Below are 144179 nucleotides of genomic sequence, written 5' to 3' on the forward strand. Positions count from 1 at the left end.
TCCATCTATCTCCAACCTTAGCCTCCTGTAAAGCCACAAATATCTGTCAAGAAGAAGGAAAGTGGCGATAGATGCAAAACAAATAAGTTGGAAGGGGCACTGAACTGCTTGATGACGCTAAGGGTGGACAGAGTGCCTGTGCTTGGTTTGAACAGTCATTTTGTGCTGACAGACTCCATTTAATAGTACAACTCATCATGACATTCTAGAGAATTATATAGTCCAGCATCTCAATACATATAAAAATGTTCATAATGGAGGTAACCCGAGTGATCTCCTTAGCTGAACCGGGACAAAGAGGGTCTCGCTAATACAGCTTAATGCCCGCGAATTCTTGCAAAACCTACTGCAAAAGTATCCCAGAAGAGCAGTCAATGTTTTGGAGGAAAAGACGGATGGACGTACTTGTAGTTTGGAGAAACTGAAGACAAAAAGAAAAACAAAACAAAAAATATCTAAATCAAAGAGCGTCATAACGAATGCTACACATCCTCTTAGTTTAAGGGTATTTTACTCTAATGCCTCATGTCCTGTGGTATCAGAGAGGAAATAATCATGGACAACAGCTTTATCCAACCCCCAAAAATTAAGATTATTACACGAATGTACAGAAATGACCAGACAACCAGTCACAAAAGGTGCAAATTCCTCAGGTTTATTTAAATTGAACCAATATAACAAATAATTTCATCTGCCTATATTTGTATAAAGCACCATATTCACCTTCTTATTCCTGATTGCAGCCCTGTGACCTGAAGTGGTACAGATAGTTTCAATGATTTACATGGCATATGCGATAAACAATTCTATATTGATTGTAGTTTAAGCAACATTTTCCATAATGTACAAAAAAAACAAACAAAAACACCAGTAAATGACATCCTGAGTCATCTCCTTATTTAAAGGGGTATTCCCATCTCCAAGATCCTATCCCAATATGTAGTAGGTGTAATAATTAATAATAGCAGCAAATACTTTGTTACAATGTAGTATAGTTTTCTGGTTCACCATGTCCCTTTCCTCATGTGCAGGCATTACAGGACCTTAGGTATCCATGGTTACGACCACTGCTATACTGACAGCTAGTTGCTAGTGGTCATAACCATAGATACCCAAGGTCCTGTAATGTCTGCACATGAGGAAAGAGACATAGCAAATCAGAATAACTATACATTTTTAATTGGCGGTATTTGCTAATATTATTACACCTACTACATATTGGGAGGATCTTGGAGATGGAATACCGCTTTAAGGAAAGCTCTCCTGTCTGTTTTAGTAGTAAGGCTGCTTTTACACTTTCCGTATTTTTGTGGACCGATTCTGCGGCCTAAATAGATTTCTATGGGGCCGCAAAATCTGCCCCCAAAAATAACACGTTGCGCGGTATTTGCGGCCATGATAAAAGACCGAGCTCGCTCGATCTTTTTGACGGGGTACGGACACAGCCCCCACTGAAAATCAATGGGGCCACAAAAACAAACGGAAGTCTGTTTTTGCAGTGCACAGTCACTTCCGGTTTTACGTAACGCGTTTTTTTTTTTTTTCCCCAATACTATTTCCATAGAATTGGAAAAACGAAAAACAGCGATCCGCAAGCTTTTTTGCAGTCCGTTATTGCGGCAGACAGTAAAAATTGCGGCGATACGGCCTGCAAAAAAAAGCGGTAAGTGTAAAAGTAGCCTTACTTCTATTTCTCATGAAATGGCAACGCTAGAGGAGCTTTTCTTACAACTTTGTGCCTTTCCTTTATTATACCTCATGTAAAAGATGGAAAAAGTAGACAACCAATTGTTAACACCTCCCATGCCAATTAAGGGTGCCCCCTATATAGTCACAAATACTCAAAGCTAATTAGGCAGTATCAGGCCACGGTCAGACCGACGTATAAATGGGACCCCAACGCTTGGACTGCCCGCAGCTCTCCCGACCAGAGCGTGACAGCTGCATAGAAACACATGAAGCTGTCACGCTTGTGTCAGGAGAGCCGCGGCCAGGCCAAGCACTGCAGTCCGATCTCGGTCGGATTAATATGGCTGTCTGAAAGCGCCCTTCGTGTGTGTAGGGACACGTCCTGCTATAAGGAAAGGAATGATAACACCCAGTTGTAAAATTTTTCCACTTCCAGGGAAGAAAAATGGGAAACTCACTTTACACAGTTCCAATAAAGGATGCCCTAGAATGAGAAAAAAAAAAATAGCCTTAAAAAATACATGTCAGGGGTCGAGTGTGTGCAAATCTATTCAACAGTGATCTGTGACCGCGGGAATAGGAGAGGGAGTTCGGCCTCTTATCTGTTGGCATCCATGGTTCTTCTTTTGACTAGCAAGGCTGTGGACGCCATGAGGTAAAAATCCGTACTCCCATCCCACAGATCACTGCTGAGGCTTATGGAAGGAGACAAGATTATCGATTCGTACCACCTCTAGTCAAGAGAGATGACGGCTCCTCTATAAAGGGGTTGCCACTACTGATGAGCGAACATGCTTGGATAAGGTGTTATCTCGGCATGCTCCGGTGCTGTGTGTTGTCGGCGTGCTCAAATCCTATGTTCTCGTCCACGTGGCTGTTGAGCAATCCCGACATGTGTTGTAGCTAAGAAACAGGCAGGGGAATGTTTTACCTCACAGAAAGCATCCCGTGCTGTAATGTGCAAGTTTTTTTTTTTTTTTTTTAAACACATCCAAATGTAAAACTTATTTTTACTCGAAAATCTATTGATTAATGTTTACTTTGTTTGTGGGTCAACCCATTTTAGTTTTTTTTTTTATAAAGAAAATACTCCATGGAAATGTCTGCAAGGAAATATTTGTGGAATTGTCATCATTATCAAGTTCTCAGCCATTTTAAAAGAGAGTTGTATAATGGCGACATTTAGGAAACTCTGCACGCCATATAAACTGGTGCTTTATTGGTCCCTGAGACAAGTCACTGCCGGTGACCCGACAAACCTGTGGTACTCTTTCACCTAAACAAAGAGGAAGGTGGACATTTTGTAGCTCGCTAATTTCACTGGGCCTCATCTTTAAAAACTATAAAGTAGATATACAGGGAAGGAGTCGCCCGTGACAACCAAACTCCAGAGAAAATGAAACCGGTCATCTGATTGGCTGCTATGGGCAACTCTCACTGTGTGCCTGCACAGAGGCCACAAAATGTCCGCCTGTACCATGTACAGCAAACAGGCACCCACCTGATAACCACCACATACACACGTTACATCACAAATAAATTACAAAAATCAATTCTCACATCTGTATGTGGATACACAAATTCTACAAATGACGACATTCATATAAAGTCACAAAAAAATTAAAAAAAAAATAAAAAAAAAAATAAATCACATAATCAAGATCCTTATAACATGAGAAAGTATATATTTGGAGCCGCTTGGGTTAAAGGGACTGTCAGCACAGAACGACTGTTCAAACCAAGCACAGGTGCTCAATGCACCATGGCGGGGCCAAACATTTATTTCCCCCTGCTTGCTTTTCCTCCAATTCCGCCCTTCTCTGGCTCTATGAAGCCAGAGCAGTGAAAAAAACATGGCTGTAGAGATCGAGGGCAAACAAGTAAGTGGGGAGGTGTATTGTTATGTGTAGCATGGGGCGGAGGGACTTGGTTTGAACAGTCATCCTGTGCTGAGAAGAGGCCTTTTAGGGTGGAGGATATGACACATTGTTATCACAGATAGAGGAAAAAGTGCAGAAACTGGAAACAAATGTCAGTTTTTGGAAATGTCCGGCAACCGTATTGTAATCGGAGTGTGGCCAAGTTTTGTCACAATCATACATCGCATGACACTTCGCACCTCCCTACAGTCCCTACTGCTTCAGTATCTGGATACAATAATGCTAGTTGATAAATCGGTATTTTCCAGTGTGTATTGTACAGTAGCATGGGGCGGGGGGAACCCAAAATATTTTTCTACATGTAGCAGCCATAGCTAAGGAATAATGTGACAGTGCTGCATGGTGATCGCAACTCTGCAACAAACATTATTTTATAGAGGCGACTCTACTGTATGTGATCGCTTCAGTACAGGTCAGAAACTCATAATTATATATTAGTGGTACAAGGCACAAGCCTCAACTGATTGAAGGGTCATCCTTGCAAAAAAAAAAACAAACAACTTTGCAATATACTTGTTATGAACAATCCTAACCATTTGTAATGTTACAGTTCACTACTCAGCACCTAGGCTACCAGCCACCACTGCAGTCTAGCAGCGGTGGCCGAACATGCTCGGAAACTTTTTCTAGAGAGCTTGTAAGCGCTGTTCTGAAGCTGGTGCAAATGTTTTAATTCCCAATCCATCCCGAGTGCTCCACCGAGGCTGTAGAGACAACAATGGCATGCACAGTCCGGACCACCAGCATGACTATGCCACAGGTCCGAACTATCAATCCTGCAGAAGTGCAAGCAGGAAGCCCAATAAGCAGTGCGCATCTGCAGAGGATTAGACAACCTCGTTAATGGCAAGTATATTACCGCAATGTGTGAGGATCTATTCCCTATGACTATGGTCAAGGAAGATTTCTATCAAAAGAAAAAAAAATACAAATATATATATATAGCACTGGTACGATTTATTTAGCTCTGTAAATCACATTATTCTGTCTCTGCTTTATACTTTAGCCAAGTAGATACATTCTTTTAACCATACAAAGACACAGACTTAAAATTGGCCTGAGGAAGATGACGAAACCAGCGTCGGGGAGTGGGACACGCAGCTATTCACATTCATGTAAGCATATTGTGCTACAATTGTTGCCGATCGCGGGTGCAGCGTTATTTGCAAACACAGATTTTTATATAGCAGTGCTATTAATTTTGTTGGGGCACTCAGAATTCTGTCGCAAGAATCGCTACCTAGCGGCTTCGGACAATTGAAGGGAGAGTGAGTTTTGCTCTTTGTGGTATGGTGTCCATGTGGAGACTTTTTTTGAATCTGTATTACCATGAATGCTATTTTGAGCTATAGGTACATATTCATACGGCTTACTGCATGGTAAAAAATATTTTTTCCATATTTGTATTTTTTCCATAGCATTTTCATCAATTGTACAGCATTTATGATCTCTCCATTGTCCAATATTAATGAACTCTTGGATTTACATAGCTTTGTACGTGTCTTATAACAGAGGTTTTCCATGTTTGTTTGTTTTTTAATATTTATCAATAAATGAATGATTTTTTTATTGTTTGTGCATAGTGCCTTTTCTGTCTTGGGGTTATTATCACTACCTATGGGACGGACGGGATTTGGCATATCCTCATGCTGTAGTGTTCAAGATCAGATTTCTGGGGATAATCTTTAGTTTACTTTTGGAAACCATTTTATTACATATTATTCAGGGATTTCCATATATAGTGAAGCTGACTGTAGCTCTGTCCAATGGTTGGCTCACTTACACATCAGGAGGTGAGTGGCGCTGATGATGTCTCACACCTGCCGGGGAGAGTGCATAACCAGGAGGTATCGTGACGAACAGGACGAGTGCAATGCCTGACGATCGTGCATGTGATGTCATCAGTGCCACTCACCCGCCATCATACATACGAGCGGCGCTGGCCAATCCTTTCACTCTACTGTAATACGTATGGAGGGGCCCTGACTCACATTTTTCCGTTCTGACATCTTCTAAAACCACTGAATTGGGGCGAATGATAGATGTTTTACATTTTTTAGTTGTAAATTGTCACACTGAAGAGAGTAAGATTGTTTCGCCAACAACAGGGAATATCGCCGCTGTAAAAACCTAATTTTGCATTCCCTACCAGGGCATAGGGACTTCACAGAGGAGGGTCTTCTGCTCGGACGCTCTTCTAATAAAAGTTTGCATCAAAACCACAGTAAAAACCTCAAGCAGCTGGTCTCCCGTTCCAAAAAAAAAAAAAAAAAAAAAGTCTCATACATGCATTTCCATACAGATTATGGTCATATAATTCTCTAAGCTGAACTAAAACCACCTATTAATAAGCATTATAATGTATTCCAATGAAAGTCACCATTTTATGACACATTAATCTACCACATAATGAACAGTTATATACCAAATTCAATCTTTTTACATAGTGCAAAACACAATTCTAAATTCTGTTCCTATCAGGTCCGTTTCATACGTCCGAAATTCACGATGTCCTGCAAGTCTGTGGGTCTACTGACCCAAACTCAACAGCCTTGTGTAATACCCATGAGGCTACCGAGTTCAGCCAAGAGGCCCATCGCTGGTTCGGACATTCCTGTCTGTACTCGGTCACTGAATGTCAGATGCGTGAAACCGGCCTGAAGAGTCAGGCTACCGCTTGACCACATTTGTCATGGTGCTCAGTGAGGCAGGTCAAGCACCAAGGTCGACAAAGATCAGTAATGGATCAAGTTGTTCATAGGTCCTAATAGAATTTTATCTACATAGTGAATATGTTGAACCCTCCATATAAACAATGGGACAGTAATGGGGCAAACTCAACCCTGACCAATATATATGTACCTGGGCTGGACTACCAGAGGGAACATTGCACCTCAAAAAAAAAAAAAAAGGTGTAAAGTCTGCACCCACTGTGAGATGCACGACACATCTGGCGCTAATACTACGTACCCACCTGGATCTGATACAAAGAGGATTTCTGTCGCTGGTTACAGTACCAGCATTGTAGATTGAGGCGCCCACACCTATTTGACCAAAGTTGTCGACTCTTACAATATCGGAACACAATCTAACGAATAGGAGGTCCTATTGACTCACCCCCAACAGATGATGTTGGGGAAGAGAAGGATCTGGGCAGCTGAATTTCAGTGGACACTCCTTTTGTTCTCCGCTGATAAGATAAGCTGCTGCCAGAGGTATTACTAGGCCCATAACTAGTGTGTGTGGGGCCTCAAGCTTTTCCAAAAAAAACGGAGAAAAAAAAAAAAAAAAAAAAAAATCAGCTGCAAAAATTGGAACATTGATGCAGATTTCAATTCCACAGCATATCAAGTTATGTGGCGGATTTCACCACAGATAGCTTTCTAAAATGGTTATATAATATAGCACAGTTTCTCTCGCCAAGACGTGTAAAACATTTCCTGCAAAGATCTAATGCAAGCCCTTGAGGTGCCCTCTTTTCTCAGCCTGTTTAAAATTGTAGGCAGCCATTGTTTGGCCATCACATTGCCAGAAAAGGAGGGCGATAACCATCATTACAGCTGGGAAATCTACCTTTTAGTACAGTAATATGTACGGGAACAAGTCTGAATGCTGTGTGAACAAGGTGAGAGACAGAACTCTGATGGTGTCTACATCAGTTGCCATCCAATGGATGGATATAATTATGGCCACAAGCAAATAGGATGTGTAACCACATGACAGAAAATGAGCATTTTCCTGGCAGCTGTCTCTCGCAACCCCACTATATACAATAATGTTCAGTATGGTCGATCACTCGTGTTCTTATTGAGGAGAAAGGAGTAAGCCACTGCCACATTCTCCTGGCGGTGGCTTATCTTCCCTGAGAACAAAAGGATCGTGAGATTACATTTTAACTGCCCGATCCTTCATCACATATTGGGTGGGGTGTCAGGAGACCGTCATACACATCAGATAAAGGTCTGCTGATCTTCTAATGTGTTTTGGGTCCTGGTATTTGTGTGTGATCCTATTAAATGTTTAATCTTACACTCTCGTACCTTAAGTACAATATTAATTCTAGTGCCACTCAGGGGGTGGAACATTACATTTCCCATACAGCATTTACTCGGATTTTGGAAATCATTCAGACAGGTCTAGTGAGAGATTTGTGAATCTGCAAATATAGCTCAAGAGTGATCTACCACAGATAGTGACCGCTTCTCTCCCAAAGACGGGTCTAGAAGTACACAGGTGAGTAATCGATAAAACTAGGGTGGCACTGGGTGCTATAATCACTGGCATACATAAGTGGAGTGTTATCTGTGACAATTCTGCATGGCAAGATCCTGGAGGACGCATTGTACTGAAGGCAGCAGATGGGTCAAATCTGAAAAATATAAGTATAAAAGTTATAAGGCTTCATGTATTTGGTCTTCCGATGTAATACAACATATTCACAATGTGCCGCGTGGCTAAAAGGAGCCTTGTGCTTCCCGCTATGGTCAATGAACTTCAGTGCATACAGCTCCCTCTATGGGTGAAGGTGCAGAACTGCTTTACTCGGAAAGAAGTCATGAGGTGGAGTCATAGTCCCACGTAATGCTTCAGAAAAAGTTTTCTAAAGTTGACCGTTCCTTTGCACCTCTTATGGCAGGGGAACTTTGCACAGGGCCTGTTGGATTCTCAGACATAAATATATAAACTCATTTCTATGTCGCAGCCTTTTGCACCATTTTCTGGATTATGATTCTTTTTCTTCTATGACAGACCTGCTGCAGCTTTCATCTCCACGTCTCAAGGACCATGATCTTTTTAGGATTTGGCAGACTTGGCTCCAAGGGGCCCACGGGTTGCCATGACAGGCAGAGGCCTGATGAAGGCCCACGTTGCAGTCATCTGGGTTCTTCTGTTACAAGCTGGCCTTCACAGAAGACCATCATTTTCACTATACATTGCAATACCAAAGTATTGTAGTATACAGAACAACCAAGCAACACGATTGAAGATTTGAGTTTTCTGGAATAAATTTTATTTTAATGCAAATATCCTCTCCAGAGAGGAAGAGGCCTAGAACTCTGGTGTCAACTATTGGAAGTAGCAATCCAAAATTTCAAACCTTTAATGAGCCTTGCCATATGGGTTGGGATAAAAACCAAACAAGAATCTCAATTTGAAGACACGTGTTTGGGGGTGATGGCCCTCCTCAGTGCAAAGCAGGAGATCTGATTTGGCCAAGTGAGAGACTCTGACTGCTGTCTAAGGGATAACATCTCTCCTTGTGGAGAGTGACATGCCAGAGTAAGAAGACTTATAGGCCATACAATGCTTTTCTGGGAAATTAAATATGTAGTCTCTTCAGAGAGGAAGATGGGAAGAGGACTTGAATTCTAGGGCCAACTATTGGAAATAGCAATCCTAAAAGTCATTAATATTGATCCATTAATGAGCCTTGCCACATGACTTGTGATGAAATCAATTAGCAGACACATGGACTCAGGGTGTTGCCCCTTGTCAGTGCAAAGCATGAGATCTGATTTGGCAGTATGAAAGCCGTCTGATCGGGGTGTAAAGGCGCTTTAACCAGGGCTGTGGAGTCGGAGTCGTGGAGTCGGTGCTCATTTTGGTGGAGTCGGAGTCGGAGTTGGAATAAAATGGACCGACTCCGACTCCTAAAATATTTAATAAATTGGGTACAGTAATTCAATGCAGGATGTGCTGAATATTTTTTCATAGGAGTTTGGGAAAGTTATGAAATGTCCTATAAATGGCTGTTATATTCCTGATCTAAGGCTACATTCACACACAGCGTTTTTCCTGTGTTTTTTGAGGATACGTTTTTCAGCTGCAAAAGCTGATCATCTTTTTAAAAAACTGCATCACCTGAAAGGTTTTTGAGCTCATAGATAATGTTTTCAATAGCAAAAGCAGATTAGAAATCTGCTCTATCTATCCATTTATCCATATCTGTCTATCCATATCGTATCTGTACCAAAAAGAATGAAAACCGGGTAGTACACCAATATATATTCTGTTCTATATAAATATCTTGATTATTGGATCATAAAAATGATTAAATGTCTGAGGTTCACATTGTACTACAATAAATTTTTCACTTAAATATAAGCAATATGTGTGGGAGTCGGATTCGGAGTCGTGGAGTCGGAGTCGGTGTAAGGGAAATTGAGGAGTCGGAGTCGCAGGTTTGGCTTACCGACTCCACAGCCCTGGCTTTAACACTGTGTTTTGGCACCTGTTCGTTGCTCCCATAGGGGCTTACGTCCAACATCTTGCAAAACGGGACTTTTTGCCGTGCATCATTTTCAGGGGTGTATGCCTACTGAAGGCGGACACTCAAACATCGTAGATACAGTTCTCCATAGACGTATACGAGCACAAACTGTTCTCTCTCATCTCAGTAATGGGAAAATCCGTCTTCACCGAATACAGAGTTTACAAAGTAAAAAATCAGTCTAGTAGGAGAACATTGTAACATTTCTTATCAGAAAAAAATGCTAAGTTTCTAATGTGTACTACTGATATATGAAACCGATGGCTACTCTTTAAGGAGTGTTCCCAGAATTGAAACATACCGACTATATACAGATTCATTAATAAGTGTCTGATAATTAAAGGTGCCACCAGTAGGACCTCCACCAATCACACTGTACAAGGCTACATCCATAAGTCTCATAAACTTGGAATAAAGCAGCAACACCTGTGTTCAACCACTTCATTCAATCTGGGGACATGGGCCATTGTTCTCATGATCATAAGGTTCCAGTGATCAGACACTTTTAGGCTGTGTGCTCACGCTGCGGATTAGGTGCGGATTCATCCGCGCGGATTTTATAAAATCCGCAGGTGAAACCGCAGGTCAAAAGACCTGCGGTTTTACCTGCGGATTGCTCTGCGGTTTTTCATCTCCTCAATGGAGGAGATGGCAAACCGCAGGAGAATCCGCAGAAAGAATTGACATGTCAATTCTTTCTGCGGATTGAAAACCGCAGATAATCCGCGCGGAAAATTCCGCACCGTCTGCACTGCGGTTTTTGATTCCCATAGGGAATCATGGTACTGTACACCGCAGCAGAAACTGCTGCGGGTCCGCAGCGGCCAAAACCGCTGCGGAACCGCAGCAAAATCCGCAGCGTGTGCACACAGCCTTAATCTATTCTGTGGCTAGGTAATTAATGCTGATTCTTAGAAAATCCCTTAAAGAATTATTTGCTGTACTACACATTCACATCACTCTCACCTTATGCTCCAATCTCTGGTAGTCCCCTGAATTTGGCCGCCTACCACCTTTTGCGCGCCTTCCTTCAAGTGCAAAAGCGATAATCTAAGAACGGCAAAAAACAAACATGTCGTTACTCGCTCATGAAATAAAATACAGATAACACTTAGTAAAACATTTTAGTACTAAATGTGACAGCTTGTGTAAGACTTCCTGACTCAGAGTTGGAAAAAATATCACTGTCAGGGAAAAAAAGAGCGAGTATGCAGCATGGAAACACAAGAGATCTGTACTGCTGTCTTACTTAATGCTGGATCATGTTATATAAAAAGTAAAGCGAGTGATTTCTGTAAGATTTGATACAGCCTTCGGCTCAATGTAGAGTGGCCCTGTAAGCGAGCAACTATATTCTGCGCTCGCTGAAAAACCCTTTAGAAACAGCTGTGTCCTCCTCTACCAAATTAACTTTCAGAAGCAGTCATCTCCTGCTGTTGTATAACCTTTCGGAAATAGCTATGTACTACAGCTCTTACAGATTAACACTGTAGAAGCAGCTATGGCCTGAACTTGTAAAGCAACCACTTAGAATGGAATCATCTTCTAAAATAATAAACCTTTAGAAGCAGCTACGCCCTCCTGGTTCAGCTAGGGATTACATTGCATGACTGATTAATAATATTCTGTATAAAGTTCAGAATCCTTGCTAAAGGGGTTGCTGCGCTGACGTCATGTCAAACGACAATCAGTGAGCTCAGTGGCTCAGAGAGGAATGTTCCGTCTACACTGGAGTTCCCTGCTCAAAGCTGTTGAGTTCACCGAGCAGCAGTGGAGACTTGTCTGTGAAGGCGAGCACAAGCATAGTCTAGTTTATTTTTAACAGTTAAATGCTGAGAGGGAGGCAAAATAAACAAAATATAGAATTGATGTTTTGGTCGTTCATTTATTTCCAAAGAGTTTAATAAAAAAAAAAAAAAAAACACCAAAACAAACAAACAGAATGTCACCATAAAATATTACCAATGAAAACTGCAGCAAAAAATAAGCTGATTTTCCCTGATGGGAAACTGAAACTTATGACTCTCAGAATAGGGTGACTCAGGAACCAATTTTTTTTTTTTTTTTTCCTCTCTCTTCAGAGTGCAAAAAGTGTACAAAATTAAGAAAAATACATAAAACCATTAAAATTTGGCATTGCAGATAAGTGCTGACCCACAACTTTATTTGTGCAGCACAATAAATAGCTGAAACTTTAAAAAGAAAAAAAGCATAATATATCTATCTCTCAAAATGAAGCCACTTACACACAACTCATCGGAAAAAAGCCATCATATGACTAGGTCTCCCAAAAAAATAAATAACGTAAGGTTTTGGCTCCTTTAATGCGACAATAAGTATAAAAAAAAAAAAAAAAAAAAAGAAGATTCTGTCGTAAAAGGCAAAACTGTGATGCCAAAGGATAATGATGATAGGTATGTGGGAAAAGTCTTATAATTTTATCTACTGTCATATCTATATTTTTCTTAAACTGATATGTCCACTTTAAAGTAGTAATTAAATAATAAAAAATAAATTACATGATATACCTTGCGTTTGTTGTGATAAGCTACGTACAGTACTGCAACAAGAATGGCTGACGTAACCAGATAGGCAAAGAAATGGCTGCTTTCTGACTCCTCCTGAAGACCAATGTTTTTCTGATCATGAGATGGATTTTTTCCTTGTTGGATTGATATTTCTTCATTAACATCACCATCATTATCAGCATTAGGTTCCAAATCGTCACTTTCATCATCATTTATTTGAATACCTCCTCCATCTTGCTCTTCTTCATTATCATCCACATTAGGCTCTTCTTTCTGATTATCCATTTGATCCTTCTCTTTTTTTGAAGACTTGTTTTCCTCATTGGCCTTATTTTCTTCAGTCAGCACCCCATCACCATCCTTCTTCTCTTGTGCATTTTTGGCATCATCACCTTGACCCGGCAGCTCCTTACCATCCTTCTTCTCTTGTGCATTTTTGGCATCACCACCTTGACCCGGCAGCTCCTTACCATCCTTCTTCTCTTGTGCATTTTTGGCATCATCACCTTGACCCGGCAGCTCCTTACCATCCTTCTTCTCTTGTGCATTTTTGACATTACCATCTTGACCCTGCAGCTCCTTACCATCCTTCTCTTGTGCATTTTTGGCATCACCACCTTGACCCTGCAGCTCTTTACCATCCTTCTGCTCTTGTGCATTTTTGGCATCACCACCTTGACCCTGCAGCTCCTTACCATCCTTCTTCTCTTCTGCATTTCTGGCATCACCACCTTGACCCTGCAGCTCCTTATCCTTCTTCTCTTGTGCCTTTTTGGCATCATCACCTTGAGCCTGCAGCTCCTTAGCCTTCTTGGCCTTACTGTCTGCAGAGTGCATCACATCACTAGCCTCCTTGTCGTGCGTCTTACTAGCCTTAACATCTTCAGATTCTACCTCCTCAATCTCCTTTTTCTCTCCATCTGGTTCCACTTTCTTGGGGTCTTCCTCTTCAGTCTGTCCCTCCTGCTGGGCCTTTTCTTTTGTAGGTTGTGGCCCATCATTAGTCTTCTCTGGATCAGACTGTGCGTGTTCTTTGTCCACATCTTTCGGCTCCGTTTCAGGCTGGCTCTTGGGTAGGGCATTTTCTTGCTCTTTCGGCACAGGATTCTCCAGTTTCAGCTTGTCATCCACCTGAGGGTCTGGCTTTCCCACCTCTTGATTATTCACTGACTCTTCTACAGGTGCAGCTGATTAATGAAAAAAAAAAAAAAAAAAAAAAAAAATATATGAGTAGTTAAGACACTGTTCAATAACATATCCACAACATTATAAACAATCTCCTCTACAGACAGAACATAAAAAATTAAAGACCTGTCAAGTCCCCATGGTGACCACTAATATTATGTGATCTAGTTTCCCTTTAAAATGTAGTGGGAAATTTGACAAAACCATTGTAATCGTTTTTTTTAGTTAATTTCTACTTTTTCTTTGCTTGTTGCTAGTGTCTTGTCAGTAAAGCCTATGTTTTATATGTATCCAGTCCAAGTACACAAGCTGGCTGAGTGAGCCCGCGGGTGACGTGAGCAGGCAGATAGGGCTTAGGTGACTGTGGAACTCGTATCTATGACTGAGCTGTGGCCATGTGCTGCAAGATACGTCTTGGCAGAAAAAAAAAAAAAAATCCACTTAATACCGGTGTGAGCCAAATAGAAAAGAAGGGCAAAGTGACAGACTACAATGAGAGAAGACATTATATGATTCAAAGATCTAAGGCTGGTTTCACAGTAGCGCTTATCGCGCAGCGCGTTGTGCGCTATCGGGCGCATGCGCAATGCTCCCCTATCTTTAACGTGGCGGGCGCATGGTCTAGCGCTTGCACACGTTCATCAGCATTTTCGTGCGCTGCGCGTTTTCCAGGTGCGCGCCCAGACGCGCCAGACACTACATGTTGCATTTTTTGTTCCGCACAACCTCGTCAAAAAAGCACATGCGCACGGAATGTAAGTATATAGACTTGAATGTCCCTTTAATTTTTAAAAATTTATATGTTTTCTCTTCCTTTTTTCCTGTCCTGTTTTTCATCTTCTATTATCTTTTCTGTAGCCTGTGTCTATCTTTTTCATTCCCAAATATTCTAGCAGGAAACAGTGTTATCAGGATCAACAGTGTATGCAGTGTGTATTGTATTTCTGTATTGTGCCGCATTGACTATTGTTCCTGATGACACTGTTGTGTATCCTGCTAGAATATATCTAGCAGGAAACACAATTGTGTTATCATGGCCAACAATCAGTGCATTGTCCATTGAATTGTTTTGTGATGACGCATTGAATGGTGTATGATGATACAGATTTTGCCATCAGTGCATTCTGTTTGTTTTGGGTTTTTTTTTAAACAGTGAACAAAGTTCAAACACGTTGGCGCTCGATGAAGGACCGCTTCAACATTGATGTTCGTGCTGAGGGACAGGTTTGCAGTGGTTCAGCGGCAAGAACCAAAAGAAAATACCGGTATCATCGAGAGTTGGCATTCCTAAGACCGGTCCTTGCCACCAGAGCTTAAGTATTTTTTTTATTTTTTTTTTTATAAGTCTTATTTTAATCTGTGCTTTTCTATTCCACAGCGGTTGCTTCTTGTAAATGCATGATAGCAGCACCCTGCAACCTGTCCCTGGAGCGGTCCTTCATCGGATGACCTCGGACCCGTCCCAGCCATCCGACAGTCAGGAAGCAGCTTGCAGGTCAGCAACATGGACAGCTGGTGACCAGAAAGCTGGTCAATCAGGTGTTCCCCTGTCCCAGGTCTCTGCCACTGGTTATGCGTGCACTTAGCGGCAGAGGGCCTCGGACAGGAATGTCATGCTCGAGTTCATGCACTTGAGCGAGGCCTTTCATAACAGCCTCAAGGCACTCTCAGACAGAGTGGAAAGCGGTTTTTCACTAATGGAACACCGCTTCCACTATCGACAGTCACCTTGACCGGCTGGAGGCCGGCCTCAACAGTCCAGCGCACCATTTTTTCAGTAAAATTGAACACGGCATGGTGGAACACCTTAGTCCTGAGTAACAGCTACAGGCAATGCAGCAGAATCAGTACGTGCAGCAGTCAGTGGTGGCATTTCCACCTGTGCCACCACTGACTCGCTTCACCTCACTACAGACTTCTGCTGCATACCACTGCACGGCCACCTGCATGCCAAGCCAAGCTGGACACCACACCAATGACGAGTGCTGCTGGACACTCCACCACCGCCATCGCTCCACCTGCTTGTAGCACTGCCACCGCTTCACCTGCTTGGAGCACCGAAAACAATCCTCCTGTAGGAGCACCGACAACACTCCTCCTAGGAGCACCACCACCGCTCCACCTGCTTGGAGAACTGACAAACCTCCTGGTAGGAGCACCACCACTGCCACCTGCTTGGAGCACCGACAGCACTCCTCCTCCTTGGAGCACGGCCACCACTCCTTCTAGGCGCACCGCCAGCGCTCCTCCTGGTAGAAGCGCCACCTCCGCCACCACCGTGCATCATCAGCAGAGGGGTTATCCCCATTCCCTCTTTGTGCAAAGTCACCCAAGTTCTACCCGCTTCAGCTGGTCAAAAATGTCACACACTGTCAAAAGATCCAGACAGGAGACTCCAGGACAAAGAAAGAAGAAAACAAAAACTTTGTCTGTCCCTCCCCCCTCTCCTCCTACTGTGTCTGAACCTGCCTCCATTTCCATCCCTGATCCTCCTGATCTCCCTTCCCCCATTACTTTTGTCGCCCCTTCCCCTAGAACCCCTTCCTTGCCTTCCAGCCGTTCCTCGTCTCTCCACACCCCCAGAGTAGCCCAATCTTCCCCCAAACGTCGTTCCCAATAAAAAATTTTTTTTTTAAAAGTGAAATTTTGGTTTCCCCTAATATGGTTTGATTAATGGGTCATTCGCCGCCTACACACACTGTGCCATACACTGAGTTTTTAACACCACATAGCTCCAATACTGACACGTTTCTTGTGTCAGTCCTGGAGATGTGTAGTCAAAAACACAAATATATGACTTGCATTTTCACCACTAGTCTCTTCAGTCTGCTAATATTGCACAGACTGAATAGAGGATGGTGTTGAGTGCAAGGCATATCTATTATTACCTTGCCAGGTATCATAAAAAGTTAATTGAGGATGGTGTGCTTTTACCATCATTTAACTATTTGTGACAAGGCCAGGGGATTCTAGATATACCTTGTAATTAACCACATCCTCTATTCAGTGTGTGGTTAATAAACTGAGGAGATGATGGGAAAAATACACCTCATATCTACAATACCCTGGTCTCGTATCATAACTTTATCACACCTGGCCAGGTGAATACAAATGAGTTAACGTTCATCGTCTCTTCAGTCTGCATTATCTATTTCATGCAGACTGGAGGAATGCTGCAGTTTAACTCGTATGTGTATTCACCTGGCCACATGTGATAACTTTCTAAAGTTAGGATGCATTATTTTGGGCGTCCTCACTTCAGCATGACACCAGGCCTGGGTATTGTAGAAGTTATACAACCTTTATTATCTCTCCAGTATGTGTTCAAGCTCAAGCCACAGTGGTTAGCCTACAAATAATATTTAGATTCACATGGCCAGGTGTCATAAAGAGTGACGGATGCTAGTGACTCCCCAAATCACTATTTGTAACATCAGGCCAGGTGACAAATATTAGTTGCATTATCTCCACTGTCGCTGTAAATTGAACACAAACTGTAGAGATGCTAAAGGTCATACGTGTATGTGTACGTGTATATAGACATATATTCACCTGGTCAGGAGTACTAGTAAATTCATGATGCACAAAACACAGCATCATGAATTCACTGGTACACCTGGCCAGTTGATTATTGTATTGGAGTGTAAAAATACAGAGTGCACTCAGTACAGGTATCCAAACAGGTTATTTATTAACATACATACAAGGAAAATTTTAAACACCATTTGATCTTGCCATTCCACCAGTCCTACATCTGAGATGAAGTAGGCCGCAAATTGGTCCCTCATTTGGCCAACTTCAACAGATGACCTGAGAGGGTGCTGAGTGAATTCAGGCAATGGGTTAGGAGCTGCATCATCGAGTTCAAAGGTCGGGTGCTCTTTAGCCATCACAAAATTATGAAGAACCACACAGGCCTTCTCCACCTCATCCACGGTTTCCAGTTTCAGATTAATGGCTGTACCGAGAATGCGCCATCTGGAGACAAGTATACCAAAGGCACACTCTACAGTTTTTCTGGCCCTGGTCAGTCTGTAATTGAAGATTTTTTTGGTGTGGTCCAAGTCCCAGCTGGAGTATAGTTTCATCAAGTTTTGGCACATTTGAAATGCCTCATTCCCAACCATTACAAATGGCAGTGGCGGACCTTCGGTGTGGGGAAGAGGCTGTGGCATGGGGAAACTGAAATGGTTGCCATACAACCTCCTTCCCATGTCCGAATTCTTAAAAGCCTGGGAGTCATTCCCACGGCCAAATAGCAACAAACATACAGTCTGCATCCGCAATGGCCATGTAGAAAAGTACTTTTTGTAGTTATAGTACTCAAAGCCAGTTCTTTTTGGTTTGATAATCCGGATGTGTTTCCCATCAACCGCTCCCAAACAGTTAGGGAAACTGCAGACTGTCCAAAATTTTTCTGCTATTTCCATCCACTTTTCGGCGGTGTGCAGGGGCATAAATTCGGGACAGAGAACGTTCCACAAAGCCCGACAGGTGTCCGCAACAATTCCCGACAAGGTGGATATTCCAATGCGGTACTAGAAGTGGAGTGAAGAGAGGCTCTCCCCAGTAGCCAGGAATCCAGGCAACCAAGAAAAAAAAAAAAAAAAAAAAAAAAAAATATATATATGTATATGATTTTTTAAAACCCACACACAAAAAAAAAAAATTTAAATAAAAAAATACATGCATAAAAATAATTCTGCAGCCTTTTGTTTACTACATGGCAGAACAATATTTCTGCCAGCTTTGGAATAGTACATGTCAGAACAAAAAATTAGGCAGGCATTGGTTTTGCAATTTGTACCGTAATGTGACCAGGAGCAGTTTCTCCCAGGGCTGTGGAGTCGGAGTTAGTTTTGGTTGGAGTCGGAGTCGGTAGAAATGTACCGACTCCAGCTTTAAAAAAAAATGTATTAATATTTCATAATTGACCTTCATATGAATTTTATAAATGTTACTCAAATATATATGTTCTATCAAACTATGAACAACAGTGATAAGCAGTTCTGCTGGAGAGACATTTCTTACTTCTTGTGTGTCACTGTTCTCCACTGCCCTTATCTAATCTTATACTTGGTTAACCTCATGCTGCCCCAACCCCCCTACTTACAATGTATGAAACTGAAAGTGAAAATGTGTTGCAAATTCTTAGTAGTAAAGCTCCTCCTCTAGACTAGATCATACTAGGTGTGCGTCTTCCAAGCATCTCACAGCTGCCTGCTACTCAGAAGAGGAAGACTGTAAGAAGTATTATCCTTTCAACAAACTTTGCATCAGTTAACTGTGAGTACATGAGGAATAATAACAGTATTACTGACCACTATATCAGTTGTACGACCTGGCAATAATTTTGTACAATTGTTTTTAGGAAAAACAATTGTCATTTAGATTGTGAATGCAGAATTAAAAACCTGAGAATGTCAAAGCAGCATCACATTAAATCAGCTGTATTTGAACATTTCACCATCACTCAAGATAGAAAACATTATGTCTGTCAGTGTATGACAAATGATCCAGACGAAAACAAATGCTGTGAAGCCAAGATGAGTGCATATTCAGGCAAAGATAAAAATGCTCCTACCAGAGCTTCTAATCTAAAGAGACATTTACAGCGCTTTCATCCAGAAGTACAGAAAGCAGTGGATGAGAAAGACTGCATCCAAACCAATGAACCAGTGCCCAGCTCTTCCAGCCAAACAAAGGAGCAGAGAACTTTGCAGCTATTAGTTGCAAGATATTTTGTCAGTGACAAAGTTACTGTGACAATGACAGTAGATACATTTAAAAAACAGATCATAGAGCTTGTTGTAAAGGATAGTGTGCCTATTTCATTATTTTCACGACCAGCTTTTATGTGTATGAATGGGGAAATGGCCCGCAAGCTTGGTGTTTCTCTGGAGAGAGTATTAGAAAATTAGTAATCGACGAAGCTTTTAAACAAAAGGAAGAACTTAAAAAAACTCTCAAGGGACGCTTTCTGTTTCTTAAAATGGATGCCTGCACACGTCACAGAGTGAACTATTTTGCCATCAATATCCAATTTGTTTGTGACAAAAATGAAATAGTTACCAAGACATTGGCAGTAAAAGACACCAAAGCTCATCACACCAGTGAGTTTCTCCAGGTCTTGGTGGAAAAGGTTCTGCAAGACTATGAACTTAAAAAAGAGCAAGTTCTTTCTGTCGTAACTGACAATGCTTCAAATATGATAAGTACTATTAAGCTAATGAATGAGAGTAATGATGGTGACCAGCAGCTAGAAGAACATTCTGGGTCCACAGACACAGAAATGTTTGTAATAGAGGAACACAGTATTGTAACTGAGGAGCAAACTGAAGTTGCTTCAGATGAACAGCAACATGATAGTTTAGATGACCTTGTTGAAACTGTGTCAATATGTTCTTTCATTCATCACATGCGCTGTGTTGTGCATACGCTACAGCTGGCTATAAGAGACAGTCTGCAAGAAGGACATGCTGCTGCACTGATTGGCAAGGTGAGAAAATTGGCTAGTGTTGCCAGAACCCCTAAAGTTGACTCAATTTTGAAGAGACGTGCTGGAAAAGGGGCAATTATTGATCAAGCCACACGATGGGGCAGTACTTACTTAATGATTCAGCGCTTGGTTGAACTGAAAACCTTTGTAGACATGGCTAACCCTCAACTGACGCTAAATGAAAGTCAGTGGAATCAGGTGACTGAGCTGGAAAAATTGCAAGAGCACCCATTTACAGTGACTAAAAAATTACAAGCAGAGGACTTAACTCCAGGTATTTTCTTAAAGGAGTGGAAGAACCTGATGTTTCGCCTGTCCCAAAGAGGAGGGTTAATTGCAAGTGGCATTGCTACATCAATGAAACGGAGAGAGGAGCTACTATTACAAAATAACATTCTTTTGGCAGCTGTTTATGTAGACCCAATGCATCGGATTCTTCTAGATGATCAACAGCTAAGTAAAGGAAAAGAAGCTCTGTTTGAAATAGCAGTAAGGATGAAAGGGTTGCAGAACAGTCAGGAGGAACAAGAAGAATTTGGTCGTCCTGCCACATCTTCACCCTCCTCATCAACTGATGAAGAATTTAATTTCGAAAAATATTTGGATCACAAGGACCGTGCAAAGCGTTCCCGCATAGAAGAGTCATCCCCATCAAGGAACACAGCCAGTACATTTCAGCAGATTTTTTCATGTGCACTAAAAGAAATTGAGAAATTTGACCGTTCATCAAAAATAACAGTGCAACAAGCGATTCCTCTGTATCCTGACATTGTCAGAGATGTTGCCCGAGTGGTTACTGCTTTGCCACCAACACAAGTTAGTGTAGAGAGGTTGTTCTCTGCTCTCAAAATAATTAGATCAGATTTGAGGGCATCCATGAAGGAGGATCTGACAGAGGCAATACTTTTTCTGAGGACAAATTTATAGATTTCTTCTTATTAACTGCATAAAAGTGTTTATTGCATATTTACTTACAGTTTAGAAAAGTTTATAAAAGTTATTTGCTATATTCTAATTGTATTCTAATAAATGTAGTTTTTGCTCTAAGTGGTCTGATTACTTATATGATGGTGAGAAACTGAATAAGCACGATGTTTAATATTTTACAGCAGTAAATTTGTTGTTATGAATTGGCCATTTATGAAGGAGTCGGAGTCGGAGTCGGAGCCTGATAAAATCCAGGAGTCGGAGTCGCAACTGTGGCTTACCGACTCCACAGCCCTGGTTTCTCCGGAGGAATCGCACGACGGAGCTGTGTGTCCCGTCTCCGGATGAATTGTTCAACACGAGCAAGTAAATCCCTGAAGCTTTGTTGGGACATCCGGGTATAATCAGGAAACTTCTCCGGGTTTGCCTGGAGCTCGCTGTAGAGGGTGTGGTACGCTCCACGGCTCTCCCGGAGTTCAATAATTGGATGTATCCACAAACACCGCCGCTGTCGTCTACGCTGTCTCCCTCTCTCTCCCTTTGTTGATGGCAAGCAACTGCATAAGCCTGAGCCATCCTGATGTCCAGATCCAAGTTGAAGTGAAAACTCTTCCAGCGCAGATCCATGCTGACACAAGAAAAAGCAAGCAAATGTGAAGAATTCAGCTGAAAACTGGTTCTATATAAAGAATTCCCATGACACACGCCCACTGCTGTGCCACTGGTGGAGTCTGTTGCAAGAATTTTTCAAGGATTTGTCTCCTGTGAAATGTGACACCTAGACAACCCATGCAAAAAAAAAAAAAAAACCACAAACGCATGGAAAAACGCTTGAAATCGCATACGAACGCTGCATTTGTCATGCGCACGCTGATGCGACAAAATATCGCGTTTACATGCGTTTTTTTCATGCGTTTTATGTGCGCTCGAAACGCTGTGCAAAACGGCGCAAGTGTGAAACTAGCCTTACATTACACATTCACAGTAGGTTAGTATTATCAGGTCATGGTATGGCGGTATTGATTCAAATACAGTATAAGGGTAATATCTGATCATTACATGGTGATACTGTTGAATCCAGCATAGTGATAATATCTGGACTCGGTTGTAGAAGTATTATTCAAATACAGTATAATGGTAATAATTGGTCATAACATGGCAGTATCATTCAGTCACACCACAGTCTGTTCAAGGTATAGCGATATTATCCAGGCAAACTATGCTTGTAGTATAGAAGTACAATTTAGCTGCACTACGGTGATAGTATCTGGTCATGATATGGCGGTAGTACTCAGTCACGCTATAGTGATAATCTGCTGAAACATCAAAGGGATGCCAGTAATCTGCATCTAACTACACTCCCTGACAGAAGTTATGTCGCTTATCCATGTTATGTAAATAAAAGCTTATAACCAGACGTTAAATTCATCCATTATTGGTTGTATAAATTATTCTTTTGAAAGCTGAAACCCTCCGAAATGTGGTTTAGGTTAAGAAAATAAATTGGCATCAATGCAGAAATCTTGATCATTTAATGGACACAGAATGGTCAGATTTTGGCAAGACAAAAGTTGTGTCGCCTGGTCATATAATGCACCCAATCCTAGTTCACATCCCCACCTGTGCTCAGTAAGTGATCGGTTAATTAGTGGGTGTGTATAAAAAGAAGCCCGGCACCCCAGACCTTCACTTGAGCTGCAACTTGAGCTCAGACAACATGCCAAAAATCCACCCTGCGACCAAAGCCTGGATTATTAAGAGGCTGAAGACCAGATCCACTGCAGAGGTGGCTGGCACCTTTAATCTGTCTCAGCGTCAAGTACAAAGAATTAAAAAAAAGATTTGAAGAGACTGGAGATGCATTTGACAAGCCCAGGTCCGGCAGACCCCGCAAGACAACTGCTCAGGAGGAACGTTTGTTGGTTAGAAAATCCCAAGCAAGCCCCTCTTCCACTGTAGCAGAGATCCAACAGGCCTGGTCACCTCAAGTCCCTGTGTCAACTAGAACAGTTTGTAGGATTCTGTTTCGAAATGGCCTCCATGGTCGAACCAGTGCCCAGAAGCCAGCGCTAAACAAAAGGCAAATTAAAAACCGTGTGGTGTTTGCAAAGTCCCACAGCCTGCTAAACAGATAAGACGCTGGAAAAGTGTCGGTGGATTACTCTGATGATTCTTCAGTAGAATTACACCACAGCCGCCGTAAATACTGCAGGAGACCTACTGGAGCCCTATGGATCCAAAATACACCCAGAAAACAGTTAAATTTGGTGGTGGAAAGATCATGGTCTGGTGTTACATTCAGTATGGGGGTGTGTGAAACATTTGCAAGGTGGAAGGCAATATCAATAGCTAATACTTCTTGATATTTTAGGCTACCTCTTATATTCCAAATCATAAAAGGGGTCAAATTCTGCAGCAGGATGGTGCTCCATCTCATACATCAATCTCTACAACAAAGTTCCTCCAGGCAAAAAAGATCAAGGTGCTCAAGGACTGGCCAGCCCAGTCACCAGACATGAACACCATTGAACATGTTTGGGGTAGGATGAAAGAGGAAGCTTGGAAGACAAAACAAGAGAATCCAGATGAACTCTGGGAGGCATGTAAGACTGCATTCTTTGCTATTAATGATGACTTCATTAATAAATTGTATGAATCATTGTTGAACCGCATGGATGTAGTCCTTCAAGCTCATGGAAGTCACACAAAATATTAAATATGGCTAATAGCACCACAACTTCATTCACCAATGTTATGCAACATATATTTGTATTTTAAGTTAATTTGTTTGAATATCACATTACTTTCTGTGGCCGACAAAACTTTTGTCTTGCCAAAATCTGACCATTCTGTGTCCATTAAATGATCAATATTTCTGCATTGATGCCAATTTCTTTTCTTAACCTAAACCACATTTCGGAGGGTTTCAGCTTTCAAAAGAATAATTTATACAACCAATGGATGAATTTCACGGCTGGTTATAAGCTTTTATTTGCATAACATGGATTAGCGACATAACTTCTGTCAGGGAGTGTATACTTGAACAGATATCTTTGCATATCCCTACTTGTTTCCAGAGGCTAGTGAATAGAGAATCTTGACATTTATTTAGCGGCCAATAAAAGATTATAAATGTTCGTTTTATGCAAAACATTGAGTAATACCTGTCGGCAGACCACTAACCACTATAAAGCTATGTGCGCACGTTGCAGAAATGCTGCAGAATTGTCTGCAGCATTTCCGCAACTCCCCGCCGCAGGTAAAACGTATGCAGAATTCACATGCGTTTTCCCGCAAAACACAAGTGTTTTGCAAGCGTTTTTAGCTTGCAGAATGCTTGCGCTTTCCAAGCGATTTGAAGCATCACTTGGAAAGGTGATTGCCAGGTTGGTCACACTTGTCAAGCATAGTGCTTTACAAGTATGACCAACTTTTTACTATTGAGGCTGCCTATGCGGCATCAATAGTAAAAGATAGAATGTTAAAAAAAAAAAAAAAAAAAAAATTAGGGATATACTTACCCTCTGTCGGCCCCCGGAATCCTCCCAGCCCCCAGCGGCGCTGCCATAAAATTCTGTTCCCGGGGATGCATTGTGCGAATGACCTCTAATGACGTAGCGGTCACGCGACCGCGACGCCATCAGAGGTCATTCGCGCAATGCATCCCTGGGAATGGAACTTGAAGCAGCGCTGCTGAGGGCCAGGAGGACTCCGGGGGCCGCCAGAAGGAGAGTATCTCTATTTTTTATTTTAATTTTTTTTTTTTTTTTTTTTTTTACAGTCTCCTCTCCTCCAGACCCTGGGTACCATCCGCACATGAAACGCTCACTTTTCGCATGGTGGGCATGGCCACATGCATAAAGTGAGCGTTTCAATGCAATCCTAAGGCGGCGGAATCGCCGCGATTCTGCAAAATTAATGGACATGCTGCAGATTTTACCGCAATGCGATCCTGCAGCAAAAAAATTCGCAGCATGGGCACAGCAATTGCATTGAAAATCAATGTGATGGGTTTTGTTAGCGTTTAAGCGTTTCCGCAGCGGCAAAAACGCAACGTGGTCACACAGCCTAAAGGTCTGAGATAATATCCTGTTTAAATAAACCTGATGAAGGAGTTGCATCAACTGCAAAGTGAGTAGTCTTAAAGGGAATCTGTCAACTATTTTTTCGCACATAAGCTGTGGCCACCACCATCAGGGGCTTATCTACAGCATTCTGTAAAGCTGTAGATAAGCCCCCGATGTAACCTGAAAGATAAGAAAAACGAGTTATATTATACTCACCCAGGGGCTGTCCGGGTCCGATGGGTGTCGCGGTCCAGTCCGGCGCCTCATCTTCTAGTGATGACATCCTCCTCTTTGCTTCCCGTCGCGGCTCTGGCTCCGGCGCACTGCCCTGCCCTTTTGAGGGTAGAGCAGAGTCCTGCAGTGCGTAGGTGCCGGGAGAGGTCAGAGAGGAGCGGCGCCTGCGCACTGCAGGACTCTGCTCTCCCCTCAGCAAGGCAGAGCAGAGCGCCTGCGCCGGGAAGCAAAGAAGTGGACGTCATCGCTAGAAGATGGGAGGCACCGGACCGCCTCGTGGGGTGTTAGGATGATACTGAGAAAGGTCAGGAATCAGCCCAGAACTACATGGGAGGACCTGGTCAATGACTTGACGAGTGTTGGGACAACAAACTCAAACATTACCATTAGTCACACAAAACACCAACATGGATCAAAAGTCTACAGGGCACTCAAGGTCCCCCTGCTCACTTAAGCACATGTGCAGGCCCACTTGTAGCTTGCCAATGACCATCCGGATGAACCGGAGGAGGCATGGGAGAAGGTCACGTCGTCAGATGACAACAAAATAGTACTTTTTGGTATAAACTACACTCGCTGTGATTGAAGGAAGAAGGACAAGCACAGGCCCAACCAAGAACACTGTCCCAAACATGAAGCATGGTGAGGGAAACATCATACTTTAACAGGAGCTTTTCTGCAAAGGGGACAGGACGATTGCACCGTATTGAAAGGAGGATTGATGGAGTCATATAATCGCAAGATTTTGGTCAATAACCTCCTTCCCTCAGTAATAGCATTGAAGATGGAACGTGGCTGGGTCTTCCAGCTTGACAATGACCCGAAACACACAGCTAGGGCATATACGGAATGACTCCGTAAGAAACATTTCAAGGCCCTACTGTAGTGGCCTAGCCAGTCTCCAGACCTGAACCCAATAGAAAATCTTTGAAAGAAGCTGAAACTCAATGTTGCCCAGTAACAGCCCCAAAACCTGAAAGACCAGGAGAAGATCTGTATGGAGGAGTGGGCCAAAATCCCTGCTGCAGCGTGTGCAAACTTGGTCAAGAACTACAGGAAACATCTGACATCTGTAATTGCAAGGTGGGGAGAGAACCTTTTCGCTGAACATGCCAGGTTACTGCAATGGACGTAGTAGCAGTGCACCTGCACAGAACGATGAAGCCAATGCCCATAGATGGGCGCGTATAATTGCGGTATTGCAGAATTACGGTTAATATTACACGTCACAAGGCACTGTGACGCTGATTGGGGGGGGGGGGGGGGTACGCAAATGAAGACAGGAGGAAAAGATTCCTTTCAAGTATCGCACACCCCTGAGCCTGGAAGAAATCAACAGCATAAAGAAATAAAATAAGATTTCTCAACAAGACCGCAGATATGAGGCATCTGATATATAATTAATTACCTTGTAATGTCTGGACGGAACAGGAAGTGAAGATGTGTCCGGTTCCCAGAATGCCAAGTGGTGGAAGTTCACCAACCGCCATATTGGGACACCCAAGTGATGGGTGCCTCAATATGGAAACTGCTCGTGGTACCAGCCTCTTTCGTGGTTCCACCAGCGAAACACCGTCGCACCATACACATACACACTGTATATGCCGAACGCACCCTCTTGCGCGGTACCACCAGTGGAACATGCCGCCGCCAGGATCAGCCGAATGATTCACTGACCGCCGCCATCTTTGTACAGGAGGAGCGCATGCGCAGTTTTAATGTGACAGCCGCTATCTGTCTGCACAAAGTTGGTGGCGGTGTGATTTACTGCGTCTGCATGAATACTGTGCAGGCGCAATCATAGAATCGTAGAGTTGGAAGGGACCTCCTGGGCCATCTGGTCCAAATCCCTGCTCAAAGCAGGATTCGCTAAATCATCCCAGTCAAATGTCTGTCCAGCCTCTGTTTGAAGACTTCCATTGGAGGAGAACTCACCACTTCTCGTGGCAGCTTGTTCCACTCATTGATCACTCTGTCAAAAAGTTTTTTCTAATATCTAATCTGTGTCTCCTCCCATTCAGTTTCATCCCATTGCTTCTAGTCTTTCCTTGTGCAAATGAGAATAAAGTTGATCCTTCTACAATGTGACAGCCCTTGAGATATTTGTAGACAGCTATTAAGTCTCCTCTCAGTCTTCTCTTTTGCAAACTAAACAATCCCAAATCCTGCAACCTTTCCTCATAAGACAGGGTTTGCAGACCGGTCACCATTCTGGTCGCTCTTTTCTGAACTTGCTCCAGTTTGTTGATGTCTTTTTTAAAATGTGGTGCCCAAAACTGGACACAATATTCCAGATGAGGTCTGACCAAAGAGGAGTAGAGGGAAATAATGACTTCACGTGATCTAGACTGTATGCTTCTGTTAATACACCCTAGAATTGAATTTGCTTTTTTTGCTGCTGCAATGAATCATTCGGCTGATCCCGGAGGCAGATGCGCGACATGTCTACAGGCAGAGGAAGCCGGTCACATTAACCGGCTTCCCGACCGCCCACTGTAGATAAACGTTGGCGCTTGCTGGGCTTTGTGCAGCGCCGACGTTTATCTACTGTCGGCGGTTTTGTGCCCCCCGGGACCCCCACATACCTTATAACGCGGGGATCCCGGTGCACAATGCATGCTGGGACCCCCGATGTCATCGAGACCTGATTGGTTCAGGTCCTGATGACGTCAGCGTCACAGCAGCCAATGGGAGCGATCGCTGGGAAAGCTGCTTGTTTCCCGGCGATCTCACTCATTGTAACGCGGCTTCTCCTCTGATCTCACACTGACAGATGATCAGAGGTGAAGCAGCGTTACTGTGTGACTAGATCGCTGCCTGGCACAGCTGATCGCTGCCTGGCACAGCGATCTTGTCACAGCGATCTTGTCACACAGTAACGCTGCTTCTCCTCTGATCATCTGTCATTGTGAGATCAGAGGAGAAGTCGCGTTATTATGTGCCAGGCAGCGATCTTGTCACATAGTAACGCTGCTTCACCTCTGATCATCTGTCAGTGTGAGATCAGAGGAGAAGTGGCGTTACTATGAGTCAGATCGCAGGGCAGCGATCTTGTCACAAAAAGAAAAAAAAAGCAGGTACACAGGTTAGGGCTAGGGTTAGGGCTGGGATTAAGGTTATGGGTGTGTTGGTGTTAGGTTTGTGGTTAGGGTTATGGTTAGGGCTGAGATTAGGGTTAGGGGTGTGTTGGGGTTAAGGTTGGAATTAGAATTGGGGGTTTCCACTGTTTAGGTACATCAGGGGCTCTGTAAATGCAATATGACGCCCGCAGACCATTCCATCAAAGTCTGCATTTCAGAACGCCACTACTTCCCTTCCGAGCCCCACCGTGTGCCCAAACAGTAGTTTTCTCCCACATATAGGGTACCAGCATACTCAGGACAAATTGGACAACAACTCTTAGGGTCCAATTTCTCCTGTTACCCTTGTGAAAATAAGAAATTGGGGGCTAAAAGATCATTTTTGTGGAAAGTGATTTTTTTATTTTCACGCCTCTACATTATAAACTTTAGTGAAACACTTGGGGGTTCAAAGTGCTCACCACACATCTAGATAAGTTCCTTCGGGGGTCTAATTTCCAAAATGGGGTTACTTGTGGGGGGTTTCCACTGTTTAGGTACATCAGGGGCTCTGCAAATGCGACATGACACCCGCAGACCATTCCATCAAAGTCTGCATTCCAGAACATCACTACTTCCCTTCCGAGCCCCACCGTGTGCCCAAACAGTAGTTTTCTTCCACATATGGGGTATCAGCATACTCAGAACAAATTGGACAACCACTTTTGAGGTCCAATTTCTCCTGTTACCCTTGTGAAAATAAGAAATTGGGGGCTAAAAGATCATTTTATGGAAAAAAAATGATTTTTTAATTTCATGGCTCTACGTTATAAACTTCTGTGAAGCACTTGGGGGTTCAAAGTGTTCACGACACATCTAGATAAGTTCTTTAAGGGGTCTAGTTTCCAAAATGGGGTCACTTGTGGGGGGTTTCCACTGTTTAGGTACATCACGGGCTCTCCAAATGCGACATGGCATCCGATCTCAATTCCAGCCAATTCTGCATTGAAAAAAGTCAAACGGCACTCCTTCCGTTCTGAGCTCTGCCGTGTGCTCAAACAGTGGTTTAGCCCCACATACGGGGTATTGGCGTATTCGGGAGAAATTGCACAAAAAATTTTGTGGTTCATTTTCTCTTTTTACACTTGTGAAAATAAAAAAAAAATGTTTTTGAAGTAAAATGTTTGTGAAAAAAAGTTAAATGTTTATTTTTTCCTTCCATATTCCATTCATTCATGTGAGGGACCTGAAGGGTTAATAAACTTCTTGAATGTGGTTTTGAGTACATTGAGAGGTGCAGTTTTTAGAATGGTGTCACTTTTGGGTATTTTCTGTCATATTGACCCCCCAAACTCACTTCAAATGTGAGATGGTCCCTAAAAAAAAAATGGTGTTGCAAATTTTGTTGTAAAAATGAGGAATCGCTGGTCAACTTTTAATCCTTATAACTTCCTAAAAAAAAAAAAAAATTATGTTTCCAAAATTGTGCAGATGTAAAGTAGACATGTGGGAAATGTTATTTATTAACTATTTTGTGCGATATCACTCTCAGATTTAAGGGCATAAAAATTAAAAGTTTGAAAATTGCAAAATTTTCGCCAAATTTTGATTTTTTTAACAAATAAGCGCAGATCATATCTAAAATTTTTTACCACCATCATGAAGTACAATATGTCATGAGAAAACAATGTCAGAATCAGTAGGATCCGTCGAAGCGTTCTAGAGTTATGACCTCATAAAGTGACACTGGTCAGAATTGAAAAAATTGGCCCGGTCACGAAGGCAAAAACAGGCTCGGGTGCGAAGGGGTTAAAGGGGTTTTCCCACGAACTAAAGTTCATTTTATAAAATGTCTGTCTGTGTCTGACAGTGTATGGAGCATACCACATCTCCTGGGCAGGGGAGGAAGCAAAAGACAATACTGACATTACAGCAGGTGATCGCAGAGGATTCATTTTGTGAGGTAAAATATTTCAATGAGTTTTTAAACAACATTTTACCTCACAAAATGTATCCTCTGCGATCTCCTGCTGTAATATCAGTATTACCTTTTGCTTCCTCCCCAGGAGCTGTACACTGTCAGACAGACAATTTTTAAAATGAACTTTCGCTCGTGGGAAAACCCCTTTAAAAAGCAAATATCAAAGCCAACATCAAAAATACCAAGAATATACCATCAAAGAAGAGGACAGCTATCCAAGTTACCACAGAAACATGACAAGGGGGATAGCACATGGGGCAGACAGGTTAAAGAGAGCACAGACGGGAGATGTCAGCACATGGGGAAAGAGAGAGTGGATTGGCGAGTGAGCACATGGGGGGGGGGGGAAATTCTAAAATGCAGCAAAACCTGCCCCCTTCGTGACATTACTGCCCTCCATCTAGTAAAGATATGACTATTAACATTTCTATCACCTGCGTGCCCATATTAATAGGTTCTATACATCCTACGGCGTGACAGATTCCCTTTAAGAGCTAACCCAAGTCTTTAAGAAAGCCATTGCCCTTCCAATTAAATCCTGCAGTGGTGGACTGAATTGCCAAGAACTAAGAGGTTGTCCAGATAAAGGACAATCAGTACGCAGGTGAGCGATTACTAGGGGCCACTGCTAGATCAAACAGAAGGGCCTAACTACCCCTTTTATGGACACAGCTACCCTGAGGAATGTCTGGTGATCCCTGTGTGTGTGTGGACACATGATAATAGGCATCTTTTAGGTACAAGACTGCCACAAAACAATTTGGGGAAAAAAGTATTTTTTATAGTTGACTTTACTGACTCCATCTTGAAAGACGGAATCTTAAAAGAAGGAATCTGTTTAAAGCTCTCAACCTGATTTTAGTCCTAAAGTTCCATGTGGCTTTCTTACAAAAAAAAAAAAATAAATTTATATATATATATTTCTCCTTCCCTTCATTCTTCTATGAGGACAACCAGGAGAACTACTTTCTCAACTAAAAATAGAATTAGTCTTAGGCTGCATACACACGTCGCGGTTTTTTCGCAGTTTTTTTTAACGCACAATTTTGCAGCGAAAAAGAAAAAAAAAAAAAAAAAAAACCAGCATCCCATGGGATTCCGCAATGCTGTGCTAATGCTGCAGATTTTCCCGCGGCGGAATCGCATCGTGGAAAAATACGCAGCATGCTCATCATTTTGTGGAATCGTGGAGATTCCGCCCACATAGGAATGCATTGTTCTGCTTACTTTCCGCATGTGGCTGTGCCCACCATGCGAAAAGTAAGCAGAACATTTGCGGATGGTACCCACAGTCTGGAGGAGAGGAGACTGTCCTACGGGCTCTGGGTACCATATCCCTGTAAAAAAAAAAAAAAAAAAAAAAAATTGGGTTATATTCACCTTCCAATGTCCCACGCAGCGTCCCCAGGCTTCAGCGATACACGCGGCAGGTCCCGTTCCCAGTGATGCATTGTGATGACCTTTGCTGACGTCGCTGTCTCGCGATACTGTAGCCGTGTTGCGAGACTGCGACGTCAAAGGCCATTGCCGCAATGCATCAATGGGAACAGGACCTGCCGCGTGTATCGCTGAAGCCTGGGAACGCTGCGCGGGACATCGGAAGGTGAATATAACCCGATTTTTTATTATTTTTAACATTAGATCTTTTTACTACTGATGCTGCATAGGCGGCCTCAATAGTACAAAGTTGGTCACACTTGTCAAACACTATGTTTGACGAGTGTGACCAACCTGTCAATCAGTTCTCCAAACGATGCTACAGATCACTTGGAAAATGCTAGCATTCTGCAAGCTAATTACGCTTGCAAATTGCTAGTTTTTCCCGTTGGAAAATCACGGGAATTTAGAATGCGTTTTTCCCGCGGAATGGAATTCTGGAATTCTCGCGGTAACTTCCGCGGGAATTCCACTACATGTGAACCCAGCCTTACCGGTAATTCGGTTTCTAGGAACCTTCCACGACAGCAGCATCAGAGGATGTCTCCCCGCCCTAAAGGGGGACAGGAAATACAAGAGAGGTTAAATACCCCTCCCCTTACTACAACCTCCAGTGTTTTTCTTGACACACTAGCATGTATAGTTACCACCAAAGTGCAAGGATCATCCAATTTAGAACATCAGATGGGGGGAAATTAGTGATGTCGTGGAAGATTCCTAGAAACTGAATTACCGATAAGACCAATTCTATTTTCTCCAGTCACCTTCCACGACAGCAGCTTCGGAGTAATACCACCAACTAATTTCTTTAATGAGGGACAACAGCCTGCAGAACTCGTCTGCCAAAGGTTAAATACCTATTGAAATCTAGTCTGTAGTGTCTGGTGAATGTGTTGATAGATGACCAGGTAGTGGCTCTGCATATCTGCTCAGAAGATGCGTTCCCTCTTTCTACCCATGAAAACTGCGCAGGTGGAATGAGCCTTCAGCGAAGCAGGAGGAGGAAGATTATGCAGTGAATATGCCAGACAGATAGCTTGCTCGATCCTATTAGCAAATTGTATTTTTTGCCGTCTTCTTGCCTTTATTCCATCCTGTGAACTGAATGAACAGGTTTTGGTCAATCCTCCATTCTTCAGTTAGTTGGAGGTAATGAAGAACTACCCTGCGGACATCAAGGGTGTGAAAGGTTTCTTCCTTCATGCTGGAAGGATTTCGGCAGAATGAGGGTAGCACGATATCCTGACCTCTGTGAAAGTCCGAGACTACCTTAGGCATAAAGGAGGGGTCTAACCGAAGGATAATGCTGTCTGACGTGATAATCAGATAAGGTTCCTGTACTGACAGGGCCTGCAATTCTCCTATGCGCCTTGTGGTAGTAATCACCACTAAAAAGATGAATTTGAGACTCAGGTTCTTTAAGCTTATGGATGGTAGGGGTTCAAGTGGATCCCGGGTTAAACTATTAAGGACTAGATTCAAAATCCCAAGGGGTAACCTGACTATGGAGCCTAGGACAAATTCTAACTGCAGAGGTCATAAAACGTTTAACCCAACGGTGGCCAGCCAAGTCTTGATCAAACAAAGAGCCAAGAGCTGATACACCCATTACACTGAAGGTTCAGGTAAGTCCTAGCTCCAACCCCCCTCTGAAGAAAATCCAGAATTTGTGTGCTATTGGGATGGAAGGGATCAGGAGTACTTGGGAGGCACCAAGATGAGAACCTTTTCCAAACTTTGACAAAGATCGCATTAGTCACCGGCTTTCTGCTCTTCTGGAGGGTTTGGATTACTTCATCCGAGAGCCATTTAGCCTTTAAGATTTTGGCTTCAGTAGCTAGGCCGCAAGGTTCAATTTGCTTAGGTTCGAATGCAGCAGGGGGCCCTGATGCAGTAGGTCGACCTTCCGGGGCAGAAGCAAAGGACCTTCCTGAGCAATGTCCAGTAATGCGCCGTACCAGCCACATGGGAGCAATTTGGATCGTGGTGACTTGATCCATCCGAATTCTCTGCAGTGTTTTCACCAGCATCGGCATTGGTGGGAAGGCGTATGCCAGGCTGAAGGTCCATGGATGGGAGAAGTATCTATTCCTCGTGCTCAGATTGCAGGACAGAGGGAAAAAAGGGAATTAGACCTACCGGTAATTCTGCTTCCAGTAGTCCCTCAGGACAGCACCATAGAGGAAGTCCTCCCTTGACCTATAGCGGGACAGGATCACAGAGAGGTTAAAAGGTCCCTCCCTCTACAGTGTTTTTTTAAAGTACCACCGAGGATGGATGGAAATCGTCCAAACACGCCCTTACAAACGCATCTATAAGAGACCATTTAATAGCTTCATCTTAGTCTGGAGCCATGGCGACCTGACGGATGAACGATCTGTCGGAAGATTGATCCCGTGCAAGCCTAAAGACAAACATAAGGGAGGGAATTAAGGGTGCTGTCCTGAGGGACTACTGGAAACAGAATAACCGGTAGGTCCAATTCCCCTTTTCCATTTCGTCCCTCCGGACAGCACCATGGAGAATACCAAAGGAAAGATCCCAGGGTGGGTACAGAAACCCAAGGACCAAAGTCCAAGGCAAGAACCAGGCCAGATATAGAAATGATCTGCAAGATCAAAAAAATATAGATGTCTAAAGAAAAGCGCAAAGATAAACACCGTAGTGAGTGTCTGATCTATGTCTATAATGGCCAATTTCAGTATGAATGTGGTAAACAAGGTATGCAGCAGAAACAGAGTGAAACACACCCGCCGTACCCCCAATACCAATAACGAACAGCCATGAATTATAGTGGTTGTGATAGATACTTATAAAACACCTTATTGCCCAGCAAAGTATGGCGATAGCTGCAGCCACAACACCATGAGAACTGTACAGACCAGTAATCTGCTGCATGTGGTTAACGACAAAAGACTGTTCCTTCATCAGTCCTCCTGGGCTCAGGTTAAACCCTGGTTAGAGATCAGCTTACCAAAGTACAAGGAAACCTGTAAGACAGAGACCCTGGACTGTGGGAAGATCAAACCAATAACAGTTAGTACATGGATAATGGGCAGAGCATTGGGATGCACATACACTACTCATCCAGGAGATCACGTCTATTCCGAACCCTTTGATGTCAAAACCCCCAAGTAAGGGTTGATTATTATTATTGAAGCTAAGGAAATAGGCTGGCAGGTAATATCTCCTGCCATTACCAACACAGGGCTTCTTATTAGAAGCACTGAAAGGGAGACATGCATCACGCCTGTTTTACCTACAGTATGTTAGATACAGGGAGTCTGGAATCGATGAAAGTGGTGTTAGTTTGGGGGGGGGGGGGGGGTTGTTGGTAAAAAAACCTGTGATACGAGAGATTATTTCGAACTGCCTCTATACAAGTCATTAGTCCGGACATTATATATAAGTCAACTTATCTATATACACACACACACAGATAGAGATATAGAGATATATATATTATACACATACACGTAGCCTAAAAGGCAAATTTTCTCAGTGATATTTATACACCCAGACTGCCATGGTGGGAGTAACCATACCCTATAGCTAGAGAGAGTAGTTTTCTCCCCATCACAGAGGGGGATTACCTACTGTGAGGCAATAGGACTATGGGTTCTCAACTCTAAGCGTCCAGGTTACAGATTCTTTATCTCAGGAGCCTGACTGCTGTAAAGGACAGTGTGTGTGGTATCCTCTGCCACCTGACGCAGCGCTGCTGTTTTGCCACAAGGTAATGAAAAAACAGTGTTCAAGAGCCGTGTTGCTCGAAACGCATATGGTTTCATTACACACCACCCCGTCATTGCTGTGCCATCTGAGATGTCTATTTTGTCATTTTGAATTTAAGGATCATCCAATAAAAATTTTTTAACTTTTAAATAAGCCCTGTGAGTGAGCTGGGTCCACTTCTATTTTCCCTATTGCCTTGGAGGCTGTGCAGCAGTGAGGAAGCCGCGCTCCTTCTTGTGCTTGGAATTATATCTCGGGGGTGAGCTGAATGTTCTCTTTTGTTTTTACAAAGGCAATGATGCAGTCCCTGGTAAACATAATACAACAGACTTATGTGACAAAAATCTGTCTACTGGATGTTGATCAAGGCAACTAGTCTGATTGCCGTATGTGGAGCTGGGAAAGATTCTCTCCTTCCACCTCATGGGATTTACTGCTCCCAGGACAGTAGTATGTCCTTTGTAGGATGAACCTAAAGATGTATATCTCCCTTTAAAGCTAATTATGCAAGAGACTTGCCCTTAGCACTCAAGGCAGTAGCTCCTTGAGAGTTCTGTTCCAGACGGAAGAAATGCTACTTTACTAGGGCAATTCAAGCATAGGTGTTTTTTTTGGGGTTTTTTTTTTGGCTAAGCTCGGATGCCAAGAATGAAGCAACAAAAGTTGGATCTGGGTCCAAACTGAAGAACTCTGGGCCTGAGACAAAACGTGAAGTGGTAGGCCAACAATACAGGGTGCGGCCATACAACAAGGCTCAAGTCAGATGGTCCAAGCCAGAGGCCCACAGCCAGCGGCACAAAGCCACAACACCCGAAGTACTATGAGGCACCATGAAGCACTATGAAACACTAGTGATACACCCTGAGGCACAGGGGCACCAAAGCACTATGATGCCATGTGATGCACCGAAGCATTATGACGTAATATGATGTATAGAGACGCTATGAAGCACTATGATGCAATATGATGCACGAAGGCTCTCTGAAACACTGATGCAATATGATGCATAAAGGTACTATGCTGCAATATGATGAGGGGGCACTGTGAAGCAGTATGATGCAACATGCACAGAGGCCTATGAAGCACTATGATGCAATATGATAACGAGTTACTGAGAAGTACTATGGTTCAATATGCAGAGGCACTATGAAGCACTATGCCATATGGTGCAACCTGATGTACTCAATATAATGCCTAGAGTCACTATGATGCAATATGACGTGCATAGGTATTATGATGCAATATGATGCACAAAGGCACTATGATAGAGGTACTATGATGCAATCTGGTGCAACGTGATGCACTTCATATAATGCATAGAGGCACTATGATGTAATATGTACAGAGGCATTATGATTCCATCTGATGCCCCGGGCACTATGGATGCAATATGATGCACTATGATGTAATACGATGCAGAGGCATCCTGAAGCAATATGATCCATAGAGGCACTCAATATAAAGCATAGAAGGACTATAATGCAATATGAAGCGTAGAGGCACTCAATATAGCGCATAGAGGCAATATGATGCATAGAGATACTCAGTGTGATGCTATGATATGCACAGAGACACTTCCATATAAAGCATATAAACACTATAATGCAATATGAAGCATAGAGGCAGTCAATGCATAGAAGCAACCTGATGCATAGAGATACTCAGTGCCATGCATAGAGGCACCCTGATGCAATATGATGCACAGAGGCCCTCAATATAAAACATAGAAGCACTCTAATGCGATATGAAGTATAGAGGCACCCAATATAATGCATAGAAGCAATATTGTGCACAGAGACACTCAATGTAACGCGTAGAGGCAGTATGATTTAATGTGATGTCCGGAGGCACTCAATATAAAGCATAGAAGCACTCTAATGCGATATGAAGTATAGAGGCACCCAATATAATGCATAGAAGCAATATTGTGCACAGAGACACTCAATGTAACGCGTAGAGGCAGTATGATTTAATATGATGTCCGGAGGCACTCAATATAAAGCATAGAAGCACTATAATGCAATATGGAGCACAGAGGCACTCAATATAGCACATAGAGGCAATATGATGCATAGAGATACCCAATATGATGCTATTATGCACGCCATATAAAGCATAAAAGCACTATAATGCAATATGAAGCATAGAGGCACTCAATGCATAGAAGCAACATGATGCATAGATAGATACTCAGTGCCATGCATAGAGGCACTATGATGCAATATGCTGCACAGGGGCCCTCAATATAAAACATAGAAGCACTCTAATGCGATATGAAGCATAGAGGTACCCAATATATTGCATAGAAGCCATATGGTGCAGAGAAACACTCAATGTAACGCATAGAGGCAGTCTGATGCAATTTGATGCACAGAGGCCCACAATATAAAGCATAGAAGTGCTATACTGCAATATGAAGCATAGAGGCTCAATATAATCTGTAGACCCAGCCGTTGCTCTCAATCCTGTTGAGTGGTGTGATTTTCTCTCTTTTCCTTTCCCTCTGTGTCTCTACGGCTAGGGCCATGAGCTGCCACTCTGAACGGAACATCTCATTTGTCAGACTGACCCCACCCAAAGGAGCTAATTACTGAGCTGCAGCTGGAGGGCCTTCAGGAAGACACTGTGCTGCATTAACCCCGTATCCTCCTATGGATGGAGTAGTTAAGTCAAACCATGAGATGTAACCTGGACATATGATGGCCTTATTATAGCCTAGAGGTCCAAGGCTTAGCTGCATATATGTGAACAAATACCTCATAACCTGAGCACCTTTCGGCACAAAGGCATGAGACTAGCATCCGTCCAGAGGCCTAGGCCATCAACAGCATTCCACTGTGCACTTACCTGTGCTGGTTCCATACCTGCTAGAAAACAGGAGGAGCTGGTAACGCCGACAGCCCACCATGGAGGGAAGCGGCGTCCAGTCAGGCATGCTGCATTACTGCCAATGATTTCCTCTCCTGTGCCCCACGAGATCCAGGAAACTCGCCTGTCTCGTTCTGCACAACCGCATTCTACAGTGAAACGCACGCCGACCTGCTCTGGCATCACCGGAGGAGTGACGCCTTCTTCTCCACCCGATTTCCGTAAGTAGCAGTGGCTTGCAGGCCGGTGTCAGAGCCGAGAGCCTTCACTGTGGGAGGAAGCAGCTCTACCCAGGAGCCTCGTCCGCACCCTGGTCTCTGTGGCTGAGGGACCCCCCTAGGAGGGTTTCAGCCCCGGGCTGCTTGACAGGGGGAAGGTTTGGCCCAGCCGCCTGATCCCCCTGGGCCCCGTCAAACGTTCACCTTCTATCTTCACTCCTACTGGAGCAACCTCTCCTACGACCGTCCCCTTTGGGACAGGAAAAACACTGGAGGGTGGAGGGACCTTTTAACCTCTCTGTGATCCTGTCCCGCTATAGGTCAAGGGAGGAATTCCTCCATGGTGCTGTCCGGAGGGACGAAATGGAAAGAATGTTTCCACCTTTGCATTTTGACCATTTGCAAACAGGTCCACATCTGGACTCCCCCATCTCGAAGTCAGAGACAAGAAGACCACTGAATCCAGGATGGACGTTTTTACTGCTGAGGAAGTCTGATTGGGTATTGTCTGGTCACTACAGATGAATCGCTGATATGGACAACAGATGTCTTTCTGCGCAGGAAAAAAGATCCTTGCCGTGATCAATTTTAGACTGGCGCATCTTGTGACTCCTTGATGTCGGACGTAGGCCACTGTGGTCATGTTGTCTGAATAGACGCGTACATGATGATCCCGGATAAGAGTTGATGCAGCTTTCAATGCCTTCACTGCTTTCAGCTCTCAGATTTGAGGAGCTGGAGCTGATGTCTGGGGGCCATAACCTTTGGAAGTAAGGTTCCTCTACAACTGCACCCCAGCCCCTTTGACTGACATCTGAAATGAGAGTCTTCAGGGGAAGCTGATCCCAGCTGACCCCCTTCTGGAGCTTTTGATAGTCTAGCCACCACGACAGGGCTGATTTCACGTGACCGGGAAGTGGAGTTCTCTTGTTCAGTGTATTCTGATGCACTTTCGCACACCAGAGTACATGGGACTGTAGGACACATGTATGGGCTTGGGCCCAAGAGACCGACTGGATACACGCAGTATGAGATCCTAGGACGGACATCGAATCCCTTAAGGTTGGAGACCTCCAGTCTCTGAACCTCAAGATCTTCTGGACGAGGTCGAGCTGACGATCCCTGGGTAAGAAGGATGTTCTCTTCTCAAAGTCCAAAAGATCTTCTAGGAATTTCTTCCTTGTGAAGGATCGAGATCAGACTTCGCCAAATTCGGTATCCAGTAAATGTACTTTAGAAATTCCAGGGTTTTCGCCACATCCAAATTCAGCTGAGGGATGGATGGCACGACGATGAGAAAGTCATCTAGATATGGGATAACGCAAACTCCCTGGCGTCTGATGAAGATCACTGCCTCAGCCATGATCTTGATAAATACCCTTTGTGCTGATGAGATGCCGAAGGGCAGGACATTGAACTGGAAGTGGTTGACCCGTTGTCTGTTGGAAACTGCAAATCTGAGGAACCTTCTGTGGTTCGGATGGATCGGCACATGATAATACGCGCGCTTGAGATCTATTGTAGCCATCACCCAGTTCAGTCCAATTAGTGGGATTGCTGTCTTGATTGATTCCATTTTGAATTGTCGGTATCCGATTATCTGGTTCAGGGGTTTTGGGTTTATGATAATGCTGTGTTTCCCTGAGGGTTTTGTTATAAAAAAAAAACGACGAGAATAGTAGCCTTTGCCTATATCCTGCTGTGGCACTGGAGAGATTAATTCCGACTGAAGCTGACCCTGCAGGTCTGATAGCAGGGACTCTCAGATGTGAAGGTTACAGGGAGGTAATTCTCAGGCAATGAGGGGGAGGACACTCGAATTCTAACCTCAGACCATCTCGAATAGTACGGAAAACCCATTGGTTTGTGGAGATGGATTGCCACTGGGTGAGGAAGTGTGAGAGTCGACCCCTGACTTGAGGGCAGTCATTGTTTGTCCGGGGTTTGCTAGGGGTGGGAAACTAGAATGTTTTTGGCCTTGCTACCCTTGGGGTAATGCCACCTCCGTGTTTTGCCCTTCCCCTTGAACTCCCTCTGTGAGGGCTGGTCATAGGGGTACGAAAAAAAACCCAAACGTTTCCTAGAATTTTTTTGCTCGAAGAGGGATTTCTTTTTATCCGTGGCTTTGTCTAGCATATCATCAAGGGCTGGGCCAAACACAGTGACCCTGAAAGGGAATAGCACAGAGTTTAGATTTGTAGGTAAAGTCGCCTCCCCATGACTTCAACCACAGTGTTCTCCTAGATGAATTGGAAAGGACTGCGGATCTTGCCACCACCCGGACAGACTCAGCCGAGGCATCAGCCAAAAACCCCGTTGCCTTTTGGAGGAAGGGAAGAGAATTGAGTATCTCCTCTCTAGAAGTACCTTGGGTTAGGTGATCTTCCAACGTGTGGAGCCACATAAAGATCTGGCAATGCACGAGGCGGCCACGTTTGTTTTAAGCAGATTGGTGGAGGTGTCCCATGATTTCCTTAGTAAGCTCTCGATCTTCCGGTCCATTGGATCTTTGAGCTGGGAAGAATCCTCAAAAGGGAAGGGCCGTCTTTTTGGCTACCCTGGACACCTGCACATCTACTTTAGGGATTTCCCATAGGGAACCATCACCATACAGGGGAAAGCAATTTTTTAACTCTGAGGGGACCCCAAGACTTTTTTCAGGGTGCCCCCATTCGTGTAGAAGGTTTTGCACATTTTCATGTACGGAAAACCTTTTCTGATCTTTGGGTTTTAGCCCCCCCCCACACACACACATTTCATCCTGTATGGGTGTATCTCACTTCCTCCTCCTCGACCCCCATGGTGCCTCTCACCATACTAATTAGCTCTTCCATATCTTCGGAAGAGAAGTAATACTTCTTGTTACCGGACATGGGTGTGGAGGTGGAACCCTCATTCTCCCAAATATCCTCTGAACCCAAGGTATGGATTCCCCCCCCCCCCCGAGTCAGTTTATACAGGTGCCCTCTTCCTTTTCTTAGGAGGAAGGGGTTGCGGCAATGGGCCCTGGGAAAATGTAGCCATGGAGGATTGAACCTCCTGTTTAATGAGGGTCTTGATGATGCTATCCAGGAGTGAGGGCTGTTCAGTACGCAACACCTCGTCCGTGCAGAGCTGGCAAAGCTTTTTCCTGTATGCAGAGGGAAGCCTGGAGGCACATATCCTACACTTGTGGCTGGGCATCTTATCCTTTTTTATGGCAGGGACCTTTTCTCCCTAACAAGAGAAAGAGAAGGTATACTTTTTCCCCAAAATTTTTGGGGAAAGTGGGGGTGCGTCTTATGGTCGCAATATACTTACATCCGTCCATGGCTGGTGCAGGGCTCTGTGGTGCGGTAGTGGCAGCGGGCTGTGCTCCGGTGCAGGGGTAGCGGCTCTCTGTGCTCTGTGGGGGGCTCCGCCGGCATTTCCTCAAAGCCCGGAGTCCCCCGCACATCTGTTGCTGGCTGCTGCCATGTTGCGGTGGCCTCCGGGAACATGGACGCCGGGAAGATGGCCGCCGGTCTGGGGACGGTGCATGCGCAGGTTCAGATCTCGTCCCGAGATCTTGGGAGACGAGATTCAAATCTCGGCAACGAGATCTCGTGACGAGATCTGAACCTGCGCATGCGCCGTCCATGTTCCCGGCGTACATGTTCCCGGAGGCCACCGCAACATGGCAGCAGCCAGCAAGGGATGCGCGGGGGCCTCCGGGCTTCGAGGAAATGCCGGCGGAGCCGCCGCCCCTGCACCGGAGCACAGCCCACCACCCTCACCCCAGGACAGCCGACCCAGCCCAGGACAGCCGACCCAGCATGGAGCACTGAATGACTCCTGTGACGGATCCCTTCCCAGGTAAGCTGAATTCGGACTGTAAGACGGACCCCCATTTGACACATTACTTTTTTCCCTATTTTCCTTCTGAAAATTGGGTGCGTCTTATAGTCAGAAAAATACGGTAACCTGTAGGTTATGATGTCTGGATAGCAAGGGACCATCACTACTACTCACAGCAGGAGGGTGAATGCTGGGCTCTGCAGACACAGATAAAGAGGGTTTGTCGCCGTCTATGGTCAGTCTGTCCAGTCACAGGGGAACATAGACAATGCGCCTTAACTGGCGGCTCCCTCACCCAGGGTTTAAATAAACCGTGGTCTACAGCTGGCTCTGTGCTCCCCCTCCCCCCCCCGGGTCCAACGGGGGGGGGGGGGGGACTCCAAGGTACACGCCAAGTGTGCAGCTCGGTTTCGGAGGGCGCCAGCATCTGCCGGCCACGCGTGCGTTCCAGTGTGGACGCACAGGAAGTAAACCGGACGTTCGGCCTGGCGCCACTTCCGGTGCGCGTGGACTCCGTATTCCGCAGCCCAGAGGGAGGAGGATGCCGGGGAGCTACAGGAGGATCCCGGACGCACCTCACCACCCCGCTTTACCCCCCGAGGGAGCGCAGGAGAGGTCCCGAGTCGCACGGATAGTGGCGAAGGGAGCAGCCCACAGAGGAGAAGAGCAGAGGGCCGACCTCGGCTGCCCGGCATGATAGGCGAGATGTAGGGTGCTCCAGATCGTCGGCCACAGCAGCATCATTAGAACCTCTTCATGCCCCATAGGGGACAGGAAAAACACTGGAGGTTGTAGGAAGGGGAGGGGTATTTAACCTCTTTTGTATTTCCTGTCCCCCTTTAGGGTGGGGAGACATCCTCCGATGCTGCTGTCGTGGAAGGTGACTGGAGAAAACAGAACTTCGGATTCCAAGGCTATCTGTTCTTCTGGAGAGGACAATGAGGAAGTCAGGGCAAACCTTGTTCGAGGAACTAAATGGAATTCTATCGACAAGCCCGTTTCCACCAGGCTGAGAATCCAGTTGCTTCTGGATATTTTTTCCCCAGGCAGAAAAAAAAAGGGGAAGAGCCTTCCCCCCCACCCAGAGACAGGAGTCGCTGGGAAGATTTTTTGCCTTTATGGGAGTGAGCTCCAAACAGAAAGCCTCTATTTTTTTTTTTTTTTATTCGATCCTCCTAACTAAGCTAATTTCTGGGAAATCTTCTCAGGTTAAACCTTCTCCTCTGAAAGGACTTTTTATAGGACTGAATGGACAGATCTAGAAATTCTTCTTTGCAGTCACCTGCCTTCTGCAGAAGATCGTCCAGGGCAGTACCAAACAACTATTCGCCCTCACATGGAATCCAGCATAACTTTGATTTTGCCTGAATGTCCCCCGGCCAGCATTTCAGCCAGAAATCCCAGTGGGCTGCAATGGAAAGTGCCGCTGATCTGACTGCCAGTCTAACCATATCAGCTGAGGCATCGGCGAGGAACGCTGCTGCCCCACCGCATTAATGGAATCGTGGCTTAAACATTGTCCTGAGCCACCTTATTTTTAAGTTGATCTTCTAAACAATCCAACCAGACGATCAAAGACCTCGCCGTACATGTCACCGCAACAGCTGGTTTCAAAGACCCGCCTGAAGCTTCCCAGGTATCACTGAGAAAACGATCAGCACGATAGTGCCCCAGTGACTGGAAGCGAACGGCAGCAGAAACCATATATTTTCCCCATTTAGTTGCACATGACAGTATCCATCTGCAGGTCACCACTATCACTGCAAGTATATACTTTTTCGCTGACAGATTTCCTTTAAAAGGTGTAGACTTAGAGTTCAAGCCTGCAGTCAATTAATGTCACTGCAGACTCATGAATCCTCAGTGTGCACGCTGCTAGAAGTCTCCATTGTTGGGGTGGGTCGGGTGTGTGACAGCAAGTATGGAATTTGCATCACATGTCGGCTAGACGAATGTGACCTCGCTCAATACAACGGAAAGGAGGTCAGATCCGTGTAGTGGCAATGTGGCCGGAAATATGCAAATGGCATACTTCTGGCAGTCCCTGCTGTGAGGATTCAAAAGTTTGCAGTCACAGAGTCACTGCAGACTTGAACTAGAAGCCTGGACAAGCCCTTTTAAGCAACTAATATATTTCTTTAAGTCCCCATTGCACAGCTTGTTAACAGCCTGTATGAGTGCATCATCTAGTGTAAACTAAGGACGACTGTCTGGGGACCGAGCGATCCTATTTCTGACTGCGTTGCTGTATGGTCGATCAGAACTTTTTCGGTGCAGATGTCTGTAGATCTGTCTCTAAGGATCGGCAGAACACTCTGCTCACCCGAGACATCAATGGCCACACGACTATGAAATAGGATCATGTGCCCTTGGCTTGCCTGTGGTGGTCAGACTCTCAGCCGCTTCAATACTGTAGACAGCTACTTCATTATTTGGCTAATTAAACATTTTAGAAGGGAGGAGAAGACCTATAACAACAGCAGTGCACACCATGAAAACTGGTTCACTGAAACACACACATTTACATGTACAAACCTGGTAGTTTTAAATTAACCTCTCAACATCCAGGCCTGCTTACACCATAAATCTGTCACCCTTTTGAGCTTTGTGAGTTAATAAAATGGGCACACAGGTTGTATACAGGTGAAATTAGTCATGCCTGTATGCCTCCTGGATGTGGCCTTTTCATCTTTTATACGTTCGCTCTTCCAGGCTATGGGACGTACACTACAGGTTCTCTCCTCTCCTCCCTTTCACATTCTTCCGGCCGTCACTCCTCTGCTCTGTTCCGCCCTTCTGATGGCGCTGTCTTAATATATTATCCATAGTTTGGGTCATTACTGATGCAGCAATATCAGATATTTGTAGCCATGTTTCTTTTTCCATACATTAGGAAAAAAAAAAATGTTTTATGGTGGATTTATTATTGCCACTCTTGGAAAGTTTCTATGAGCTTAATCTAGTACACTGAAATAATTCTGTGTTGTGCCCAGGGCTGTGGAGTCGGTAAGCCAAACCTGTGACTCCGACTCCACAACTCCGACTCCAACATATATTGCTTATATTTAAGTGAAAAATGTATTGTAGTACAATGTGAACATCAGACATTTAATCATTTTTATGATGCAATAATCAAGACATTTAGATAGAACATAATATATATTTATTGGAATACAACTTTAGAACACAAACTGCAATAAATTGTAAATATGTAATACACTATGTAATATCGATTACATATTTATAGTATATATATATAAAAAAACACTATGTAATAAACTATGTAAGTGCCAAAAAACAGTTTTCAACAAAAACATACTAAATAACATTTGTGCAGTGTATGAATTTGTTCTAAGAAATAGAATTGCCTCCATCAGATCCTCCTTCATAGATGACCTCAAATCTGACCTAATAATTTTAAGGCTAGAGAACAACCTCTCTACACTAACTTGGGTTGGAGGCAAAGCCGTAACCACATGGGCAGCATCTCTAACAATTTCCAAGTATAAAGGAATTGCCTTGTGCACAGTCAGTTTTGATGAACGGTTGAATTTTTCTTTTTCTTTGACAGCAAGTGAAACATGTTGCTGAAATATGGTCAGTCTGCTTGCTATAGGAGACGGAGTGAAATCTTTTTCCTTGCAGCAACGCTTTGCCTGCTCCATATCATCCAAATACTTGTCAAAGTCAAACTCCTCATCTGATAGGGATGAAGATATGGCAGAAGTAGCACTGTCAGGACCAGAGTCCTCTTGCGCCTGGCAGTCCTCCTGTAGGCCACTCTTCCTAACTGCTACCTCAGTCAGAGCTTCTTTTCCTTTAGTAAGCTGTTAATCATCAAGCAATATACGATGACTTGGGTCCACATAAACAGCTGCCAGAAAAATTTTATTTTCCAATAGCTGTGTCTCTCCGTTTCATTGAAGCAGAAATGCCATCTGCGATTAAACCTCCTCTTTGGGACAGGCAAAAAAAGCAAGTTCTTCCACTCCCTTATGAAAATGCCAGTAGTTAAATCCTCAGCTTGTAATTTTTTAGTCACGGTAAATAGGTGATTAAGCAATTCCTTCAATTCAGCCACCTGTGTCCATTGACCGTCATTTAGGGTTACCTGAGGGTTCGCCATATCTATAAGAAACAATTTTAGCCAGGATCAAAACTGGGGGGGGCAGAACCTCATACTGCACACCTCAGCTGCTGCAGAACCTTATACTGCACACCCCTACACTTGAAAATAAAGCCTGCACCTTAAGATGTGGTGAATGCAGTCTATTTATTCCAACTATCAATTGATGTGTTACTGAAGACGAGCAATGCCTGTCCTGGGCGTCCTTTTGGGCAGCTATGAGGTGTACCTGACTGGTGTTAAAAAAAAAAAAAAGGAGTGTTAGGGTACCGTTACACTTAGCAATTGCCCAGCGATCCCAACAACGATATGGATTGCTGGTGCATCGCTATGTGGTCGCTAGTAAGCTGCCACACAGGCAGATCTCACCAGCGACATAGCAGGGGTCGCTACTTACCTGTCAGACGCGGCGATCCTGACGTCCTCCCGCCCGCGTCGCTCGTCGGCGCCACAGGAAGCTGACGACGAGAAATGGTCCAGGACGTTCTCGCGCGACCAGCGGTTGGAGGTATCAGACATAGCAATATCGCTATAACTTCACAAAATCGGTGACGTTACAGCGATATTGCTAGCGATATCGCTATGTGTAACGGGGGCTTTCATTCTTTTTGGTACAGATAACATATGGATAGACCGATATGGATAAATGGATAGATAGCAAAAGCAGATTAGAAATCTGCTCTATTTAAAACATTATCTATGAGCTCAAAAACCTTTCAGGTGATGCGGTTTTTTTAAAGCTGATCTGCTTTTGCAGCTGAAAAACGTATCCTCAAAAAAACGCAGAAAACACGCTGTGTGTGAATGTAGCCTTAGATCAGGAGTAGAACAGCCATTTATAGGACATTTCATAACTTTCCCAAATTCCTATGAAAAAATATTCAGCACATTCTGCATTGAACTACTGTACCCAATTTATTATATATTTTAGGAGTTGGAGTCAGACCATTTTATACCGACTCCACAGCCCTGGTTGTGCCTGCCAGTATAAAGCAGATGGACATCCGGTTAGGCCCTGAAAGGTGTAAGTAAGACGGTAGACCAGGGGGCCACTATTAGGCCACGACAACCCATCTGCACCCTTCAAAATGCTGGTTCATAAGGTGATTGCATTGTTTACGCCAGGAAAAATATCATCATCAGTACATCTCCTGGTGTGCACAGAGGAGGTGCTGATACCTTGATATTGTATATAGGGAGGGAACAGTCATATCGGTCTCCTCATCAGGCTGTGTAAGCGACCAGTCCATCATCCCGTGTACATCGATGGCCAGATATCGGCAGGTCAAAGTGCAACACTAGACAATACACAAGTGAATCCGCGTTTGTTTATGATAGGACAGACCGATGGCTAGTACGATCAACAGGTCTCTACACGTCATAAGCGGCACAGTCCCTGTGTACACAGACTGATGAACAATGGGCGGCCCAAACTATGGCAAATAACATCATTCTGCCCCCCTCATGTTATCAGCAACACATCTCCAGGTCACAAGACAATGTGCGGCCAATAAAAAAAAAAACAAGAACGTCACCACCGGTCAAATCAGCATTTTTGTATGGAGCTGTGTGATTGCCGGCACCTTTACATCGGTGGATAGTTGGGTATGAATGTTCTCACAAACAATCACTCGTCACCATAAAGCTCATTCCTCAAGAGACAGGCTGACATTTTACTATCCTCTGATTTACTTCCCTTCTCTGGTGTCTTCTGCCACACTATACTATGTATTTACACAGGCATCCACTTTTTTGTTGGACCCGTGAAGTGGGGTGGAGCAGATACTACTAGATGTGTAGGATCATATCATAGGTCAGTAATTCAACCTCCTTACATGTCCAAGACCGTCTTTTTTTTTTTTTTTTTTTTTTTTTTTAATACGTCTCATTGAATATATAAATCGGAAGACAGGTCAGTTCCATCAAATGTTGTATTATTGAATATTCTTCCCAAGAAGTATGCCAAGCAGGGAAGATTATGGCGCTAATACGGCACAATATCATCTCATGGAGGTCTATAATACATGATCCTAATGAAGAGTCACAAATGACGTGAGACTCCTCTCCTTCACTTTCATCAGCGCTACTACCAATGCTTCCCTGGGCCTCCACTAGTCTCACCTTCCTGTTACACAGGAATAAACTGCTTGTCCAATCACTGGCTGAGGCGTGTCACCACCGTGGCCAGTGATTGGATAAGTGGCATTTTCTGTGTCTCAAGAGGGACCAGAAAGTAGAGACCAGCGGAGACTGAGGCCATGTGCACACGCTGCGGATTCACCAGCGGATTTTTCCGTGCGGATCCGCAGGTAAAACCGCAAGTAAATTGACCTGCGGATTGGCCAGCGGTTTTCCCCTGCGGTTTGACACCTGGACAATGGAATAGGTGGCAAACCGCAGCAGAATCCGCAGAAAGAATTGGCATGTCAATTCTTACTGCGGATTTAAAACCGCAGCTTTTCCGCAGTGAAAAAACCGCAGCGTGTGCACAGCGGATTGTAAATCCCATAAACTTACATGGTACTGTACACTGTCTGCAGAACTGCTGCAGATCCGCAGCATGTGCACATACCCTCAGGGAAGCATTGGAACAGGAGTGAGAAGAGGAAAGGTGAGGTGTTACGGTAATTTTTTTTTTGTTTTTTTATGACAGTTTGACACCCTCCCCCCCTCCAAAAAAAATAAAATGGATTTTACAACCTCCTTAAGAGTGTAGTATATGTCCTAACTTATGGAGGTCTGTTAGAACACAAGAAGTCGGATATAGTTTTGCATTTTTGAGGACAATTTTTTTTTGTGAAAATTCTACTTTACATTTGAATAGTAAAAAAGTTTCCATAAAAATGCAAAGTACCGACACACAAATACATACAGTGGGGGGCAAGAGACTGAGGAGACCCCACAATAAATAGAGTAGTACTATATAAACACTACCCGAGCTGAATGAAAGATTTACCAGATCGTATAATTAGAATAAGGGTAAGTTCACACTAGGTGTTTTTTCAGCGTTTTTTTCTGCAGCAAAACCATCTCTTGGCAGGAAAGAAGCTGCAGGAAAAAAAACAACTGTTTTTGATGTGTTTCTTTCTGCAGGTTTCACATGCTAGATTTGTCTCTTTCTTACGCATGCTTAAAAGGGAATCTGTCACCCATTTTTAGTGGTATCATGTAAAGATATCACCCAATTGTGCATTCCATAAGGATTCTATTAGGGCTTTTGACTCCCCCTGACCTTTGATGCATAAATACTTTTATCTTGTTGGGGATGTATGGAAATTGCCGCGGTCCGGTTCGATGGCCGTGGCTTACTCGCCTTCTCCCCCCCCCCCCCCCTCGGCTTGCTGAACGTAATCTTCATCTGTGAATATCACAGATAACGTTTTCCGTGCTTGCGCATTGTAAAGGCCTCCGGCGCCTGCGCAGTATGCTTTGCACAATTGGGTGATATGGATATCACTAAAAATGGGTGACAGATTCCCTTTAAAAAGCGTTGGAAAAAAAAAAAAAAAGTCCTATTCTATAGAGTCCGGTTATGGCACAGTACTTTGGATTTTTATAGAAACTTTCCTATTCAATAAAATATATTTTTTACATTTACTGAGATGTCTTTAGTTCGGGCATTTTTCTTCTTTAGGATTCACGTTCAGCTTATAGAGCCTTTTGGGCCAGCGTTCCCACACCAGGGGTTATTTTGCAGTTTGATATTTCGGGTTTTTACTTAGCGCACTGTGTGGGGAATATGTGGCTGAAGACTTCCAAAACAGGTTTCAAGACAAAAATAAAGAGCAATTTTCATTTTGTGCAACATTTATGAGCCACGAGCCCCATTCAATAAAGGATCTGGCCCGCACACACACACAAAAAAAAAAAAAAAAAAAAAAAGGAAATGAACACAGCAAGACAAAAAGAAAAAAAAATTACTTATAGTTATTGGCCTGTACCTAACATCCCCTTTTAAGTTAAAGTTACGCCATTTGTAAAATAAAACCAGTCACCGGTCCAGCGAGGTCAGAGCCACGTAACAGGTCAGACCACGAGCGTCCCACATTTAGTCAGCGGAGCGATCCTTCCACTTGTCCGACATTTGTCTGAGGGAGCGGTCCAATAGCAGCTGCCGACCGGCTGCAGCGCTCACATGGTATAACCGTGTCCGCCGCCGACCGGCTGCAGCGCTCACATGGTATAACCGAGTCTGCCGTTGATCGGCTGCAGCGCTCACATGGTATAACCGAGTCTGCCGTTGATCGGCTGCAGCGCTCACATGGTATAACCGAGTCTGCCGTTGATCGGCTGCAGCGCTCACATGGTATACAGTGTCCGCCGCCGTGGGAAACCTGGCACAGTCAGAACGGCGCTGATACAGGAGGACAGCGCATGTTACTTTATCTAAAAGGAAGTGAACAACCCCTTTAAAAAATGCAAATGATGTTAAACAGATTTACATTAGGGGAGATTGCTACACTAAAGGCCGCCCCGGCTCCTCCATCATGCCGCCATCTGACCCTAGCAGGGGCAGTGCACACACAGTGACCCCCATTATAAAGCTGCCCCAATACACCCGGACTGCAACACCTACACTGGCCATATAGAATAGTCTGCATTACAGCCGCCATATTAGTGCACGGCCTCTGCACACAGACAGTGACCACTAGGTGACAGGGACCCCAGACCGGAAGTGCCCGCAGGTATCCCGCCCCTCCGTCAGTCACTGCAGTAATAGAGATAACGGCTGTTACTTCTCACCCCGGCCCGGAGACACGGCCGCCGCCAGCAGCACGGACAGGAGCAGCACGTAACACACACGAGCAGCCATCGCTGTGCAATCTTCTATGACACTTCCTGTTAATCTTCCGGCTTCCGGTGAAATACACGCCGCCATGTTGGTCCACCCTAAAGTGGGAGGTGAATAAAGATGGCCGCTTCATTAACAAAGTGTTTTCGGCCGCCATCTTCTGGTGGAGCGTGAAACTGTTTCAGAAATGTGAAATTGTAGTAAAGTGATTTCCACAGTACAATCTGTGACTTCGAATTTCCTCATGGACTTACATTTGGGAGATATTACGTTTCTAGATCCAGAATGCTGCTTGAGAGCAGGGATCTAGAGTCTTTCCGCAAAACTACTGAGTAGGCATCTGTTTTTACTCTACCTTTGTAATCAACCATATCTGTATTCTCGGGACATGGATACGGTTGATGTTAGGACATACCACTGACCTCCGGAGACAGCAGGACAGCTCCCCAAATTTGAGATTGTCCCTCTGGATTCAGGAGGAAGGTATCGGCATCTGCCTGTAACAGCAACAGATGGACAAGCTCCGGTCACTGCTGTTAATCATTCAGCTGCTGTCAATCATTTAAATGGCACGATTGCTAGTGCGCTTATAGAATTGCAGGTAAGCAGGATGCAGTGACGAGCAGGAGGCAGAGCAAGAGTTAAAGCATTTATTACAGTGGATACTCCACGCAGGGAGAGTAAGAATTAAGCGGGGAGCCATACTGGGTATTGTGTCAGGGTAAGAACAATGGTTTATGAAAGAGGTAAACCTATCAGTCTGATGTCTGATGGTTTCTGGGCTGTGGAAACTTGAAATCCAACGGTGGCGCCACAAGTGATGCGTGAAGTCTCTGGCCTGATCCTGAACAAAGTTGAGGCACTGTCTCCCGACAGAAGCGGCGTATCCTGGCTCTCCTAGGCAAGGTCCTGTGTTCCCGGGGCAACGTCCGTGATGTGAAGTAGTCTGTGGTGCCGCCGGAGTGTGACTCAGTTCGGAGGCGGAGGTGAAGCTACCCGGCTCTGTATGATTCACCGGGACAGACTTAGGCTGCGCGTTCGCGGCAGTCAGCGGAACGGTGCGGGACGAATTCTCGGTGACGGGTGAGCGGGCACACAGATTTACGTTGCTCACAGTCAATGTGCGTGTGGGCTGGGGAGTTGCATGTTCCTTCATGGACAGTGAATCCAGCTTCCCTTTTATCCCTGACACGCCCCCTACAGTTGAGTGCAAAGGTCTGTTCAGGCCAGAAAGCTTTCCCCCCTGCAACAATGGTGACAGCCCCGATAGTTCCGGAACCAACGCGAGAGAGGTACCACCGGCCTGGTCCATCTTCCTACACGCTCTTGAGGATGGCTGCGTCTTACATCACCACAGCCTCCATGAACATGTGCAGTGCGCTGGTAAAGCTGCGGTGTGTACACCGGCTTACAATACATTGTCAGGGAGGCAAAGATCCGGCGGTGATGCCACGTTTGCAAATCATGTACTGTAACTGACTCTCAGGCTGAGGTCACATGGCTGATGATTCTCTCATGGGAATTGGGCCAATTATGTAAACAATCTCAGATCAAACGCTTGTCAGAATTTGATCCGAGTGTCAGTGCACCGTGCTCCGATTTTCTTGCAATAGAGAATGGCAGCACAAGTGTGGAAATGGAGAACATAATTTCTCCATTGTCTGTGTCCGTGGTGCAGTCCGATGTTTCTTACGCACCCATAGACTTGTATGGGTGCCCGTGAGCCGATTCTCGCAGCCACTCGCAGCATGCTAGATCGGCATGAGAAAATAATCGCAGATCTGCACCGTCCCATAGTATTGGACAAAGTGCCATACAATAAAACATCTCATAGCACTCGACCATGTTTTACGCTCGTGAGCGAGACCTCACAGGAAGGTATTAACAGGATTAGTGGGACAATTAATCTGGGAGAAGAAAATGATCCCTAGACGATTCACCTGCTGATTTGCATATCTCTGACCAAATTAAATAAATGATTTTCTGGAAATGTATTAAACGGAAAACAAAAGAAAGGGGATTGTTGGAAGCAGTAAAAAAAAAAAAAAAAGGTGAAACTATCAGGTTACTACATTCACAAGAGCTGTATCTGGTCAGTATTTTACCTCAGTATTTGTAAGCCATAACCAGGAGTGGGTGATAAATCCAGACGTGGTGATGTGTTTCTATTAGACTTTTCCTCTGATTGTTTCACTCCTGGTTTTGGCTTACAGATACTGAGGTAAAATACTGACCAAGTACTGACCGTGTGAGCGTGGCCTTAATCTCTTATGGAAATAAAGAATCTTCCCTCCTATTGATATCAGAGAGCACAAGTGACCACTTTAGACCACACAATCTAATATATCATATCTAATATACCAATAATACCACATACAAGGGACACACACCGACACGCCATGGCAGACCACATATTATCACCACAGTGACTGAATGTTACCACATACACGGGTTACATGCCACCACAACATGGCCAGACCACATATTACCACCACATAGTGACCAAATATTACCACCATACTTATCATTAAGAAAAACCACAGTACTAACAATAATTTTGCCACCAGCGACATTATACACAGGAGCTCTGTATATAACATATACTGTACAGGTAATACAGTGATCACCAGTGACATTATACACAGGAGCTCTGTATATAACATATACTGTACAGGTAATACAGTGATCACCAGTGACATTATACACAGGAGCTCTGTATATAACATATACTGTACAGGTAATACAGTGATCACCAGTGACATTATACACAGGAGCTCTGTATATAACATATACTGTACAGGTAATACAGTGATCAAAAGTGACATTATACACAGGAGCTCTGTATATAACATATACTGTACAGGTAATACAGTGATCACCAGCGACATTATACACAGGAGCTCTGTGTATAGTGTACAGGTAATACAGTGACCACCAGTGAGTTATACAATTGAGCTCCATAAATACTTTATAGTGTAAGTGTAAAGGTAATGCAGTGATTCTCAATTTGAAGTCACTAATGTTCACTTTTCTTTTTCATCCGATGCAGCTTGCTAAGACTTTGGCCCACTCACAACTCATCTCTGCAGAATGGTAGCCCCCCTGAATATAAATGTAGGGAGGGTTCCATGGAAACACAGACCCTATTTTAAATATTCTGCTATTTTGGGGTTGTTTTTAATATACCGTATATACTCGAGTATAAGCCGGTCTGAGTATAAATCGAGGCACCTAATTTTGCCGCGGAAAAATGGGTAAGCTTATTGACTCGAGTTTGAGCCGGGTATGCATTGTCCCCTCATCCCTATCCTGGTATGCATGGCTCCTCCGGTACCTGTTCTGATATGCAAGGCTCCTCCGGTCCCTGTCCTGCGAGCCCTCACTGGATCTCGTTGGTTCCGGCGCCAGCAGCTCTTCCTGCGATCACGTGGCCCTGCTCATTAAGGTAATGAATATGCAGTCCACGTCTATGGGAGTGCAGAACCGTGCATATTCATTACCATAATGAGCAGGGTCACGTCATTGCCTGGCCGGAAGATCTGCTGGCGGCGGAATGAACGAGATGCAGCGACAGGCGCACAGAAAGGTGAGTAGGATGTGTGCTGGCACTGTGCACTATTACAGCAGCGGCACAGGCTTTAGCCACAGCCGCCAGCTCCTGCCCTCCTGACCCGCTGCTCTTTTGCTCCTCCTCCCCCGCCGGCTTTCTGGGATAATTGACTTGTGTATAAGCCGAGGGGGGCGTTTTCAGCACACAAAAAAGTACTGAAAATCTTGGCTTATACACGAGTATATACGGTACATTTAAAAGTTTCCTTATGTTCAAACTGAGGTCAAAATGTCATTCTGGTAGGCTGTGGAGTCATGAGCAGGTTCATTCCCGTTATGTCCAGCTGTTTTTGGCTCATTTTTTATGGAATATTATTGGCTGTTTCATAAAAGACCGGGAAGATTTTACGTATTAAAAAGTCCATTTTTGTGCCAGTTATTCCATTCACCTCAGAAGACGAAAGAAGATCTCACCTTCCCTCCCTTTTTTAATGTTTCCTTCCTTGTCGTGATGTTTTATTGGAAGGAAAATCGCCCAGTTATCTGGGAGGATTGGTTTATGATATGATTACTGGCATTCCTCCATATGAGTACCTTGACATCTAATCATATATTTGCTAGTTGTGAGATGTCATCTTGTATTGACCTGTGTGTATTGGGCTAGGTTTATGGGTAGCTATCAGTATATATTCTTTGCTATAAACGCATTATGGGCAAGGAAATAAATCATATGCCTTGACTATCCGATATTAGTCCACATTTGATCAAATATCTGGGCTGTGAGAATTTTGATATTCTGGTGTGTATGGAAGCCACCAGTGCTATGTTTACTTGTATGTTTTTAATTCACCTTGGAGTAGAGGGTCCCTTTAGGTTTCAGGTGCGGCCTATGTCTAGTATCAGTGGTTCCCTTAGTGTGCATGGGGACAATAGATCGGCTATAGGGTGTAGCTAGAGAACCCTAAGGATAGTCATCATTGAGCGGGAGCACCAAAAACGCCCCCCTCCAGGGTGCCAACCTCTGCCGGCAGGAAGGAAAAAGCATAGGCACAACACTAGGGATTCCTAGTACATACCAAGTTTGTTTTTTTCACAGTGTGTTTTTTGTGGTGTGTACAGTATGTACCACCTGATGGTGGGTTTTAAAAGAATTTAAATAAAGATCGTGTCTTCTACTTGGGTTCTTATATGATTTCCTTACCCTAAATAAACACCACGACCATTATTCTTCCACAATTCTGTGTTTTATTTCATATATATTTATGAGTTTTGTGTTACCATGTAACACACAAACATCTATAATGGCTTCTGGAGCACCTTCCCTTTTTTTCCCTACTCTTCCCCATTTTTTCCCTACTTCCACACTGTGCTAGATGAAGAAGAAAAGTGCAATAGCGACACCCTGGTGCCCTGCAAAGCAGCAATATCACCAAAAATAAAATATTTTACAGTCGTGATGTCCTTTTTGACCCTTTCAGAGTAGAAATGCCCTTCCCATTTCACCCATACAGTATTAATGTATATGTCCTTTTTTGTGGGCTCCATACAATAATAATATTTCTTTGTGCCCCCAAACAGTTCTAATTTCCTTCTTTATGTTAAATTGCAACAGTAATGCCCCCCCTCGTGGCAGCAATACAATAATACTTTGATACAGTTGGAACAGTGAAAAATTGTGGCCTTGTAAATTAATAATGTACAGTATGAGGCAACATTGTTAATGTGGGGGGCATTGTTAACATGGCCCCTTACATTAATAATGTTCCCCATTCTGACATCAAATATAGTAATAATATCCTCCTCTGAGGTGCCATACAGTATAATATCATCCCCTGTGGTCCCCACACAGTATACTGTCCCCACTTTTTGGACCACCTTGTAGTATAATGTCCTTCTCTTGGGCCCCATGTAGTATAACTCCCCCTCCCCTCTTTGGCCCTCGTGTAAAGTCACACTCTTGGGCCCTCTGGATCCAATACTGTATAATATCTCCCTCATGGGCCTCCTATATAATATCAACCACTCTGAGCAAAATATTGTATAATATCCCCCACTCAGGTGCTTATGGAAGTAAACAAAAATAAATATGATTCTACTTAATTATCATGGCTCCTTCTTCCTGTTCCATCTCATGTCGCAGGCAGCACAATGCAGTGATGTTATCTGCTGCCACTGTCCTCTGATAGGCTGGCGGTGTCTGTAGGTATTGCGAGGCAGGGAACACGTGACCCCGTTATGAGGAAGCACATCTAGCTGTAACTAGCTGCTGTACCTGCAAGGACCCTTCTGCATGGGGTCGGTCGTACTATGTGCGACAGCGCTTAGTGCACCCAAGCTCAGGGGCGCACTGAGGGATTTCCCGGTGGAACAGTCCAAGTCTGCCCCAATTACATTTTTCAAACTGCAACACCTCCTAGTCATAGGTCATTACAGGTTGCAGACTAAAGAAACACTGCTTTGGACAAATATCATCTGACTTGAAGAGCACAATCCTGATCAACCATACCTCACACAACCGAGGAACAGAGCTGAAATGAGAAAAAAAAAAATCTTCTCACTCACTTAGCACAAGGGTTTATTTTTTCCAGCTTCATTGTCCTCCATGCTTATTTGTATATCAATTCTGCTCAGTCAATCTTCTTGCCCTGCTATGAAGCGGTCGGCATGATTGAGCAAACCAGATTTACAGTTAAGCATGGAGGATGAAGCTGGAGAAAAAAAAAAAACAGTGCCAAGTCAGCAAATGAGAAGATTTATTTCTTTTCACGTCACAGTCCTGCTCCTTGGCTGAGTGAAGTATGTTTGCTCACAATGTTGCTCTTCTGTCATTTGAGACTCCTCTCGAATGGTGTTTTTACACTCTGCAACCCATCCTGACATGACTAAAATGGGTTGCAGTTTGAAATATGTTTTGGGGCCATTTTATCATATTCTTGGAGAATCCTTTTAAGGAATAAGGCCGGCGTCACACTAGAGAGGAATACGGACGAGTGAGAGGTGATAAAACAACGCATTGCACGTGGATCAATGATTCTCTATGGGGTAGCTCCCATCAGCCGTATTTTTCACTCGTATTTTCTACGGTCCGTGCCAATCGCAGCATGCTGCGATTGTCAGCGTATTACGACCGTAGTACGCCAATGCAAGTCTATGGGTGCGCAAAAACATCGCATTGCATACGCTCCACCCGTGTGACTTGCGAGAAATACGCAAGACTTTTCCTGGTGACAGGAAATGGGCCAATCCATCATCAGGAAGCTTAGACATGCTAATTAGCTTAAAAAGCGCTCCAGACATTCAGGAAGTACGCCTCCACGGAGTCCTGCAGCGTCATGTCTGGCCACACTAATGTGGAGCTCCTAATTGTTTTGGTCCAGGAAAGGCCCAAACTTTGGGACCAACGTGATGCCCATTATTCTGACCGGGGCCGCAAAGAGGGGGCATGGAGGCTCATCTGTGTGCACATGTTCCCAGACTATGCCCAACGGCCACGTGAGGAGCAACAACACATTCGTAAGTAATTGTCATTTTTACCAATCAGATTAAAGCCCATAAGTGAGCTTTTTTAAATGTAGCTCCTACAATCCTAGACTCTGTATGTAGGTATCCCTGTTTGCTAAAGAAACATTTACATAAAAACCACCCCCTACTAGGCCACGTGACTATGTGAAATGTTAAGAATATTGCTTGGGACAATTCACAAAGGTTACAGTCCCTTTTCAATTCACATTGCAGTTGAGGATGTGATGAGACGCTGGCGCAGCATACGCGACCAGTACCGGCGGGAAAGACAGCAGAGGGCCAGGAGTGGGGCAGCAGCACCGACCAAGCAGAAATATATCTATTTTGACCGCTTGGCATTTTTGGCACCCAGTATGGATCTCAGACCGTAAGTACAGACCTCATACCACATGACACATATGCTTTTTAGGGTCACAGCTACATTTGTTTTTTTTACCATTTCCTAACAGAACTCAGTCCAACCTCACAGAGAGGGAGACAGGGTCGGATACTGAGCCCATTATAGACCCGGACGGGGGATGTGAAGAGGTGGCTGGCCCATCTACTGACCAGAGCTTTTGCAACCGCCAAGCTCCACCAGCATCAGGTTCAGACCTAGCACAGCCACCAGCAACTTAGAAGACCCTGGCAACAGCAGCAGCCCTACTGGCCGTGTTGAGGGGTCCCCCCAGCCTGCAGCTGTAGTCCGCCGCCGGAGACGGAGAAGGGACAACACTGGCTCTGATACCCGGAGGTGTCCTAAATTACCTGTCCAGGGCTGCCCAGGATGAGGGTGAAGAGGCATATTCCCGAAGCCTGGCCCTGTACCTCCGTCCCATACCCCGTGAGGTGAGGCTACTTGTGCGCGGATCCATTCAGATCCTAATTGATGCATGCACAGACCCCAATGATCCATGAGTTTCTTGAGAGGTGGCAGCTCTAAACCCGTAACCGTCTCCGCCTTGTCCGACAACCAGCTGTGCATGCTCAATTAGGATCTGAGTGTCCGCCTGCACGTGAGCCTACACCTCCACCCATTCCCCCCCAAACCAACCTTGGTCACAACAGGGCCAAATGGCAGCTTATAACCAACCTGCCCAATATGGCCACTTGTACAGACCTGGTGTTGGAGGCTGGCCCCAACTTGGGTTTGGACGACATGGTCATATTGGGGGATATGATGGACGTGGCTACAATCAGCCACAGGATTATCATCGACAGTATCCTTATGGTCTCTTTGGTGCGCAGCTGCAGGAACATGGCCACATCTTCCCACAGGGCCAAGATCATCCACCCCAACAGGGTGATGGTCAAGCTGGGAACTCCAACCCAACAAAGAGATGAAGGCCTCACGCCATCACCTCCGCTAAGCTACCAGCAGTTATAAAATAGCTAATTGTTTTGTACATTTTTTTTGGTGGTATTTATAATTTCTTGTTACCTCTTTGTGTTAAAAAAATTACAATGTTATATACAGAAAAGGCTAAAAGGCCTGGGCAATATCTTCCATATGACAAAAATATGGTACACCATATTGTAAGCAATTTTTTTTATTTATAAAAGCTTTGAAAATGCATCTTTGGCCTTCTTCCTGAATTATATTAGGCATTCAAATAAGTAAGTCAACTTTATCACATATAAACACAAATCATAGAACACCAAACAAAAACAAATTATATACACACACATAAGAACATCACAACATAGATACAGCCTGATCTTGCCAGGTAGTAGAACCATGAGGTGAAACAAAATACTGGGTGAACACATCACGTACTTTGAGTCCTAAGAGAGGACGCCGTAAAGGGAGCACATGTGGCGTAGGCCTAGCCCCATTGTCCACCACACCTTCAGTCACATCAGATGAGGAGTAATCATGCAGTCTAGTGAAGTTATGGAGGACCACACAAGCTTTGATGACCTCATTGACATTGACTTCACTCAGCTGAATGACAGACTGGAGGACACGCCATTTGGCACAAAGAATGCCGAAGGCGCACTCCACCAGTCTTCGGGCACGTGAAAGGCGCACATTAAAAATCCTGCGCCGGTGGTCAAGGTTTCTGCGCGGGTATGGCCTCATGACATGCCTGGTCAATTAGAAGGCTTCATCCCCCACTAGGTCATAAGGCACCGCTTCTTGATTTGAGCCTGGCAGCTGACGTGGTGGTAGGTCCAACAGGTTATTGCGCAGCTGCCGACCCATAATGGAAGAACTGAAGACTCTAGAGTCTCCAGTTCTTCCATAAGCCACAATGTCTACAATTATAAACCTGTAGGTGCTGTCAATCAGAGCCAACAAAACTACAGAAAAATATTGTTTATAATTATAGAATTGGGACCCTGAGTTCGGCGGCTTACGCACACGGATGTGCTTCCCATCCAGGGCTCCAATACAATTGGGGAATTGGCAGTGCAACTCAAATCCCCTGGCAATCCTCAACCAGTCTACCATCTTGGGCTCTGGCGTGACCAGATGATGAACTCTGGACCAGATTTCCGAACATGTATCACGAACGATGCCGGATATTGTCGATCGCCCAATCAAAACTCCAGATGGAGTGCTGCATAAGAAAGGCCAGTTGAGAGGAGCCTACAATTAAACAAATGTAGAAAATATATACATTAAAATACATGCTCAAGGATGCACACCAGAACAGTGTGTAAGTAAGAAGCTAGGATAACAATACATATACACATGTCCCATGGCTATGTAATGTGGAATAACACATCAAAGTGTTCTAAGTTTCAGAGCATACAGTTGTGGCCAAAAGTATTGACACCCCTGCAATTCTGTCAGATAATACTCCGTTTCTTCCTGAAAATGATTGCAAACACAAATTCTTTGGTATTATCTTCATTTAATTTGTCTTAAATGAAAAAACACAAAAAGAATTGTCCTAAAGCCAAATTGGATATAATTCCACACCAAACATAAAAAAGAGGGTGGACAAAAGTATTGGCACTGTTCAAAAAATCATGTGATGCTTCTCTAATTTGTGTAATTAACAGCACCTGTAACTTACCCGTGGCACCTAATAGGTGTTGGCAATAACTAAATCACACTTGCAGCCAGTTGATATGGATTAAAGTTGACTCAACCTCTGTCCTGTGTCCTGGTGTGTACCACATTGAGCATGGAGAAAAGAAAGAAGACCAAAGAACTGTGAGGACTTGAGAAACCAAATTGTGAGGAAGCATGAGCAATCTCAAGGCTACAAGTCCATCTCCAAAGACCTGAATGTTCCTATGTCTACCGTGCGCAGTGTCATCAAGAAGTTTAAAGCCCATGGCACTGTGGCTAACCTCCCTAGATGTGGACGGAAAAGAAAAATTGACAAGAGATTTCAACGCAAGATGGTGCGGATGTTGGATAAAGAACCTCGACTAACATCCAAACAAGTTCAAGCTGCCCTGCAGTCCGAGGGTACAACAGTGTCAACCCTTACTATCTGTCGGCATATGAATGAAAAGGGACTGTATGGTAGGAGACCCAGGAAGACCCCACTTCTTACCTCGAGACATAAAAAAGCCAGGCTGGAGTTTGCCAAAACTTACCTGAAAAAGCCTAAAACGTTTTGGAAGAATGTTCTCTGGTCAGATGAGACAAAAGTAGAGCTTTTTGGGCAAAGGCACCAACATAGAGTTTACAGGAGAAAAAAAAAGAGGCATTCAAAGAAAAGAACACGGTCCCTACAGTCAAACATGGCGGAGGTTCCCGGATGTTTTGGGGTTGCTTTGCTGCCTCTGGCACTGGACTGCTTGACCGTGTGCATGGCATTATGAAGTCTGAAGACTACCAACAAATTTTGCAGCATAATGTAGGGCCCAGTGTGAGAAAGCTGGGTCTCCCTCAGAGGTCATGGGTCTTCCAGCAGGACAATGACCCAAAACACACTTCAAAAAGCACTAGAAAATGGTTTGAGAGAAAGCACTGGAGACTTCTAAGGTGGCCAGCAATGAGTCCAGACCTGAATCCCATAGAACACCTGTGGAGAGATCTAAAAATGGCAGTTTGGAGAAGGCACCCTTCAAATATCAGGGACCTGGAGCAGTTTGCCAAAGAAGAATTGTCTAAAATTCCAGCAGAGCATTGTAAGAAACTAATTGATGGTTACCGGAATCGGTTGGTCGCAGTTATTTTGGCTAAAGGTTGTGCAACCAAGTATTAGGCTGAGGGTGCCAATACTTTTGTCTGGCCCATTTTTGGAGTTTTGTGTGAAATGATCAATGTTTTGCTTTTTGCTTCATTCTCTTTTGTGTTTTTTCATTTAAGACAAATTAAATGAAGATAATAATACCAAAGAATGCAATCATTTTCAGGAAGAAACTGAGTATTATCTGACAGAACTGCAGGGGTGTCAATACTTTTGGCCACAACTGTATATTTGGTACCAATACCTAATGTTTCTTGGCCAAAAAGGGGTTACTGGGCGGCACGGTGGCTCAGTGGTTAGCGCTGTAGCCTTGCAGCGCTGGAGTCCTGGGTTCGAATCCCACCAAGGACAACATCTGCAAGGAGTTTGTATGTTCTCCCCGTGTTTGCGTGGGTTTCCTCCGGGCACTCCGGTTTCCTCCCACATTCCAAAGACATACTGATAGGAAATTTAGATTGTGAGCCTTCAGGGACAGCGATGCTAATGTGTGCAAAACTGTAAAGCGCTGCGGAATTTGTTAGCGCTATATAAAAATAAAGATTATTATTATTATTATTAAGAGAATTATTTGAGAAAATAATCATCTACATACATTCTGTAGCTGAGAAATACACAACGTAAAGTAAGGAGAAGGCGCTCCTCCGCAGAGATACATTTGCGCATCCGGGTGTCCTGGAAGGTGATCCCTGGGCGCACTGTCTCCAACAAAGCATCAAAGGTAGAAATGGTCATCCGACAATAGAGGAAAAACTTGTCAGGATGTGTCCTCAGAGCTGCATAAAGCCAGTGAAAATGGCCTTTAACCCCTTCCTGACATCCGACGTACTATCCCGTCCACGGTACCCGGGCCCGTATGACCGTGGACGGGATAGTACGTCTACCGCGATCAGCGGCGCCCACGTGGTGAGCGCCGCTGATCGCGGCCGGGTGTCAGCTGATTATCACAGCTGACACCCGGCACTATGTGTCAGGGGCGGTCACGGACCGCCCCCGACACGTTAACCCCTTGCACACCGCGATCAAACATGATCGCGGTGTACCGGGAGTTAAAGGGAAGCATCGGGAGGGAGGGGGCTCCCTCCGTGCTTCCCTGAGCCCCCCACGGCAGCGCAAAGTGCAGCGCTGCTGCGGGGGGCTCCTATCCTCCAGGCCAATCCAAGATGGCGACGGGGGCCTTCGGGGACCTGAGGAAGCTGGCTTCCTCAGTGCCTGCAAAGCGCAGGCAAGAGGAAGTCTGCTTCAATGCCTGTGACAGATTGCTGATCTGTCACAGTGATCTGTGATGTGACAGATCAGCGATCTGTCACAGGACAGTGATGTCCCACCTGGGACTATGTAATAAAGTAAAAAAAAAATTAAAAAAAAATGTAAAAATAAATAAAAAAAAATCGCCAAATAAATTAGAAAAAAAAAAAAAAATATTCCCCCAATAAATCCATTTTTTGGAAATAATAAAAAAAAAAAACAATAAAAGTACACATATTAGGTATCGCCGCGTCCGTAATGACCAGCCCTATAAAACTGTCTCATTAGTTAACCCTTTAAGCGAACCCCTTAAAAAATAAAAATAAAAAACGAAGCAAAAAAATAATGATTTATTATCATACCGCCAAACAAAAAGTGTAATAACGCGCGATCAAAAAGACGCATATAAATATCCATGGTACCGCTGAAAACGTCATCTTGTCCCGCAAAAAACGAGCCACAATACAGCATCATCAGCGAAAAAATAAAAAAGTTATAGCTCACAGAATAAAGCGATGCAAAAATAATTATTTTTTATATAAAATAGTTTTCATTGCATAAAACCGACAAAAACATAAAAAAACCACCTAAATGAGGTATCGCTGTAACCGTACTGACCCGAAGAATAAAACCGCTTTATCAATTTTACCGCACGCGGAACGGTGTAAACGCACCCCCCCAAAAGAAATTCATGAAACGCTGGTTTTTGTTCATTCTGCGTCCCAAAAATAGGAATAAAAAGCGATCAAAAAATGTCACGTGCCCGAAAATGGTACCAATAAAAACGTCAACTCGTCCCGCAAAAAATAAGACCTCACATGAGTCAGTGGGTCAAAATACGGAAAAATTATAGCTCTCAATATGTGGTGATGCAAAAACTATTTTACAATAAAAAGCGTCTTTTAGCGTCTGACAGCCGCCAAACATAAAAACCGCCATAAATAGTAAGTCAAACCCCCCGTTATCACCCCCTTAGTTAGGGAAAAATAATAAAACTAAAAAAAAAGTATTTATCTCCATTTTCCCGTTAGGGTAAGGCTGTGTGCACACGCTGCGGATTAGGTGCGGATTCACCCGCGCAGATTTTGTAAAATCCGCAGGTGAAACCGCAGGTCAAAAGACCTGCGGTTTTACCTGCGGATTGCTCTGCGGTTTTGTCCTGCGGTTTTTCATCTCCTCAATAGAGGAGATGGCAAACCGCAGGAGAATCCGCAGAAAGAATTGACATGTCAATTCTTTCTGCGGATTGAAAACCGCAGATAATCCGCGCGGAAAATTCCGCACCGTCTGCACTGCGGTTTTTGATTCCCATAGGGAATCATGGTACTGTACACCGCAGCAAAAACTGCTGCTGGTCCGCAGCGGCCAAAACTGCTGCGGAATCGCAGCAAAACCCGCAGCGTGTGCACACAGCCTTAGGGTTAGGGCTAGGGTTAGGGTTAGGGCTAGGGTTAGGGCTAGGGCTAGGGTTAGGGCTAGGGTTAGGGCTAGGGTTAGGGCTAGGGTTAGGGCTCAGATTAGGGTTAGGGGTGTGTTGGGGTTAGGGTTGGAGGTATAATTGGGAGTTTCCACTGTTTGGGCACATCAGGGGCTCTCCAAATGCAACATGGCATCTGATCTCAATTCCAGCCAATTCTGAGTTGAAAAAGTCAAATGGTGCTCCTTCCCTTCCAAGCTCTGCCATGCGCCCAAACAGTGTTTTACCCCCACATGTAGGGTATCAGCCTACTCAGGACAAATTGCAAAACAATTTTTGGGGTCCAATTTCTCCTGTTACCCTTAGGAAAATAAAAAATTGGGGGCAAAAATATCATTTTTGTGGAAAAAAATGATTTTTTTATTTTCACGTCCGAGTGTTATAAACTTCTGTGAAACACTTGGGGGTTCAAAGTGCTCACCACACATCTAGATAAGTTCCGTGGGGGGTCTAGTGTCCAAAATGGGGTCACATGTGGGGAGTTTCAATAGTTTAGGTACATCAGGGGCTCTCCAAACGCACATGACACCCGCAGACCATTCCATCAAAGTCTGCATTCCAAAACGTCACTGCTTCCCTTCCGAGCCCAGACGTGTGTCCATACAGTAGTTTTCTCCCACATATGGGCTGTCAGCGTACTCAGGCCAAATTGGAAAACAACTTTTGGGGTCCAATTTCTCCTGTTACCCTTGGGAAAATAAAAAAACTGGGGACTAATTGATCATGTTTCTGGAAAAAATACGATTTTTTTATTTTCATGCCCTGGCATTATAAACTTCAGTGAAGCCCTTGGGGGTTCAAAGTGCTCACCTCACATCTCGATAAGTTCCTTAGTGGGTCTAGTTTTCAAAATGGGGTCATTTGTGGGGGGTTTCCACTGTTTAGGTACATTAGGGGCTCTCCAAAGGCAACATGACACCCGCAGACCATTCCATCAAAGTCTGCATTCCAAAACGTCACTACTTCCCTTCCGAGCCCCGACGTGTGCCCATACAGTAGTTTTCTCCCACATATGGGGTATCAGCATACTCAGGACAAATTGGACAACAACTTTTGGGGTCCAATTTCTCCTGGTACCCTTGGGAAAATAAAAAAATGGTGACTAAAAGATCATGTTTGTGGAAAAAATACGAATTTTTTATTTTCACGCCCGGGCATTATAAACTTCTGTGAAGCACTGGGGGGTTCAAAGTGCTCACCACACATCTAGATAAGTTCCTTGGGGGGTCTAGTTTACAAAATGGTGTCATTTGTGGGGGGTTTCCACTGTTTAGGTACATTAGGGGCTCTCCAAAGGCAACATGACACCCGCAGACCATTCCATCAAAGTCTGCATTCCAAAACGTCACTACTTCCCTTCCGAGCCCCGACGTGTGCCAATACAGTAGTTTTCTCCCACATATGGGGTATCAGCATACTCAGGACAAATTGGACAACAACTTTTAAGGTCCAATTTCTCCTGGTACCCTTGGGAAAATAAAAAAATGGTGACTAAAAGATCATGTTTGTGGAAAAAATACGAATTTTTTATTTTCATTCCCGGGCGTTATAAACTTCTGTGAAGCACTGGGGGGTTCAAAGTGCTCACCACACATCTAGATAAGTTCCTTGGGGGGTCTAGTTTCCAAAATGGTGTCATTTGTGGGGGGTTTCCACTGTTTTGGTACATCAGGGGTTTTCCAAACGCGACATGGTGTCCGATCTCAATTCCAGCCAAAAACGTCAAATGGCGCTGCTTCCCTTCCGAGCTCTGCCATTCGCCCAAATAGTGGTTTACCCCCACATGTGGGGTATCAGCGTACTCAGGACAAATTGCACAATAACTTTTAGGGTCCTGTTACCCTTGGAAAAATAAGAATTGAGGGTGAAAAGATCATTTTTGTGGAAAAAATATGATTTTTTAATTGTATGGCTTTATGTTATAAACTTCTGTGAAGCCCATGGGGGTTCAAAGTTCTCACCACACATCTAGATAAGTTCCTTAGGGGGTCTAGTTTCCAAAATGGTGTCATTTGTGGGGGGTTTCCACTGTTTTGGTACATCAGGGGTTTTCCAAACGCGACATGGTGTCCGATCTCAATTCCAGCCCAAAACGTCAAATGGTGCTGCTTCCCTTCCGAGCTCTGCCATGTGCCCAAATAGTGGTTTACCCCCACATGTGGGGGTATCAGCGTACTCAGGACAAATTGCACAATAACTTTTAGGGTCCTGTTACCCTTGGAAAAATCAGAATTGAGGGTGAAAAGATCATTTTTGTGGAAAAAATATGATTTTTTAATTGTATGGCTTTATGTTATAAACTTCTGTGAAGCCCATGGGGGTTCAAAGTTCTCACCACACATCTAGATAAGTTCCTTAGGGGGTCTAGTTTCCAAAATGGTGTCATTTGTGGGGGGTTTCCACTGTTTTGGTACATCAGGGGTTTTCCAAACGCGACATGGAGTCCGATCTCAATTCCAGCCCAAAACGTCAAATGGCGCTGCTTCCCTTCCGAGCTCTGCCATGCGCCCAAATAGTGGTTTACCCCCACATGTGGGGGTATCAGCGTACTCAGGACAAATTGCACAATAACTTTTAGGGTCCTGTTACCCTTGGAAAAATAAGAATTGAGGGTGAAAAGATCATTTTTGTGGAAAAAATATGATTTTTTAATTGTATGGCTTTATGTTATAAACTTCTGTGAAGCCCATGGGGGTTCAAAGTTCTCACCACACATCTAGATAAGTTCCTTAGGGGGTCTAGTTTCCAAAATGGGGTCACTTGTAGGGGGTTTCCACTGTTTAGGTACATCAGGGACTCTCCAAACGTGACATGGCGTCCAATCTGAATTCCAGCCAATTTTGCATTGAAAAAGTCAAACGGCGCTCCTTCCATTCTGAGCTCTGCCATGCGCCGAAACAGTCGTTCCCCCCCACATATCAGGTATCTGCGTACTCAGGACAAATTGCACAATAACTTTTGCAGTCAAATTTCTCCTGTTACCCTTGGTAAAATAAAAAAAATTGAACCTGAATTATTTTTTTTATGAAAAAAAGTTAGATGTTCATTTTTTTTAAATATTCAAAAAAATTCCTGTGACGCACCTAAAGGGTTAATCAACTTCTTGAATGTGGTTTTGAGCACCTTAAGGGGTGCAGTTTTTAGAATGGTGTCACTTTTGGGTATTTTCTATCATATAGACCCCTCAAAGTGGCTTCAAATGTGATGTGGTCCTAAAAATAAAATGGTGTTGTAAAAATGAGAAATCGCTGGTCAACTTTTAACCCTTATAACTTCCTAACAAAAAAAAATTTTGGTTCCAAAATTGTGCTGATGTAAAGTAAACATGTGGGAAATGTTACTTATCAAGTTTTTTGTGTGCCGTATCTCTGTGATTTAAGGGCATAAAACTTCAAAGTTGGAAAATTGCGAAATTTTCAAAATTTTTGCCAAATTTCCATTTTTTTCACAAATAAACGCAAGTTATTTGAATGAAATTTTACCACTAACATGAAGTACAATATGTCACGAGAAAACAATGTCAGAATCACCGGGATCCATGGAAGCGTTCCAAAGTTATGACCTCATAAAGGTACAGTGGTCAGAATTGTAAAAATTGGCCCGGTCATGAACGTGCAAACCACCCTTGGGGGTGAAGGGGTTAATGAGGCGTTGTCTCAAATGCGGATGCACCCACATGCGTCTCCTCCTCCTCGGATCCACAATCACTGGGTATGGCTGGCCAAAGCGCCTGGACAAAGCCCAGTTGAAGAGAACACGGTCAGTTGGGGTGAACTGAAGTGTGTCTGACATGTTTGCTAACAACCAGCAAGACCCCCACACAAGCAGAGCACCAAAATGGGCAGATTGGAGGCTGCCACCTGATATTGAGGCAATAAATAGGGTTGGTGCTGATTATTTAAATTATGTGCAGGCCTCAAAACCGTTAAATGTCCGTTTTGCAAGGCTGCGAGAAATAAGAATGGTATACGGATGCCATACGGACGCTTACATGAGAAAAATACGCTGCCACACCCTGACAACGGATGACATACGGAGCACTATTTAGGACCATTTATGCGTATTACGGACGTAAAATACGGTCCGTATTTTTCTACATTGTGTGTGACTCCAGCCTAAGGGTACTGAGGTTATAACTTAAATATGGGTGTTTGAGGGGAACATGTCTGATCCAGAAACGCTATTTACCTGCAGATATTAGCTTATTCTGCAGGTGAATGGAATTGAAATTATGCATAAGGCTTCCTTACTGGAAATGCGGCTACAAGAAGGAAATTAAATTACAGTGGATATAAAAAGTTAAATTCCAGATTTGCCATGTAAAATAAACCATACCAAGAAGAATCATTTCAGAACTTTTTCCACTTTTAATGTCACCCATAATCTGTACAATTCAAATGAAAAATAAACTGAAATCTTTTTGAGTAGAAAAAGAACAAAGTATTAGTTTAAGTACTCTTTGAATTTATGACAGCATTCTGTCTTTTTGGGTAGGAGTCAACATGGTAGATCTAGAATTGGCATTCTTTGCCCTCCCTTCTTTGCAGCAGCTCCAAATCTGTCAGATTGAAAGACATCTCCTGTGTACAGTGCCCTGATAAGGTCAACATGCAGCTTTTCAATTGGATTCAGTTCTGAGCTATTGCTCGGCCATGCCAAAGCTTTGACCTTCATCAAGCGAAGCCATTCTTTTATTGATTTGGAGGTATGCTTGGCTCCGTTGTCATGCTGAAAGGTGAAATTTCTCTTCATCTGAAGCTTTTTATAGGAGGCCTGAAGATTTGGTTACAAACTTCAGTGATATTTGGAACTGTTCAATTTGCTTCACCTTAACTAAAGCCCTAAGGCCAGCAGCCGAAAAACAGCCCCAAAGCTGCATCCACTATGCTTCACTGTGGGTATGGTGTTCTTTTGGTTGTGGACAGTACCATAACATGTTTTTTTTTTTCCCCATCAACATAGGTGTAGGAGGGCTTATTTTTGTTGTGAATTCCCACATTCAATTTACCATGTAATTCACTGGAAAAAAAAAAAAAAAAAACAGGGAAAAAAAATCCATGTGGAGTGCAATGACGAAAGGAAAAAAAAATGTTTTTGCTCCGTGGCTTTCATTTTTATGGATATCATAGTGCAGTAAAAATTTCCTGGCAGCATGATTATCCAGGTCAGCATAAGTATGCCAATACCAAATTTTAAGGATATTTGATGCTGAAAATTTTCTGCACCATTTCTACACCCATTAACCCCTTTCTGCCATGACGTACTATCCCGTCCATGTGCCCTGGGACTTAATTCCCAAGGACGGGATAGTACGTCATAGCGATCAGCGGCGCTCACGGGGTGAGCGCCGGATCGCGGCCGGGTGTCAACTGATTATCACAGCTGACACAGGCACTATGTGTCAGGGGCGGTCACGGACCGCCCCCAGCAGGTTAACCCCTGGCACACAGCGATCAAACATGCGGTTGTTTAGGGAAGCATCGGCAGGGAGCCTTCCCTGAGACCCCCGCAGCAGCGCGATGTGCAGCGCTGCTGCGGGGGCCACCTTACCTGCAGGTCCCTGGATCCAATATGGCGGCGGGGACCTTCAGGGGCCTGCAGGGAGCCGGCTTCCTCACTGACTGCACAGCGCAGGCATGAGGAAGCCTTGTGCAGTGCCTGTGTGAGATCGCTGATCTGTCAAAGCGCTGTGATTTGTCAGATCAGTGATCTGACACATGACAGTTATGTCCCCCCTGGGACAATGTAATAAAGTTAAAAAAAGAGAGTGTAAAAATAGTTTATCGCTAAAAAAAACACTATTCCCTAATAAATTCATTTTTTGGAAGTAAAAACACAATAAAAGTACACATTTAGTATTGCCGCGTCCGTAACGACCCGCCCTATAAATCTGTCCCATTAGTTAATCCCTTTAGGGAACCCCTTAAAAAAAAAAATAAAAAAAAATATAATAATGCTTTATTAGCATACCGCCGAACAAAATGTGCAATAACGAGCGATCAAAAAGATGGATATAAATAACCATGGTACCGCTGAAAACGTCATATAGTCCCGCAAGAAACAAGCTGCCATACAGCGTCATCAGCGAAAAAATAAAAAAAAAGTTATAGCTCGCAGAATAAAGCGATGCAAAAATAATTATTTTTTATATAAAATAGTTTTCATTGCATAAAAGCGCCAAAACATAAAAAAAGACAAATTCTGACCCGAAGAATAAAACCGTTTTATCAATTTTACCGCACGCGGAACGGTGTAAACGCACTCCCCAAAAGAAATTCTTGAATTGCTGGTTTTTGTTCATTCTGCGTCCCAAAAATCGGAATAAAAAGCAATCAAAAAATGTCACGTGCCCGAACATGGTACCAATGAAAACGTCAACTCATCTCGCAAAAAATAAGACCTCACATGACTTGGTGGGTCAAGATATGGAAAAATTATAGCTCTCAAAATGTGGTGATGCAAAAACTATTTTTTACAATAAAAGCATCTTTTTGTGTGTGACAGCTGCCAAATAGTAAATCAAACCCCCCGTTATCACCCCCTTAGTTAGGGAAAAATAATAAAATTAAAAAAAAATGTATTTAGTTCCATTTTCCCATTAGGGCTAGGGCTGAAAATAGGGTTAGGGGTGTGTTGGGGTTAGGATTGGAGTTAGAATTGGGGGGTTTCCACTGTTTGGGCACATCAGGTGCTCTCCAAACGCAACATGGCGTCTGATCTCAATTCCAGCCAATTCTGCTTTGAAAAAGTCAAATGGTGCTCCTTCTCTTCCAAGCTCTGCCATGCGCCCAAACAGTGTTTTACCCCCACACATGGGGTATCAGCCTACTCAAGACAAATTGCACAACAACTTTTGGGGTCCAATTTCTCCTGTTACCCTTGGGAAAATAAAAGATTGGGGGCAAAAATATCATTTTTGTGGAAAAGAAAGTGATTTTTTTTATTTTCACGCCCGGGCGTTATAAACTTCTGTGAAGCACTTGGGGGTTCAAAGTGCTCACCACAGATCTAGATAAGTTCCGCGGGGGTGTCAAGTTTCCAAAATTGGGTCACTTGTGGGGAGTTTCAACAGTTTAGGCACATCAGAGGCTCTCCAAACATGACATGACACCCGCCGACCATTCCATCAAAGTCTGCATTCCAAAACGTCACTACTTCCCTTCCAAGCCCCGACGTGTGCCCATACAGTAGTTTTCTCCCACATATGTGGTATCAGCGTACTCAGGACAAATTGGACAACTTTTGGGGTCCAATTTCTCCTGTTACCTTTGGGAAAATAAAAAAATTGGGGACTAAAAGATCATGTTTGTGGAAAAAATGATTTTTTTATTTTCACGCCCGGGCGTTATTAACTTCTGTGAAGCCCTGGGAGGTTCAAAGTTCTCACCACACATCTAGATAAGTTCCTTGGGGGGTCTAGTTTCCAAAACGGTGTCATTTGTGGGGGGTTTCCACTGTTTGGGCACATCAGGGGCTTTCCAAATGCGACATGGCGTCCGATCTCAATTTCAGCCAAAAAGTCAAATGGCGCTGATTCCCTTCCGAGCTCTGCCATGCGCCCAAATAGTGGTTTACCCCCACATATGGGGTATCAGCGTACTCAGGACAAATTGCACAATAACTTTTAGGGTCCTGTTACCCTTGAGAAAATAATTGGGGGTGAAAAGATCATTTTTGTGGAAAAAATGATTTTTTTAGTTGTACGGCTGTACATTATAAACTTCTGTGAAGCCCTTGGGGATTCAAAGTTCTCACCACATATCTAGATAAGTTCCTTGGGGGGGGGGGGGGTCTAGTTTCCAAAATGGGGTCACTTGTGGCAGGGCTGTGGAGTCGGAGTTGTGGAGTCGGTGCTCATTTTGATGGAGTCTGAGTCGGTATAAAATGGACCGACTCCAGCTCCTAAAATATATAATAAATTGGGTACAGTAGTTCAATGCAGAATGTGCTGAATATTTTTTCATAGGAATTTGGGAAAGTTACGAAATGTCCTATAAATGGCTGTTCTATTCCTGATCTAAGGCTACATTCATACACAGCGTTTTTCCTGCGTTTTTTGAGGATACGTTTTTCAGCTGCAAAAGCCGATCAGCTTTTTAAAAAAACCGCATCACCTGAAAGGTTTTTGAGCTCATAATGTTTTCAATAGCAAAAGCAGTTTAGAAATCTGCTTAAGGCTGTGTGCCCACGATGCGACTTTTAAGCGTTTTTGCCGCGATTTTCGGCGCGAAAACGTTTAAAAAACGTGTACAGAACGCCCCCCATGCATTCCTATGGCATTCCGCACATGCTGTGCTAATGCTGCACTTTATTCCGCGGCGGAATCGCATCGCGGAAAAAAAAAATCGCAGCATGATCATTCTTTTGTGCGGAATCGCAAAGAATTGCCGCGATTCCGCACCCATAGGAATGCATGAGAATCGCTTACTTCCCGCATGTGGCTATGCCCACCATGCGTGAAGTTAAGCGTCTCATGTGCGGTTGGTACCCACGGTGTGGAGGAGAGGAGACTGTCCTCCAGGACCTGGGTACCATACCCCTGTAAAAAAAAACAATAAAAAATAAAAAAAAATAATAATAAAAAAAATCGGGGTATATTTACCTTCCGCCGTCCCGCGCTGCATTCCCGGCCTAAGCGTTCCCAGTAATGCCTTGCGGCAAGGTCCTGTGATGACGTAGTCTCGCGAGATCGCTATAGTAACGCGAGGCCAACGTCATCACAGGTCTCGCAAGGCATTACTGGGAACGCTGAGGCCCGGGATGGCAAATATACCCCAGCCACCACCTTCTTTGACCACTTCACCACCTGGTTACTTCATTTCCTTTCCGCGGACATCCCTACTATCATCATGGGCGACTTCAACATCCCCATTGACACTTCCCTCTCAGCTGCCACTAAACTTCTATCTCTCACTTCCTCCTTCGGCCTCACTCAATGGTCTTCTACAGCCACCCACAAAGATGGCCACACACTGGACCTCATCTTCACCCGCCTCTGCTCCCTATCTAACCTCTCTAACTCACCTCTTCCTCTCTCTGACCACAACCTGCTCACATTCTCTTCCCTCTTCACTCCATGTCTACAATCCCCACCCCACAAACTTTCACACCCTCGCAGGAATCTTAAACACCTTGACCTACACTCATTCTCCGAATCCCTCCTCCCTCTTACAGATATAAGTTCCTTACACAATGCGGATGACGCTGCCGCTCTATATAACACCACAATAGCTGTAGCTTTGGAATCCGCTGCCCCACTTACACATACCAAAACTCGCAAAATCAACAGACAGCCCTGGCACACCAGCCTGACCAAAGAGCTGAGGCGAGCTTCCAGGGCTGCTGAGCGCAGATGGAAAAGATCCCACTCCAACGAGCATTTCATCGCATTCAAACAGTCCCTCACTACTTTCAAGACCACACTCGCCACAGCTAAACAAACCTACTTCTCATCTCTCATATCCTCCCTGTCTCACAACCCTAAACAGTTATTCAACACCTTCAATTCTCTCCTCCGCCCCCCAGCACCTCCTCCCTCCCCACTCATCTCAGCTGAAGACTTTGCCTCATTTTTCAAGCAGAAAATTGATAACATCAGGGACAGTTTTGGTCAACAACCCCCAGAGCCCTTCCTCCCGACTTCCCAGCCCTCCACCTTCAAAACCAACTTCTCCACCATTACAGAAGATCGACTCTCCACTCTACTCTCAAGATCACATCTCACCACCTGTGCACTCGACCCGATCCCATCCCACTTCATCCCAAACCTCACCACAGTCTTCATCCCAACCCTAACCCATCTCTTCAACCTATCACTAACAACTGGTGTTTTCCCCTCAAGCTTTAAACATGCCTCCATCACACCTATCCTCAAAAAGCCCTCTCTTGACCCATCCTCTGCATCTAGCTATCGCCCTATATCACTTCTCCCATACGCCTCCAAGCTACTGGAACAACACGTCTACCTTGAACTGTCCTCCCATCTCTCTTCTTGCTCCCTCTTCGACCGCTTACAATCTGGCTTCCGGTCACACCACTCCACTGAAACTGCCCTTACTAAGGTCACCAATGACCTCTTAACTGCCAAGAGCAAGCGACACTACTCTGTCCTCCTCCTCCTGGACCTGTCGGCTGCCTTTGACACAGTGGACCATTCCCTATTATTACAGACCCTCTCATCCCTCGGCATCACAGACTTGGCCCTCTCCTGGATCTCATCATACCTAACAGACCGGACATTCAGCGTCTCCCACTCACACACCACCTCCTCACCTCGCCCCCTATCTGTCGGAGTCCCACAAGGTTCAGTCCTAGGGCCCCTGCTGTTCTCTATTTACACCTTTGGCCTGGGACAGCTCATAGAATCTCATGGCTTTCAGTATCATCTTTATGCTGATGACACACAGATCTACATCTCTGGACCAGATATCACCTCCCTACTAACCAGAATCCCTCAATGTCTGTCCACTATTTCATCCTTCTTCTCCACTAGATATCTGAAACTCAACATGGACAAAACAGAATTCATCATCTTTCCCCCATCTCACGTGACCCCCCCTACGAACCTATCAATTACAGTAAATGACTGCCCACTCTCCCCAGTCCCACAAGCTCGCTGCCTCGGAGTAATCCTTGATGCTGATCTCTCCTTCAAACCACATATCCAAACCCTTTCCACTTCCTGCCGACTTCAACTCAAAAATATTTCACGCATCCGTTCATTCCTCACCCAAGAATCTGCAAAAACCCTAGTCCATGCCCTCATCATCTCTCGCCTTGACTACTGCAACCTCATGCTCTGCGGCCTCCCCTCAAACACTCTCGCACCCCTCCAATCTATTCTAAACTCTGCTGCCCGGCTAATCCACCTGTCCCCCCGCTATTCCCCAGCTTCTCCCCTCTGTCAATCCCTTCACTGGCTCCCAATTGCCCAGAGACTCCATTACAAAACCCTAACCATGACATACAAAGCCATCCAGAACTTGTCTCCTCCATACATCTGTGACCTCGTCTCCCGGTACTTTCCTGCACGCAACCTCCGATCCTCACAAGATCTCCTTCTCTACTCCCCTCTTATCTCCTCTTCCCACAATCGCATACAAGATTTCTCTCGCGCATCACCCCTACTCTGGAACTCTCTACCACAACATATCAGACTCTCACCTACCATCGAAACCTTCAAAAAGAGCCTGAAGACCCACCTCTTCCGACAAGCCTATAACCTGCAGTAACCACCGATCGACCAAACCGCTGCACGACCAGCTCTACCCTCGCCTACTGTATTATCACCCATCCCTTGAAGATTGTGAGCCCTCGCGGGCAGGGTCCTCTCTCCTCCTGTACCAGTTATGACTTGTATTGTTTAAGATTATTGTACTTGTTTTTATGTATACCCCCCTCACATGTAAAGCGCCATGGAATAAATGGCGCTATAACAATAAATAATAATAATAATAATAATAAAATAATAATAATAATAATAATAATAATAATAATAATAATATACCCCGATTTTTTTTTTTTATCATTTTTAACATTCTTTTACTATTGATGCCGCATAGGCGGCCTCAATAGTAAAAAGCTGCTCACACTAGTCAAACACTATTTTTGACGAGTGTGACCAACCTGTCAATCACTTTCCAAGCGATGCTTCAAATTGCTTGGAAAGTGCTTGAGAAAATCGCGGCAAAATCGCGAACAGAATCGCGGTAAAACCGTGCGATTTCTGGGAAGGAGTCCGGTTTTCAGTGTGCGTTTTAACACGCAACGTGGGCCCATAGCCTGATGCCTTCAGAGTGAAATCTACAATTTTCAGAGTCATGAAAATAAAGAAAACTCTTTGAATGAGAAGGTGTGTTCAAACTTTTGGTCTGTACTGTATATATGTAATCGATATTACATAGTGTATTACATATTTACATTTATTAATTTTTTGTGTTCTAAAGATGTATTCCAATAAATATATCTTATGTTCTACCTAAATATCTTGATTATCTAATATATAAAGCTCAATGTGTGTGTGTGTATGTATGTATGTATGTATGTGTGTGTGTCCGGGATAGGCATCCGCACCTTCGCAGCTACAGCCACAAAATTTGGCACAGTCACATGTCTGGACCCCGAGAGTGTCCTAAGCTATGTTGTGAGGCGAAATTTTAACCCCGCGCGTTCCAATTCACCAAACAATTTTGCCCCTATCTACATAATAGGGAAAAAGTGTGTATCAAGCCCCGCCCCTCATTATGATGTCATAATGGTTGCCATGGCGACGCTGATGTCATCATAGGTTGCAAGCCCCGCCGCTCATTATGTCAGAATGGTTGACTATGGGATGGAGGTTATGTATGACGGGTATATGGGCACGGGACTATGGGATGGCGGATATGTATGATGGGTATATGGGCATGGGACTATGGGATGGAGGATGTGTGATGGGTATATGGGCACGGGACTATGGGATGGAGGATATGTATGATGGGTATATGGGCACGGGACTATGGGATAGTGGATATGTATGATGGGTATATGGGCATGTGACTATGGGATGGAGGATAATTATAATTTGTTATAACCACAGTTAGTTACTATGCCCGGGCAGCACCGGGCTCTTCAGCTAGTTGCATCATAAAAATGATTAAATGTCTGATGTTCACATTGTACTACAATAAATTTTTCACTTAAATATAAGCAATATATGTGGGAGTCGGAGTTGTGGAGTCGGTGTAAGGGAAATTGGGGAGTCAGAGTCGCAGGTTTGGCTTACTGACTCCACAGCCCTGACTTGTGGGGGTTTCCACTGTTTAGGTACATCAGGGACTCTCCAAACGTGACATGGCGTCCGATCTGAATTCCAGCCAATTTTGCATTGACATAGTCAAATGGCGCTCCTTCCCTTCTGAGCTCTGCCATGCGCCCAAACAGTGGATCCCCCCACATATCAGGTATCAGCGTACTCAGGACAAATTGGACAATAACTTTTGCAGTCCAATTTCTCCTGTTACCCTTGGTAAAATAAAAAAATTGGACCTGAAGTACTTTTTTTGTGAAAAAGTTAAATGTTCATTTTTTATTATACATTCAAAAAATTCCTGTGAAGCACCTGAAGTGTTAATAAACTTCTTGAATGTGGTTTTGAGCACCTTGAGCGGTGCAGTTTTTAGAATGGTGTCACTTTTGGGTATTTTCTATCATATAGACCCCTCAAAGTGACTTCAAATGTGATGTGATCCATAGAAATAAAATAGTGTTGCAAAAATGAGAAATCACTGGTCAACTTTCAACCCTTATAACTTCCTAACAAAAAAAAAATTTGGTTTCAAAATTGTGCTGATGTAAAGTAAACATATGTGAAATGTTACTTATTAAGTTTTTTGTGTGCTATATCTCTGTGATTTAAGGGCATAAAAATTCAAAAGTTGGAAAATTGCGAAATTTTCGCCAAATTTCATTTTTTTCACAATTAAACACAAGTTATATGAATGAAATTTTACCACTAACATGAAGGACAATATGTCACGAGAAAACAGTGTCAGAATCACCGGGATCCATGGAAGCGTTTCAGAATTATTACCTCATAAATGGACAGTGGTCAGAATTGTAAAAATTGGCCTGGTCATTAACATGCAAACCACCCTTTGGGGCAGGGGTGTGGAATCTTTTTTCTGCCAAGGGCCATTTGGATATTTATACCATCCTTCAGGGGCCGTACAAACTCCACCCACAAAGTGCATCCTGACTCTGGCACTGGTGTCAGGACGTAATCTTTCATTGCATGCCCTTCAATGTTCTGTAGTGAACACTGCATGTGTGTGTGCTAACAGAGCAAGAAGAAATTAATGAGCTTGTGGCAATCAAAATACAGCTCCCTGCCCAAGAATGCGGTCCCTGAGAATCTGCTCGGGGGCCTGATAAAAGGTCATCGAGGGCCGTAAATGGCCCTGGGGCCTGAGGTTCCCCACCCCTGCTTTGGGGTAAAGAGGTTAAGTAAATTAGGCAGAGGTTTTTTTTTTTTTGGGGGAGTACTTTTTTTTTATTGCGCTTTTGACTCTTGATGGTATGTTATATTTTAATCCCTTTAGTGGAATTGGGCATTTGGAGAGCCCCTGATGAGCCTAAACAATGGAAACCTCCCACAATTGACCTCATTTAGGAAACTAGACAGCTCAAGGCATTTATTTAGACATGTGGTGAGTACCTTAAACCCACATGTGCTTGACAATTTTCCAACTATGATCTTTGAAAAAGCAAATATTTTTCCCACAAAATTGTTTGTTGTAGCCCCAATTTTTCTTCATTTTCACAAAGATAGCAGGAGAAAAATGGATCCCAAAATTTATTGTGAAATTTATTCCGGTCGATACCCTGGAAGTGTGTCCTGCATGTGAAGACTTCCGGGGCATAGACCGCGCTGGAAAATACCGGCACATGCGCAGTAGCGATTATATGCTTCACCCACAGTTGGGAAAAGCATAGTGCGCAGGCGCTGGAGGCCTTTTCAATGCGCAAGCGCGGAAAACAACGTTATCTGTGATATTCACAGATGAAGATTACATTCAGCAAGCCGAGGAGCGGGGGGAAAGAAGCCGAATAAACCACACCCATCTGACTGGACCGCGGCGATTTGCATACATCTCCAACAAGATAAAAAAGGTATTTATGCTTCAAAGGTGCGGGGTCAGAGGCAGGGCTGTGGAGTCGGAGTCGTGGAGTCGGTGCTCATTTTGGTGGAGTCGGAGTTGGAGTCGGTATAAAATGGACCGACTCCTAAAATATATAATAAATTGGGTACAGTAATTCAATGCAGGATGTGCTGAATATTTTTTCATAGGAGTTTGGGAAAGTTATGAAATGTCCTATAAATGGCTGTTCTATTCCTGATCTAAGGCTACATTCACACACAGCGTTTTTCCTGTGTTTTTTGAGGATACGTTTTTCAGCTGCAAAAGCTGATCATCTTTTTAAAAAACTGCATCACCTGAAAGGTTTTTGAGCTCATAGATAATGTTTTCAATAGCAAAAGCAGATTAGAAATCTGCTCTATCCATTTATCCATATCTGTCTATCCATATCGTATCTGTACCAAAAAGAATGAAAACCGGGTAGTACACCAATATATATTCTGTTCTATCTAAATATCTTGATTATTGGATCATAAAAATGATTAAATGTCTGAGGTTCACATTGTACTACAATAAATTTTTCACTTAAATATAAGCAATATGTGTGGGAGTCGGAGTCGTGGAGTCGGAGTCAGTGTAAGGGAAATTGAGGAGTCGGAGTCGGAGTCACAGGTTTGGCTTACCGACTCCACAGCCCTGGTCAGAGGGAATAAAAAATCCTAATAGAATCCTTATGGGACGCACAATTGGGTGACATCTTTACATGATATCACTAAAAAGGGGTGACAGATTCCCTTTAAGTGCTACAAGAACAGAATCCCACCCTTAAGTGACCCCATTTTGGAAACTATGCATCTTTGGGAATTTATCTACAGGTGTAGTGACTATTTTGACTTCATGGATGTTTGAGAGATAGTCAGTATAAAACACAAAGAGGCCTGTGACAGATGAGGTCGGCTAAATAAGACCTCCAGTAAAATATGGACCACAGCCCATAACATACAGAATATTAGAGTACCTCCATGTTCTGTATTTTACCTCAGTATCTGTAAGCCAAAACCAGGAGTGGGTGATAAACACAGAAGTGGTGACGGGTTTCTATTATACTTTTCCTCTGATTGTTCCTCTCTTGGTTTTGTATTACAAAAACTGAGGTAAAATACTGACCAAATACTGAATGTGTGAATGTGGGCTTACACAGAAAATGACCAAACGACAGTCATGAAAGGTGCAAATTCTTCAGGTTTATTTATAAATCAACAAATTATTTCACCTTCCAGTAATTTATACAGAATCTCTTATTCCTGAGTGAAACCTCAAGTATTTGTAAAAAAATAAATTTATTAAACTATTACCAAACAGCATATTAAAAAAATATATAGTTTCCCCAAACATTGTCAGGAAGAATAACAGAAATGGCACAACATATTTTCAGAAAAGGTGCTCCGGAAACAGAGAAGTGTTCCTCTACTGCAGTGCAAAGAAATTTTTTTTTTCACTTCAGAAGTGTATGACTAAAGAGATCCTGCACCTTATTAGGGAAGGCACATGAACTGCAGCTTTATCATTCGCTGAGTCAATTCGCTGCCCTTTCACCTAAACAAAGGAGACGGCCATTTTGTAACTAATTAATTTCACTGGGCCTGAAATACAGGGACGTTCGTCACCCATAGCAACATGATTCCCGATTTACACAGGTGAGAAAATGAAACCAGTCATCTAATTAGCTGCTATGGGCAACTACCTCCCGTTGTGCGGGTGTCTGCACGGAGGCCACAAAATGTCCGCCTGTACCGTGTGCAGGTCACAGGCACCTACTGCATAGTCCTTCATATGAAAGTCACACAGTCAAATCAAATTAAAAAAGCCTTAATATAAAAAGCAAAAAAAAAAAAAAAAAGCAACCACTAAAATCACATTTAACGCCCTTAAACGTGGAAAAAAAGGCTATTCGGGGAACTGGAGGCCATGAATCATTTCTAAAAAAAAAAAAAAAAAGCGATTATTATAGAAGATGCGGAGGAATATAGCGCCAAGACTGGAGACAAAGATTTTTTTTTTTTTTCAAAGAAACATCTGACACAAGCAACAATTTTTTTTGCATAATCAAATCTGGGTCTCTGCCCCTAACATCAGGCTGCTCTTAGGTGAGGTGGCAAAAAGATGGTGACAGATGATCACAATCATAACTTATTTTCCTCAAATATTAATGGCCTAAATGTATGACCAGTGGTGGCCCAATTTATGGTAGCCATATGGGTGCGTGGCCTCAAATACAACCAGCAGAGAGGTGGTCGCACACGCACAGTCAAGGTAAGTGGGGATATATGGAGCAACCAAGCAATAACTCACCATCTTGTCCTAGCGGGTGTCAGGGATGCCCCCTTTACAAGACAAAAGGGCTGCGGAGTCGGAGCCCATTTTGGTGGAGTTGGAGTCGGAGGTTTGGCTTTCTGACTCCACAGCCCTGCAAGACACCCACCTCTGCTGGCATCTAAGGGTCAAGTAGCACAGGTGCGACAACCTTGGAGCTAACATTTCACAGGACGGCTATATAAGAGGAGCCTGTCTCTAATGTAGGGGCATTGTAAGGTGCAGTAATGTCTTCTGAAAACTAAATGTGCGAAAACAGTGTAAAAAGTGTAAACAATCAATACCAAAAAGAACAAATTGTCAGCATCAGATCACAAGATAAATCATGTATACAGAATATTTCTATAAGTGCATTTTTCCCCCTCAGATCCCAACCACCAGTGAAATCCAAGCCTTCATTCAGCACTTCGGTCAGCCTGTTTAAGGTCACATCGGTTCCCGAGATTCATGGTGGACATTAGTGGAGTATTACTAGAAGCAGACCAATTTTATGGTGGCAACCTCCTGGCTGACATATTGTACTGATGGTAGAAGATGGATCAAATCTGAAAAACAGAAGAAATGTCATTTTGACTCATGTATAAAGTCTTAAACAGGTAATTCCATAACTTGCAGACTCTTCGAAGAGAGTTCTTACGTTTGGCTAGATCCTGTGCCTCACTCTGTGGGTGCTGGGGTACTGTGTCCATCTACCAACAGTTCCCACAAACCTTAGATATCTCCACCCATAAACCACTTCAGCTGACCGCTATTTGTGCCATCTTTCCCATACATATGTACGACCCGTTTGGCTGAGCATCCATATACTTCACTGTGTCTCTTTGTGATAACTCTGGAAAGCTTCCACATATACCAGCGATTCTGAGTTGCTATTTTTTGTGACACATTATACTTTGTTGGTGGTAAATTTAGATTAATGAGATTTGCTTTACTAAAATATTGGAAGTTTGATGAAAATGTTTCTAAGGCTACTTTCACATTAGCGTTATTTAGAAACGCATGCAAAAAACGCATCATGCGTTTTGCATGCGTTTGCTTTTTTTGCACATGCATTTTAACCAGTTTGTAGCCTTGTTAACTCTTAAAACACATGCGATTTTAAACGCAGACGTGTGTATATCCATGCGCACACCAGCATTCCCATAGACTGTAATGTGATTTTTTTTTTGCGCATTCTGTGCGCATGCATTTTTTTGACACAGGTTGGACGCACAAAAAATGCAGCAGGGTGCGTCCGGCGCACCTAGGTGCACACTACAAAAAAATGCATGGGCACAAAAACGCATACAAACGCTAGACCATGCGCCCCCATGTTAAACATAGGGGCGCAGGACGCATGCGCGCGCACGATACGCTGCGCTAAAAAACGCTAATGTGAAACCAGCCTCAGTTAGCAAAATTGTTGTTCTTTGAGTTGTTATGCATTTAAAAAAATCAGTCCTACCTCACATAATAAGTCAACATTTACTATACGTCTACTTTGTTAGTATAATTTTTGCAGGTTTTTTTTTTTTTTTTTTAAGAAAATTCACAATAACTTAAAGTTTTACTTTAGACCACTTCACACTTGAAAATGACTGAGGATACTACAATGTCAGAAACCATCAAAATGTGACCCCATTTGAAAAACCGCACCTCTCCTTGTATTCAAAACTGCACTCATGACGTTTGTTATCCCTTTTAGGTGCTTCACAAAAATTAAACAAAATCAGAAGGAAAAAATGAAACATTATTTTAGTTCCAAGATATTATTTTCACAAGGGAAATAGTAAAAAAAAATATATTGACCCCACAATTTGTTGAGCAATCTCCAGAGAGCACCAATACCCATATTTGATTGGAAACTACTGTTCGGGTGCACGGCAGTGCTTGGATAGGAAGGAGCGCTATTTGACTTTAGGAACACAATTCTGTCTGGAACAGATTGCCACAAAATATTTGCAGAGGTCTCAAAACAGCAGAAGTCCCCACTGTGAGAACTACACCCCTTAAATGGGAGTAATGAGCATCTTGAACCACATGCCATTGACAGAATCATTTAACTCCTTACTGCCAGCTGACGGAATAGCCCTGCTTTGATAAGGGCTCTGGCGGTGAGCCCGCATCAAAGCTGGGACATGTCAGCTGTTTTAAACAGCTGACGTGTTAATATTGCGTTGATCCAGGGAGCTAGTCTGATTGCCGTATGTGGAGTCGGGAAGGAATTTTTTTCCCCAATGTGAAGCCTACTGTTGCCACATGGGGTTTTTTTGCCTTCCTCTGGATCAACATGTTAGGGCAAGTTAGGATAGGATATGGGTTGAACTAGAAGGACTTAAAGTCTCCCTTCAACCTTAATAACTATGTTACTATGTTACTATGTTAATAGGCATGAGTGGAATCGCGATTTGCCTGCGATTATTAACTAGTTAACTGCCGCAGTCAAATGCTGACAGCGCCATTTAAATGGCGCTTCCGGCCGCCAGGCCTGAAATACACGCACCACTGACCCCCATCACGTCACCTGATCAGGGGTCATCTGTGCCTCGGCATAACAACCAGAGGTCTCCTTGAGACCGTTATGGTTGTTGATGCCGAATTGCTCTGAGCGCCACCTTATGGCCGGCACTCATAGAAATGCCGTCATTCTGCTACATAGAGGCGATCTGAGCATCGCCTATATGTAGCAGAGCCGATCAAGCTATGGTAGCTTCTAGCCTCCCATTGAACCATGCCAAAAGTTAAATTTTTTTTTTATAAAAATATGAAAAAAATAAAAAAAACATAAGTTTAAAATTACCCCCCTTTTGCCCCATTCAAAATAAAATAAAAATAAATTCAAACCTACACATATTAGGTATCGCCGCATTCAGAATCACCCGATCTATAAAAAAAAAAAAAAGGAAGGATTAACCTGATCGCTGAGCGGCGTAGTGAGAAAAAAAATTTTGAAACGCCAGAATTACATTTTTTTTGGTCACCGCGACATTGCATTAAAATGCAATAATGGGCGATCAACAGATCGTATCTACACAAAAGTGGTATCATTAACCCCTTTCTGCCATCCAACGTACTATCCCGTCCATGGGACCCGGGCCCCTATGCCCATGGACGGGATAGTACGTCGGCGCGATCAGCGGCGCCCACGTGGTGAGCGCCGCTGATCGCGGCCGGGTGTCAGCTGATTATCACAGCTGACACCCGGCACAATGTGTCAGGGGCGGTCACGGACCGCCCCCGACACGTTAACCCCTTGCACACCGCGATCAAACACGATCGCGGTGTACCGGGGGTTAAAAGGAAGCATCGGCAGGGAGGGGGCTCCCTCCGTGCTTCCCTGAGCCCCCCACGGCAGCGCAATGTGCAGCGCTGCTGCGGGGGACTCCTTTCCTCCAGGCCCCCGAATCCAAGATGGCGACGGGGGCCTTCAGGAAGCTGGCTTCCTCAGTGCCTGCAAAGCGCAGGCATGAGGAAGCCTTCTGCAGTGCCTGTGTCAGATCGCTGATCTGTCACAGTGATCTGTGATGTGACAGATCAGCGATCTGTCACAGGACAGTGATGTCCCACCTGGGACTATTTAATAAAGTAAAAAAAAAAATAAAAAAAAAGTAAAAATAATTTAAAAAAAAAAAATAAAAAAATATTCCCCAATAAATCCATTTTTTGGAAATAATAATAATAAAAAAAAAACCAATAAAAGTACACATATTAGGTATCGCCGCGTCCGTAACAACCCGCCCTATAAAACTGTCCCATTAGTTAACCCCTTTAGCGAACCCCTTAAAAAATAAAAATAAAAAACGAAGCAAAAAATAATGATTTATTATCATACCGCCAAACAAAAAGTGTAATAACGCGCGATCAAAAAGACGCATATAAATATCCATGGTACTGCTGAAAACGTCATCTTGTCCCGCAAAAAACGAGCCGCAACATAGCATCATCAGCAAAAAAATAAAAAAGTTATAGCTCGCTGAATAAAGCGATGCAAAAATAATTATTTTTTATATAAAATAGTTTTCATTGCATAAAACCGACAAAAACATAAAAAAACGACCTAAATGAGGTATCGCTGTAACCGTACTGACCCGAAGAATAAAACCGCTTTATCAATTTTACCGCACGCGGAACGGTGTAAACGCACCCCCCCCAAAAGAAATTCATGGAACGCTGGTTTTTGTTCATTCTGCGTCCCAAAAATCGGAATAAAAAGCGATCAAAAAATGTCACGTGCCCGAAAATGGTACCAATAAAACGTCAACTCGTCCCGCAAAAAATAAGACCTCACATGACTCGGTGGGTCAAAATACGGAAAAATTATAGCTCTCAATATGTGGTGATGCAAAAACTATTTTTACAATAAAAAGCATCTTTTAGCGTGCGACAGCCGCCAAACATAAAAACCGCCATAAATAGTAAATCAAACCCCCCGTTATCACCCCCTTAGTTAGGGAAAAATAATAAAATAAAAAAAATGTATTTATTTCCATTTTTCCATTAGGGTTAGGGCTAGGGGTGTGTTGGGGTAGGGCTAGGGTTAGGGTTAGGGGCGTGTTGGGGTTCGGGTTGGAGTTAGAATTGGGGGTTTCCACTGTTTGGGCACATCAGGGGCTCTCCAAATGCAACATGGCGTCTGATCTCAATTCCAGCCAATTCTGAGTTGAAAAAGTCAAATGGTGCTCCTTCCCTTCCAAGCTCTGCTATGCGCCCAAACAGTGTTTTACCCCCACATGTAGGGTATCAGCCTACTCAGGACAAATTGCAAAACAATTTTTGGGGTCCAATTTCTCCTGTTACCCTTAGGAAAATAAAAAATTGGGGGCAAAAATATCATTTTTGTGGAAAAAAATTATTTATTTATTTTCACGTCCGAGTGTTATAAACTTCTGTGAAGTACTTGGGGGTTCAAAGTGCTCACCACACATCTAGATAAGTTCCGTGGGGGGTCTAGTGTCCAAAATGGGGTCACTTGTGGGGAGTTTCAATAGTTTAGGTACATCGGGGGCTCTCCAAACGCACATGACACCCGCAGACCATTCCATCAAAGTCTGCATTCCAAAACGTCACTGCTTCCCTTCCGAGCCCCGACGTGTGTCCATACAGTAGTTTTCTCCCACATATGGGGTGTCAGCGTACTCAGGACAAATTGGACAACAACTTTTGGGGTTCAATTTCTCCTGTTACCTTTGGGAAAATAAAAAAATTGGGGACTAATTGATCATGTTTGTGGAAAAAATACGATTTTTTTATTTTCATGCCCTGGCATTATAAACTTCTGTGAAGCCCTTGGGGGTTCAAAGTGCTCACCACCCACACATCTAGATAAGTTCCTTAGGGGGTCTAGTTTACAAAATGGTGTCATTTGTGGGGGGGTTTCCACTGTTTAGGTACAGTAGGGGCTCTCCAAAGGCAACATGACACCCGCAGACCATTCCATCAAAGTCTGCATTCCAAAACGTCACTACTTCCCTTCCGAGCCCCGACGTGTGTCCATACAGTAGTTTTCTCCCACATATGGGGTATCAGCATACTCAGGACAAATTGGACAACAACTTTTGGGGTCCAATTTCTCCTGGTACCCTTGGGAAAATAAAAAAAATGGTGACTAAAAGATCATGTTTGTGGAAAAAATACGAATTTTTTATTTTCACGCCCAGGCGTTGTAAACTTCTGTGAAGCACTGGGGGGGTCAAAGTGCTCACCACACATCTAGATAAGTTCCTTAGGGGGTCTAGTTTCCAAAATGGTGTCATTTGTGGGGGGGTTCCACTGTTTTGGTACATCAGGAGTTTTCCAAACGCGACATGGTGTCCGATCTTAATTCCAGCCAAAAATGTCAAATGGCGCTGCTTCCCTTCCGAGCTCTGCCATGCGCCCAAATAGTGGTTTACCCCCACATGTGGGGTATCAGCGTACTCAGGACAAATTGCACAATAACTTTTAGGGTCCTGTTACCCTTGGAAAAATAAGAATTGAGGGTGAAAAGATCATTTTTGTGGAAAAAATATGATTTTTTAATTGTACCGCTGTACGTTATAAACTTCTGTAAAGCCCTTGTGGGTTCAAAGTTCTCACCACATATCTAGATAAGTTCCTTGGGGGGTCTAGTTTCCAAAATGGGGTCACTTGTAGGGGGTTTCCAAATGTGACATGGCGTCCAATCTGAATTCCAGCCAATTTTGCATTGAAAAAGTCAAACGGCGCTCCTTCCATTCTGAGCTCTGCCATGCGCCGAAACAGTCGTTCCCCCCCCACATATCAGGTATCTGCGTACTCAGGACAAATTGCACAATAACTTTTGCAGTTCAATTTCTCCTGTTACCCTTGGTAAAATAAAAAAAATTGAACCTGAAGTATTTTTTTTATGAAAAAAAGTTAGATGTTCATTTTTTTTTAAATATTCAAAAAAATTCCTGTGACGCACCTAAAGGGTTAATAAACTTCTTGAATGTGGTTTTGAGCACCTTAAGGGGTGCAGTTTTTAGAATGGTGTCACTTTTGGGTATTTTCTATCATATAGACCCCTCAAAGTGGCTTCAAATGTGATGTGGTCCTAAAAATAAAATGGTGTTGTAAAAATGAGAAATCGCTGGTCAACTTTTAACCCTTATAACTTCCTAACAAAAAAAAAAATTTTGGTTCCAAAATTGTGCTGATGTAAAGTAAACATGTGGGAAATGTTAGTTATCAAGTTTTTTGTGTGCCGTATCTCTGTGATTTAAGGGCAAAAAAATTCAAAGTTGGAAAATTGCGAAATTTTCAAAATTTTCGCCAAATTTCTGTTTTTCTCACAAATAAACGCAAGTTATTTGAATGAAATTTTACCCCTAACATGAAGTACAATATGTCACGAGAAAACAATGTCAGAATCACCGGGATCCATGGAAGCGTTCCAGAGTTATGACCTCATAAAGGTACAGTGGTCAGAATTGTAAAAATTGGCCCGGTCATGAACGTGCAAACCACCCTTGGGGGTGAAGGGGTTAAAAACGTTGGCGCGCAAAAAATAAGCATTCACCCAACCCAAGATCACAAAAATGGAGATGCTACGGGTATTGGAAGGTGGCTCAATTTTTTCTTTTTTTTTAAGCAAACTTTGGAATTTTTTCTCACCACTTAGATAATAAAAGAACCTAGACATGTTTGGTGTCTATCAACTCGTAATTATTATTATTATTTAGTATTATAGCGCCATTTATTCCATGGCGCTGTACATGTGAGGAGGGGTATACATTATACATACAAGTACAGTAATCTTAAACAATACAAGTCACGACCGGTACAGGAGGAGAGAGGACCCTGCCCGCGAGGGCTCACAATCTACAATGACCTGGAGAATCATAATGGCAGGTCAGTTTTAGCATTTAGTGAACCTAGCAAAAAAGCCAAACAAAACACAAGTATGGGATTGCACTTTTTTTTGCAATTTCACCGCACTTGAAATTTTTCTCCCCGTTTTCGGTTACACGACATGGTAAAACCAATGGTGCCGTTCAAAAGTACAATTCGTCCCGCAAAAAATAAGTCCTCACATGGCCATATTGACAGAAAAATAAAAAAGCTACGGCTTTGGAAAGAAGGGGAGGGAAAAACAAACGCAAAGCCGAAAAAAGCTCCGGTCATTAAGGGGGTTAACACTGGACTATGAAAATGAAAAATAGCGTCCTTTCCAAAAAAAAACATTGCCATATTACTACATTTTTCATTTTCCGAAGGATAACAGAAGAATCTGCACAACAAATTAGGAGAACAATTTCCTCCCGAGTCCATAAATACCCCATAGGTATTGTTTGGGTACATGGCCGAGCTCCAAAAGGAAGGAGCTCTATTCTGGAACGCAAACTTTGCAAGAATAGTTTACGGGTACTATGTCTCATTTGCAGAGCCCTTGAGGTGCCAAACAGCAGTAACAACCCTCCCACCCCAAATGATGCGATTTTGGAATTGATCTAGGGGTGTAGTAAAAGTTATCAGTGTTCTTCTGGCATTTAAATTATCCCCTTAATGTCCAATGACGGACATAGTCCGTCATCAGACATCTCCCCTGCTTTGATGAGGGCTCCGGCGCTGAGCCTGCATCAAAGCCGGGACATGTCAGCTGTTATGAACAGCTGACATGTGCCCGCAATAGGCGCAAGCGGAATCGCCGTCCGCCTGCGCCTATTAACTAGTTAAATCCCGCTGTCAAAGCTGACAGTGGGCATTTAAACAGCATTTCCGGCCGCCGGGCCGGAAATAACCTCATCGCCGACCCCCATCACGTGATCGGGGGTCGGCGTCATGTTGCCTGGACAACCAGAGGTCTCTGAGACCTCTATGGTTGTTCCAGGCATATGGCTTTCAGCGCCACCCGGTGGTCGGCGCTGAAAGCACAGCAGTAAATCTGCTACATATGGGCGATCTACTCATCGCCCATATGTAGCAGAGCCGATCGGGTTGTGCATGATTCTAGCCTCCTATGGAGGCTATTGAAGCATGCCAAAATTTAAAAATACCTCAAAGTTCAAATCACCCCCCTTTCGCCCCAATCAAAATAAAACAGTAAAAGAAAAAATCCCACATACACATATTAGGTATCGCTGCGTTCAGAATCGCTCGATCAATAAAAAAAAACATTAACCCGAACGCTAAACGGCGTAGCGAGAAAAAAAATTAAAAACACCAGAATTACGTTTTTTTGGTCGCCAAGACATTGCATTAAAATGCATTAACGGGCGATCAAAAGAAAGTATCTGCACAAAAGTGGTATCATTAAAAACGTCAGCCCGGCGTGGAAAAGATAACCCTCACCCGACCCCAGACCATGAAAAATGGAGACGCTACGGGTCTCGGAAAATTGTGCAAATTTTTTTTTATTTTTTTTAGCAAACTTTGGAATTTTTTTCACCACTTAGATAAAAGAGGACATAGACATGTTTGGTGTCTATGAACTCGTAATGACCTGGAGAATCATAATGGCAGGTCAGATTTAGCATCTAGTGAACCTAGCAAAAAAGCCAAACTAAAAACCAAGTGTGGGATTGCACTTTTTTTGCAATTTCACCGCACTTGGACTTTTTATTTTTCCCGTTTTCGAGTACATGACATGGTAAAACCAATGGTGTTATTTAAAAGTACAACTCGTCCCGCAAAAAATAAGCCCTCACATGGCCATATAGACGGAAAAATAAAAAAGTTATGGCTCTGGAAAGAAGGGGAGGGAAAAATGAAAATGCAAAACAAAAAATACCCCTGGTCGTTAAGGGGTTAATAATGTGATGGAATGTTTACGTTGTGCAAAGTAATTTGGGATACACTAAAGTGATACAATAAAAGATAAAACAGAAATAAATTAAGTAGTCCATGGATGTGTTATACACTATGAAACAGTCTTATTACAGGTCAGGTTTTTCAGGGCAGATGTTCGCATTGCCAAGCGTGTCCTCTCTTCCTCTTTCATAACAAACTTGGAACCTTTTTTGTGACCTTCTCCTTGGAGTTTAAATTCCAGAGATACTGAGGCCCCCCCTTACCAGATTTCCCAGTATTAGGGCCTTGATTACTACCTCCCAAAACTGATGGCATGTGGCGATCTGGCCTGCACATCGGGATAGCACAGAAGCATTATACAGTGCCAGTGCACGGCAAGCTTTTTATATACTTTTGTTTTCCGCATGGCACTGTGAGGTTGGATGACTTTATCAGAGCGATCAACTCTCCCCCATGTTATTAATGTCCCACAGGGCACACTCTGGTTTGGGGACCTGTGTAGAGGTACAGCAATACCTTGACAGACGAGGGCATCTACTTACGAATTTCCCGAGATACGAGCCGTCCCTTGGTTGATTTGTTGTTTTATGATGCGTGTGGAGACCATGGGTCCTAACAAAGTTTGTTGCCCCGTCATTTGCACTTTTGACCTTTTCTTGTGAATCATTTTCCTGGGGTGACTATTTCAGCGCTGCATGCATTTCGAATGGGGCTGTACATAAGATAATGGTTATTTTTTCTATTTGTTTATGAGCGCATTAGTTTCCGATTTAACTCCATATGTAAATACCTTTATATGTAAAAGTGAGGAAAGTGTTGGAACTAGGCAAAAGTCAGTGAAGATATTAAGTGGAGATGCTTAAGTGAAGTTACAGTATTAAAAAAAAAAAAAAAAAGAAAAAAGGAAGGCTGTGGATTGTATGTGGTTTTGCTGCATTTTTCGCCACGAAAATGCTGCGAAAACGCATACAGAACGCCCCCCATGCATTCCTATGGCATTCCGCACATGCTGTGCTAATGCTGCGTTTTTTTCCACGACGGAATCGCATAGTGGAAAAAAACGCAGCAGGCTCATTTTTGCGGAATCGCTGCGATTCCGCACACATAGGGATGCATAGGCAGCATTAATAGTAAAAAGTTGGTCACACTAGTCAAACACTATGTTTGACAAGTGTGATCAACCTGTCAATCACATTCCAAGCGATGCTTCAAATCGCTTGGAATACGCTTGAATTCCACATGCTAAAATCGCGTTTAAAACGCTTGTTTTCCGCGGGAAAAACGCATGGAATTCACATGCGTTTTTCCCGCGGCGGGAGTGGTGGAAATGCTGTGGAAATTTCCGCGGCATCTCTGCAACGTGGGTACATAGCCTAAAAGTACAATAATTTTGCACATTTCATATTGTATTTGTTTATTAATAAATTATTTTTTCTTATTTAAAAACACCTAAGAAAAAAATTGGTGTGGTTTTTGGGTGCTGGAGTGGATTAGTAGCATTTCAATTAATTTTAATGGGGATTTTAATTTGATATATCAGCAAAGAAAGAATTAAACTTTTAAATCAAGGTATTACTCTACCACATACAGCACCAGTTGCCCAATTAGAGACCTAGGGCTTCTCTGGTTTTTGTGCACGGCGCCACATGCTGCAGTAGCTCTGGCAGAGTGTAACTAGAGTGGGATGCTGGTGTAGAAGTTATCCATGAAGAAGTGGTGACCCTGATCCAGCAGATGGGAGAATTTAGCGGGGAAGATACCAACGTAAGACCAATCGCAGTGATCACCACTGCAAGAGGGTGGCGTACCTCCCCTGGGCGATAATGGAAACTTGCCTGCTGTCTAGGACGGTGATCATTTTCCGGCAGAACATACCGGTACGTGTGTGTTCATTTATGATAGAGTATAACATTTGGGTGGAGATACAAACGCACACGCTCCTTGTATCATTGACAAGTCCTTTTAACTTTGTTTTTTGTCGTATTACTGTGTAATTTTCCTTTATTCTTCATTATCTTCTGCTTGCTGTGGAATACAGTGTGGATTTTCTTTTAATCATTTTAGCGATACAATAAAAGTCCAATTCTAATTCCATGGTTGTCCAATACTGCCAAAATTGATGACTTTGTGAGACCTCTATCTCGGCCAGGACTCTCCTTCACCACAGTCTTTTTAGCTCTGAATTACCCTCCTAGTCTACAGTATCACATCCTCCATCCCATTTCGCTTTTTTAAATCGCTATCGGTTATATTGGTGTAGTATAGGGTTACCCGTCATATTCCGGTGATGGGAGGGCGAATATGAGGTTTATTGTATTGACCTCCCAGGCTATACTGTGTCACCTCAAAGGATTATGAAGACTGAATGGTAGTAAAGCAATTTTACATGAAACATCTCCCAAAGAATTACAGCACTTGTCGCACCCCACATTCATGCCGTTCTCACCTTATTATCCAATTTCTGGTATTCCCCTGAATTCGGACGCTTTTTGTCTCCAAATAGTCCTCCTTCCAGTGCAAAAATGAATCTCTGACAAAGGAAGGAAACAAGCAAGAAGTTACACATTAAACATATCAGCACTAAATATTACCTGTGATCATTACAAAAAAAAAAAAAAAAAAATAGATTAGAGGAATACCTAACATGCCAACCCTACAGAGTGAGCTCAGATGTAAGGCAGAGCATGGTGCCATGAATAACAGTATTATGAAGAATTACACAAAGAAATCAACATCATGTACGGAGGAGCCGCGTTCATCCAGAGCGAGAGACTGCTCCGTGTAATGCATGAGGGGTCCTCAATGGAAAACCCCCTGCTAATAATTCAGAATTGACAATGATTTCAACACAACCCATCTCTTATCCATTATCAGTACGGAGATCCATATACAGCAGCAATCAGATTAATAAAAAAATAAACACACACAAATAGAGTTGCTCACCTTTTGCTGGGATAGGCGTTTCTTGTGATAGACCATGTACAGCACAGCAACTAGGATTGCTAAGGTAACTAGGAAGGCCCAGAAATAGACGCTTCCCGACTTCTCGTGGAAATCTCTGTGCCCTTTCATTTCAGGTGGAAATATTTCTTTTTGGACTGGTATTTCTTCAATGACATCACCGGTATCCACATCATTATCTATGTAAACATCCAATGAATCATACTCATAGGGGTCCTCCATTCTTTGTTTAGCCTCATCTTGCTTCTTTGTTGGGAACCATTTGCTGTCCTGGGGAATACTCAATTCAGCATCCACCTTCCACCAGGGCTCCTCAGCTTTTTCCCTTTCCTCCCACAAGGGCCTTTCTGCTTTGGTCTCTGCTCCCCACCAGGGTTTCATTGTTACAGGCCATGCCCACCACAGAGCCTCATCTAGTTTGTTTTGCGCCTTCCCATCAACCTTTCCCCAGTCCTGGGGCTTATCCACTACACCCTCTTCCCGCAACCAGGGCTTCACATCAACAGCTTCCACGTCCCATGGTGGCCTTTCAGTTTTGGGCACTACTTCCCACCATGTCTCCCACAGGGGCTTCTCTGCTTTTGAATCTCCATCCTCCTTGACCTCCTTCACTACAGAATCTGTCTCCATCCAGTCATCCTCTTCTTCCCACCAGGGCTCTTCTGATTTATACTCTTGTTCATCCTCAGCCTTTCCATCATAATCTTCTACTTCTTGTGTGATGTTCACATTTGTCCCATCTGCTCGGACAGTCTGTGCCTCTGGCTGGCTCTCGAGTTGGGTGTCGTTTTGCAGCCCAGTCAAGGCATTCTCCTCGGCAACCATCATATTTGCCATGTCAGCTGACTGGTCCACCTCTACTACTTTCCATTCTCTCAGAGTTTCTACATCAGGTGTATCTACGGGTGCAGCTGTTAAAAAAAAACAACATAATATATGAATACATAGCAGGCTTCTCAGTAACAAATCCATGATATTAACGTCATCATGACTGAAGTAACAGGCACATTGACCCTATAAATATACAATAGTGATCGGTCATGTCTCTATCACCCATAACATCAGGTTCCATTTAATGGTTAACAAAACACCCCAACACTGGCCAATACAGCATTGGGGTCTATTATGCCCATTAACCAGTTTAATACTGGGCCATACACCCCCCACATGTTCATGAGCAAACACATCCCCCCCCATACATTTTTAGAAGCTCAAGTTTGTTTGTTTTTTTATTGTTCATTTAATTAAAAAAAAAAAAAAAAAATTATTAACTATGTGGGGGCTCTCTTTTTTTCCTGTAAGTTCTATATTAAATATATATTTTGCCAAGGGAAAAGAAAACAAGATGAAAAAAAAGTAATAATCATTGCCGATTCATTATGAATGGAGGCTTGTATACCATTACATGATATACCTTGCGTTTGTTGTGATAAGCTACGTACAGTACTGCAACAAGAAAGGCTGACGTAACCAGAGAGGCAAAGAAATGGCTGCTTTCTGACTCCTCCTGAAGACCAATGGTTTTCTTATCATGAGATGGATTTTTTTTCTTGTTGGATTATTATTTCTTCATAACATTATAAACAATTAATCTCCTCTATAGACAGAACCTAAAAAATTTAAACACCTGTCAAGTCCCCATGGTGACAACTAATATTATGTGATCTATTTTCCCTTTAAAATGTAGTGGGAAACGTGACAAATTCCTTGTATTCGATTCTTTTAGTTAATTTCTCCTTTTTCGCTGCTTGTTGCTAGTGTCTTGTCAGTAAAGCCTCATTAAAGCCTATGTTTTACATGTATCCAGTACAAGTACACAAGCTGGCTGAGTGAGCCTGCGGGAGACATGAGCCTGCGGGAGACCCCAGCAGACAAATTGGGCTTAGTGACTGTGGCAGGAACTCGTATCTCTGGTTGAACTGTGGCCATGTGCTGCAAGACATGTCTTGGCAGAAAAAAATAACTTATGGGGAAAAAAATCCACTTAATACCGGTGTGAGCCAAATGGAAAAGAAGGGCAAAGTGACAGACTACAAAGAGAGAAGACATTATATGATTCAAAGATCTTATGTAGCAACATTACTCATTCATAGTAGGTTAGTATTATCAGGTCATGGTATGGCGGTATAAATATATATTAAAATATATATATATTTTAATATATATCTATCTAATATATAAAGCTCAATGTGGGTGTGTCTGTCTGTCTGTCTGTCTGGGATTGGCATCCGCACCGTCGCAGCTACAGCCACAAAATTTGGCACAGTCACACGTCTGGACCCCGAGAGTGTCCTAGGCTATGTTGTGCGGCAAAATTTTAACCCTGCGAGTTCCAAATTACCAAACAATTTTGCCCCTATCTACATAATGGGGAAAAAGTGTGTATCAAGCCCCGCCCCTCATTATGATATCATAATGGCTGCCATGGCGACGCTGATGTCATCATAGGTTGCAAGCCCCGCTGCTCATTATGATGTCATAATGGTTGACTATGGGATGGAGGATGTGTGATGGGTATATGGGCATGGGACTATGGGATGGAGGATGTGTGATCTATTCTTCCGACAGGTATGTCCATCCACCCAGCTCTCATGCTCTCCTGCTGTCTGTCTATGAAGGACACACAGTGCGTCACCCAGCTTTGCACATAGACTTGCCTCTGCACCTAGCATTCACATGGTATGCCTTTCAGCTAACCCCAGCTTACCCCAGTGTTATTTATGACCTTGTTTACTCTGGCTTGATCATATACATCTGGTCCACTCTTAATTGTCTGGCCAAGATGAGCAGAGACCACTCCTCTCTGCTTCACACCTGACTGCACTTAGTTGTACATATATTGCAGAGTACAAGTCTGCATAGACTTCAGTCTGCATTGTGATTGCTAGAAGTGTGAAGATTAATTTAAGAATTAAAACCAGAATTGAACCAGAAGGGAACTGAAGGTAACTGGACACAGTCACTGTAAACAATGTTTCTGTTTGTTTTCACTTTCACCCCAATAATCCTTCACTTTCTGCTAATTCCCCTAATCCCTACTCCTAGTAAGGAACTGTTCATCTCTTCTTCAATCCTCCCCATCCACCTCACCTCCGCCTCAAAACTGTTCCTTAACATACAATCCTCTGTCTCCAAACACAGACAGCCCCCTCATGCCCTCTCCTGCTCCCACCTGCTAACACTTTCTCTGCTCCTTCTCACTGCTGGTGATATCGCTCCAAATCCTGGTCCTCCTCACCACATTCCCACAGTCATTTCTACCTCCCATCCACGCTCTATCACAACCTTCCGTAACCTCTCCAACCTTATACCCATTCACCCAGCCCCCGCTTCCCCAGTCCCACTAACAGGAGCTCTGTGGAACACTCGCTCTGTCTGCAACAAGCTTTCCTACATCCATGATCTTTTCGTTACTACCAAACTCTCCTTCCTCGCCATCACCGAAACCTGGCTCACCCCTTCTGACACAGCCTCTCCTGCTGCACTTTCGTATGGCGGCTTCCACCTTTCTCACACCCCCCGCCCCAGCAGCAAACATGGTGGAGGAGTTGGTTTTCTCCTGTCAGATACCTGCTCCTTCACCCCAATCCCACTGCCACCCTCTGTTACCCTCCCTTCCTTTGAGGTGCACTCTGTGCGCATCTACTCCCCCTCCAACCTCCAACTGGCTGTCATCTACCGCCCCCCAGGGCCAGCCACCACCTTCTTTGACCACTTCACCACCTGGTTACTTCATTTCCTTTCCGCGGACATCCCTACTATCATCATGGGCGACTTCAACATCCCCATTGACACTTCCCTCTCAGCTGCCACTAAACTTCTATCTCTCACTTCCTCCTTCGGCCTCACTCAATGGTCTTCTACAGCCACCCACAAAGATGGCCACACACTGGACCTCATCTTCACCCACCTCTGCTCCCTATCTAACCTCTCTAACTCACCTCTTTCTCTCTCTGACCACAACCTGCTCACATTCTCTTCCCTCTTCACTCCATGTCTACAATCCCCACCCCACAAACTTTCACACCCTCGCAGGAATCTTAAACACCTTGACCTACACTCATTCTCCGAATCCCTCCTCCCTCTTACAGATATAAGTTCCTTACACAATGCGGATGACGCTGCCGCTCTATATAACACCACAATAGCTGTAGCTTTGGAATCCGCTGCCCCACTTACACATACCAAAACTCGCAAAATCAACAGACAGCCCTGGCACACCAGCCTGACCAAAGAGCTGAGGCGAGCTTCCAGGGCTGCTGAGCGCAGATGGAAAAGATCCCACTCCAACGAGCATTTCATCGCATTCAAACAGTCCCTCACTACTTTCAAGACCACACTCGCCACAGCTAAACAAACCTACTTCTCATCTCTCATATCCTCCCTGTCTCACAACCCTAAACAGTTATTCAACACCTTCAATTCTCTCCTCCGCCCCCCAGCACCTCCTCCCTCCCCACTCATCTCAGCTGAAGACTTTGCCTCATTTTTCAAGCAGAAAATTGATAACATCAGGGACAGTTTTGGTCAACAACCCCCAGAGCCCTTCCTCCCGACTTCCCAGCCCTCCACCTTCAAAACCAACTTCTCCACCATTACAGAAGATCGACTCTCCACTCTACTCTCAAGATCACATCTCACCACCTGTGCACTCGACCCGATCCCATCCCACTTCATCCCAAACCTCACCACAGTCTTCATCCCAACCCTAACCCATCTCTTCAACCTATCACTAACAACTGGTGTTTTCCCCTCAAGCTTTAAACATGCCTCCATCACACCTATCCTCAAAAAGCCCTCTCTTGACCCATCCTCTGTATCTAGCTATCGCCCTATATCACTTCTCCCATACGCCTCCAAGCTACTGGAACAACACGTCTACCTTGAACTGTCCTCCCATCTCTCTTCTTGCTCCCTCTTCGACCGCTTACAATCTGGCTTCCGGTCACACCACTCCACTGAAACTGCCCTTACTAAGGTCACCAATGACCTCTTAACTGCCAAGAGCAAGCGACACTACTCTGTCCTCCTCCTCCTGGACCTGTCGGCTGCCTTTGACACAGTGGACCATTCCCTATTATTACAGACCCTCTCATCCCTCGGCATCACAGACTTGGCCCTCTCCTGGATCTCATCATACCTAACAGACCGGACATTCAGCGTCTCCCACTCACACACCACCTCCTCACCTCGCCCCCTATCTGTCGGAGTCCCACAAGGTTCAGTCCTAGGGCCCCTGCTGTTCTCTATTTACACCTTTGGCCTGGGACAGCTCATAGAATCTCATGGCTTTCAGTATCATCTTTATGCTGATGACACACAGATCTACATCTCTGGACCAGATATCACCTCCCTACTAACCAGAATCCCTCAATGTCTGTCCACTATTTCATCCTTCTTCTCCACTAGATATCTGAAACTCAACATGGACAAAACAGAATTCATCATCTTTCCCCCATCTCACGTGACCCCCCCTACGAACCTATCAATTACAGTAAATGACTGCCCACTCTCCCCAGTCCCACAAGCTCGCTGCCTCGGAGTAATCCTTGATGCTGATCTCTCCTTCAAACCACATATCCAAACCCTTTCCACTTCCTGCCGACTTCAACTCAAAAATATTTCACGCATCCGTTCATTCCTCACCCAAGAATCTGCAAAAACCCTAGTCCATGCCCTCATCATCTCTCGCCTTGACTACTGCAACCTCATGCTCTGCGGCCTCCCCTCAAACACTCTCGCACCCCTCCAATCTATTCTAAACTCTGCTGCCCGACTAATCCACCTGTCCCCCCGCTATTCCCCAGCTTCTCCCCTCTGTCAATCCCTTCACTGGCTCCCAATTGCCCAGAGACTCCATTACAAAACCCTAACCATGACATACAAAGCCATCCACAACTTGTCTCCTCCATACATCTGTGACCTCGTCTCCCGGTACTTTCCTGCACGCAACCTCCGATCCTCACAAGATCTCCTTCTCTACTCCCCTCTTATCTCCTCTTCCCACAATCGCATACAAGATTTCTCTCGCGCATCTCCCCTACTCTGGAACTCTCTACCACAACATATCAGACTCTCACCTACCATCGAAACCTTCAAAAAGAGCCTGAAGACCCACCTCTTCCGACAAGCCTATAACCTGCAGTAACCACCGATCGACCAAACCGCTGCACGACCAGCTCTACCCTCGCCTACTGTATTATCACCCATCCCTTGAAGATTGTGAGCCCTCGCGGGCAGGGTCCTCTCTCCTCCTGTACCAGTTATGACTTGTATTGTTTAAGACTATTGTACTTGTTTTTATGTATACCCCCCTCACATGTAAAGCGCCATGGAATAAATGGCGCTATAACAATAAATAATAATAATAATAATGGGTATATGAGCACTGGACTATGGGATGGAGGATAGGTATGACGGGTATATGGGCACAGGACTATGGGATGGCAGATATGTATGATGGGTATATGGGCACGGGACTATGGTATGGAGGATATGTATGATGGGTATATGGGCATGGGACTATGGGATGGAGAATATGTATGATGGTTATATGGGCACGGGACTATGGTATGGAGGATATGTATGATGGGTATATGGGCACTCGACTATGGGATGGAGGATATGTATGATGGGTATATGGACACGGACCTATGAGATCGTGGATATGTATGATGGGTATATGGGCACGGGACTATGGGATGGAGGATAATTATAATTTCTTATAACTAACCACAGTTAGTTACTATGCCCGGGCAGCATAGTATACATACATATACACACACACACAAACACATATACATACACACATACTCGTTTTTATATAGATAGATTTGATCGATACCGCCATACCATGACCTGATAATACTAACCTACTGTGAATGAGTAATTTTGCTAGATAAGATCTTTCAATCATATAATGTCTTCTCTCTTTGTAGTCTGTCACTTTGCCCTTCTTTTCCATTTGGCTCACACCGGTATTAGGCTGGGTTCACACGTAGTGGAACTCTCGTGGAAATTACCGCGAGAATTCTGGGATTCCATTCTGCGGGAAAATCGCATTTTAAATTCCCGCGGAAAAACTAAGCATTTTGCAAGCGTAATTAGCTTGCAAAATGCTAGCGTTTTCCAAGCGATCTGTAGCATCGGTTGGAGAACTGATTGACAGGTTGGTCAAACTCGTCAAACATAGCGTTTGACAAGTGTGACCAACTTTTTACTACTGAGGCCGCCTATGCAGCATCAGTAGTAAAAGATAGAATGTAAAAAATAAAAAAATAAATAATAAATGGTTTTATTCTTACCTTCCGACGTCCCGCGCAGCCTTCCCGCCTCTCTCCACGCTCCCGGTCCCAGTAATCCTTTGCGAAAATGCCGGCGATGACATCGCGCGAATGACCGCGAGACTTCGGGATCCCGCGAGATCGCGACGTCATCACGGGCATTTTCGCAAAGGATTACTGGAACCGGGAGCGTGGAGAGAGGCGGGAAGGCTGCGCGGGACGTCGGAAGGTAAGAATAACAATATTTTTTATTTTAACTTCTATTTTTTACAGGGATATGGTACCCAAAGCCCGGAGGACAGTCTCATCTCCTCCGCACCGTGGGTACCATCCGCAAATTTTCTGCTTACTTTTCGCATGGTGTGCACAGCCACATGCGGAAAGTAAGCAGAACAATGCATTTCTATGGGTGCGGGATCGTCGCGATTCCGCGAAATTAATGAGCATGCTGCGTTTTTTACCGCGAAGCGATTCCGCCGCGGTAAAAACCGCAGAATTAGCACAGCATTGCGGAATCCCATAGGAATGCATGGGATGCTTATTTTTCGCGGCAAAATCACGCTGTTAAAACCGCCGCGGAAACGCGAAAAAACGTCACGTGTGAACTCAGCCTTAAGTGGATTTCTTTTTTCCCTATAAGTTATTTTTTTCTGCCAAGACATGTCTTGCAGCACATGGCCACAGTTCAGCCAGAGATACGAGTTCCTGCCACAGTCACCTAAGCCCTATTTGCCTGCTGGGGTCTCCCGCAGGCTCATGTCTCCCGCAGGCTCACTCAGCCAGCTTGTGTACTTGGACTGGATACATGTAAAACATAGGCTTTAATGATGCTTTACTGACAAGACACTAGCAATAAGCAGCGAAAAAGGAGAAATTAACTAAAAAAAAAATCGAATACAAGGAATTTGTCAAATTTCCCACTACATTTTAAATGGAAACTAGATCACATAATATTAGTTGTCACCATGGGGACTTGACAGGTGTTTAATTTTTTATTTTCTGTCTATAGAGGAGATTAATTGTTTATAATGTTGTGGATATGTTATTGAACAGTGGCTTAACTATTCATATATTCTTTTTTTTATTAATCAGCCGCACCTGTAGAAGAGTCAGCGAATAATGGAAAGGTGGGCCAGCCAGACCCTCAGGAGGATGACAAGTTGAAAGTGGAGAATCCTGTGCCGAAAGAGCAAGAAAATGTCCTACCCAAGAGCCAGTCTGAAACGGAGCCGAAAGATGTGGTCAAAGAACACGCACAGTCTGATCCAGAGAAGACTAATGATGGGCCACAACCTGCAAAAGAACAGGCCCAGCAGGAGGGACAGACTGAAGAGGAAGAAATCAAGAGTGGGAAAACTGTTGCTCATAGCAACCAATCACAGCTTAGCTTTAATCTATTAAACTGCTCTGGTGAAATGAAAGATGCTTAGTGATTGGGTGGGGCTATGTGGAGTGGGCGTGGCTGATACATACATACATACATATATACATACATACTAATTTTAATATATATATACTGAACAGTGATTGGTTGCTATGAGCAACAGTTTTCATTGTAGACAGTTGTGGTAACTGAGGCCTATTATTCGTATCATTTCTACATGTGTTATCGTCCTTCTGTAAAGCTGGAAATAACACAGTTTATTACCGTGCCGTCACAGACCACTCTCTGACACAGACTGCAGGGGGAGCCCAGTATCACACAGAATAGGATTAGATACACAGCCCGGTATCACACAGGATAGGATTAGATACACAGCTCAGCAGACAGTAACAGGGTATGATTAGATACACGGCTCAGCAGACTATCACACAGGATAGGATTAGATACACGGCTCAGCATACTGTATCACACAGGATAGGGTTAGATACACAGCCCAGCAGACTATCACACAGCACAGGATTAGATACACAGCTCAGCAACAGGATGTGCCAAAGGAGAGGACATTTTCATTCCAAGAATTCCACTCATTTCATCCGATTTGCCTTTTGATTTTGAAAACCTCCAGTTTCCAGTTCGACTTGCATTTGCAATGTCCATTAACAAAGCTCAGGCACAGTCCTTGAAAGTAGTAGGGATCGATTTGCAATCTCCATGCTTTTCTCAAGGTCAACTTTACGTGGTCTGTTCAAGAGTTGGAACTGCCAAAAATCTGTTCATCTTTGCAACGAAAGGAAAAACCAAAAATGTTGCTTATCAAAAGGTTCTTGAATGAGTTGAAAATAAAAAACTATCAGTACTTAGGTAATCGTTTAGTTAATTTGTGTTGCAAATCTGTAGTGTTGAATATATGATGTGAAATGTTTTTATGTGCAATATAATCATTATAATTTGTTATAACTAACCACAGTTAGTTACTATGCCTGGGCAACGCCGGGCTCTTCAGCTAGTATATATATAAAAATGAATATATGTGTGTATCAGCCACGTCCACTCCACATAGCCCCACCCAATCACTAAGCATCTTTCATTTCACCAGAGCTGTTTATAAGAAGCTGAGCTGTGATTGGTTGCTATGAGCAACAGTTTTCTCACTCCACAACACCTCAGCAGACACTGACTGGGTGGGAGAAATCTAGCATACCCGGGAACATAAGCTCCCAGCCATTGTCTGCCCCCCAGAAGGAGCAGAAAGCACATGACAGAAATGAATCACCCCCTCCCTGCCCATATACGCATCACACATCCTCCATCCCATAGTCCAGTGCCCATATAATAATAAATCTTTATTTATATAGCGCCAACATATTCCGCAGCGCTTTACAGTTTAACAGTTTCAAAACACAAGTCATAAGTAACAACATTAACAATACAGTAATTAAAGTAAAATAAGACAACCCTGCTCGTGAGAGCTTACAATCTTACAACCATATACCCATCACACATCCTCCATCCCATAGGCACATCTTCCCTCTTAAAGGGACCATTGGTATGGAAGTCAGGGCAAATCCACTCTGCGCTTTGGTTCTGACCCCAGGCCCCTCTTAAAGGGATCCCCGGTATGGAATTCAGGGAAAATCCACTCAGCCCTCTGGTTCTGACCCCAGGCTGACAGGATGATGTGGCATATTAGGGGTAGTAGTCCAGTGGCTCTGGCTGACGGGATGATGTGGCATATTAGGGGTAGTAGTCCAGTCGCTCTGACGGGATGATGTGGGATATTAGTGGTAGTAGCCCGGTGGCTCTGACGGGATGATGTGGGATATTATAGTGAATGTGGCTATGTGGAGTGGGCGGGGCTATACACTCCGAATATATATAATCATAATTTGTTATAACTAACCGTAGTTAGTTACTATGCCCAGACAACGACGGGCTCTTCAGCTAGTACAGAATAAGGGTAATATCTGATCATTACATGGTGGTACTGTTGAATCCAGAATAGTGATAATATAGTGATTATATCTGGACATCGTTGTAGAAGTATTATTCAAATACAGTATAATGGTAGTAATTTGTCATAACATGGCAGTATCATTCAGTCACACCACAGTCTGTTCAAGGTATAGCGATATTATTCAGTCACACTATGCTTGTAATATCTGCTCAAGGTATAGCGATATTATTCAGGTACACTATGCTTGTAATATCTGCTTGTAGTATAGAAGTAACATTTAGCTGCACTACAGTGATAGTAGCTGGTCATGATATGGCGGTAGTACTCAGTCACACTATAGTGATAATATCTGCTGAAACATCAAAGAGATGCCAGTATTCTGCATCTAACTATACTTGAACAGATATCTTGTTTCCAGAGGCTAGTGAATAGAGAATCTTGACATTTATTTAGTGGCCAATAGAGTTTTCAAATGTTCATTTTATGCAAAACCTTGAGTATACTTGTCCGCTGACCAATACAAAGATCAGAAGTAGAGATGAGCGACTTTGCCTTTTTTCGGGTCGAGTTGGGTTTCGCAAAAGTCGGGTTGAACGAAATCGGCCGACTATAGGGAAAAGTCGGGGGTCCGACTGGAACACGAAACCCAATGTAAGTCAAAGGGGAAGAAAAGTTGGCAGTGAGAGGAGGACAGGAAACACACTTACAGTGCCCATTTGAATGCCAAAAGCATAAATTCTTATTACTGAAGCTTGTCACCCTTTATTTACTTCATAATACTAATTACGCACTGAAAAATGGGGGTTATTTGGCTAAAGTTGTGGAGGGGTAGGGCTGGCTGCAGGTTTTCATGTGCCCTGGGCAAAAGAGCGCCCCTTTAACACATACCACAACTCATCATGCTCAGATACGGCAGAGAAATAGCGGTATAGTACAATGAAAAATACCTCACTTTTTACATCTCATGACGAGGCCCATCTATTTCTCCATACAGAATCATTGGTCCCATATAATGTTTGAAACAGTATATGATGAGCTCCACATAATGCTACAGTATATGTTGGTCCCCATGGATGAAGCTCCACTGTCTTATGGGCCCAAATAATGCTCCAAACATAATGGGCCCCATTTCTAATGCTCTAGTGTATAATGGGCCCTGTAAATGCTGCTCCAGTGTCTGATGTCCACCTTTGGAGAATGATAGATGGGGCCCACCATACACTGGAACATTCCAGAGTATAGTGCTCCCCAAAAATTGCTGTCCCAACATTGAAAACAATGAAATAAGTCTCCTCGCTAGGGAATCCCTGTACTAGTCTGGACGCCTCGTCGTCCCCATCTTCCATCTCACTGCACAGTATTTCAACCTTGCAAGTGCTGTGATCCTGAGCAAGCAGAGGGTGCCCACTCGTTGGCGACAGCACTGGCACAGGGCCCCTGATAGTACGGTGGTGTGTCTGACGGCGGGTGGGCCGAACCTGCACTTTCATCTGCAGCTTCCTCTTTGTCACCGTGTAAGATGGAACAGTATATGGGAAGGGTAACCTGAGTTTCATCAGGGTCAGATTCAGGCCGTGTAGCGTGCGAGGGGAATGTAGTGGTCTGGGTCAATGTACCAGCAGATTCATCGAGCAGTGGCTGGGCATCAGTGCACTTGTGTCGCCCCCAGGAGTACGGTCGCCAAAGTGGCATTACCTTCCTCCTAGGGAGTGTGATGTCATGCTTGGGAGCAACGAAGGATCTCTCTAGCAGGTTAACTGATTGGGCGGCGTTATTCCCACGAGTCACGACCCTCCAAGCAGCGTTCATGAAGGCAAAGTGTTTGTTTTACGTGGGCAGTATGGTTGCAAAGCTGAACCTTAAAGGAATGTCCAGAAGGGCACCACCAGGAGTGAAGCCTGCGGCGTAATTTGACTCAACATGGGCAACCTCAACCATCCAGCAACAAAAAAGATGCACACATTGCAAGCTTAATTCCGTTAACGAACGAGACTCCGTCATGCCCCGCAGTCCGAGTCCGGCTTACTAGAGGGACACGCGAGGCTCTGGCACGTGAGATTGGCCAATAACTGGTGTGTCATGCCCTTACATGTCCGTGGCTGCATGTGCGCTACACTGAAAGGGCCAGCGTTTGTCACTTACAGGTGCAGATAACCCGCTGAACACCGTTAGTGATGGGGATCTGGGATTACAATTATTAACCGCGAACAATGATTTCCCAGTAAGTGCAGGTCAACCGCAGTTCCGGAATTGGGCCTAACCGTCATTCCTGAAAAAATGAAAAACTTTACATGTGCAAACCACAGGTGCTGTAGCTTGCTTAACAGCTCGCCAGCCGTTCTCAGGCCCAGTATGGATTACACGTGATTGCACAAAGGTGAGAAAGGGTACCGTATCACCGGATACATGTATGGATAGCATAGTGTACACATTCAAAATATATGTCTATAGATCAGGAGGCAGGCTCAGACGGTGTCAGGCCCAGTATGGGTTTGACGGCCCAGACTACACAGCGGAGGAGCAGGGAGAGGTAAAGATTGCAAATGCTGGGGCCCTGCCCAAGCAAGGGGGGCCCCACTCATGGGCGTTGGTACTGGCACTGGGCCCCTCATAGTACGGCGATGTGTCTGACGGCAGGTGTGCACCACCACCGTCAGAGACACTTGATTGCACTATGAGGGACCCTGTGCCAGTGCCCGCGCACAAGAGTCGGCCTACCCACCTGTCCAGGGCAACGGCACTCGCACGGTTGCGTGCGCTAGGTGGTGACCCCGGCTATGGGGGGGAGGCAGCACAGTTAGGAAGTTTTAGAAAGTGGCATATGTTGATGTTGCATGTGGGGGTGCACGCATCACAGAAGCAAAGCGTCACGAAGATAAGCGTCGGGATACAGCAGTTACTACATGGCACAGAACTAAAATCCATCTTCTCTCTTCATACAGGTAAAAATTCCCTCTGCTTGCTGTCTTCTGCAACATATTCAAATGGTACAACTTCCCACCTCTGATTGCTGTCTCATCTGCTGCAATAGACTCTAATGGTAAAAATTCCCTCTGCTTGCTGTCTTCTGCAACATATTCAAATGGTACAACTTCCCACCTCTGATTGCTGTCTCATCTGCTGCAATAGACTCTAATGGTAAAAATTCTCTCTGCTTGCTGTCTTCTGCAACATATTCAAATGGTACAACTTCCCACCTCTGATTGCTGTCTCATCTGCTGCAATAGACTCTAATGGTAAAAATTCCCTCTGCTTGCTGTCTTCTGCAACATATTCAAATGGTACAACTTCCCACCTCTGATTGCTGTCTCATCTGCTGCAATAGACTCTAATGGTAAAAATTCCCTCTGCTTGCTGTCTGCTGTGTCATCTGCTGCTTTACCATCTAGAAACATATTTTAATGTGTCTGCTAATTCATTGTTATAAATCATTTGGAGCATTGTACTTAAAACTCACCTTTGCATTTCCATGACTGGGATCAGTGTAGATCTTATCTGGTGGAGGTGTTAAAATAGATGTTGCCAGGCTGAATGTCTTTGATCATCCCAAAAAAAAAACCAAAAAAAAAAAAACCCTGGTGTGCTGAGCCCAGCTGCCAAATTATCCTCAACCAGTTCCCACAATCCATCTCTTCTGACCCAGCAGTCAGGACTATAAATTTAGAACCATTCTTAGGGGTGCACGCATCACAGAAGCAAAGCGTCACGAAGATAAGCGTCGGGATACAGCAGTTAATCAGGGCTGGAGTCAGGCAACCCACACTCTGCTGTCCCATTTATCCATGTGCTTTATTCCTCTCCTCCTATGTTCTCTTGCAATCCACTTTCACCGACCAATCCCCCCTCCATCACGACTCATACACATCAGCTCCTCTCTCTTTCCTTCTCCCATGTACAGCTCCCATGCACTTCTCACCTTCTTAAACAACCTCAGACCATCTTGCCCTAACACACTGCACAAAAAATCTTCATACAATTCCAAAAACTACTTGCTCTTTATCTTCCTGCTCCTACTGATTTCAGGGGACATCTCCCCCAACCCCGGTCCATCATCCCCCAACCTCAACCCCTACCCTACCTCACATCGAAACCTTAATAATCTTACTAATATCATTTGCACTCCTTCATCTCCTTCTTTCAATTGTGCCCTTTGGAATCCACGGTCTGTATGCAACAAGCTTCCTTTCCTACACAATTACTTTCTGAAAAACTCTCTGAATCTGCTGGCCCTCACGGAAACCTGGATTCAGGATTCTGACACTGTCTCTCCTGCTGCCATTTCCCATGGTGGCTTACAATTCTCCCATTCCCCGAGACCGACAAACAGACCTGGTGGTGGAGTCGGCATACTCCTGTCCCCACAATGCACTTTCCAGGTCATCCCCCCAGTTCCATCACTCTCATTCCCTTCTTTTGAAGTCCACACCATCAGGCTCTTTCGTCCCCTCTCCCTCAGAGTAGCGGTCATATACCGGCCCCCAGGCTCACCCACCCACTTCCTGGACCATTTCTCTGCCTGGCTGCCGCACTTCATGTCCTCAGAACTACCAACCCTTATCCTGGTCAACATCCCCATTAACAGCCCCACTTCCACATCTGCATCCCAGCTTCTATCACTAACCACTTCTCTATGCCTCTCTCAGCTCTCAACCTCTGAAACACACAAAGACGGTAACACCATGGACCTGGTTTTCGCCCGGCTCTGCTCAATCTCCTACCTAGATAACTCACCGCTTCCCCTCTCTGACCATAACATTCTCTCCTTTACACTCACAAATCCTCGCTCACCCCAGCACCCTCCTACCTACCATTCAGTCAGAAATCTACAAGCCATTAACCCTCATACACTTTCAGACTCCCTACACTCATCATTGTCCCCAATCTCTTCTTTGTCCTGTCCTGATCTGGCTGTACATCACTTCAATGACACTCTTAGAAGCACCCTTGACCAAGTAGCTCCCCTCACCCTCAGAACCTCCAAACACAGAGTGAAACAGCCCTGGCTCACATCGCAAACCCGATTTCTCCAGCGATGCTCTAGGTGTGCTGAACGCTTATGGAGGAAAACACGCACACCAGAAGACTTCATACACTTGAAATTTATGTTAAGGACATATAACTCTGCCCTTCACCTCGCCAAACAGACCTACTTCACCACCCTGATCTCCTCACTATCCAACAACCCCAAGAAACTTTTTGACACCTTTCACTCCCTCCTCAGGCCAAAAGCACAAGCCCCTATCACAGACATTTGCGCTGATGACCTGGCCTCCCACTTTATAGAGAAAATAGACAATATCCGTCAGGAAATCCGCTCCCAATCACCAAGTTCAGTGACTCCCATCCCTCCCTGCATTTCCCCTGGCTCACTCTCCACATTTGCTCCCATCACAGAAGAAGTAGTCTCCAGGCTCCTCTCCTCTTCTCGTCCGACTACATGCACAACCGACCCCATTCCCTCACATCTCCTCCAGTCTCTCTCCCCAGTCGTCACAACTCACCTAACTACAATCTTTAATCTCTCCCTCTCCTCTGGCATTTTCCCCTCCTCCTTCAAACACTATCATTACTCCATTACTAAAGAAACCCACCCTCGACCCATCCTGCACAAACAACTACAGACCAGTCTCCAATCTCCCCTTCATCTCTAAACTCTTGGAGCGCCTGATATACTCACGCCTTACCCGTTACCTCTCCACTCACTCCCTCCTAGACCCTTCACAGTCCGGTTTCCGCCCCCTACATTCGACAGAACCTGCACTCATCAAAGTGACCAATGACCTTCTGACAGCAAAACGTAATGGTGACCACTCTCTGCTCATTCTTCTCGACCTTTCTGCAGCTTTCGACACTGTTGACCATCCTCTCCTACTCTCTAGGCTCCAGTCACTAGGCATTAAGGACACTGCTCTTTCCTGGTTCTCCTCCTATCTTTCCGACCGCTCCTTCAGTGTTCTGTTTTCTGGCTCCACTTCATCTCCTCTTCCTCTCACTGTTGGGGTACCTCAGGGCTCAGTCCTTGGCCCCCTTCTCTTCTCTCTCTATACGGCCCCAATTGGACAGACCATCAGCAGATTTGGCTTTCAGTACCATCTTTATGCTGATGACACAACTGTACACATCATCCCCTGACCTTACCTCCGCTGTACTACAGAACGCCACTGACTGTCTGTCTGCAGTCTCCAACATCATGTCTGCTCTCTATCTGAAACTCAACCTCTCCAAAACTGAACTTCTGCTCCCACCATCTACTAACCTCCCTAAATCTGACATTTCCCTCTCTGTGGGTGGCACCATAATAACACCCCGACAGCAGGCGCGCTGTCTGGGTGTTATGTTCGACTCCGATCTCTCCTTCACCTCCCATATACAATCTCTTGCCCGCTCATGCCGCTTACACCTAAAGAACATCTCTAGAATCCGCCCTTTTCTCACCATGGAAACAACAAAAACTCTCACTGTCACCCTGATCCACTCCCGCCTGGACTACTGTAATGCTCTATTAATTGGCCTCCCTCTCACTCGACTCTCCCCTCTCCAGTCTATCCTTAATGCAGCAGCCAGGGTTGTCCATCTGGCTAATCGTTACTCAGACGCGTCTGCTCTTCGCCAGTCGTTACACTGGCTGCCAATTCATTACAGGGTACAATTCAAAGTACTTGTTCCCACCCACAAAGCTCTCCACAGTGCGGCACCCCCTTACATCTCCTCCCTCATTTCTGTCTATCGGCCTAACCGACCACTGCGCTCTGCAAATGACTTTCGACTAACCTCTGCCCTAATCCGTACCTCCCACTCCCGACTCCAAGACTTCTCCCGTGCTGCGCCAATCCTCTGGAATGCTCTACCCCAAGATATTAGGACCATCCACAATTTGCATAGTTTTAGGCGCTCGCTCAAAACACATTTGTTCAGAGCGGCCTATCACATTCAGTAATCAAAGTCATGTTTGTGTGTGTGTAGCCCAATCACTATCTCCATCTAACCCCCACCCCCTGAAGATGGCTGGACCGTCATTGTAAATACATCATTGTAAATACAAACCTGTGCTTTGTATCTCCCCCACCTCATTGTAGATTGTAAGCTCCACGAGCAGGGTCGTCTTATTTCGCTTTAATTATTGTATTGTTAACGTTGTTACTTATGACTGTTGTGTTTGAAACTGTTCAACTGTAAAGCGCTGCGGAATATGTTGGCGCTATATAAAGATTATTATTATTATTATTATTATGTTGGACATTCAGCTGATGCAAAAGGCGAAATTGTTCAAGTCCCAGGAAGAGGAGGACCAAAGCAAGCCATTTTTCTGTCAACCTATGTGTCATCAGGGGAAGGTGGGACAAAATCCTTGGAAACCCATGCATGGTTCATTTTAATGAAGGTTAGATCATCCACATTTTGGGTCGACAGACGGGTCCTTTTTTCTGTCAGGATTGATCCAGCAGCACTGAAGACTCTTTCCGATAGCACACTTGCAGCTGGGCAAGCGAGCTGCTGTAGCGCATATTGTGCCAATTCAGGCCAGATGTCCAGTTTAGCGGCCCAATAGTCAAAGGCGAATGACCTGTGAGGGAGAACATCGACATGGGAGGAAAAGTAGTTTGTAACCATAGTTGACAAGTGCTTTCTCCTGTCACTTTCCATCGATGCAGTATTACCAGTCGTGTGAGCGGGACTTGAAAAATCAGTCCACAACATGGTCATGAAACCCCTGTCTCCAACGCCACTTCTGATGTGTGCACCACGAACACCTCTTCCAAGCTGCCCCTGGCCCCTACGGCTCGTGTGAGAACCATCACCGCTGCTGTGTGCTGGGAATGCCTCAACCAACTGGTTTACCAGAGTAGCTTGTTTGTTAGCCAATATTAGATCAAGGTTCTCCTGTGGCATGATGTTTTGGAATTTGCCTTTATAGCGTGGATCCAGGATGCTGGCCAACCAGTAGTCGTCATCGTTCATCATTTTGGCAATGCGGGGGTCCCTTTTTAGGATCTGCAAGGCATAATCTGACATGTGGGCCAATGTTCCCGGTGTCAATGATGCAGTGCGACTGCTTGGTGGAGGAGCACTTTCTGGCAAATCCACATCCCTCCAGTCACGCACAAACCCTGTACCAGACCTTGCCACGGCAACATTTTCTCTGGACACACGAGAAGCATCCTCCTCCCCTAAATAATCATCCCCATCATCACCCTCCTCCTCCTCGTCCAGGAGAGGTCCCGGAGCAGACAATGGCTGACTGTCATCAAGGATTTCCTCCTCCTCTTCCTCGGCTGCAGACACCTGCTCCTTAATGTGCGTCAAAGTTTGCATGAGCAGACGCATAAGTGGGATGCTCATGCTTATGATGGCGTAGTCTGCGCTTACCAGCCGTGTGCATTCCTCAAAACACTGAAGGACTTTACAGAGGTCTTTCAGCTTTGACCACTGCACACCTGTCAACTCCATGTCTGCCCTCAAAGTGCCTGTCCGGGTATCCTCCCACAAATGCATTACGGCCTGCCTCTGTTCGCACAGCCGCTCAACCATGTGCAGGGTGGAGTTCCACCTTGTTGCAACGTCGATGATTAGCCGGTGCTTGGGAAGGTGTAGCAATCGCTGCAGCTTCTGCATACGACTGGAGTGTATACGGGCGACCGGCGGATGTGCGAGCACAGTTTTCGAACCTTCTGGAGCAGGCCTGTTAACTCTGGATAATTATTGAGGAAGCACTGCACCACCAGGTTCAAGGTGTGAGCCAAGCAAGGTATATGTCTGAATTTTGAAAGGGCTATGGCAGCCACAAAATTACGGCCGTTATCGCTGACTACCTTGCCTGCCTGAAGATGTAGATTGCCCAGCCATGACTCAGTTTGTTGCTGAAACTAGTCGGCCAGTACCTCCGCGGTGTGTCTGTCGCCCAAACACATCTTCAACACAGCCTGATGACGCTTTCCACTAGCTGATCGATAGGGGGACACCTCGTGTGCAACACTGGCAGCTGCGGATGGAGTGCTGCTGCGACTGCGCTCTGGGGACGAGCTTTCGCTTCTAGAGGAGGAGGAGGAGGGTCGAATGCCTTACAGCCAACTGTTTCCTATACCGTGGGCTAGGCAGCACAGTCCCACCACCGCTGTCCCCTGTGGACCCTGCATCCACCACATTAACCCAGTGCGCAGTGATGGACACGTAACGACCCTGGCCATGCCTACTGGACCATGCATCAGTTGTGAGGTGCACCTTTCCACTCACTGATTGCTTGAGTGCATGGACAATGCAGTCCTTCACATGAAGGTGGAGGGCTGGGATGGCTTTGCGAGAAAAGAAGTGGCGACTGGGTAGTTCATAGCGTGGTACTGCGTAGGCCATGAGTTCGAGGAAAGCTGCGCTTTCCACCAACCGATAGGGCATCATCTCTAACGAGATTAGTTTGGCAATGTGGGCGTTCAAACCCAGTGTACGCGGATGAGAGGATGAGTACTTTCTTGTCCTACTCAGTCTCTGGCAAGGTGAGCTGGACTTGAGAGATGCCTATGGTGGAACTAGCGGTGGACAGGGCGGACTGAGAGAGGGTTGATGATGGTGATGGAGTTGGTGTTCTTTCTGATGGCCTAGATTCAGTCTTTCGTTGATATAACATTGTGATTCCCTAACAGCTTTGGCCTTGCAACGACACCTCAACATTTGCTGCTGTGCTAACCGGTGGGCTTACAGTGGGGGAAACAATGTAGCGTTGCTGACTACCTTCTTTGGGAGCATTTGCACATGTGGTACTTGAGGTTTGGTGTTTTGTCCACGCTTGCAAGTGCATGGTGGTTAAATGTCTAAGCATGCAACTGGTATTCAAATTTTTCAGATTTTTCCCTCGGCTAAAGGTCTTTGCGCACTTCTTACAGATAACCTTGGCCTGATCATGAGGATTTTGTTCAAAAAAGTGCCACACTGCACTCTTCCTACTATGGAAGACATTTTGCGTCCTTGCACGCTGTGCTATTTTGACCGTCTGGCCAAGCAGTTCAGCAACTTTTTGGCTTTTTGTAACCCGTTTTTGGACTGCTCCGTGCCTGCCAGATAACAGCTGTTGCGATGTCGATGCCTGCTGCGGATGCTCCTCCTCCTCTTCGGAGCTATTGGCAGCGGCACCCTCTTCCCCCAATGGATGCCAATCTGGGTCAACAACTGGGTCATCCATCACCTCCTCTTCAATGTCATGTGCACCTTCCTCTGTCACCGTGTACGGTGGTATAGTATGCGGGAAGGGGCACCTGAGTTTCATCAGGGTCAGAATCTGGCTCAGTACACTGCGAGGACAATGTCGTGCTCTGAGTGAATGTACCAGCAGAATCATCTATCAGTGGCTGTGCATCAGTGCACTCCATGTCATATTCATCTTGGCCTGGGTAATTCACCATTTCACTTGATAACCCAGGCATGGTATGTGAAAACAGCTCCATGGAGTAATCTGTTGTGTGGCCTGCGGCATCCTTCAATTTTGGTTGGGGTGAAGGACACAAAGAAAGGTGTGGTTCATGACCATGAGCCTCCAAAGACGACTCAGTGCTTTTATTTTTTACAAGTTCAGAAGAGGAGGCGATAGAGCTGGAGGCCGAGTCAGCAATGTAGGCCAAAACTTGTTCCTGAAGCTCCGGCTTTAAAAGCGGTTTACCTACTCCCAGAAAAGGGAGCCTTCGAGGCCTTGTGGAGCCAGACGATGACGCAGGCTTAACACCTCCTGCATTAGGTGTTATTTTGCTTTTGCCACTACCAGCAGATCCAACACCAACATTAACAGCTGGCAACCCCCGCCCACTAACACGGCCTCTTACACCACACTTCCTCATTTTTTTGAAAAATGTACCCACAATTCCACCAACGATATGGAACTGTAAAACAAGGTACAAGGTGTATATAGGACAGGGGAGAATTTAATTCTCCTACCACTTCTGGACACTGATGTATTGTGTCAGGCCAGTGTATATCACACCGCTGTATGACAGGCTGAATTTGGCTGGTGTGTAAAATGTTATATAGGACAGGGCAGGATTGGAATCTCCCTACAGTGTAGGTCTGTAAGAACGGAACAACTCCTCGAATTATCCTTACAGAGTCACACCCTTAGCTTCACTGTGGCCATGATAACAGCCATTACACGATACTGAGAGAGCAGCGTACACCGCTGTACGGTGTGAAAAAATGCACGCTCAGTATCTCACCAGGACAAAAAAAAAAAAAAAAAAAAAGGATTGCTTTTAAAAAAGCAGTTTGCAAAGCAGTGTGAAACCAGCAATGCAGCTATCAGGTAGCCTTATAAGGCAGCCTAACAACCAACAGAGCTGATCCACCAAAATATAGCCTCCCCTTGCACTGCACAGTGTGGAGGACGTCGGGATCCAAAATGGCGTCGGCGAAATCTCGCGATATTTCGCCGACGCCATTTTGGATCCAAACGGCATCCACGTCGGCGACATGTTCCTGCGGCAACGCTATTTTGGATCCGCGAAATCCCGCGATACTCAAGATGGCGTTGCCGCAAGAACATGTCGCCGGCGAGGACGACGTCGGGATCCAAAATGGCGTCGGCGAAAACTCGCGAGATTTCGCCGACGCCATTTTGGATCCCGACGTCGTCCACGCCGGCGACATGTTCTTCCGGCGACGCCATCTTGACTATCGCGGGATTTCAAGATACTCAAGATGGCGTCGCCACAAGAACATGTCGCCGGCGTGGACAACGTCTGGATCCAGGATGGCGCCGGCGGAAGATGTCGGGGATCGTGGAGCAGCGGCGATGATGGCGTGAGTATGAGAGACGGAGTGAGAGAAGGGGTCGTATGTGGAGTGAAAGAGTGAGTGGAGATGGTGAAAGGTGAGAGGAGTGTGTGTGTTGAGGGTTAACATGGCAAGAGGTGTGATGCTATCGCATCCTCTCGATGCGATAGCATCGGGCCATAATCTAGTATTTTATATCAGCTGAAGGGCCCAGCGCTGCCCGGGCATAGTAACTAACTGTGGTTAGTTATAACAAATTATAATTATCCTCCATCCCATAGTCCCGTGCCCATATACCCATCATACATATCCTCCATCCCATAGGCCTGTGCCCATATACCCATCAAACATTCTCCATCCCACAGTCCCATGCCCATATACCCATCACACATCCTTCATCTCATAGTCCATGCCCATATACCCATCATACATATCCACCATCCCATAGACCTGTGCCCATATACCCATCACACATCCTCCATTCCATAGTCCCATGCCCATATACCCATCATATTCTCCATCCCATAGTCCCATGCCCATATACCCATCATACATATTCTCCATCCCAGTGTCCCATGCCCATATACCAGTCATACATATTCTCCATCCCATAGTCCCGTGCCCATATACCCATCACACATCCTCCATCCCATAGTCCCATGCCCATATACCCGTCATACATATCCTCCATCCCATAGTCCCGTGCCCATATACCCGTCATACATATCCTCCATCCCATAGTCCAGTGCCCATTTACCCATCACACATCCTCCATCCCATAGTCAACCATTATGACATCATAATGAGCAGCGGGGCTTGCAACCTATGATGACATCAGCGTCACCATGGCAACCATTATGACATCATAATGAGGGGCAGGGCTTGATACACACTTTTTCCCCCCCATTATGTAGATGGGGCAGAATTGTTTGGTGAATTGGAACGCGCGGGGTTAAAATTTAGCCTCACAACATAGCCTAGGACACTCTCGGGGTCCAGACGTGTGACTGTGCCAAATTTTGTGGCTGTAGCTGCGACGGTGCGGATGCCAATCCCGGACATACACACACACACTTGAGCTTTATATATTAGATTATGGTTTTCCCCTGCAGCAATAAATAGGATCTGTAGACTAATCCCTTGTGATCTGCTTTTGTGAGAGAAAAACACAAGTACAGATGCATCTTTATGGTGAGACGGTTAGGACATGGAGCAGCGGTGTCACCGGGCAATGGGACATTAATCAGAGCCTGCATTGTTTTCACTATCAGTGCTTGTGCACACGAGTATTTTCAGTCTGAATGCTGTTAAAAAAGGGATCTCACTCAGACAAATGTTATGCAATGGCAGTGCAGATTATTTTTTTTTTTTTAAACCCCTTAACCACCGGGCCATTTTTCTTTTTTGCGCTTTCGATTTTGCTCCCTTTCTTCCCAGAGACATAACTTTTTTATTTTATTGTGGCCATTTGAGGGTTTGTTTTTTGCGGGACAAGTTGCACTTTTGATTGACACCATTGGTTTTATCATATCGGGAAAAAAGTTCCTAACGCCGTGAAATTGAAAAAAAAAATGCAATCCCAGTTTGTTTGTTTTTACCATGTTCACTAAATGCTAAAACTGTCCTGCCATTATGATTCTCCAGGTCATTATGAGTTCACAGACACCAAACATGTCTAGGTTATTTTTTTTATTTATTAAGTGGTGAAAAAAATCCAGTGTGTTAAAAAAAATTACGCTTTTTTCCGATACTCATAGCGTCTCCATTTTTCGTGATCTCGTGTTGGGTGAGGGCTTATTTTCTATGTGCCTAGCTGACGTTTTTAATGATGACATTTTGGTGCAGACACGATCTTTTGATCGCCCGTTATTGCATTTTAATGCAATATTGCGGCAACCAAAAAAACGTAATTCTGGCGTTTAGACTCTCTCGTTACACCGTTTAATTATCGGGTTAATTTTTTTAAATTGATCGGGAGATTCTGAAAGCGGCGATAGGAAATATGTGTGTGTTTGACTTTTTAATTTTATTTTGAATGGGTAGAAAGGGGGGGCCATTTAAAAATTTTTTTTTTTTTTTTTACTTTTGGCATGCTTCAATGGAGTCCGTCACCCCATTTTTGGACTATCAGCTGCTGTCACCACCATCAGGGGCTTATCTACAGCATTCTGTAATGCTGTAGATAAGCCCCCGATGTAACCTGAAAGATAAGAAAAACGAGTTATATTATACTCACCCAGGGGCAGTTCGGGTCCGATGGGTGTCCCAGTCCGGCGCCTCCCATCTTCTAGCGGTGACGTCCTCTTTTCTTCCCGTCGCGGCTCTGGCGCACTGCTCTGCCTTGTTGAGGGCAGAGTAAAGTACTGCAGTACACAGGCGCCGGGGCTCTCTGACCTGGACCTGAGCAGTGCGCCGGAGCCACGACGGGAAGCAAAGAAGAGGACGTCACCGCTAGAAGATGGGAGGCGCCGGACAGGGACACCCATCGGACCCGAACCTCCCCTGGGCGAGTATAATATAACTTGTTTTTCTTATCTTTCAGGTTACATCGGGGGCATTACAGAGAGCTGTAGATAAGCCTCTGATGGCGGTGCCAGCAGCTGATTGTCACCTCATTTTTGGACTGATTCCCTTTCAATAGTCTCTATGGGAGACTAGAAGCTGCCATAATCCAATCAGCTCTGTAACATACAGGCGATGATCAGATCGCCTGTATGTAGCAGAAATGCTCACTTGTTCCGGGCGGCGCTCATAGCAATCTGGCAGTGACAAACAGAGGTCACGCTTGCCGGAAGTGTTAGTTAAATGTCGCTGTCAGAAATCGACAGCGGCATTTAACTAGTTAGCAGCAGCGGGTAGATCACAATTTCACTCGAGGCTGTTGCGGGCACATGTCAGCTGTATATATCAGCCGACATGTTCCCGGAAAGGTGCGGGCTCAGTGCCGGAGCCCGCGCCAAATAGGGGGGAGTCTGACATCGGCGTACTATTACGCCTAATGTTGCAAAGGGGTTAACTGACTAAATATGTGAAAAAACATCACAGCATACAGTGGCGAAAATAAGTCTTTGACATAGGGCAGAGTCACACTGGCGTATTTCTCCTGTGATAATCGCATCGCACTGAACGGACTGGCCGGCACCTCTCCTGACCTGAGCATGACAGAATGATGGATTACTATGCAGCTGTCAAGCTCAGGTCAGGAGAGGTGCCGGCCAGTGCGAGTTTTACAATCCGATTCTCGTACGAAAAATACGGCAATGTGACTCTGCCCATACTGACAATTTTGCAAGTTTTCCCACCTACAAAAAATGGAGAGGTCTGTAATTTGTATCGTAGGTAAGAGACAGAATCTAAAAAAAAAAAACAAACAAAAAAAAATCACATTGTATTATTTTTAAATAAATAAATTGTATTTTATTGCATGAAATTAGTATGTGATCACCAACCAACCAGCAAGAATTCTGGCTCTCACAGACCTGTTAGTTTTTCTTTGAGAACTCTGCACTCCACCACGGCCAAGACCAAAGAGCTTCTAAGGAAACCAGGGACAAAACTGTAGACCTGCACAAGCCTGGGATGGGCTACAGAACATTAGACAAGCAGCTTGGTGAGAAGGCAACTGTTGGCGCAATTAATAGAAAATGGAAGAAACACAAGATGACTAAACCTTCCTCAGTCTCCGGCTCCATGCAAAATCTTGCCTCGTGGGGTAAGGATAATACTGAGAAAGATGAGGAATCATCCCAGAACTACACGGGACGACCTGGTCAATGAACCTGATAGAAAATCTTTGAAAGGAGCCGAAACTCAATGTTGCCCTGCGACAGCCCCGAAACCTAAAAGATCTGGAGATCTGTATGGAGGAGTGGGCTACAATCCCTGCTGCAGCGTGTGCAAACTTGGTCAAGAACTACAGGAAACATCTGACATCTGTAATTGCAAGGTGGGGAGAGAACCTTTTCGCTGAACATGCCAGGTTACTGCAATGGACGTAGTAGCAGTGCACCTGCACAGAACGATGAAGTCAAAGCCCATAGAATGCACGTATAATCGCAGTATTGCAGGGTGAAAGTGCAGGATTATGCGGTCACCATTACACGCCACAAGGCACTGTGACGTTGAGGGGGGGGTACGCAAATGAAGACAGGAGGAAAAGATTTCTTCCAGGTACCACACACCCCTGAGACGGGAAGAAATCAATGACAAAGAAATAAAAGATGATTTCTCAACAAGACGGTAGATATGAGGCATAAATATGACTATTTTAACATTTCTATCACCTGTATGCCCATATTAATAGGCTTTATTTGTCCCATGGAGTGACAGATTCCATTTAAGAGCAAACCTAAGTCATTTAAAGGAAGTCAACCTCTTGCAAATGAACCCCGCAGTGGTGGACTGAATTGCCTATAACTAAAGGGCCCATTACACATAGCGATATCGCTAGCAATATCGCTGTAAAGTCACTGGTTTTGTGACGTTATAGCGATATTGCTAGCGATATCGCTATGTCTGATACTTACCTCCGACCGGCTCCCCCGCTGGTTATCGCTGATCGCGCGAGAACGTCCTGGACCATTTCTCGTCATCAGCTTCCTGCTGGGCTTCCTGTGGCGCCGAGGAGCGACGCATGGACGAGGGCGGGAGGACGTCAGGATCTCCTCGTCTGACAGGTAAGTAGCGACCCCCGACCGCTGTTATGTCGCTGGTGAGATCTGCCTGTGTGGCAGCTCACTAGCGACCACTTAGCGGTGCACCAGCGATCCTGACCGCGTCATATCGTTGTCGGGATCGCTGGTGCATCGCTAAGTGTAACGGTACCCTAAGAAGTTGTCCAGATAAAGTACAATCAGTACGCAGGTGAGCGATCACCAGGGGCCACTGCTAGATCACACAGCAGGGCTCTCTATTACAAGCGCTTTACTACCCGTTTTATAGACACAGCTACACTGAGGAACGTCTGATGATCACTGTATGGGCACATGATAATAGGCATCTTTCAGGTCCAAGACTGTCATAAAACAATCTTAAAAAAAAATTTTTATACTTCACTTTACTGACTCCATCTTGAAAGACTGAACCTTTAACCCCTTCCTGCCGTCCGATGTACTATCCCGTCCATGGGACCCGGGCCCCTATGCCCATGGACGGGATAGTACGTCTACTGCGATCAGCGGCGCCCACGTGGTGAGCGCCGCTGATCGCGGCCGGGTGTCAGCTGATTATCACAGCTGACACCCGGCACAATGTGTCAGGGGTGGTCACGGACCGCCCCCGACACCTTAACCCCTTGCACACCGCGATCAAACATGATCGCGGTGTACCGGGGGTTAAAGGGAAGCATCGGCAGGGAGGGGGCTCCCTCCGTGCTTCCCTGAGCCCCCCACGGCAGCGCAATGTGCAGCGCTGCTGCGGGGGGCTCCTTTCCTGCAGGCCCCCGAATCCAAGATGGCGACGGGGGCCTTCAGGAAGCTGGCTTCCTCAGTGCCTGCAAAGCGCAGGCATGAGGAAGCCTTCTGCACTGCCTGTGACAGATCGTGATGTCCCACCTGGGACTATTTAATAAAGTTTAAAAAAAATAAAAAGTGTTAAAATAATAAAAAAAAAAAAAAATATTCCCCCAATAAATCCATTTTTTGGAAATAAACAAACAAACAAAAAAAAAAAACAATAAAAGTACACATATTAGGTATCGCCGCGTCCGTAACGACCCGCCCTATAAAACTGTCCCATTAGTTAACCCCTTTAGCGAACCCCTTAAAAAATAAAAATAAAAAACGAAGCAAAAAATAATGATTTATTATCATACCGCCAAACAAAAAGTGTAATAACGCGCGATCAAAAAGACGCATATAAATATCCATGGTACCGCTGAAAACGTCATCTTGTCCCGCAAAAAACGAGCCGCCATACAGCATCATCAGCGAAAAAATAAAAAAGTTATAGCTCGCAGAATAAAGCGATGCAAAAATAATTATTTTTTATATAAAATAGTTTTCATTGCATAAAACCGACCAAACATAAAAAAAACGACCTAAATGAGGTATCGCTGTAACCGTACTGACCTGAATAAAACCGCTTTATCAATTTTACCGCACGCGGAACGGTGTAAACGCACCCCCCCCCAAAAGAAATTCATGAAACGCTGGTTTTTGTTCATTCTGCGTCCCAAAAATCGGAATAAAAAGCGATCAAAAAATGTCACATGCCCGAAAATGGTACCAATAAAAACATCAACTCGTCCCGCAAAAAATAAGACCTCACATGACTCGGTGTGTCAAAATACGGAAAAATTATAGCTCTCAATATGTGGTGATGCAAAAACTATTTTTACAATAAAAAGCGTCTTTTAGCATATGACAGCTGCCAAACATAAAAACCGCCATAAATAGTAAATCAAACCCCCCGTTATCACCCCCTTAGTTAGGGAAAAAATAATAAAATAAAAAAATGTATTTATCTCCATTTTTCCATTAGGGCTAGGGTTAGGGCTAGGGTTAGGGCTAGGGTCAGGGGTGTGTTGGGGTTCGGGTTGGAGTTAGAATTGGGGGTTTCCACTGTTTGGGCACATCAGGGGCTCTCCAAATGCAACATGGCGTCTGATCTCAATTCCAGCCAATTCTGAGTTGAAAAAGTCAAATGGTGCTCCTTCCCTTCCAAGCTCTGCCATGCGCCCAAACAGTGTTTTACCCCCACATGTAGGGTATCGGCCTACTCAGGACAAATTGCAAAACAATTTTTGGGGTCCAATTTCTCCTGTTACCCTTAGGAAAATAAAAAATTGGGGGCAAAAATATCATTTTTGTGGAAAAAAATGATTTTTTTATTTTCACGTCCGAGTGTTATAAACTTCTGTGAAGCACTTGGGGGTTCAAAGTGCTCACCACACATCTAGATAAGTTCCGCGGGGGGTCTAGTGTCCAAAATGGGGTCACTTGTGGGGAGTTTCAATAGTTTAGGTACATCAGGGGCTCTCCAAAGGCAACATGACACCCGCAGACCATTCCATCAAAGTCTGCATTCCAAAACGTCACTACTTCCCTTCCGAGCCCTGACGTATGTCCATACAGTAGTTTTATCCCACATATGGGGTGTCAGCGTACTGAGGACAAATTGGACAACAACTTTTGGGGTTCAATTTCTCCTGTTACCCTTGGGAAAATAAAAAAATTGGGGACTAATTGATCATGTTTGTGGAAAAAATACGATTTTTTTATTTTCATGCCCTGGCATTATAAACTTCTGTGAAGCCCTTGGGGGTTCAAAGTGCTCACCACACATCTAGATAAGTTCCTTAGTGGGTCTAGTTTCCAAAATGGTGTCATTTGTGGGGGGTTTCCACTGTTTTGGTACATCAGGGGTTTTCCAATCGCGACATGGTGTCCGATCTCAATTCCAGCCAAAAACGTCAAATGGCGCTGCTTCCCTTCCGAGCTCTGCCATGCGCCCACAGAGTGGTTTACCCCCACATGTGGGGTATCAGCGTACTCAGGACAAATTGCACAATAACTTTTAGGGTCCTGTTACCCTTGGGAAAATAAAAATTGGGGTGAAAAGATCATTTTTGTGGAAAAAATATGATTTTTTAATTGTACCGCTGTACGTTATAAACTTCTGTAAAGCCCTTGTGGGTTCAAAGTTCTCATCACATATCTAGATAAGTTCCTTGGGGGGTCTAGTTTCCAAAATAGGGTCACTTGTAGGGGGTTTCCACTGTTTAGGTACATTAGGGACTCGCCAAACGTGACATGGCGTCCAATCTGAATTCCAGCCAATTTTGCATTGAAAAAGTCAAACGGCGCTCCTTCCATTCTGAGCTCTGCCATGCGCCGAAACAGTCGTTCCCCCCCACATATCAGGTATCAGCGTACTCAGGACAAATTGCACAATAACTTTTGCAGTCCAATTTCTCCTGTTACCCTTGGTAAAATAAAAAAAATTGAACCTGAAGTATTTTTTTTGTGAAAAAAAGTTAGATGTTCATTTTTTTCTTAAATATTCAAAAAAATTCCTGTGACGCACATAAAGGGTTAATAAACTTCTTGAATGTGGTTTTGAGCACCTTAAGGGGTGCAGTTTTTAGAATGGTGTCACTTTTGGGTATTTTCTATCATATAGACCCCTCAAAGTGGCTTCAAATGTGATGTGGTCCTAAAAATAAAATGGTGTTGTAAAAATGAGAAATCGCTGGTCAACTTTTAACCCTTATAACTTCCTAACAAAAAAAAATTTTGGTTCCAAAATTGTGCTGATGTAAAGTAAACATGTGGGAAATGTTAGTTATCAAGTTTTTTGTGTGCCGTATCTCTGTGACTTAAGGGCATAAAAATTCAAAGTTGGAAAATTGCAAAATTTTCGCCAAATTTCCATTTTTCTCACAAATAAACGCAAGTTATTTGAATGAAATTTTACCACCAACATGAAGTAGAATATGTCACGAGAAAACAATGTCAGAATCACCGGGATCCATGGAAGCGTTCCAGAGTTATGACCTCATAAAGGTACAGTGGTCAGAATTGTAAAAATTGGCCCGGTCATGAACGTGCAAACCACCCTTGGGGGTGAAGGGGTTAAGGTCCCGTCTCACATAGCGAGATAGCTAGCTAGATCGCTAATGCATCACCGATTTTGTGACGCAACAACGATCTCGCTACATGTGACTCGCAGCAGCGACCGGCCCCCCTGCTGGATATCGCTGATCGTGCAGGAATGTCCTGAGCCATTTTTTCGTCGTCGGCGCCCCGCTGGCCAGCGCGCATCGCTGGATGGTTGCTGCGTCACTGAAGAGATCTGCCTGTTTGGCAGCTTACTAGCATTCATTTAGCGACGCACCAGCGATCCCTACCAGGTCGTATCGTTGTCGGGATCGCTGGTGCGTCGCTAAGTGAAATGGGACCCTTAGAAATCAGTTTAAAGGTCTTAAATTGATTTTAATCCTAGTGTGCCATCTGGCTTTCTTACAAAAAAAAAAAAAAAAAAAAGTAGAATACAATTCTTCCCTTCATTCTCGTAAGAGGACATCCAGGAGGACCACTTTTTCCACTAAAAACAGAACCTCGGATTCCGAGGCTAGCTGTTCTTCTGGAGAGGACAGTGAGGAAGTCAGGGTAAACCTTGTTTGAGGAACTGACTGGATTTCTAGCTTGAAGCCTGTTTCCACCAGGCTGAGAATCCAGTTGCTTCTGGATATTTTTTTCCAGGCAAGTAAAAAAAAAAAAAAAAAGTGTAAGAGCATTTCCCCTCCCCACCCAGGGACAGGAGCCGCTGGGAAGATTTTTTGTCTTCAAGGGTAGGAGCTCCAAACAGAAAGCCTCTACTGTTTTTTTTCTTCAATCCTCCTATCTATCCTAATCCTTTTTTGCAGTCACCTGCCTTCTCCAGAATATCGTCCAGGGCAGTACCAAACAAATATTCGCCCTCACATGGAATCCAGCATAACTTTGATTTTGCTTGAATGTCCCCCGGCCAGCATTTCAGCCGGAGTTATCTATGGGATGCATTGGAAAGTGCCGCTGATCTGGCTGCCATTCTAACCGTATCAGCTGAGGCAGCCGCGAGGAACACTGCTGCCCCACCGCATTAATGGAATCGTGGCTAAAACATTGTCCTCAGCCACCTTATTTTTAAATCGATCTTCTAAACAATCCAACCACATGATCAAAGACCTCGCCGTAATGTCACCGCAACAGCTGGTTTTAAAGACCCGCCTGAAACTTCCCAGGTATCATTGAGAAAACGATCTGCCTTCCTGTTCAGAGAATCTCTTAGCATGCCTAGGTCTTCAAAGGGCAGGGCAAACTTTTTAGATGCTTTTTCTACTGCTACGTTTAGCCTAGGGGCTTTATCCCAGGAAGATGATGAGGTTTCTTCAAAAGAATATTTTCTTTTGAAAGATGGAAGAAAGGAGCCTCTCTTTTGTTTTTTCCTTTTTTTTTGACAAGTGACAATCTTTTCGTTCCTGGGAAAGGATCGGTGAATCCTCTGTTCTAGACAACCAAACATAATATCCTGTAAGATTTTGCAGGTTTTGGATCAACCATACCCATCGTGAATCTAACTGTTCTAATAATCTCTATCTGCTATAGGAAAACTGACGTCCTTCCATATCTTCATCTGATGATGAAGTTGAAGATTCTGAAACCCGCGTCCCTCCAGGAGCCTCTTCCGGTCTCATCCCAAACAAATGTCTCCAGTAGGCGCATCATTAGGGTGCACTTCAAGGAGCGTGCCCCGTGCATGCACTGCTGGAGATGTGCAGAATCTGGCTATCCACACAGCGTGGTACCACTGCTTGCAAAGAACGCCCCCCTGGACCCACTGTGGTGCTTCCAGGACTCCTACGCTGGCTGAGGCATGGAAGGGATCGCTGAGCAAACCGGCCAGGCCTGGTAAAAACTGTTGACGCCGCGTCTTCTATCTTCAGGTCAAGGACAGGAAAAGCAACCGACGTGAGGGAAAGGTACCGCCCTTTTATCCTGTAGGGTTCCTGTCCTTGAAGGGTGGATCCCCTCTCTCTGTGGTGCAGTCATGGGTGAGATAAAAATTAATTTAAGGCTGAGTTCACACGTGGCGTTTTTTTCGCGTTTCCGCGGCGGTTTTAACCGGAGCGATTTTGCCGCGAAAACGCGAAAAATAAGCATCCCATGCATTCCTATGGGATTCCGCAATGCTGTGCTAATGCTGCGGTTTTTACCGCGGCGGAATTGCTTCGCGGTAAAAACCGCAGCATGCTCATTTATTTGCGGAATCGCGGCGATCCCGCACCCATAGGAATGCATTGTTCCGCTTACTTCCCGCATGTGGCTGTGCACACCATGCGGAAAGTAAGCAGAACATTTGCGGATGGTACCCACGGTCCGGAGGAGAGGAGACTGTCCTCCGGGCTTTGGGTACCATATCCCTGTAAAAAATAGAATTTAAAAATAAAAAAATATTGTTATTCTCACCCTCTGACATCCCGCGCAGCCTTCCTGCTTCTCTTCACGCTCTCATTCCCAGTAGTCCTTTGCGAAAATGCCCGCGATGGCGTCCGTTCTCGCGGGATCGCGAAGTCTCGCGGTCATCGCGAATTACCACGAGACGTCGTGATCCCGCGAGAATTGACGTCATCGCGGGCATTTTCGCAAAGGATTACTAGGAACGGATGCGCGGGACGTCGGAGGGTGAGAATAACACCATTTTTTTATTTTTTTTTTTACATTCTTTTACTATTGATGCTGCATAGGCGGCCTCAGTAGTAAAAAGTTGGTCACACTTGTCAAACACTATGTTTGACGAGTGTGACCAACCTGTCAATCAGTTCTCCAAGCGATGCTACAGATCGCTTGGAGAACGCTAGAATTTTGCAAGCTAAATATGCTTGCAAAATGCTAGTTTTTCCGCGGGAATTTAAAATGCGATTTTCCCGCGGACTGGAATTCCGGAATTCTCGCGGTAATTTCCGCGAGAGTTCCGGTACGTGTGCACTTAGCCTTATTCTCCCTGCAGCCGCCACTTGCTTCCAAATCTCGGGGCACAACCAGAGAAGTGATCAGCGAGTGCGCTGCAATCAATCACTGTGCACCTTGACTGACATCCTGCTCCACACACAGTGCAGGGCAGGCTGCCAGTCAAGGAACAGGGGAATGGCTCCCTGCAGCCCCTCAATGACTGGAAGCAAGCGGCAGCAGAAGCAATATATTTTCCCCCTGTAGTCGCACGTGACCCAGTATCTATCTGCAGGTCACCACTATGAATGCAAGTATATACTTTTTTTTGCAGACAGATTTTCTTTAAGGCTATGTGCACACGTCCGGGATTCCCGCCTAAATTTCCGAGGGAATTCCACAATTCCATGCCTCGGGAAATACGGGAGAAATCCGCATTTGTAATTCACATGTATTTCCCGTGAAAACAATAGCGTTTTGCAAGCGTAATTAGCTTGCAGAATGCTGGCGATTTCCAGGCGATCTGTAGCATCGCTTGGAAAACCGATTGACAAGTTGGTCACACTTGTCAAACATAGCGTTTGACTAGTGTGACCAACTTTTTACTATTGAGGCTGCCTATGCAGCATCAGTAGTAAAAAAGATCTAATGTTAAAAATAAAAAAAATAAATCGTGTTCTTCTCACCTTCGGGCGTCCCAAGGCCGGCAAGTCCCGTTCCCAGGGATGCCTTGCGACAATGACCTTTGATGACGTTGCGGTCTCGAAATACTGAGACAAAGGTCATTGTCGCAAGGCATCACTGGGAACGGGACTTGCAGGAGCATCGCTGAGGCCTGGAGACGCTGCGTGGGACACCGGAAGGTGAGAATATCACGATTTTTTATTTGAATTCTATTTTTTAGCAGGGATATGGTACCCAGAGCCAGGAGGAGAATCTCCTCTCCTCCAGACCGTGGGTACCATCCGCACATTCTCCGCTTACTTTGTGCATGGTGGGCATAGCCACATGCGGAAAGTAAGCAGAACTCCTGTGTACGGAATTCCCGCGATTCCGCAGAAAGAACGAGCATGCTGCCTATTTTTCCACGATGCGATTCCGCCGTGGAAAAATACGCAGCATTAGCACAGCATGTGCGGAATGCCATAGGATTGCATGGGATGCTTTTTTTTTTGCGTTTTCGCGGCAAAATCACATTAAAAAACGCTGCGAAAATGCAGAAAAAAAAAAAAAAGCTACATGTGCACACAACCTAAAAGGATTGTTCAGGCTTGTAGTTCAAGTCTGCAGTCACTTTATATCACGGCAGATTTATGAATCTACAATGTGCATGCTGTCAGGATTCTCCATTATTGGTGCGGGGTGGGTGTGTGACAGCAAGTGTGCAATTTGCATCACATGCCGGTTAGGCCTGTTTCACATTTCCATTTTTTTACGTCAGTCAAAATCCACCAGTTTTAGATAAAAACGGATCCGCCCCTTTTTCCCCCCATAGATTTGCATTAGCGGCCGGTACAGACGAACTTTTTTTGTAGCGACGGTCCGCTTTTTTCAAGTGCGCATGCCCGGAAGATTTTCTCTCTCCTTTCCAGACCCGCGGGTTTCTTAAAATTTCCTGACTGGCGGCTGCTGTGGATCCATCCAAAAAACGGATCCGCTACATCCGTTTATTCTCCAACGGAAACGGATCCGTTTCTTAAATCTTTGGCGGATTTCAACTGACGTAAAAAAAACGGAAATGTGAAACAGGCCTTAAACGTACGTGACCTCACTCAATACAATGGAAATGAGGACAGATCCGTGTAGTGGCAATGTGGCCGGAAATATGCAAATCACATACTTGTGGTCACATGACCACCCGCTCCCGCAAAATCCTGGCAGTGCGCAGTCCCTGCTGTGAGGATTCACAAGTCTGCAGTCATATAGAGTCACTGAAAACTAAAGCTGGAGTCACACAGCGACTTTCCAGCGATCCCGACAACGATATCAACGTGTCAGGATCGCTGGTGAGCTGTCAAACAGACAGCTTCACCAGCGATTAGCACAGCGACGACGCGCGCGCGGCATCGCTGTGTTCATTAGCGCTGATGCCATATTCATGTCAAAAATAGAATTAAAATAAAAAATATTGTTGTTCTCACCTTCCGACGTCCCGCGCAGCATTCCCGCCTCTCTCCACGCTCCGGTCCCAGTAATCCTTTGCGAGAATTACCGCGATGACATCCATTCTCGCGGGATCGCAAAGATCGGCCATTCTTGCAAAGGATTACTGGGACCGGGAGCGTGGAGTGAGGCGGGAATGCTGCGCAGGACGCCGGAAGGTGAGAATAACAATATTTTTTATTTTTTTTATTATATTACAGGTGACCGCTGGTCTCCAGCCTGTCACACGCAGCGATGCGTGCTGGCCAGCGGGAGATCAGCGACGAAAAAAAAATGTCCAGAGGTTTCTTGCAGCGATCAGCGATACCGGCAGGGGGGCCGGTCGCTGATCGCTGTCACACACAGCGATCTCGCTGGTGAGATTGCTGTTGTGTCACAAAAGTTGTGACTCAGCAGCGATCTCGCTAGCGAGATTGCTATGTGTGACGGGGCCTTTAAACTACAAGTCTGGACAACCCCTTTTAAGCAACTACTAATATATTTCTTTACGTTCCCATTGCACATCTTCTTGTGCAAACTAAGTACGATTGACTGGGGACCGAGCGATCCTATTACTGAACTATTATTGTTTGATCGATCAGCACTTCTTATGTGCAGAAGTCTGTAGATCTGTCTCTAAGGATCGGCAGAACAATCTGCTCACCCGAGACAGATCAATGGCCGCACGACTATGAAATAGAATCATGTGGCCGTGGCTTGCCTGTGGTGGTTAGTAGTCATGAGTGAGTATGCTTGTTGCTCGGGTGTCCTCCGAGTATTTTGGCATGCTCGGAGATTTAGTTTGTGTCACCGCAGCTGCATGATTTGCGGCTGCTAGACAGCCTGAATACATGTGGAGACTGCCTGTTTCTTAGGGAACCCCCACATGTATTCAGGCTGTCTAGCAGCCGCAAATCATGCAGCTGCGGTGACACAAACAATCTCCGAGCACGCCAAAATACTCGGAAGACACCTGAGCAACGAGTATACTCACTCATCACTAGTCTTCAGAGTCTCAGCCGCATCCATACTGATATCAGCTACTTCATTATTTCGCTAATTAAAAAATCACGCCCCCAGAAGAAGACTCTATCGAAACGTACGTTGGGGTGGGTGGCAGGTCTGGTGTGGTTCCCCTACTAAGGTAATTATTCTAAGCAAGCATTTTACTTTGATCACATTGGCTAGCAAATAAGTATAGGCACTAAAGCACTTTACTCTGATTATTTAAGGGTGATCCTTTAGCCCAAAACCTAGGATAATGTTTACAGGCACTTTGCATTAGCGTTAATTGCACATTGCCCGTGGTATGTTGAGAGTTATGTGACATGTTATTACGTATTTTGCAAAAGAAAAGAAGTTTATATAAGATTGCATTTAGATCTGGGTATTGTATAGCTTCTGTGATATTCTTGCAACTAGTTAGGAATCCAGTCTGATCTGTATTGGCTAGATGCATCATTATTATTGGAAATATTTTTGTATTGTAATAATATTTGTTGGATTAATAAAATGTATTTTTAAACCATACATTCTTTTGCCTATCCATTCTGGTGGGAGGCTTTCAGATGCATCATTAAAAATTTAGAAGGGAGAAGACCTATAACGACAGTCAGCAGTGCACACCTTGAAAACTGGTTCACTGAAACACACACATTTACATGTAATAATAATAACAATAATAATAATAATCTTTATTTATATAGCGCCAACATATTCCGCAGCGCTTTACAGTTTAACAGTTTCAAAACACAAGTCATGAGTAACAACGTTAATGATACAATAATTAAAGCAAAATAAGACGAAATAAGACGACCCTGCTCGTGAGAGCTTACAATCTACAATGAGGGGGGGGGGGGGGGAGATGCAAAGTACAGGTGTGTATTTACAATGGTGCATTTACAATGATGGTCCAGCCATCTTGAGGGAGTGAAGGATGGATGGAGATAGTGAATTGGCTACCCACACACACTTACACAGAGAAGGACTTTGATTGTGAACGTGATAGGCCGCTCTGAACAAATGTGTTTGAGGGAGCGCCTAAAACTATGCAAATTGTGGTTAGTCCTAATTTCTTGTGGTAGAGCATTCCAGAGGATAGGAGCAGCTCGGGAGAAGTCTTGGAGTCGGGAGTGGGAGGTGCGGATTAGTGCAGAGGTTACTCGAAAGTCGTTTGCAGAGCGCAGCGATCAGCTAGGCCGATAGACAGAAATGAGGAAGATGATGATGTAGGGGGGTGCCACACTGTGGAGAGCTTTGTGGGTGAGAACAAGTACTTTGAATTGGATCCTATAATGAATGGGAAGCCAGTGTAATGAGTGAGGAAGAGCAGACACGTCCGAGTACCGATTAGCCAGATGGACGACCCTGGCTGCTGCATTAAGTATGGACTAGAGAGGGGATAGTCGAGTGATGGGGAGGCCAATTAATAGAGCGTTGCAGTAATCCAGGCGGGAGTGGATCAATGCTACAGTGAGGTGAGAAAAGGGCGGATTCTAGAGAAGTTATTTAGGTGTAAGCGGCAAGAGCGGGCAAGAGATTGTATATGTGGGATGTGAAGGAGAGATTGGTGTCAAACATAACACCCAGACAGCGCGCCTGCTGCCGGGGTGTTATTGTGGTACCACCCACGGAGAGGGAAATGTCAGATTTAGGGAGGTTAGTAGACGGCGGGAGCAGAAGTTCAGTTTTGGAGAGGTTGAGTTTCAGATAGAGAGTGGACACGATATTGGAGACTGCGGACAGACAGTCACTGACGTTCTGTAGTACAGCGGGGGTGAGGTCGGGGGAAGATGTGTATAGTTGTGTGTCATCAGCACAAAGATGGTATCGAAAGCCAAATCTGCTGATGGTCTGTCCAATTGGGGCCGTGTAGAGAGAGGAGAAGGGGGCCAAGGACTGAGCCCTGAGGTACCCCAACAGCAAGAGGAAGAGATGACGTGGAGCCAGAGAACAAAACACTGAAGGAGCGGTCAGAGAGATAGGAAGAGAACCAGGAGAGAGTGATGTCCTTAATGCCTAGTGACTGGAGCCTAGAGAGTAGGAGATGGTGGTCAACAGTATCAAAAGCTGCAGATAGGTCAAGAAGAATGAGCAGAAAGTGGTCACCGTTACGTTTTGCTGTCAGAAGGTCATTGGTCACTTTGATGAGTGCAGTTTCTGTCGAATGTAGGGGCGGAAGCCGGACTGTGAAGGGTCTAGAAGGGAGTGAGTGGAGAGGTAACGGGTAAGGCAGGAGTAAACTAGGCGCTCCAAAACCCCTTAATGTCCAGTCCTGTTAACACCTTAAATCTGTCACCCTTTTGAGCTTTGTAAGTTAATAAAATGGGCACACAGGTTGTATACAGGTGAAATTAGTCATGCCTGTATGCCTCCTGGATGTGGCCTTTTCATCTTTTATACGTTCGCTCTTCCAGGCTATGGGACGTACACTACAGGTTCTCTCCTCTTCAGATTTCCCTATCACATCATGTGAGTGGCCGGAAATCCCATGTCTGCGCATTCTGCCGGCCGTCACTCCTCTGCTCTGTTCCGCCCTTCTGACGGCGCTGTCTTCACTTTTGATGTGAGCAGGCGCTGGAGAGTCGCTATAACATCCAGTTCCAGTGATCTCCGATGCACAGTAGGTGAATTTCTCACAGTGCCGAGTAGCGGGCAGAGTGCGCAGGCGCGGGATTTCCATCCACGCACATGGCGTGATAGGGACACTGAAGAGAAGGGGAGGAGAAAAGTTGGATAATGAAGACTGGAAGCAGTCATATCTGCCAGGCATAGCCTGCAAAGCCAGGAGTGGGTGATAAATACAGAAGTGGTGACGTGTTTCTATTAGACTGTTCCTCTGATATTTCCACTCCTGATTTTGGCTTACAAATACTGATCGTGTGAACGTGGCCTTAGCAAGTTTTTAACCACCTGCAGGGTAAGTGATAACTTGTCGATTGCTGGAGACCCCACTGATTCCAAAAACAGGGTAGATATCTGGGAGCTGTACTTGCATATCTCCAACAGTCCTGTAGATAATGAAGGAAGAACAGGAGCACTGTCTTTCACTGTAGCATTGATGCATTTGACTATTTCATAGCTTTTTATTCCTTTTTATACCTTGATGCTGTATATGGGAGGGAACAGTCATATCGGTGATCGTTGGGTCTCCTCACCACTCATCAGGCTGTTTCAATGACCAGTCCATCATCCCGTGTACATTGATGGCCAGAAATCGTCATGTTTAAGTGCAAAACTAGACAACACACAATCCGCGTTTATGAGTGGACAGATCGATGGCTAGAACGATCAATAGATCTCTACACATCATCCACAGCACAGTCCCTGTTTACACAGGCTGATGAACAATGGGGGGCCCAAACTATGGCCAACAGCATCATTCTCTGCCCCCCTCATGTTATCAGCAGCACATCTCCATGAGACAATGTGCTGCCGATAAGATGGATTACGGCAGCAAAAAACAATAAAACACCCGTTACCACCTCATCTCCAGACTCCTCTCCTTCACCTTCTGCAGCGCTACTACCAATGGGACTCCGCAGGTCTCACCTTCCTGATACACAGGAATAAGCTGCTTGTCCAATCACTGGCTGAGGCGTGTCACCACCGTGACCAGTGATTGGCTAAGTGGCATTTCCTGTGTCTCAAGAGGGACCATAAAGTAGAGACCAGCGGAGAGTTAGGGAAGCACGGGAACAGGAGGTGGAAGAGGAAAGGTGAGGTGTCACTTTACTTTGTTTATGCCAGTTAGAGACCCTCCTTCCACCACACCGTCCCAAAATAAAGAAAAAATTGGATATACAACCCCCTTAAGAGAGTAGCATATGTCCTAGCTTATAGAGGTCTGTTACAACACAAGCAGTCGGATATATTTTTGCGTGTGAAAATTCTACTTTTAATTTGTGGGTGGGGGTTCTTGAGGGAGGGGGCTGGAGGGGGTTAAGTCGATTTCCTCGCATTTATATTATATGTTCTCCACAGTGAGCATGGGTTCTGTCTTCTAGATATTTGTGGCCGATTCATCAATTGTGCCTTTTTCGAGAGTTGTAATATTTTTTATGAAAATGCACCCTGGTCCTCCACCAAGTGAATTTCGGTACGCCTGGTTTCACTGTGAATCCAGGACCAAAGTCCTCTCAGTACATTTAAATATATTTTATTGAATAGTAAAGTTTCCATAAAAATCCAAAGTACTGACACACAAATACATAAAATGTGGGGGCAACAGACTGAGGGGGGACCCCACAATAGTATAATATAAACACTACCCGAGCTGAGTGAAAGATTTATCAGATAATATACTTAGAATAAGGCTAAGTTCACACTAGGCTTTTTTTTTTTTAGTGTTTTTTTTTCTGAAGCAAAACCTGATCTCTTGGCAGGAAAGAAGCTGCTGGAAAAAAAACCATGTTCTTGATGCGTGTTTTTTGTGTTTTGGCATGCTAGATTTGTCTCTTACGCATGATAAAGTTTAGTGCTGAAAACTGGAAAAAAAAGTCCTATTCTATAGAATCAGGTTTTGGTACAATAAACGCAGCAAAACCTGGTTTTTTTTTTTCCTACTGATTTTCAGCGTTTTTTAGCATCCATGTATGTCGATGTACATATGTCCACTTACCTTAGCTGAATGGGTATTCGGGTTAGTTCACACTAGGGTTTTTTGTGCTTTTTATGCTAATTTTCACTTGCCTTAGCTGAGTATGTATTATTATAAATATACTATCTGATGAATTCTTCACTCAGCTTGGGTAGTGTTTATACACTATTGTGGGGTCCCCTCAGTCTCTCGCCCCCCATTGTATGCATTTGGGTGTCAGGACTTTGGATTTTTATAGAAACTTTTTTACTAGTCAATAAAATATAAATCTTTTAATATTTACCGAGCTGTCTTTAGTCCGGGCATTTTCCCTCTTTAGGATTCACGTTCAGCTTATACAGTGCCTACAAGTAGTATTCAACCCCCTGCAGATTTAGCAGGTTTACACATTCGGAATTAACTTGGCATTGTGACATTTGGACTGTAGATCAGCCTGGAAGTGTGAAATGCACTGCAGCAAAAAAGAATGTTATTTCTTTGTTTAATTTTTTTTTAAATTGTGAAAAGTTTATTCAGAGGGTCATTTATTATTCAACCCCTCAAACCACCAGAATTCTGTTTGGTTCCCCTAAAGTATTAAGAAGTATTTCAGGCACAAAGAACAATGAGCTTCACATGTTTGGATTAATTATCTCTTTTTTCCAGCCTTTTCTGACTATTTAAGACCCTCCCCAAACTTGTGAACAGCACTCATACATGGTCAACATGGGAAAGACAAAGGAGCATTCCAAGGCCATCAGAGACAAGATCGTGGAGGGTCACAAGGCTGGCAAGGGGTACAAAACCCTTTCCAAGGAGTTGGGCCTACCTGTCTCCACTGTTGGGAGCATCATCCGGAAGTGGAAGGCTTATGGAACTACTGTTAGCCTTCCACGGCCTGGACAGCCTTTGAAAGTTTCCTCCCGTGCCGAGGCCAGGCTTGTCCGAAGAGTCAAGGCGAACCCAAGGACAACAAGGAAGGAGCTCCGGGAAGATCTCATGGCAGTGGGGACATTGGTTTCAGTCAATACCATAATTAACGTATTCCACCGCAATGGTCTCCGTTCCAGACGAGCCCGTAGGGTACCTTTACTTTCAAAGCGTCATGTCAAGGCTCGTCTACAGTTTGCTCATGATCACTTGGAGGACTCTGAGACAGACTGGTTCAAGGTTCTCTGGTCTGATGAGACCAAGATCGAGATCTTTGGTGCCAACCACACACATGACGTTTGGAGACTGGATGGCACTGCATACGACCCCAAGAATACCATCCCTACAGTCAAGCATGGTGGTGGCAGCATCATGCTGTGGGGCTGTTTCTCAGCCAAGGGGCCTGGCCATCTGGTCCGCATCCATGGGAAGATGGATAGCACGGCCTACCTGGAGATTTTGGCCAAGAACCTCCGCTCCTCCATCAAGGATCTTAAGATGGGTCGTCATTTCATCTTCCAACAAGACAACGACCCAAAGCACACAGCCAAGAAAACCAAGGCCTGGTTCAAGAGGCAAAAAATCAAGGTGTTGGAGTGGCCTAGTCAGTCTCCTGACCTTAACCCAATTGAAAACTTGTGGAAGGAGCTCAAGATTAAAGTCCACATGAGACACCCAAAGAACCTAGATAACTTGGAGAAGATCTGCATGGAGGAGTGGGCCAAGATAACTCCAGAGACCTGTGCCGGCATGATCAGGTCTTATAAAAGACGATTATTAGCTGTAATTGCAAACAAGGGTTATTCCACAAAATATTAAACCTAGGGGTTGAATAATAATTGACCCACACTTGTATGTTTAAAATTTATTAAAATTTAACTGAGCAACATAACTTTTTGGTTTGTAAGATTTATGCATCTGTTAATAAATCCTGCTCTTGTGTGAAGTTTGAAGGCTCTAACTTATTTGCATCTTATCAAACCTGCTAAATCTGCAGGGGGTTGAATACTACTTGTAGGCACTGTAAAGCCTTTTGGGTCAGTGTTCCCACACCAGGGGTTATTTTACAGTCTTGATATTTCGGGTTTTTTATTTTGGCGCACTGTGTGGGGAATATGTGGCTGAAGACTTCCAAAACAGGTTCAAGACAAAAATAAAAACCATTTTTCATTTTGCGCAACATTTAAGAGCCACGTGTCCCATTCAATAAAGAATCTGGCCCGAAAACAAAGGAAATGAATACTGCAAAACATAAAAAAAAAAAAATGACTTAGTTATTGTCTTGTACCTTTTACAAATGGCGTAACTTTAACTTAAAGGGAATCTTTTACGTTAAAGTTACGCCATTTGTAAAAAAAACGTTGCTGCCGGTCCAGCGAGGTCAGAGCCACATAACAGGTCAGATCACGAGCGTCCCACGTCTAGTCAGCGGCCGCTGCTGGACTGCGGAGCGATCCTTCCACTAGTCTGACATTCGTATGAGGGAGCGGTCCAATAGCAGCCGCTGATCAGCTGCAGCGCTCACATGGTATAACCGAGTCTGCCGCCGATCGGCTGCAGCGCTCTCATGGTATAACCGTGTCCGCCGCCGATCGGCTGCAGCGCTCTCATGGTATAACCGTGTCCGCCGCCGATCAGCTGCAGCGCTCTCATGGTATAACCGTGTCCGCCGCTGACCGACTGCAGCGCTCACATGGTATAACCGAGTCTGCTGCTGATCGGCTGCAGCGCTCACATGGTATAACAGTGTCCGCCGCTGATCGGCTGCAGCGCTCACATGGTATAACCGAGTCTGCCACCGATCGGCTGCAGCGCCCACATGGTATAACCGTGTCCGCCGTTGATCGGCTGCAGCGCTCACATGGTATAACCGTGTCTGCCGTTGATCGGCTGCAGCGCTCACATGGTATAACAGTGTCCGCCGCTGATCGGCTGCAGCGCTCACATGGTATAACCGAGTCTGCCGCCGATCGGCTGCAGCGCTCACATGGTATAACCGAGTCTGCCGCCGATCGGCTGCAGCGCTCTCATGGTATAACCGAGTCTGCCGCCGATCGGCTGCAGCGCTCTCATGGTATAACCGAGTCCGCCGCCGATCGGCTGCAGCGCTCTCATGGTATAACCGTGTCCGCCGCCGATCAGCTGCAGCGCTCTCATGGTATAACCGTGTCCGCCGCTGACCGACTGCAGCGCTCACATGGTATAACCGAGTCTGCCGCTGATCGGCTGCAGCGCTCACATGGTATAACAGTGTCTGCCGCTGATCGGCTGCAGCGCTCACATGGTATAACCGAGTCTGCCACCGATCGGCTGCAGCGCCCACATGGTATAACCGTGTCCGCCGTTGATCGGCTGCAGCGCTCACATGGTATAACCGTGTCTGCCGTTGATCGGCTGCAGCGCTCACATGGTATAACCGTGTCTGCCGTTGATCGGCTGCAGCGCTCACATGGTATAACCGTGTCTGCCGTTGATCGGCTGCAGCGCTCACATGGTATAACCGTGTCTGCCGTTGATCGGCTGCAGCGCTCACATGGTATAACCGTGTCTGCCGCCGATCGGCTGCAGCGCTCACATGGTATAACTGTGTCCGCCGTTGATCGGCTGCAGCCCTGGGAACTTGGCACCGTCATAACAGCGCGTTACATCAGGAGGCCCGCATTATTTAAAAGGGAGTGGCCGACCTCTATAAAACGCCCGGGATGTTTTGCGAAAGTGAATCATAAACAGATTTACATTAGGGGAGATTGCTACACTAAAGGCCGCCCCGGCTCCTCCATCATGCCGCCGTCTGACCCTAGCAGGGGCAGTGCACACACAGTGACCCCCATTATAAAGCTGCCCCAATGCACCCGGACTGCAACACCTACACTGGCCATATAGAATAGTCTGCATTACAGCCGCCATATTAGTGCACGGCCTCTGCACACAGACAGTGACCACCAGGTGACAGGGACCCCAGACCGGAAGTGCCCGCAGGTATCCCGCCCCTCCGTCAGTCACTGCAGTAATATAACCGCTGTTACTTCTCACCCCGGCCCGGAGACACGGCCGCCGCCAGCAGCACGGACAGGAGCAGCACGTAACACACACGAGCAGCCATCGCTGTGCAATCTTCTATGACACTTCCTGTAAATCTTCCGGCTTTCGGTGAAATACAGGCCGCCATGTTGGTCCACCCTAAAGTGGGAGGTGAATAAAGATGGCCGCTTCATTAACAAATAGTAATTTCGGACGCCATCTTGTGGTGGAGCGTGAAACTTTCAGAAATGTGAAATTTTGTTAAAGTGATTTCCACAGTACAATCTGACTCCGAATTTCCTCATGGACTTACATTTGGGAGATATTACGTTTCTAGAACCAGAATGCTGCTTGATAGCAGGGATCTAGAGTCTTTCAGCAAAACTACAAAGTAGGCATCTGTTATCGCTGCTCTCCCTAGACATAGGGATAGCTCCCCAAATTTGGGATTGTCCCACTGAGTTCAGGAGGAAGGTATGGTTATTTATCTGGCATCTGCCTGTAACAGCAACAGAGGGACGAGCTCCGGTCACTGCTGTTAATCATTTAGGTGCTGCAGCTGCTGTCAATCATGTAAATGGCACAATTGCTGGTGCGATCATGAGGATGGCTGCGTCCTACGTCACCACAGCCTCCTCCATGAACATGTGCGGGGCACTGATAAAGCTGTGGTGTGTACATCGGCTTACGACAAATTGTCAGGGAGGCAAAGATCCGGCGGTAATGCCACTTTTGCAAATCATGTACTGTAACTGACTCTCAGGCTGAGGTCACATGGCTGATGATTCTGTCATGGGAATTGGGCCAATTATGCAAACACTGTCGGATCAAACGCTTGTCAGAATTTGATCCGAGTGTCAGTGCACCGTGCTCCGATTTTCTTGCAAGAGAGAATGGCAGCACAAGTGTGGAAATGGAGAACATAATTTCTCCATCTTCTCCATTGTCTGTGTTAGCGATGCAGTCCGATGTTTCACACATATCCATAGACTTGTATGGGTGCCTGTGAGCCGATGCAGCTTGCCGAATCAGCATGAAAAATTAATCGCAGATCTGCACCGTCCCATAGTATTGGGCAAAGTGCCATACAATTAAACATAGCACTCGACCACGTTATACGCTCGTGAGCGAGACCCCACAGGAAGGTATTAACAGGATTAGTGGGACAATTAATCCAGGAGAAGAAAGTAGTCCCTAGACGATTCGCCTGCTGATTTTCTTATCTTTGACCAACCTAAGGGCCCCGTCACACATAGCGACTCACCAGCGATCCCGACAACGATATGAACTTGTCAGGATCGCTGGTGTGTCGCTACATGATCGCTGGTGAGCTGCCAAACAGACAGCTTCACCAGCGATCAGCACCAGCAACAACGAGCGCTCGCGTCGCTGTGTACCTTAGTTACCAGCGCGCTGGTGCAGGGAGCTAGTAACCAAGGTAAACAGCGGGTTTCTAAGCGCTGCGTGGCGCTTAGAAACCTGCTGTTTACCTTGGTTACCAGCTCCCTTCACCAGCGCGCTGGTAACTAAGGTACACAGAGGGTTTCTAAGTGCCGCTCTTAGAAACCCACTGTTTACCTTGGTTACCAGCTCCTGCTCGCTGGTCGTTGCTCTCCCGCCTGCCCCACGCAGCGATGCGTGCTGGCCAGCGGGAGACCAACGATCAAAAAAATGTCCAGGGCATTCGAGCACGATCAGCGATACCCGGGAGGGGGGCCGGTCGCTGATCGCTGTCACACACAGTGATCTCGCTGGTGAGATCGCTGTTGTGTCACAAAACTTGTGACTCAGCAGCGATCTCGCTAGCAAGATCACTGTGTGTGACGGGGGCTTAAATGATTTTATGGAAATTTGTTAAACAGAAAACAAAAGAAAGGAGATTGTTGGAAGCAATAAAAAAAAGGAAACTGTCAGGCCTCATTCACACGTTCAGTATTTGGTCAGTATTTTACCTCCTGGTTTTGGCTTATAGATACTGATGTAAAATATTGACCAAGTACTGAATGTGTGAACGTGGCTTCAGGTTATCAAATTCTTATGGAAATAAAGAATTTTCCTCTTATTACTATCAGAGAGAACAAGTGACCACCTTACACAACACAATCAAATATACCAATAATACCATACACAAGAAACAAATACGCGCCATACCATGACAGACCACATACTGTATTTACCCCCACAGTGACTGAATTTTACCACATACAAGGGTCACATGTTGCCACACCACATATTACTACCACATAGTGACCAAATATATTACCACCATACTTATCATTAACAAAAACTACAGTACTAACACTAATTTTGCCACCAGTGATATTATACACAGGAGCTGTGTATATAGTGTATAGTATACAGGTAATACAGAGATCACCAGTGACTTTATACACAGAAGCTATGTATATAGTGTGTAGGGTATACAGGTAATACAGTGTTCACCAGTGACATTACACAGGAGCTCTATACATAGTGTATAATGTTCAAGTAATACAGTGATCACCAGTGGCATTACAAAGGAGCTCTATACATAGTGTATAATGTTCAGGTAATACAGTGATCACCAGTGGCATTACAAAGGAGCTCTATACATAGTGTATAATGTTCAGGTAGTACAGGGATCACCAGTGACATTATACACAGGAGACCTGTATATAGTGTATAATGTACAGGTAGTACTGGAATCACCAGTGACATTATACAAAGGAGCTCTGTATATAGTGTCAGTGTCCAGGTAATACAGGGATCACCAGTGACATTATACAAAGGAGCTCTGTATATAGTGTCAGTGTACAGGTAATACAGGGATAACCAGTGATATTATACACAGGAGCTCTGTATATAGTGTATAATGTACAGGTAATATAGTGATCACCAGTGACAGTTATACAATGAAGCGCAGTAGATAATTTATAGTGTAAGTGTACAGGTAATGTTGTGACTCACCAGTGACATCTCCAATTGAAGTAATTATTTTTAACTTTTCTTTTTCATCCGATGCAGCTTGCTATGACTTTGGTCCACTCCCGACTCATCTCTCCAGAATGGAACACACAAACATGTATGGTAGATTACTTCTAGAGCACCTTCCCCAGTTTTTTCCACACTGCGCTAGATGACGAATAAAAGTCCCATAGTGCCACCCTGGTGCCCTGCACAGTAGCAGTATCAGGCTAACTAACAAATACCCTTCAAATAAAATATAACCTTTATTAATTAATATAAAAACATTTTTTTACCCAAAAAGGTGAAAAGTGCAACCTGCAAGATATATTGTGTTTCAGTAAACATATACAAAGGGCTAGAGAGGACAGAAAGTAGGCTTATAAATTATAGATAGTACTAGATGGAGCGTGGTAATGTCACGATGGGGGGAGGCTTTGCAGCGTTGAGCATCTCTCCCCCCCCATGTGCTCACCCACCTATCCATTCTCTCTTTCCTCATGCGCTGAATTCTCCCGTCTGTGCTCTCTTCTTTGACCTGTCTACCCCAAGTGCTATCTCCCTTGTCTGCTGTCTCTCTCCTTCCTGTGCTGTGTTCTCCCCTCATGTGCTGTCCCGTTTGAGCTGTCTCCTCCCTCGTGCTCTGTCTCTCTCACCCCTGTGCACTTTCTCTCTCCCCCATTTGCTGTCTTCTCCTCTCATGTCATCTCTTCTTTGACCTGTGTACCCCATGTGCTCTGCCCCTTGTCTAGTATCTCCACTGTGGTGCATACTGCGCAAGAGGTTGTTACCACCAGCATTTTCCATATTGAGACACCCATCACTTGGGTGTCCCAATATGGCGGTTGGTGAACTTCTGCCACTTGGAATTCTGGGATCAGGAGACGTCTGGATGGAACAGGATGTGAACACATTACAAGGTAAGTATATATTAGATTGCCTAAGGTCCAATACAGTAGTATAGTAGATAGCAACTACTGTTTATATTCAAGTGCCACCATATCCTGACAATAAAGGACTAACCAGAGGAGAAATATCAGACGACTATAGTCCAAATTCTAAAGCCTCAAACAAAGGACCAATTCCCAATTGCCCAGGGTATATCAAAACCTGAAACGTCTGTAGATAAATAAGTTGTAGCATATAGGTGCCTGCAGAAAAGGGGGTGCTACAGATGATAACCATTCATGCTAGGTCGAGGTGAGAAGGGATGTGCTGGCCCTAAGTACAACCCTTGCTGTGCACTTGTCTATTTGAAGAGGTTGGCACCTTAAGATGGGAAGAAA

General features: G+C 44.6%; 2 protein-coding genes and 1 long non-coding RNA gene across 3 annotated transcripts; all 3 read right to left on the bottom strand.

Moving 5' to 3' along the window:
- Positions 1–634: 634 nt before the first annotated feature.
- TGOLN2 (trans-golgi network protein 2) lies at positions 635–51461 on the bottom strand. The gene is made up of 4 exons (XM_073588611.1): positions 51324–51461; positions 12429–13615; positions 10867–10950; positions 635–7998 (listed from the first exon to the last, which is right to left on the bottom strand). Exons 1-4 carry the CDS (start codon positions 51457–51459, stop codon positions 7993–7995), a joined length of 1413 nt encoding a protein of 470 aa, XP_073444712.1. The 5' UTR covers positions 51460–51461; the 3' UTR covers positions 635–7992.
- An 8495-nt stretch (positions 51462–59956) lies between these two features.
- On the bottom strand, positions 59957–63723 carry LOC141100270 (uncharacterized). Its single transcript, XR_012234664.1, has 2 exons — positions 61449–63723; positions 59957–61015 (listed from the first exon to the last, which is right to left on the bottom strand). It is a non-coding gene; the product is annotated as an uncharacterized lncRNA (long non-coding RNA).
- A 17420-nt stretch (positions 63724–81143) lies between these two features.
- LOC141100271 (uncharacterized) lies at positions 81144–140121 on the bottom strand. Its single transcript, XM_073588612.1, has 4 exons — positions 139963–140121; positions 94464–95392; positions 93967–94050; positions 81144–82837 (listed from the first exon to the last, which is right to left on the bottom strand). The coding sequence occupies exons 1-4, from the start codon at positions 140096–140098 to the stop codon at positions 82832–82834; spliced, it is 1155 nt and encodes a 384-aa protein (XP_073444713.1). The 5' UTR covers positions 140099–140121; the 3' UTR covers positions 81144–82831.
- Between the last annotated feature and the right edge of the window lie 4058 nt (positions 140122–144179).

The sequence above is a fragment of the Dendrobates tinctorius genome, unplaced genomic scaffold, assembly GCF_039654945.1.
Source record: "Dendrobates tinctorius isolate UK_male_01 unplaced genomic scaffold, ASM3965494v1 ptg000104l, whole genome shotgun sequence".
Lineage (NCBI taxonomy): Eukaryota > Metazoa > Chordata > Amphibia > Anura > Dendrobatidae > Dendrobates > Dendrobates tinctorius.

Coding starts and splice junctions, on each gene's coding strand:
- TGOLN2 (XM_073588611.1), bottom strand. CDS start 51,459: ATGGCGGCGTGTATTTCACCGGAAGCCGGAAGATTAACAGGAAGTGTC. Junction 13,616..51,323: donor GGCCGTGTCTCCGGGCCGGG/GTGAGAAGTAAC, acceptor TTCATTAATCAG/CTGCACCTGTAGAAGAGTCA. Junction 10,951..12,428: donor CTTATCACAACAAACGCAAG/GTATATCATGTA, acceptor TGCCGTTCTTAG/ATTATCGCTTTTGCACTTGA.
- LOC141100271 (XM_073588612.1), bottom strand. CDS start 140,098: ATGGCGGCCTGTATTTCACCGAAAGCCGGAAGATTTACAGGAAGTGTC. Junction 95,393..139,962: donor GGCCGTGTCTCCGGGCCGGG/GTGAGAAGTAAC, acceptor TTTTTTTAACAG/CTGCACCCGTAGATACACCT. Junction 94,051..94,463: donor AACGCCTATCCCAGCAAAAG/GTGAGCAACTCT, acceptor TTCCTTTGTCAG/AGATTCATTTTTGCACTGGA.